The sequence below is a fragment of the Lissotriton helveticus genome, chromosome 3_2, assembly GCF_964261635.1.
Source record: "Lissotriton helveticus chromosome 3_2, aLisHel1.1, whole genome shotgun sequence".
Lineage (NCBI taxonomy): Eukaryota > Metazoa > Chordata > Amphibia > Caudata > Salamandridae > Lissotriton > Lissotriton helveticus.
In genome coordinates, this window is record NC_136062.1 from 176280633 (window position 1) to 176424811 (window position 144179).

The 144179-nt window shown below is 43.3% G+C and overlaps 1 protein-coding gene across 1 annotated transcript; it reads left to right on the forward strand.

The window, feature by feature from the left end:
* The first annotated feature begins 12339 nt into the window (after positions 1 to 12339).
* On the forward strand, positions 12340 to 98039 carry OAZ2 (ornithine decarboxylase antizyme 2). The gene is given in 7 exon segments (XM_078684537.1): positions 12340 to 12468; positions 17382 to 17395; positions 28037 to 28112; positions 28114 to 28194; positions 67309 to 67484; positions 76848 to 76933; positions 97486 to 98039. Coding segments are annotated over 7 exon segments (693 nt in total). The 3' UTR covers positions 97617 to 98039.
* The last annotated feature ends 46140 nt before the right edge of the window (positions 98040 to 144179 follow it).

The following is a 144179-nucleotide window of genomic DNA, read 5'->3' on the forward strand; positions in this document are numbered from 1 at the left end:
AATCGACACAAGCTGTATGTGCAACGGCACTACTTTTGAGTATGAGTAATTTAATTCCATTATCTAAATATCATTGAAACCTCCTGAACTTAGAATACTCTTTTACACTCTTTAGTTTTTATCTAGATAAATTAGTACTATAAAAGTTCAGGTAGAAAACCTGCCCATATCACACATGATGGACGAAAGAATTAAGAAGTTTTGTTTTATTGACCTTCAGCAAAGTCTTTCTGATCAGGCACTCTGCTTATAACCTAGAACTCATTAAGAGCAGCACGTTCTAAAACTGGGTGCTTTTAAATGGGAAAACAATAAGTGCAGGTACTCTTAAAAAGTGGGCTGTGGGTGGAGTTTAGGGCGGGAACAGGGGCAGGGTTAAGGTAAAACCAGGGGCAGGGTTAGCTTCTTGACCTTGCCATGGTAGTATACACGAAATTTACATGCATAGTTAGAATGTCCGATGTATCTGTCCATTAGTTATCTCACTAATAACTATATATATATATATATATATATATATATATATATATATATATATATATATATATATATATATATATATATATATAGCACTCACTAATAAGTGTTTGCTACCCAAAGTAACCTTTCTTTTAGCAACCTTAAAATAAGAAAAAAATCGAGGAAAAAACAGCGAGGTTCTAAATATATGCCTTTTTGTTTGCAGGCAGGTCCTTGCTGCAGGGTCATGACTCACTAAACTAGATTACAAGGATCTTAACTCTTGACCTGCCGGTAAAACTAGGCTCTATGCAATACAAACAGTAATCAACTAAGCTATCTACATAAAAACGAATCTGATTTAAATGTTGCATGCCGTGCTTTTCAGCAGACACATTGATCCTCTGTGCAATTTTATGGTAAGATGAACCTTTGATTAGAATATACACAGATCTTTCTAGCGTTATCCACATTATTGTTACTCATGATGCCCCAAGCTCACTTACTTATGGGAAGGGCCTCAGCTTTCTGGGTCTCATGACTGGTGAATGCACGCCTGCAAAAAGCGAGGAATTCAACTGGCACGCTTTTCTGTCAAACCTGGAAACCAGAGTTGCTTTTGACGAGACATACTTTGTGTAACTTCAGTGAGTCACTCACTCGATGAGAAATGCTAACAGACACTAGCGATATTGCTGTTGGTGGCTCAGCCTTTCAACGTTCCATTTTATGTGGTTGAAAAGGAGTGGTGGAAGGAGTAACCACACTGCAGATGTGATATCAGAAAGAATAAAGTTTCTACTTTGCTGATCTGGCTGCACTATATGTAATAAAAAAGAATATACACCTTGATCCCACGTGCGTTAAATCAGCTAGTAATTGATCTTCTATGCTCTATAAACTTACTATACTAAATGTCAAATGCATTCTTGCATTTGTTGATTAAATTAATAATAAAAATGAAAAGGTACAGGCACAAGCTCCAGTGAATAAAATATTGAGTTTCGCCAGCAAGAGGAGTTTGTGCTTTCTTCATCGCCTGGTGGAGGATGGGGATTGTAGTATATCAAGTGAAATATATCCCAGCCCCCCGCAGTTGTGACTGGATGAGCACACAATGCGGCAGACTTGAGGAAACCTAGGGAAACTCATTTAGAGTTGGAGGACCCCAGCGGGAGAACCAGGGATGTTTGGGGTAAGCTGCAAAAAGCTCACGTATAGTAAGGACTGTTGCGGGTGTGAGGATTGTGCTATTACATTTAAATCAATAGGATGAGTTGGGCCCAATGGGACAGAGGGTAGGTCGGGCCACGTTATTCTTTGAAAAAAGGGGGAAGTGTACCTAAGCCTCTGATAGCAATTTACACAATAAATGCGGAAAATGGGGATAAACACAATTTTATTGGTTTACCCTGACATTTAATTATGTCACTTTTTTAAGGATGAATCATCAATAATTTTAAGATCTAGGCAGTGGAAAGAACGTAATCAACTTCATGTATAACCATATACATTTCAGGGTACATTTCTACGTAAAAGAAATATTTACACTCGTGAAAACATAACGAAAATTGTGTGACAATGTGCATACAATTTACAAAAACATGGATATATATACAAGCTGGGTCATCAAGTATAAATCTTGAAGAGATGAAGGCTAGTGGAAATCACTTCCAAGACCTGAAACAGTCCAAGTCTATTTAGTAAATGACTGTTGCCAGCATTGAATGACATTAGAATACAAGGATGTCAATGTATCATGAATAACTGTCGATAGCATTTAATGTCACTATTTGAATGAGGAATGTTGCGGGTGTGAGGATTGTGCTATTACATTTAAATCGGCATGCGCTACAAAATAGCAGTGTGTGCTTAGGTGCATCATAAGAATTTTTGCCATTCAAAGATGTCTGCGGAAGAGCTTTGGAACTGTGAGGCAATAGCAGATGCTCCATTTTTTTGATTTACCTAATGTGGATGAGAAACCCAACTCAAAAACACAGAAACCAGTAATACCAATGATATAAAAATGACATTGAAAAAATTGGAGAAATTACTCCGTATGGAGATTACTAAGTGGTGGGAGAAACACTCATTGGAAAAATATAAAGAAGTGGGTAGAGTGCCGCGGGGATTAAAGGTTCTCATAGCTCTATCATTTGAGAACCCCAATCCCCTGTTGCTTAAGGAATGGGCAACGAACAACCTGGAAGCCTCAATGAATATGGTTTCCATATTAAAAAAATATGCTGAGATAGATCGAAATGAGATAGTAAAGGAAATTGATAAAAATTAATCATGAATTAAACCAGCATGAACTCAAAGATGTCATCAAAAAATGTAGAGAAGAAATTGATGAACGTTTAGTGAAGCATGAAGAGACAATGAAATCACAAACTATTCAAATTTGCACGTGACAAACTGAGACGGGAAGAATTTTCACGTTTGCCTGCAAATTTGATTCAGCTAAAAGACTAGCACTAGTGTGCAAAACGCCTTCAATGCCTACGCAGAGTGCATCAAGTATTGTGGTATCAGATGTGGAAGTATGATCAGCTGCAAGCAGTACTGAATCAGATGACTGGGGCCTGTTATTGTGCAAACTCCGATTCCCACACCATCGGAGGAACTGGGTTTTTTAATAGAAGACTGCCATCGGACGCTACGGCCACAACCGCAACAGAAGGAAAACGCAAGAGAAACAGGCGCAGGCAGCAAAGGAAAAAATGCAGGCACTGGAGGATTCACCAGGAGAGGCAGAGGGAAGAAATGGTAATTGCTTCCACACAACCCGATGCCCCTGGTAAATCTATCGGACACAGTCCTCACCAAAGCAGAGTCACAACTATTATCGCTGAGATTATCCTTTTGTCCACGTAGTTCCTTCAATTATGTACAATCTCGCATAGATGTTTTCAAATGTATTCGAAAGCTCAAACTGAAAAAACCTTTTGAGTTAAAGCACATGAACAGGCAACAAACATTACTAACTTAACTCGACCGACCAGTAATTTCCAAGTTTCTGAGACTAGGATTTTGAGAACTGTGCATGCGCTAAACAGCAATAATGAAGAAAATGTGGGGTCCACGCAAGAGGATTTATTGACAATGAGCATTAAGAGCAACCTTCCCTGTAATAGCCACTTTAAGTCACCTTCAACATTTATTCCGCTAATGCCAAAGGACGCAATGGATACATTCAATGATGTTGTGATCGAGGACTTGAAAACGCTAAAATGCAATGCATCACGTAAACGCAAAAGATACAAGTTTATGGAAAGATAATATTCAAAACATATGCGTAAACTAATGAACAATTCCAACCTGATCATCAATAAAGCAGACAAAGGTGGAAACATCGTAATATGGCCACAAACTTTATATTTGGAAGAAGCGGAACACCTCAGCGACACCAGCTATAGGAAAGGCACATTAAATGAATGATATAAAATGTATAAAGGAGACTGTGATCAAAGAATTGGGTCAGTGGAAGAGTGATGGTTTCCTAAGCAAACAGGAGTATAATTTTTTGGAAAATGATTTTCCAGTTATTCCTACGTCATATTTGATCCCACAAATACACAAACGGGTATGTCCTATACCAGGACTCCTAATAATTTCAGCTCAACGCAGACTCCTTGAACCATTATCAAAGTATCTGGACCATTTCCTTCACGAATTTGTGGAAAATCTCCCATCTTTTATTAAAGACACAGGTCATTTCTTGTCTAAATTGAATACTATCAAATGGAAAGATGATTATGTGCTCATTGTTATGGACATTTGTACCCTATATACTAGCATCCACCATGCAGACTGACTGAAAGCAGTAAAATACTTTCTTGATAAACGCAACATCAACTATCGCTAACATAATGTAATGATTCTTAAGATAATAGAATTGTGTTTAAAGAACAACTACTTTATGTTTAATAGGGAAGTCTTTCAGCAGGTTCTGGGTGTTGCAATTGGGGCATGTTTCTCCCCAAGCTACAAGTGTTTGCATGTGGGGTGGTGGGAGGAACATGTCCTCAGAGGCACCCATGGTTTGTTGTTTGACTCCCAAGTGGTTGAATTTTGGCGGTTTATCTGACGTAGGCATGATTTGGAAAGGTACTATAGAATCTGCTAAAAAGTTTGTTCAAACCATCAATAAGAATTACTTGCATTTAGAGTTTAGTGCTGACATCGGCAAACATTGTGTCAAATTCCTTGATATTGAGATCTACATAGAAAACAATGTTCTTCAGACTAGATTACACCGAAAGAAAACCGCTGGTAATGCAGTTTTGCATGCAAGTAGTTCCCACCCAGACCATCTGAGTAAAAGTATACCGCACAGTGAGTTTTTAAGAATGCGGAGAATCTGCAGTTCAGAAATGGATCTTGTTGAATGCCAAGCACAGGCCCAAAAGAGGTTTATTGCCCAAGGGTACTGTCATAAATTGTTAGAATTGGCAAAAACTAGGGCCAACAATCAATCAAGAGAACAGTGTCTAAGTACTACCACCAAGTCAAGGAGTAAAGAAATGGGTGGAAGGAATAATGATCTCCACCAATATGATGACCAGATAAGACTGATAACCACTTTCAGTAATGAAGAGAAAAAAGTTAGGGGCATCATCAAAAAGCATTGGCCCATACTGAAAACTGATATAACTTTGGCTCATTTTTTACCTGAAGTCCACTCATTGCTTTTAGACGGGCGCCCTCGATGAGGGATGCCCTAGTTAAATCCAGTCTGAAGGTGATAGTTTCAACTATTTGGCTCTCTACAAAAACAGGCTTTTATAAATGTATTTCATGTCGGGCCTGCAAATTTGGCATCAACACCACAGAATATTGGAGAGCATTTGACCCTAATCCCGTTAAAATCAAAGGGTTGTTTACTTGCCGCACTGAATATGCGGTATATGTTCTCGAATGTACGCGCAAACTAAAATATATTGGTAGTACTAAATTACAAGTATTCAACCGACTTTTACAACATCTGCGGGCAATAGTCAATTCAGAGGAAAGTTACCCTTCATTGTAATTGTCTGCAGGCGTACCTCTGCCTCTTGATGCTACGGCGGCCCATTATGATCTCAGATGCGCATACTTTTATTGCTGTGCATGAGTGTGTGTATACTGCATGAAGCGGCCCGATGCCAATTTTGGAGTAAATACAAAAGTGAGTGATTGCCTGGCAGAGTACAGGTACACTCAAAACCTTTTTTATTTATTTATTTTTTTTTTATTTTATTTTTTTTAACTATGACCAAATTGATTTGGGAGATGTCAACACTGAAAGGTGGAACCAACAGGGAATCCACAAGAGAGCAACAGAGCAGCTTGAAGCGGCAAGTAATAAACCAATGTAAATCCGAAGCAAAGAAAAGCCAGTAAGGGGTGGTGGAAGCAATGAACGCGATGGGGGGACGTAGTGCACGAGTTGCAATTATTTGGGTGGGGGAGCAGTACATGAAGAATAGAGCAAGAAAGCACAGGCACTTCCATTTCGTGCTGAAATTAAAATAAAGTAGTTCTGTGAGTTTAGGCAATAGAAAGATGCAAGTTATCCAATCTGAAGAATGGTAAAATAGATCTGCTGTAGGGAAGGGACAAATACAAGAGGAAGGCAAGCTGTCAAATAACCAGCATTTGCAAAGCCAGTAGGTTTCGCATATGCGAGATCTATTGCCTTTGTCAACGCTTGTATTGATGTTTTTTTAAGTATTCATGGAATTTCGACTTCCAGATTATGCACTTTTCTATTACTTGTACCTGTTTTTTTCTGTTTGGAGATGAGGGCTGGGTAAAGCAACAGAGCGGGAGGGGTAGTGGGTTTCAAAATTAGGAGGTGGTTTTAAACCATGGCGGTGGGTGAGGGAGGAGTTAAAACAGCAAATGCATGTTGAAGGCAGAGCTGGCGGTCTAAATTCATCAATGAAGGATGATTATGATGATTCCCTCCACTTATAGAACTGTACGTCTAGGCAGCATTGCCGAGTGCATGCCTTAAACCATCTTCCAATCTGTGTTTAAAAAATGCCAATTTACGGGGTCGTGGCTTGGACGTCGGGGAAGATGGCCACTTAAGCGTTTCTCTCCTCCCGTGGCGTTACGTTCAAATAACTTGTCGGTGTTTTCCTGCAACATAAAGCAACCCTAATGCTGTGATACAAGTGCGGAGGGCATCGGAAATCAGATTAGGCACATCAAAGCAGCGAGATACGTTCCGGATCGGCTGTGGTGTAATCAAGGACCGCGACCACGACCGCATGGAAGGCTGAGCGTGCCTCTGCCGTATCATCGAGAACAGGCAGCACTGCTCCGCTGATCCCCGCATCTACTTTTCGCTGCCAGCGAGAGACACGCAAAGCCCTATAAATGCATTGAGCGGCACTTCGAGTGCAGGCAGGCACGGTTGCGGTAAGGAAGGCTTGGGCTGAAAAAAGACACTCATTGCAGGTAAACTGCATCGCTTATCAAAATGGCGGCTGCAGTGTTCCGCGCTATCCCGCTCTGACTCCGGACTCTTTCCTGAGCAATCTACGTCTGAGACATATCGCCATTAAGGGAAGCACTAACATTTCTACATGCAGTGTGTTAGCTAAAATATATTATGGCTGTATCTGCATTTCGTGGCTGACATGAGGCTGATATGAGGCACTACCTTCATGTTCAATAGTCTCCCAGGCAAACACTGTTAATCAGTCTCCGGGGTGGATCTGCATGTATAATTACCTGAATGGCCCATGATTGAAAAAGGCTCCTGCTTTATCGATGCCTGACCTTAAGATGGCCGACAAGAGGGACATTTCCTAAGGATAGATAGTTGCTGTTGCCTCGTGCTGGTCCATGCGCGCTCAACTAAGAATGATTTCCACATGTACACCACTCGGTTGTAGCGCCACCCCTGGTAGGGGAGATCATTGCGGCTGGAGAATTTTTGTTTGTCAACACATCATCTGGGTTTACTACCTATTGACTTTTACTGGCAATTCCAACCCGCCACTATAAAGATCCGCAGCACTTTCTAACAAGTCCAATATCTTCATCAAATCTGTCTTTCTAAGTCACCAATACGCGCTTTTGTGGTTGTTCTCGTGCACTAATCCTAAGTTCTTAGAATCCATCCAACTACCATAGGAGACAAGCATTCCAAAACCTTAAAAAGGCTTAAAGCCGATCCACCAAATCCAATATCACCTATCAAGGGACATGAACGCCACCTTAGACACAATTCTTCAAAAACTTGCTGAGGTGCATGAAATTACAAAGTCCACCAGAGAAGAAATTGCAGCAGTGAGGCAAGATATCAAAGACACCAACACGTGACTCTCGGAGACTGAGTGTAGGATCAGTCAACTGGAAGACTTGGAAGTAAAAATGAGCACATCCCTAAAAGATCTGTCCCTATCAACTTCGTCAATGTCACGGCGTATCTCAGAGTTGGAAGACAGAAATCGGCGGGCAAACCTGCGAATTTTTGGTATTCCGGAAGGATCCGAAGGCAAAGAGGGAGAATGCATAAAATTCCTGGAGTCATGGTTTTCTCAGGCCACCAGCCTCTCCTTTGGGACAACGTTGGAATTTGATCGCGCTCACAGAGTCCCCACCCGACCCACTCACCAGCAGAGGGGCCCAGGGCCGATTGTATGTAAGCCTCTTAGGTTCCAGCATGTAGAGCAAATCCTGACATTCATGCGTAAGCATAACCACATCCTTTGGAAATCCAATAAAATATACATATCCCAGGATTACTGCAAAGAAACTGTTACGTTGAGGAACATTTTTCTAGCCCTTCGCCCAAGGCTCCGGCAGCTTGAATATCAATACGGCTTTGTGGGTCCCGCGCGCTTCCGTGTGACAATCCAGGGTGTACCTCAGTTGTTCACGGACCCTCTACATCTGAAGAAGTTGCTCGATGGTTCAGAAGATTAAAAAATGGACACTGCCACAGCGTCGCTCGCACAAGGATCTGACCGCTAACCCAGGCGCTATGTTCTGTTATCCCACACTGCTACAATATTTGGTCGTTTTGCCCTCTTGTTAACTTGGTCAACAATGGCTACTACAGGTCCATACCTTGATAACACAACGATCTGGAAAGCTGCGGATCAGCTCAACGTTAATGTATATCTCAGGAGGCGTTATCAAGTCCATTGGGTTGGTGTCTGCATGATGGTATGGTAGGACGATATGTCTCATTTGCATACACTGGGTTTCAAGACTATTGGGGTGACTTCACCCTAGCATAAACAATGTGCACTTCACCCTAGCATAAACAATGTACGTTTATTAGCTCTCCTGATTTGAACGAAGGTTCAACCATAGAGGAGTGTATCTGGTTAGTACAGAATGTTTGCCATGGAGGCATAATTTAAGGTGGGCTCATGATCACTACGACATCTGCATATATATCTGTATATTATGATAGGGAGGGTGGATGCCCAAGTGCCTTTTTGCATCATACACGAAGCGGATGAGGTTAATTGCCTCAGAATGTGTTGATACAAATATAAAATGTTGTCCTACTTATGCATACAAATAGGATGCTTTATGCATTGACTCAATGGGACATGTAATTGAAGCCCTATTTCACGGATCAGCAGAAATGTTCTTTCTACAAAGCAGTCTTAGAAGGTTTGGCTTTAGGCCGGTTTCATTGTAACCATGTTGGTTGCACTAATAACACATGAGAAATGGAGGCTATGTGTCTTACAATAGACAGGCTCTACTGTTCACAATGTTTGTTTCCATAAATACTGTTATTCTTGCGTTTGAATGCAGGTTACGCCGCGGAGGGGAGTGGCCATTGTGGTTGCTTCTCCTTAGTCGCCATGCTCCTGGCGCATTGTTTGGGTGGGGTGTGTGGGTTGGGGGTGTGGGTGGATTGGGCAGGGTTTGTGGTTTTATTTGCATGCATGTTTCCTTTCGTGTCTTTCCCCTTGTGTCTTTTCCTTCCTCACCTCTTGTCCCCGTATCCTTACAGCAGCGTACTACACACTGTAAAGGTTGAGTATGATCTAGGTATACACAGGAGTGTCTACTCATACTGCACACGGGCCAGTAGCTTCGCTTACTACTTAATACTGTTATACAGAACTCAGACTACGCTTACCAGGCTGTCCATAAGATCACTTAAGATCACCTTCGATGGGTGCAACTACCGTATTTCCCGGCGTATAAGACGACCCGGCGTATAAGACGACCCCCTACTTTGCTTGATAAAATGTAGGTTTCGTGCTATACTCGCCGTATAAGACTACCCCCACTTCCAGCGCAGTCCAACGCAGTCCTGCATAGTTGGCTCGTACTTTGTACGCTTTTGTAACCTGCACACTTATCACTTTTTTCTCCAGGAATGTACCGATTGCTACCTCATGTACTTTGGTTGCTAACTATTGTCACTTTTGATCCATGTAACTTAACGTTTGCTTTTGTAATTTGTTCCTTTGTAATTTTTCCTCTTGTATCAATACTGTTCCTACTGTAAAGCGCTCTGACACCTGATGGGAAAAACAGCAAGCAGCCCCTGGATGGAAAATCTGTCATAAGTAACAGTACAATTCAGGGGAAGAGGAGCGCCACCCCTGTCACGGTTGTTGATAGTAGAAGTTCAACCTTTCAGCACTGTGAGGTCAAGTACAGGAGTATTAAAGCTGGCAGAACTAAAAGTAAAGTCTGCGCTATGTAAGAAAGGCATGAAAACATACCTTCAAATTCGGCACCCGGCGTATAAGACGACCCCCGACTTTCCAGAACATTTTAAGGGGTTAAAAAGTCGTCTTATACGCCGGAAAATACGGTAAGCAGAATATAAAAATATCACTAAACGTCAAGGGAATTAACCACCCAATCAAAAAGAGGAAAATCCTTGATTATTTATATAAACAGAAGGGCGACATTATACTGCTCCAAGAGACTAAAATAGACTCGCTACAATTCAAATCTATGAAAAACAAACAATATAGTGAGGCGATTGGGTCGGACGCCCTAGGTAAAAAGAATGGGGTCCTCACTCTTAATGCGAAGCGAGCCAACATAGATATTTTACATAATAGCGCAGACGCTAAGGGTAGGTGGGTCTCTACTAAGCTAACAAAGGGTGGAAAGGAGTTCTATGTGACCAAGGTTTATGCCCCCAATAAAGATGACCAAGAGTTTTGGAAGGAACTTAGCGACCATATCAATACAATACCAGACATTGCATTACATATCCTGGGCGGTGACCTAAATCTCCCTATGGATCCCCTGCTTGATAGAGATTCGCGCTGTTCATTTAGGCCGACCAACTCACATAAAGCACTTCTTAATCTCTGCACTCGTTTTAATCTCGTTGATTCATGGAGGCTGATGAATCCTACAGGCAGAGATTATACCTTTTACTCTCCGCCACATGGTTCATACTCACGTATAGATTATTTACTCACTTCAGGTCACTCTAAGGGGGACATTGAAAACACCTCCATCGAAGCGCGCGTGATATCCGATCACTCATGCATTACGATGACTCTGGCATTGCTCAATATGGGCAAGAGAAGGACCTTGTGGAGATTCAATGACGCAGTACTGAAAAAGGAGGCACACAGGGTTTCCATAGAAACAGCAATCACTGACTATCTCTACCACAATAAAAAAGAAGACACCACAGACCTTACAAGGTGGGAAGCTCTTAAAACGACACTTAGAGGGATAATAATCAAAATACGTGCAGCCATGAATAAGGATGCGAACTCCGCCCTGTCACTGCTAGAAGAAGAGCTATCTGCCCTTGAAAAACGCCACATATTCTCTAAGGACCCCTCAGTCCTTACAGATTTGATGAACAAAGAATACGAATATAACAAAATTATTAGCGAGAGGGCAGGAGTCTGGCTTCAACATCATAAAAACTTTAGGCTGCGCAATACTAACAAAGCGGGAAAAAGCCTTGCCTCGTACTTAAAATTTAAACTTCAGCAATCATCCATCAAATGCATAGTTGACAAATTAGGAACAGCCCACTCGGATCCAAATAAAATTGCCGACTTATTCAAGGATTACTACAATGACCTTTATAGTAAAAACAAAGACATCAATAGTTCAAAACTAAGGACATACCTTGATAAATGTAAACTTCCGGCTCTCACAGACCAAGATCAAATCGCGCTCAACTGTCCAATTTCTGAAATGGAAAATATACAAGCCGTTGAATCCCTCAAGACTGGGAAAGCCCCGGGCCCAGACGGGTTCAGTGCCACCTTTTACAAGAGCTTTTCGTCCATAGTGACGGAACCACTCAAAGACTTTATGATCACTTCAACACAAGTGGCCAAGTCCAAGGCACGCCAGCAGAAGCCATAATAGCGGTTCTACCAAAGGAGGGGAAAGACCCGTCCGCCCCTAAGAATTATAGGCCGATATCACTCATCAATCTTGATTGAATCCTTTTCGTAGATGGCGTAGATCTTGCAATCAGTCCTGCCCCTACTGATACATCCTTCTCAGGTAGGGTTCCTCAAAAACAGACTTTCGAGTGATAATACTCGAACCCTTGCGCACATCCTAGAAAGGGCAAAGATGACCAAATCCCCCACTGTGTCCGTGACCCTGACCCTAGATGCTGAGAAGGCCTTTGATAAGGTTGACTGGGCCTACTTGGAAGGCACCCTGCATAAATTTAACATATATACGAACTTCATCCGTATGGTGATGGCTTTATATTCCAAACCTTCGGCACGAGTCAGAGCGGGTGGATGCCTCTCAGACTCCTTTAACTTGCAACAAGGCACGAGACAGGGCTGTCCCCTCTCTCCGTCACACTTTCTTTTGGCAATTGAGCCCTTCCTTTACTATTTAAGGAACAACGAGAGGATTAAAGGCATAGAATTCAAAAATACCACGGTCAAAATGTCGGCATACGCTGACGATGTCCTGGTAGTGTCCGAAAGGGCGGACCTGGCAATCCCGGCGCTGATGTCCACCATTGCCGAATTCTCTGAAGTGTCCGGATACAAACTCAACAAGGACAAAACTGAAGTAAAGCTACTTAGTTGCATCGGTGATAAAAGTGTCCTGGGTGACACAGGCCTTTGTTGGCTACAGAAGAGTTTTAAATACCTAGGGATCAACTCCGAAAAATACTTGATTACTACCCTAAAAATTAACGAAACCTCATTATTTAAGAAAATATCGTCACTCCTGGAAGGGTGGTCCCCAAAGTTTCTATCCTGGTGGGGCAGAGTGGAAACTTTGAAAATGATGGTCACACCACTTGTTAACTATTTATTCAGCATGCTACCCATGTTGCTTTCAGATGACTTCCTTAACAAGATATATAAGCTCTTCAATAGTTTTATCTGTCGGGAAAAGAAACCGAGGATCTCCCTGAAGAAACTTCAATTGCCAAAAGACAAAGGGGGTGTAGGTTTACCCAACTTCAGATGCTACCAGACGGCCTTATGTAAACAAGGAGCAAACTGGTTCCATGATCACCAGGGATACACTCCGGTGTGGGTTCACGTAGAAAAATCCGTCATTAATAATTTGCCACTTTCCGCTATAATGACTATGGATGCCTCTGCCTTCGCCCAATCTAAATACATCTTCCTCAACACTAAACGGGCTCTACTTACCCTTGAGAGACACTGTAAACCCAAAATAAAGTTCTCCAAGTCAAACCTAACATTGTTCTGGTTTAATCCGTCTCTGAAAGACAAGGGTGGACTACTCTACTGGGAAGATTGGGCTAAAAAAGGGTTGTATTCATTACAGGACATTTACGATGGTACCTCTCCCCTTCCTTTTGCAGTCCTACAGTCGCGATTTGATCTCCATCCACTTGATTTTTACAAGTTCCTACGCCTTAAATCCATTATCTCAGCCAGCGCCATCGTACCGCATCAACCTACCCTATGTATTAGACTAATTCACCTAATATTGCAAGGTCATATGGTGTAAAAAATTTACAAACTCATTTCGCCTCTACCTCAGAGAAGACACAGGAAATGTGAGCGAGATTGGGAAAACAAACCAAATTCCTCCAACCTGGCCTTTGATTGGGACAAGATCCGTCTCACTCCCTTCTATGACAAAATATCCCCAATACTATCCCAGACCAAACTCATGTTGATAAACAGATCATACTTGACACCTGAGAAACTTTTCAAACTCAAACTCTTAGACAACCCACTTTGCTGGAACTGTAAAAAACACGTTGGTGATATGGCACATATGTTCTTCCATTGCCCGTTGCTCCAAACGTTTTGGGACAAGATCTTCTCATACATACAACACACTTTTCATTTTAGACCTCCTAGGGACTTCACATACATTTTATTAGGAGCAATTGACCCAAATGTTCCTAGAGAGCATGATAGGCATCTCTTAGACCTTATGCTCACACTGGCTTGTAAAATCATTCTGAGCAAGTGGAAGAATACATCTGATGTTTCCTTCACTCAATGGCAGGAATTGTTGGCTTCCTTGAGGGGAGCAGACAATGACACTCTGCACTCATCACCCTGGCAAAAACCTCGCACCAAGCTATGGAGTTTCCTCGACTCATTGAAACTCTGTTACGACCCCCCCTTAGGAGTATTGACTAACATATTCCACGACCAAAACTTAACCTACACTGTCACACAGGGCGGTATTCCCGGTAACGCATAATGGATGCCCAGTGACAAACTATGTTCTTCAAGTCCTGCCGCTGCTACTAGGTCTTTCTTTCTCTTCTCCTCTTGCTCTCCCCTTCTCTCCCCTCTCTCCTCTTCGTCGTGTTCACCCCATGGGATCGAGACTAGAAGCATGGTGGTTTTGGCCAATACTCTCATCTGAATATTACTTGTACAACCTTTATGTATATGTATTACAAGTATGATATCTCACTGATTCCTTGGCACCTTCCTCAATTATATTACCTGTACTCTTCCATGCATTATTGACTGTATTTCCATTGTGATCCATTTAGTGTATGTCTACCCCTTGTATTTTGTATTTTGTATTGTATTTTATAATTTTGTGTCTTTTGTATCCTAAATAAAAAAAGATTTGAATTTAAAAAAAAATGCCAATATAATAAATAAACATATCAAAATGTGCTGTGCAATCCTAAAGATGGTTTAGGCAATTATCATTTGTATAACTCAGTAAAGTTTCTCAAGACAGACTATGCTTACCGCCAGTGGTGGGTTAAAATGTAATGTATTTAATCTCTCAACATTAAATATAGGAAATGGTTATCCAAAAGAGCAAAATAAATTAGTGTTTCATACAGATAACGCAGTAGCCAGAAGCAATGCGTAAACACAAACTGCCACAAAATGCATACAGAATAATACATTTATTTTAAGTGACCGGATTAAAAGGCACAGTAGTTGTGGGAACCTGGTCCTCGGGCTCAGTCACAGTCCAGTACAAACCAGCGAGGTAGATGCAGGTAAATGTAACAATTTTGGGGTGGGAACGGACATAATACACATGGAAAAGGTATTAAAAGAAAGCTAACCACCTTCTTTTTTGGGTGTTTCTTATTCATGCCTCCTCCTTGGACTTGCTGTAGCGGGATCGTGTCTCGGCGTCAGCTCAATATCCTGGGCAAATCACTCAATTCCTCCCAGTGTGTAATAGGAAAAAAACCTGCTCAGAATAAGTGTCTACATGCAATGTAAATAGTGGGCATGGGAGATGGCTGAAGCAGGGGGATGGGTAAAATGAGCGCAGGGCGGAGGACGTGGTGGGTTAAAAGCAAGGGTTTGTTCAAAACCGCAAGGGGTGGTGGGTTAACAAGCGGGGGAAGGAGAGACGACTGACTGCAGACACACTCATATGGAGTGACCGAAGACAAATGAAATAGAAAGTATCTCCTAAGTGCGTAGCCAGTGGAAGGACACTGGCCATTAGCCAATGGGCAGTGACCCGGCAGCTGTACTCCGGCCAATCTCCATGTCATGGCATGGAACAGCAAAGCCAAGCAGGATGCCTGGAAAGTGAAAGCAGACAAAGTGCTCACCAGTCACCAGTTAGGACCACGCAAATTAGTGCAACGTTGGAATTAACAAATGGTAAGTACAGATGTATTGGGAGGCTTTAAGCCCCATTTTCAGAATTTTTTTTTAAATCTTTTTTTTATTTTAAATTCTAAGGGATTGTGCAAGCCGTGTGCAGTAGAAACCTATAAGCCAAACTATTAAGAGTGACTATTCAGCCAGCCAATAGTAGCAATGGGCAGGCCTAAAGTCCTCTGTAAATCTTGCATTGCCCACAACAGGCTGCTAAAAGCTGTAGGCGAGACCTAAAAATATTTGTATCAATTAACGTAATTGGAATGTTTGATTTGAGGATATCCTGTAAAGAAAATGGTCTTCCCTGTGGGTCCACAAATGTAAATAAATCTAAACTCTGGTTTAAAATGCACATGTAAAATACTGGTCCTCTAGGCTGCAAAATCAGTTCGCCAAATATTTAAAATGCATCAGCGTGTATTTTAAATGTAGTATTCTGTCTGTCCTGTGTGGAGTGGCGTGAGTGTAAGCACACCCAGGACCGGTATTTTATTTTTTATTACATAATGTGATCCGTCCCTACACTTGGAAGTCTTTATTGCTGTAGCGAAAGCAAAGCACGATCAACTTAGACTAAAGGGTTTTTTTATTTTTATAAATCGTTGCTCTTTTACTTAATAGTGCCCCCTTAGCTTCAGTTTTGACCATCTTATTGAGGGAGAACTGTCATAGATCTTGTGCTAGGATGTGGTGAGAGGTAAGTACTTGCCCATAAAACTATATTGTCATAAAGTGGTAACATAGTAAAGATAGAACTTAAACTATGAGTAGATGTCTGTTTAAGTCATTACACTGAAAAAGACAAAATTTACTTCTCCTTGTGATAAGGGGGCCGCGGCAGCATACATATACAATCTGCATGTAACAGTTTCAAACTCCACTGGGGCAAGCTGAACCTTTCATCTTTCAGACATTGATGAAATGAGTCTCCGAGATGCCAGGGCAACAATGTACTTTAGAACAGCATACCAGCCGAATGTGCATTTCTACTGTGTGGGGGAATAAACCTCCCTCATAGTTTCGGTGCCTCTGGCTTCCAAATGAGGTATAGGGGGTTGGATATTCCTATTTGCCCTCAAAAGTGCTGTGGCTTCTTAATTATATCTCCTCTTAATTGTATTCTGTTTGTGGACCTGGGGTAGGATTACAGTGCTCAGAGTTGCCTTATGCTCTTACCTACTACCCCAAGATGCTCGAATATGCTCCTTTGTCTTGTGTCCCTGTTCAATGAATAGGAAAGATGTTTGGCAATCTATAGGCGTTTAAGGGATTCTGCTCCACTAGGGCAGATTGGGTGGAGCATTTCAAGGGAATCTGGTGTTGAGTCCATCAGTCCAGACGTGAGCTCTCCTACCCAAATGCTGGACTGCAAGGAATTTATCAGGTGGGCTGATTCTCCAAGCCGAGGTTCTTGACTGGATCGCTTCGCCACAGTCTTCTGTCCAGCCTAGAACGGTGCTTATGTGTCTCCCGTGGTCGCAGATGTGGCCCACTCATTTCTTGGAACTGGCACTTATTTCCCCCCTTAGATTTTTGCCAAGAAATGACCACCAGTGTTGAGGGGGGGAGAAAGACAAACCAACGTGACAAAAAGGAGCAAGCAAGAACCTGCAAGAGTGAGAGAAGGCAAAAGGTGGGGTATTAAAGAGGCATGAGATGGAATCAGGAGTATGCAGCCTTGGTATTTGGCCACCAAGCTACAGTATCGCCAGCCTCAGGCTACTGAGGAGAACTTTAGCCCCAGCACTTATTCTTTTATGAATTAAGCACTGCTCGAAAGGCTTTCTTGCAAACCCCTATCATGTATACTTCCAAGGGATAGCTTTACTTTATGGCTGGTTGTTCCATAATCAAAATGTGTAACATGTTTTCTGTTTTCAATGTCAGTCTTATTACATCGAGTAAGTACTGTGCTTTTCGTGATCCATGTAGGATTAATAGACTAGGAACAATTCCTTCATTTTGGTATTGTAATTAGTCCTTAAACTTCCATTGGTGTCAGTTTGTAGCAGTGCAGCCCGGATGTTTTTCATTAAACCACATTCTCCCTTTGCATTGTTTTGAAAGTGGAAGTTCAACACAGAAATATAAAATAAGCAAACTATTTAAAAAAAAAAAAAATGAGAAATTAAAGTTACTCTAGACCATTGTCGGCAAGCAGACTCAACACACTTGCATAAAAGGAGTAATGCAATATTTCCCTGGCATGCTTTTTTATTTTAACAAAACTTATTCTTTTTTCATGTTCTAGCCAGTTTTAAACCCATTAGAAAAAGGGAGGTGATGTAATATTATCTGCTGGAGTATCCAGTAAAAAATGATGTATTCTTTATTGTTATTGTAATACACCATTTCATAAATACTTTTCTTGTTGGGGAAAAAGTGTATGTTTTACTATAATGCGGTTGGATCAGTTATTGTCTCATAAAACATCGTACATAGAACGCTTTTCGAAATAGGAGTAGACTCCTAGTGCCAAAAATGACCAATTGGGTGGCACATGTAGTAAACCATCATTGTACTGTTTATATAGTAAAGTAAAAGGTATTAGTCTGTCACCTTCACAATGCAAACCAGGATTCTCACCAAGGGACTGGAGATGTTGCGGCCAAATCTCGTCAGCCTTGCGGAAATATGTTCCATATAATTAGATGAGTGGGTGTGGCTTGATCGCATGAGTTGCTTAGCTGTTTTTTAAATTTTTTTTTATTGAAACCTATAAGAATACATTTCGCATACCCAGTTGACATAACATGGCACATTTATCCATTAGGGCTCTTCTTTACAGCATCAATAGCTCCTTTTTAGGTCTTGTCTGAGCCACCTCATGCGCAGCTCTGCAAGACATTTAGTTAGGGCTTTTAAAAATGCTGCCACAAGGCCTAGCGCTTGCATTCACGCACACCTGCCAGCTTTCAGCGCCCTGGCCTCCTTCTTTCGCACGCACCACTTGCGTGTTTTTTTTTTTTTTTTTTTGGCGGGTGTGCGCACATAACTCCCGGGCTTGTTGCTCGCGCATCTTGCTTTTGAATCTTTCCAAAACCTTGCTTCACCCTTAAATAAGTGTCCGCTATCCCTCCCCCGGTAAGGACACATACAAAGAACTTCAAAGCTCGCGCTAAAATGTTTATTCCTATCGCAGAGTTCCGGATCCCTTCAGGGCACAATTACATGCCGGCCGCGCCTCACTTTGTAGAAACATTGCCAAATTCTTGTCTGTTTTTCGATTTAAAACCGGTATTGTATCTATCTAAATATCAGTTTTTCTGAATGAGGTGTCATGCATTTAATTCCAGCCTCACCTAAAAGTGCCTCTTCGTGCTATGAATTCCACTAAAACCCACCAATCAGCATGGAGGAGGGCTGCGTTTTATCACGACGTAATCCTCAATGCATTAGGAGCTTATTGTTGTTGAATTTCAAAAGATTGATGCTGCCAAAGGCACCTGAAGACGTGCCCTTTTGTACCGCCCGAGCGAGCACGTGGGTAAACCGGGCTCTTAGCTGGAGAACTTAATCTCCTTGAAGCTTTTCCACGCGCAGGGACAAGAGAGCTGTTCCAGTGACGCATATCCAGAATGTGTGGGATCGCTCCGCCTGGCTCCCCTTCCACCAGGTGTATTAGATGAACACTCAAAGCCTGGCTTAGAGGTGGAGGACCAGGGGCACAAAGCCTTGTGACAAAGATTATTTGGAGAATGTTAAATTGCAAAGTGATATCCCTAAATGTTGTACATCACTTATTTCTTCTCATCCCTCTACCTCTTGAAGGTATTTCCTTTTAATATGTAACCAAATGTTCAGGAGCACATACAGCCGCCCCTTTACTTTGTTCTTGCGCACACATTACTCATGCTACCTTCGTGCACATTATCTGTAGGAAACCGAAGCCAAGTTAGCTTTTGGTCAGGTTCAAATATCCTTTCATACCGCTGGACACTTCTCTGAAGTCCTATAAATTCATGATCCCTTGCAAACCTAAGCTTGCTGTGTGGCCTACTATAAGAAACATGGTGAATAGCAAATACATCTTTAAATTAGATGAACTTACCCAGGTAGTAGACAGTAAAAAATAAAATGTTTCCACACCATCAGTCAAACAAGCATTGGCATAGCCAATAGGTCTCGCTTTTGGGACCTTATAAGTATTTAGTTATGCAGCACAATATCCTTGGTGCATCAACATCAACTGTTGCATGGCTAAACACTTATAAGGTCCCAAAGGCTAGACCTATTGGCTATGCCAATGCTTGTTCCTTCTCATATTAGGCTCAACAATTCACAGCTGCTTCATCATACTTTTCCCCATACTTATAAGACATTCGTTATTTTCGGTTACCTACACCATTGTGTTCCGCAATGTAGGTACAGTATTCCTATGCACAAATGCTTGCTCCTCCCACCCCCCCCCCTGCCAATGTGTACCAATCAATATTGCCATCTCCATTTATTCTGCTTCATCGGATTCACCATTCTCTACTCCTCTTTCTTTTGCTTATTAGGTACGCTTGGAACGGTCCCAAGTCATTTTTAGGTCTCCTTTTAGGAGGCAATAGCTTGCTGTAAACCCCTGACTGCGTGTTGCAATACAATAAGTCCGTGTGCCAGTCTTCTATTTTTGGGGTTGGGCCTGTCCTCCATCTAAAAGCCACCCGTCTTTTTGCTAGCAGTAGGCCAATAGCCGCCAGAGGTCTGATGGATTTTTCAATCCCAAATCATAACCCAATAGTGCCATTTTCGGGGCCGGTTCTATGGTTGTTACTGTGATAATACTTAGTTCCTGAAATATTTTAACCCAGTACTCATTTATCCCAGGGCATAACCAGGCTAGTGAGATGCGCATTTGTTACCCAAGATGGTGGCTTTAAACACTCCAAGCACACTGATTTGTTGACTTGACATTTTGAGTGACAAGGAGAACCTGCAACAAATGAAGTCTAATTCCTTGAAGATCCAGTGTCTGAACTGTGACTGGTCAATATATGTAATCCTTGTAAAGCTGGCTAGGCTACAAGAGTTGTTCCCGAACTGGAAGCCAAGGCTTGGACAAAGGTGAAGGTGTAATTGGTTAACTTCTTCTCTTGTTAGTTGGCTTTAGATTGGCAAGTTTCCATCGTCCAAGTCATCTTATTTGCCGTCTTGAGAGATTAGAGCCTTGCATCAAAGAAACATATTTGTTTCCCAGCTTTGTAGTGTTTCTCAGCTCTGCCATCTGCAAAGACTGCTGTAGGTGCTTGGGCATCTGAGAAGGAGGAGCAGGCAATAGTAAGGCGTTTGGGAATAGCACCAGTAAGCAACTAAAATGCATTCATTTGGTTGGCTCTGGTCACTATGGGCAAAGTAAAACTGCAGCTGCCAATGGGTTAGTGGCCTATGGCTTTGAACCATGAAGCCAAACTACTGCAAAATATCATGTGGTGCGACCACAAGTCAAGTGCTACAATGGGGTACTTGGTTGTCAATAAAACGACAATTTAGGGCTTATTACCTGTGTAGGACTTCCATGGTTTGCAGCTAATAACCCAGTTGTTACAGTAGCCAATGAGGTCTGTGTTCTGAATCGCAGCGAGCTCAGGATTCCCATCTGTTCATCTCCCTTACACTCCAGGCTCATTTAGTACAAACTATAAAGGACGGAGTGCTTGACTTATTCTCAGTCACTGGCTATTAGCGGTGTGGCATTCCAGACATCTTTATTTTTATTTTTTAAGCTTTCCTGTTCCATTACAGACTGCCACCAGCCATATTCACATCAATCTTGTCCCTGGTCCAAAAGTGATGATGTAGCTGAATTCCTACATCATAACCCCCTCTGAATGAGAACATGAGGAACCCTATCCAGTTTGTCTAATATAGCACAATTTTCCGCACTTTAAATTTCTCCCAATTTAAAATAATGGCTGTATTTTATAGTTCTAAATATGGCACCTTGTCTACTAGCCTCTGTGAGCCAGAGGTCTACTGTATGTAAATACATCACTTTGAAATAGGAGTAAGGTAATCTGAAGAGTTAACTTAATTTTTAGATGGATTCCATAAACCTATAAAATGTTTGAAATGAATTTAAAAAATATATCTGTTTACTGACATGGAGTAAGATAAGTGATAAATGTAACCTGATACGAAGAATGTATTTGAGGTAAAAGATGTAAAAAAATATTATGTAGGATAGCATTTTAAGGTGCCAAACCATAAGCCAGATATGAGCAGTTATGTTTTTGCCTCATTAACTTCTGAAAGTTAATGAATGGAAAAATACAGATGAAGGTATGGCTTGGCAACCTTGTAATTACTGGCTTGATACTCTAGTCTTGCCACCATGTGTCTCTGTCTGGATTTTTTTTAAATAACATTTTGATTTTGCAAATGTGTATATACTTTTTGTGATCTTATCCAGACTGTTTATGATACTTCCTTTACTTTTTCTGAGCCTGTGCTGTGATGGATTGTGTTAGATTTTGGTGGGATGCCCACCCATGCGGAGCATATCCAAAATGGAGGGCAGAGGTTTCTGCCATAGTTTACTGATGAACTGATCTGTAGTGTGGAACAGGTGATTTTGGGTTACTGACAGGGTGTATATATATCTCCTATTGGGATAATACACTTGGTAAAAAAAATCCTACTACTGAGGCACATTATGGATTTCTTTCAGATTTTTATAGGCCCCTACCCTTTTTATGTCTCGCCTGAGCTAGCGCATGCAGACCTTTAGTAAGTGGGTTTTCAAAGTGCTACTAGAGAGGCTTTGGCTGGCCTCAAGCTTGTGGGCACGTGCAAGTTAATGTGCACAGGCCACCTGGCTTTTTGTAATGGCTCATACAGCCTTACAGCGTGTGAATCCCCTCCCTTCTCCCACTCCCTCCTCATCAGCTTTATTTTCACTCCTCTTGCGCATCTGTCTCTTTCTTCTGCTTGTTCCTCTCCATGGTCTCTTATCTGTTTCTCTTTCCTTTCACTTTCTCTTTGCGCTTTTTAGCTTCTGTAGTAAGGACTTCGCATTGCCAATTTGGTAACAATACTGTTTTGATGTGCTTTAAACATGTTATTTTTGCGTGTACTGTCAAATTAATAGATAAAGAATACAATGTGCATCTTCATCCAGTAAATGCAAGGCTTTAAAATAAATTGAGGACAGATGAGCGAGAAGTTCTGAAAAACGAGACACTATTCCCAAGCAGTCTTGCTATAAAAGTGCAGGAGTTAAACCCGAGCACTGTCATTATCAGCCTAACTCTGCTTTGTGAATTGGAGCCTTCTCTGCTCTCTCTGGGCTGGCTTATTTGCTTTCCCAGCAGGACACGACTTTCATACAGCAGCCTTTCCCAGCAGGGCGGGCTCATTCCACAGAACACGTCCCCGCCCTTGAAGTCATCACCCACCGGCCGCGTTTTTCCCATGGGACAGCAAGCGGCTGGAACTGTCCCCATTAACAAGTTTAACTTTCTGAGTCTAGTCTAATGAATATTAGGCAATTTACTTGTTGAAGCAGGGAGTGTAGGGTGACCGAGCAGTGTGTGGGGGGGGGGGGGGGGTAGGGGAGGAGGGGGTTACTTTGTGCAGGCCCTGCTGTTCTCTACAGGGGCAGCAATCCCAACAGAAGGATTTGGGGCTGGTAATTGGAGCTCCAGATAACCAGCATGTTTGCTCTCGTTTCTTTCTGGTAATGGTGTCCCTGTCAGGTGTGTAAGGATCCTTGTGGGCAGATCGAATGAGGCATCTGTAGGAAAACATTTGGCAAAGAATGATGGCACCAACCAGCAAGCATTACCATGGTTATCTGCTGCCTCGAACATTTTGCTGAGGGCACCGCTAATATCAAAGGGGAAAGTAGCATTGGCATTGCCAATAGCTCTCGCCTTTGGGACCTTATAAGTATTTCGTTATGCAGCACATTATCCTTACTGCAACATTAACTGTTGCATGGATAAACACTTATACAGTCCGAAAGGCGAAACCTATTGGCTATGCCAATGCTTGTTCAACATAGCATCTTTTCTGTGTTCCTATTTCAATCAGTTGAGTTCCCATATGTATTCCTTCTTCACTTCATTCTTGCCTAGAGATGATCAGGGAATTTGAAGCTGTGGCACCAGGTCTGCATTCTCATCTGCTTTTTATATTGTTTTACCCGTTTTGTGCATTGAAAGTTTGAGGTTTTTGAATGATGAGCATCACAAGACCCTCTTGAAAGTAAAGGCAGACTGTTTTTGCCACACTGTAACCTCTTTCCAGATCCCTACCCCCCCCCCCCCCATCCCCTCCTAAACTTTTAGAATTTTTCAGAATATTACATGCATATCTTTGGGCCACTCTTGACATACTGCAGTAAGGAACATACCTCATTGACACTAAGCAAAAAGTCTAAACGCTAGTTATTGGTTGGTGTCTGGCCTTCAACCACTTATGTATGCCTTCTTTTGGGAAATCCATTTGTGGCCTCTGGTTATTGCCTTTTTTGGGTCCCTTTCTTTTTCTATCACTGTTCTTCTGCAAAAGGTGCGATATTAACTTCTCCTTCCTCCTCTTTACCCTCTACAAAGAGGATATCTTTTTGATTGGATTGCTTTGTTGCCACTCACCTCTTGGCTCCTGATTTGATGGTTTTCCTTTTTATGTGTTTATCCAGGCCATGAGCATTTAGGTCTCGCATTGTTTTGTTTGTTTGTTTCAAATCCCCACAGTGGGGGCAGGAAATCTCTCGGGTACTCTCAGCAGGCAATAGGAGAAGAGCTTCTCTTGCAGCCTGAGTTTCTTTCTTTCTCTTTTTAAACATGTCTTTTTTTTTTTATTAAATGTGCGCTGACATCCCAAAAACTGAAGGTAGCTGGAGCCCTAAAAGCTTCAGCTGTTTTTTAGTCCATCTCTACATACCTCAGCCTCCTGAGCACAGATCTCTCCATTCCAACGGTACCCCTCGCTAATGGAGGGATCTCCACAGAGGAATGTCTTCAAATGAGGAGGGAAACACCCCTCCCATTTGGTATGCTGAAGGGGTCAGCATACCCAATTGACCCCTTCCTCTCAAGATGACATTTTCAGTCTTTCTGCCCCCTCGGATGAGGGCATGTCGGAGGGTTTACCCCCAATCTGCCCATCCCGAGAAAGGGAGGCAGAAAGCCCACTAGTCCCTAGGGAATGGGCTATTTTCAAAAAAAGAATAGGGTGGCGGTGCCCTCACCAGACATCACTCTGCATTCCACATCCCTAGTGCCAAAACAGCCTTTCTGCCCCTTCTGAGGGAGGCAGCTAGAGTATCCTTTAGTCATTATGCCCACTCCAGGTGTCCATCAATCACCAGAGAAAGCACTTTAAAAAAAAAATAATAATAATAATTGGGTGGCAGTTGGCCCGTCCTGACGTTTAGGCTGCATTTCCTGTATCTGTGCACATATATCCCACTACCACCCTTGTCTATCACCCTTGTCAAAGAGGCTTCCAGTGAAAGATGAAGCAGTGGTTTCAACCCGTGGCCCAGTCTAAGAACAGCGTCTGTTTTTGTTTTTTTTATCTGCACCAGGGCGCACCTAATTAGGGGGGCTGTGGCATGGTGCAAATTGGAGCCTTGCATCTGATAAATAATTCTGGCCCTATTGGGAAAAAAAATGGGGTTGAGTGGTCTGTCCTGACATCTACCCATAGCCGCCTCCCCCACCCCGAACCACAGTCTGTATTCTGTCTTCGGGGACAATGACCCGGATACTGCAGTCATCCCCATCACAAATGCGAGAATTTGCATTCTATGGAAAAATGTTGAGGGTTTCAGGTAGAGGGCCTTTCATGTCGGGTGTGATAAAATCACCCTCATAAATTGGGCACCGTTTTAATCCAGGTCAATTAGAATATAGAATAGTAAATTGAACACTTGTTATCAGTTTGAATTTAAATATATTTTTGGCTTTCAAATGAAAGAACGTTTAAGAAGCACGTTTCAATCAAACACAGTGACATTCGCTATATTACCTGTAACTCGGATTCAGAGCTGTACAAGTAAGCACTATATCTCCGATTCTTGAGGACATTTAAAAGAATGCATTGATTTCCAACGTGTCTATTTTTCATTCTTTAGATTTTACCTTCTACATTGGTGCTTGGTTAGTACATAATGGGGAAAAAAATAAGCTGTAGCTCATTCGATGGCTCTAAATATTGTCCCCTAGTATTTTTTACCTACTTAATTTCAATGTTTGTTGATTTCAGTGATTGTTCATGGTGCACCCAAAGACACTAATCTATAAAAATGACCCCTTGCTGTTTTTAGAATGCGGTCTTTTCAGAAATGTTAAGATTTCTGGGTTTACCCATGTGATTTATACCTCATCTCCCCCCAAACTGCCAGTAGTTAAAAACTGCAAAAATAGGAAATAATGACTCTCACCTAGAAATGTATAACTCTGCCTGTTCCGGAAAGCTCGAGATAGTGATATAAGCACAAAAAGTATTTTGTTCATGCTAGTTTTAGAATGAAACCCACTTTCCTGCACACCTTTCCATTTCTATGGAAAACATTTGCTACATTGGCTTTTTTCCTTGTTCCCTTCAGGGTTTTCATATATTTCGGCATGTGAATCATACGACCAACTTAATTTAAAATTATGATCAAGATAATTCAGTAGGTTAAATAAAAGTGATTCTTCCATTTGATTATATCACTGTATTGACTGGCATTTATTATAAGTGCTAGTTTTTTTCTTTTTTATTAAACCCATCGGCTAATTCGGTGTCATGTCATGTGGTCTAGCGTTATCTTACAGGTTATTAGAGATGGGTCAACAGTATATTTCAAGATTTTCTGTTGTGATGAAGGAAAAGGAAACACACCGAGACAAAGAAATAGTGTGATCCTACTTGACTACTCTAAGTGGGGAAAACAGGATTAATCCCAAACGTTGAGATTCATACTGTGCAAATTAGCCAAATGGTGATTTGTTTCTCTCCTCTTTTACATCAAATGCCATGTTTGTGTTTCATTTTTGGTAAACTGCCTAAACCATAAAGTGTGTGTGTGTGGTTTTACTTTGATTAGCAAAGCAAAAGGTTTGGGTGACACCGATCTTTGCATCAAAACAAGTGTAGTGTTGAGCTTGGTGCAGACAGGTTTTCACATTGAAGTCAAACCCTGAGCGCCATTTGTGTTTTTCATTTACTTACTGAGGGCGGGTAGTTGAGGCGGCAGTACAGATAGTCCCTCTTGAAGTCTTTGCTTTGAAAGTTTTCAGAGAGGAACGGTTTGAAAAACCACTAAAAATAATGTTCCTCTCTAAGCACCTTCACGGACCTCCATGGGGGTTCACTCTTATCTGCAAAAACGAAATAAACAGTCGCACATGACCTACTACTGCCTGGTACAGGGAGTGAGTGCTGGCCTGGGTAGAAGAAGGCCACATAATACAATAGAAGAGGACAGAGCCAGGCAACTGGTTGGAGACTTCAGTGGTTCCCCACTATTTCTCTCTGCCCTCCTGTGGCTCCATGTTGCTTCCCCCTTCAGCTGTACCACCTTTGCACTAACTCACGGGGTGCTCTCATGAAGCTCTTGGCCAAACTGTCCTGCACCACCACGATGCTCTGTCCCTGGCACCCCTCACCCCAACCACTCAGCATGGCACTCTGACACTCTCCCACTGCGATCATTTCTTTCTCTTTACGCCCCTCCCATCTGTCAGTCTCTACACACCTGCGAATTAAACACGTATCGTTCCTTGCTATTAGCAAACTCGAGCCCAGTGCTTTAAATGAAAACCCAGAAGAGCAGGTACTCGCAGTCCCAGAGTACCTACCTGTTTGTTACTGACAAGTGCTGTCACTCTTCCATTAAATGTATTGCACCCTGCTCATCTTTTACACGTAAATGGTCACGAACCAGATAACGCAAACCATAAAGCTCAGCCGTGTTCCGCATTTACTCCAATATATGACGCTCAGGTTCAGCCTTGTGTTTGACCCCAATTTGGGCTTGCTCAGTTTTTTTTCATGTGTAATATCGCGGCCCCACCTTTCCAGCTTGTTCTCCGCTACACGCTGTGTGCAGGCCGCGGCCTTGGCGTTGAGGCGCGTGCAGGCTGCAGCGTTCTGTTTGTGTTCCTTTCCACATCCTCCATGCGGACTTCACTGAAACCGGAAGCTGCGCACTTTCCCTACGTGCCAGACAGCTCCGCGTGACGAGCGGAGATTCAGGTTTCAGGAACGCATTCTTAGGCAGAGACCTTCCTCTTTCACACATCCAAGCCAGTGCGAGTGAACAGCTCGCCCCGTCCCTCCGTAACGAGCGCTCCTCTTCACCACGTCGCGCTGAAAGGAGAAACCCAGTCCTGAGGGCATGTTGGGGTAGCGCGCAGTCAGGGAGACGTCTATTTCTAGATGTTTATTTGAAAACATGTTCCGTCCTCCTCATGTGCTTCTAGCCTTCTGCTGGGGGGCACTGGAGAACCTTTTTTACACTCTGCTGTCTTCCAAAAATATACTGCAAATTGCGTTGCTGGAGGAACAGACCAGGGCGGTGCACTAACTTGCCTTTGTTTTCTCTTTTTTGTGTCTTGCAGTAGTATATCACCTTTGAGTAACTGTCCCCAGCTCCAATGCTGCAGGCACATCGTCCCCGGGCCTCTGTGGTGCTCCTGATGCCCCTCACCCACTGTTGAAGATCCCCGGTGGGCGAGGGGACAGCAGGGATCCTGCTCTCCCAGCTGTGTTATATAAGGTAAGCTCAACAAGTGCATATTAATCACGGAAAATTACACTTTCTTTTGTGGACCAAACACAGAAATCTCGATTAAGACCGCCTAAGTAATTGTAAATTACATTAGGTGCTGTATAAATATATTGAAATTATGATTTGGGTGGATTTTATTGCATCCAGTATGTAGCAGGCGCAATGAAATCTGCTTCTTCCTGAGGTGTAAACAGGGCCAACCTAATATTTATTGTGGCGAAAAGGGCAGTAAATAGCCAATACATGCAGATTTTGATGGGGTAAGCACCATAATCTGCATGTTGGCACCCAGTTTCTTGGACAAAACTCCAATTCTCAACATTATTGTATTGCATGTGAAGAATTCTTACACAGGGCACCCGAGGCCCAGAGAGGGTTGTGGGTCAGCCATTGCTTGTTTGATGTACCCTTAGCATTTAGTGTCAACCTATGGTACTAATGCACACATGTACATTTTGTACTCTACTCTGCTTATTTGCACATGGTTTTAATCTCTAGTCGACACTCTTTGATTTCAATCGCAATCTGCCCTTGTACTTTGACCTCCCCTCTTACACAAGGTTGCAAGACGCTGGCTGTTTCTTGTTCTTTTAATAGAACTGTTTAACACAATGCTTTTATAATTTTTAATCACACATGTAAGGTTTGCTACAAAAAGCTGCCAAAAGAGAGCAGCCTTACATGGCATACTACGTACCATTTACTTGCACATCTATTTGCGCTGCTGGTGGTTGTTCTGCTGTGCACGGTGCGATTCTAATCATAATCTCGCATGAAAGGTTTTACTTGCATGTGTTCCACTAACATTCTGTACGAGAGATCCACAATGGGCCCTCTGTAAAGGTTTATAATCATTTTTGAAATATGGAACTTTTTTTTTTTTTTTTTTTTTTTTACTGTATGCGGTACTATACAAAGTTAAATCACGATTGCATTAATTAAAGATTTGTATTGATTTAATTAATCTCGCAAACCTATTCATTCACTCATTTTGCAAAGTACTCGATCTCCGGCACCAGAGCTGAGCAACTCCATGGCCCTAACAAAGGATACTGAGATGGGCAGTGTCTGCAGTACACCACCCAACCTGAGCTCTATCACTGTGATTTGTTTTCAGGTAGCAGAGTTGAGTCACCAGTCACATGCTGCCTTTCTCCACGGATCCTGGAGATGCTAATTATGTACAGTTCTAAGAATGAATGGTGACTACCTTCAATGGAAAAATGCATTTTAAGATGAAGAAAACCCCATCCTAAGATGGCTACTGTTTATCCATATAATTGTAGCGAGCTCTGGGTGCCATTTGCAGCTGTTTGCTCGTATGAAGAGACATTGCAGTCTCTATCATTTCTTCTTTCGTGCTCCACCTATGTAGCCTGTTACCTGCTATGCCACTCTTCTCAAGTGTAGATTTTCATGGACCCCACAATTCCCATTTGCTGGTGCTGATAGATGAGGGGGTGTGAGTGAGGGTGCTACATCCCTGCACACTTTCTTTGAGCTTGCCATCATGCCGCCATGTGAGCCAAAGAGCTGCCCTTAATGTGCTAAAATATGCAAATACATGCCTGCAGAAACATTGGTTGCATGCATTAGCATGTTACACCCGACCTTGTTTTTGCCAGTGCTTGTTTCAGAGGCGATATTACGGACGTAGCACAAACGTTATTGCTGTTTTCCCAGCCAACATGAGCCCTGGCTACAGGATGCCTTCTACTAAATCAAGTAATGTAGGGAAAAGAGGAATTACGGGAAGGAGAGCAATTTCCTGTCAACTTGTTCAGGATGGCAGTACACAAGTGTTTATATAGATCCCATCCCTTATGTGTGAGTCTAGAACTTTCTATAATTTCCCAACGTCCATGAAACAGTTTGCACTTCCATTGTCTTATAAAGTTTCTCTTGCAAAAAAATCACTATTTCTTTATTTCCTCTTCGCGTTTATCTAGAAGTGCTGTTTCTTTTATTTACCGCTCTAGAACGGGACAATCAACAGAAGGCTATGTTCCAACTAAACTTGACGCATCAGTGAGCATAGTCTGCGTAGGTTGGACTAACATTTAGCAACGGCGGAAAATCAGTTGCCATAGCAGATTATTTCTAGGCCTAGACCAATCATTCTGGCAAACAAATGTATTCCTCTTTATGCCTTCTATTTCTTAGCAGGATGAAACCTCTTGAAGGTGAGATCTGCCTTGTTTACAGTTTTGACAGTTTCACCTGTTGAAGGTGTGAGTAACAAATCATGCCTTTTCTTGCAATGACTGCTGAATAAACTCTCGTGTTAACACTTTTGTGTCGGTAACTGGACAAGGATGCAAATGCAGTTTCATGTGGTCTAAAGACCTCCTCTCCATATTTTAAATGCTGTGTTTCGATCAGTGAATAGGTTCCAAATATCGCTGCTGTCTCTTTACTTTTTATAGTTAAATGTAGGTCAGAGTCAGACATGCTTGCGATACTGTTTTCCCTTCCCTGTGTTTGGGATTCTTGAACAGGGTGATGGACAGAAAATTGATGTAACAGTGTTACATTCCAAGTCTCATGGGCCCCTCACATCTACATCGTCCTGCTGCACTTTGTATCTGCGTCTCGTCCCTGACTCTCACCCTACACGCCTTTCCATCAACATCCAAGACTGCACCTAAAGGAGTCTGCCCTGTGTGCGCCTGTTAGTCCTATTGGTGCCATGAATCCATGGTTATCCTGGATCGGGTCTTTCCTCATCAGTTAAATCAGCACAAAAAGCTGAAGATAGAAAAGTGTCATGAGAAGATAAGCAAACTTTTGCTTTATTTCCTTTGAATCCGCAGATGCCCCAACCATTTTGAAGAGTTTACCTCCTGGAAAACAAGGGTTGAGCTTGGTCCTCCTATGTATTAACATTATTTAAAATAAAATTTGCATTTAAAGTCGGTCGATAGTGAAGACAATTTTGACCATATATTTTACTTTTAAAGTCCCTCTGTCCTGCGAGAGACTGCCACCACTTCCACTCTCATCTCTTCCCTGTCAGATTAACGCTCACGATCTAATTCAGGATTTTGGCCCTCTCAGCCTGCTAGTCCTCCCTTTCTTAAGTATAATTGTGTTCTGAGGCCCGTAGATTTGATTGTGTCAAGGTACCTCTACTTCCTTGCAGAACCTGCCCCCTCAGTTGTGGGTCACCAAATAGTGAAGCATTCTTCCACATCTGCTGTGACACAATGGCAAGTTTAGTCTTGGGACTTTGCAGATAATGTCCACTCCGTGGCTAATTCTATTTGCAGGCAATTTCTTAAGAACACTTTCTGATTCCTTTTTGAATTGTGTTGGCTCAATAGATCACAACATGCGTTCAGTCTCTTTTAGTGTGAAATACTCCCTGAGAATTCTGCTTCTGCAGTTCTATTTATGATTCTCAAGAGTAAGGTGTGAAGCAGATACAAAGATCTTATGTTGAAATGGAGGGAAGTGAGCCTGTTAAGCCTGAACAATAATGCATATTTTTATGGGGTGGAGCAATGCAGGGCTTAGATAGGCCTTGTGAGTATACCCCCTTCACAGTCGTGGCTGTAAAAACAGGCAGGATTGAAAAGGTTCCTTTCACATGGGCGAACCCAATTGCGTGCTTCTCACTTCCAAGTCTTTATATGCCAAATACAAAACGAGCTTGAACCAGTGACTTGATATCTTACAGCCCAAACTGCAGCCTTTGCCTTCAGTAAGGGAAAGGACCTACTGCACAAATCCTTTCATATAAAGAACCTCCAGCCCGAGATCTACAGGTAACCAATCTTATCTGAATGCAGGATTCTCTTAGTTAGAATAACCGCAATGGCATTGTCTTTTGATCTTTAAAACCTGGAAATTTAAAATACATTTGCTGCTTATTTACTGTGTAGCTGAAGAATATTGGCTTTTGCAGGATATGGTCGGTGTTAATCAGCAGCTCTGCCCTGGACTTCAGTGAGACTACTGCATTCATTCTTTGAATTCTTCAAGCTTTTTTTTGGTCGTCAAAATATTTAAAGGCCAGGGGGGCTATCTACGTTTTTAACACTACAACCTTGGTTTCCCCAACAGGTGAAATCATCTTACAGATGTGTAAATCCAGTATCCCTATGACAAAGTCACTGAAGTCATTGAGGTTTCAGGGTGAGATCGTACTAACTCTTTCAGACAGATGGATGCCTAAAGCAGACTGAGAAAATGTTTCCAATATATATATATATATATATATATATATATATATATATATATATATATATATATATATATATATATATATAGTTTCACAAACTAATCTTTAAGGTACAATAGAGATTGATCCAGAGGTTCAGACGAGTTAAAGGATTTTACTGCCACCACTGTTTTTCATGAACCTAGATGGGGAAAAAACAACAACCCCCTGACCTCCCAAGGTATACAAGGGCCTAAACCTAATCTTATAACCTTATAACGTGAACTATTTTGTAGTTGTGAAATCTCTCCATGTGGTAACCTTGACACCGATTGTGGTGTCTGTGCAGCTTGGACAGTGAATTTGCACAGTAGCCTTCAAGGACTCGTTGCTGTTCCATTCTCAGGAAGAAAATAATTGTAACGTTAAGCTATACCAACACAAATCAACCTTGCTGAGCTCAACATAACCCCACCCCGGAGCCAGGTCAGTATCTAGAGATAGGCAACTTCTTGTATTCTTCTTCTCCTTTTCTCTTGTTTTCTCTTTTTCTCTCCTCCCAAACTCTCACCCTTCCCACTTTTACACCTCCCCAATACCTTCACGGGGGCAAATGGATAGGGGGTTCAGCCTAGCACAGACAATCTGAAATGTGGCGACACTAAACCAGAGAGCTTTGGCTGCAAACCCTGTAACGAGAGAACAAAGATTACTGTATGTTTTATATTCTATGTATTACTGTGTTAAAAAATAAAAACAATAAAAATGTGTTGAAATTAAAAAGGTGTAGTGGGTCAGAATTTGCTACAATGATAAAGCTTCTAGTTCAAGCCTCGCTTATTAGGCCTAAACTTAGTTCAAGGGGTTGTCATGAAGTGTCTGCCCACTGTGGCAATTCAGCTTCACCTCCAATGTTTACATCTTTAGCCTTCCCTGCAGAATTGTTTGATTTAGGATTGCTCACCTTCTCAGATCCACTTGAGGTTAGAATTGAATTGGTACCACCTGCTGCCAGCCGTGCAGGAAAAATAAAATGACACTGAAAAGATTTCATTGCCACTTTATTTTTCCGACGTATGCACTGCAGCAACCAGCCGACCCAGAGACATACAGGGGCCTTTTCTCTGCTGCCAATTGGAAGCAGGGGGCAGGAGCAGTGGCTGGCTGATTGCTTCAAAGTGTGTGTGTCACTTTGGCTGTCTTGCACGGGCCAAAGTGACGTCCACACTTTGAAGTTCTCCACTCAGCCGTCTTAGTCAGCAGGGTGGAGACCAAGCACAGGCCTACAGGGCCTGAAGGAGCTCCATCCAATCCAGTCGCTTCTCTCATGCTGGTTGACTGCATGAGAGCTATGTCTGGATTGGTTAGGAGGGCTTCCGGCCCTGACAGCAGAGAAATCGCCCACAAGAAGTGCACTATTTTTGTCATCTGTGCCATCTAGCCAAGATGCATCTTGAGATTGGTGTAATTTTCTTTAAGTATTTTCTAATAGTACCCTAGGTTTGCCCGCTGGAATCGGCAGAATTCTAGTGCCATCATTGCTTTATGAAGTCATTCTGTTTATTCAGCGAGATTCAGAGCTTCAGTTACATAGCTGAGAGCCTACAACCAGTGGCCGGCTGCGATTAATCAGGGGTGCAGCCTCCACAGCTTTGCGCCTACAACCTGGAGGCTGGCAGCGACAGTAGGATCATGTTCATCAAAAATAATACAACAAAACATCTTAATAGGACAACCGAACACCCCCAGGTGGAGCCACCCTTTTCCTGCACCAGTCACCTATACCTATAGGCCATATAGAGAGTTCAGGGGCGGCTCCTCCATTAGGGGGAAGGAGTGCTGCCCCACTGCTTTTTCGAAGTGTTAGAAGCACAAATATAAAATTGTATTTTAAATAACATTTTATGTTTCTGCTTCTCGCGCTGTGAGAAAGCAGAAGACCGGGATATGCGTGGTTGGGGTGGCCAGGAGGGTATTACTGGTTGGGGGTGAGCGGGTCAGGGAGGAGTGGCTTGCACCACTTTGAGTACCCTGACTGTTTGGAGGCACTGGGGAGTCATGCACACTCTACATTTTCTCTATGTAGGCGGCATGCAGCCTACATAGAGAAAATGGCCTCCCTACAGGTTCCCGGCTGGGCGCTGTCCACGACTCCACACCAATCCCAACGTTGCCTGTTCCGGTTTCTTTTGAGGATCAGGAAAATGCAGATTGTGGCCCAGGAGCAAAGACAGCGCAGGACCCGGTCAAGTAAGTTTTATTCTTATTTTAAGCGCCCCCCCACATGCCCCAACCTTGAGTGAGAGAGTGTAAGCTGATTAGGATGTTTATTGGTCTTTGAGCGCCGTCTATTGGATTGACTCAGCCTCTGCCCCGCTTCCCGGGAGGAGTCACCGAATCTGTTAGTATTTGGGACATGTGGTCTCTCGTAAGTCTGTCGAATCTAGAGAAGGGGGCCCAAAGCTTGGCGTAGGTTTTCACCTCGTGCTCTACCACCAAGGACATGCGTTCCGTGGCTAGTATTACCCATAGTTTGTGTATCCATGCCGTGCGGTCTGGTTTATTGTTGGTACCCCCTCAGGCTAAGATTACCGGACGTGCTGCCAGCAGAGCTAGTGCAATCTGTCTTCCCCTCAAGGAGTGTAGGGGGAAGGTCTGAGTGTTCGACAGTCCCAATAAAGTATATGCTGGGAAACGTCTTAGTGTGGTCTTGAATGCTTTGTCTAGATCGTCCAGAACCAGCTCCAAAAAGTGAACCAACTGCGGACAATGCCATAGTAAGTGTACCAGAAAGCCCATTAGGCTGCACCCCCTCCAGCTTTTATCCGAGCGATTTTTGTCCCAGCTATGTATACGGGACGGGGTGTAATACCAATAGGTTAACATTGCAGAGTCGGCCTACAAATTGATATGTGCCGTGTTGTGTGCTCTGTGGTGTATGTTAGCCGATTCTTTATCAGAATGCTCTGCCCAATTCTTCCTACCAATGAAGCTGCCCTTTGGTTCGCCCTCCCTCCCAGTGGAGAACATTGCATAGAGCTCAGAGATGATATGTTTATCGTCTTGTTTGCGTATTGACCACTATTCAAAGGCCTTTAATGGTCTTGAGGCCGCCTCCTGGTATTCCCAAGAGGTGACCCAGTGTCATCCTTGGAGGTAGCTGAAAAAAATCAGCTTGTGGGAGAGCGTACTCCTACCTCAGTTGTTCAAAAGGAATAATACCACTGGGGTCAAATAGGGACCCTCCCGTTTGCACCATAGCTCTCTCCACCTATGAAACACCTCCGAGCCACGTCCCAGGGGAAAATCAGGGTTGTCTACGATTGGGGACATTGGGTAGAGGAATGTTGGGCCCTTCTTTCCTGTTTCTGTGTCCCTTAATTTAATAGTGGATGAGGTTACTCAGGAGGAATATAATCTCCATGCCCTATGTTTACGTGGGAGCCAGGCTTCCTGCCAGATATTTATTCCTGCCACAGTTTGGTCCATAAGGGACCAGTATTTCTCAGTGGGCAGTTCCATTTGACTATATAGCGGAGGTGTGTTGCCTGTAGGTACCTATGGATCAGTGGTAGCCCTAGCCCTTCCTAAATTAAGTCAATTGAGCGACTGGCAGTCATGTTTTTTTTCCCCATACAAATTTAATTATGGCAAGTTGCAGTGTGCATAGTGCCCTCAAAGGTGGTGTCAGCGGTAGAGTTCGAAAAATGTACAGTATGTGGTGGAGCACTCTCATCTTAACTACTGTAATACGTCCGAGCCAGGCCAGTTTCAAGCGGGACTACCCATCTAGGGCCTTAGCCGTCTGGTCCACGAGTGCCGCGTAATTAAGCACTAGCGTTTTGGGTATAGTGGGGGCCAGGAGGATGCCCAGATAAGGTATGGAATTTTCTGACCAGTGCAGCAGGAATTTATTCCGTAGGGTCCCTTCACGCGTCGGGGGTACTGACATTTAGGATCTGTGATTTTGTTTAGGTTAACTTTGAAGCCCGAGGATTCCCCAAAGCTTTCAAGCTCATTGAGAAAAGCTGGGAGGAAAGACATTGAATTCATCAACGAGAGGATCACATCATCTACATAAAGGCTCATTTTATGAGGGTCCTTTCCAAATGTATGTAATACCCTCCATTTGTGGATTGCCCCATATCTTTTTTTGTAAGCAGCTCCATGTAGAGCAAAAAGAAGGGGAGAAGGAGGGCAGCCCTGTCTTGTGCCACAGGCAATTAGGGAGGAGTCTGATGTCCGTTCACTCGGACAAATGCACAAAGAGCATGGTAAATGCAGACCACCCACTTTATAAACCCTTCTCCAAACCCAAAACGTATTAGAGATACCTCCAGCGGACCCAGTCAAACGCTTTTTCAGCGTCTATTAACTGGAGTGCTTCTTTATGCCATCTGTGAATCCCGTCTATAAGATGGGAGTCTTCTGGTATTGTCGCCTCCTTGACGGGTGGGAATAAAACCCCCCCTGGTCTGGGTCCACGAGCCAAGCGATCAGCTGGTTTAGCCGGGCAGCCAAAATTCCGGCGAATAGCTTCAGGTCGATGTAAAGTAAAGAGATCGGCCGTTAGGACACGCACTCGCTGTGATCTTTAGAGGGTTTGAGAATGACTGATATTGAGGCTTCCATCATGGAGTCAGTGAGTGTGCCAGTTTCAAGGAACAAGTTGAACAACCGCGCCAAGAGTGGTGCCAGTTCCTGGCAGAAGGCCTTGTAGAAATGTTCCAGGAACCCGTCCAGGCCTGGGGCTTTCTACACTTAGACGAGCTATTACTGAAACCCCTTCCTCTGTTTGTATCGGTTAGTCGAGATGGGTTGTAATCATTTCTGGGAGACGAGTAACTGTGTAGTGTAGTTCCTATATTCCCAATAGACTCTGCGCATTGGAATAATATATCCTATAGATGTGACGTAGGACTTATGTCTACTAGGTCTCTATCGAATATATTAGACTTAATTGTGAGTGCCAGCTAGCTCAGTGGTCACTAGAAACTTTTTTGAATTCACAAGAAGGGATTTGTTTCCGACAACCGCATAAACGTGACAACTTTGTTTCCCCAAGATAAAACTGATCTTCAGAGCCGTGGAAACAATAGCTGGATATTTTACTCAGTCATTCGTTTATGCTTCGTTTCATCAGAGGTGCAGAGAAAATAGAAAGACGGGCGTTTTCAATAAAAAGTATTTATTGAACAGTCTTCTTTCTCATGCAGAAGAAATGAACTGCTACAATTGTAATACTGGCTGTAAAGTATAATGTGTACAGCAAGAAGAGTATTATAAAATAATACTGTAAAAGCATGGTATGGTTTCTAAGCCATAAAATACATACATAAATAAAGACTAAAAGTACTCAACTGGTGCTTCTAAAATACTCCTACCCCGATGTACCTAACCTAAGTCTAGTACGAGGGAAGAAGTAAGTGTGGTGTAGCATAAGTTTAGTATTCTTTTGCCAAGAATCTATCCAAGATTTCTCTTCGGGTCTAATCCGTTCCGTACCTTGGTTTAGAATGAAGGAGGTCTGGTATCTCGGTCTACGGACTTGATTTCCCAACACCCTGCAAGGGGAGCTTGGAAACACTGGAGCTGAATTTCTCTGCAGGAGAAAAGGACAGCATCTCTCTCAGTGCGTCTGCTGGAAGGTCGGCTTCCTTCGGCACTTGCTGTAGCGAGATGCGTCAGGCAAGTAGATAGTCGAACTGCTCCAAACCACGGTGTTTGATTGGGCATGTGTGGGCATATTTATACCTTGAAGTGCCGAGTTTGACATAAAGGTGGACATAATAACATCATCAGAGTCTCAGTTCTTTGTAAACTCCATGAGTTCTTGGACAAATCAATATTCAAGCAAGGGGAAGTCCCTAACTGCTGAAGCCGAGTTTTCCAAGAAATCGTTGTGGATTTTCGGAACTAGTGGAAGTAGCCATGCCGTATTTTGACTGCATGAGTTATGTCTAAATATGGTTATGATTTCTATGCCTATATGAGGACATGGTGATTTATACCTATATAAGGACATGAATCGGGGAAAGTACACTAGGGTCCTAAAATGCTATACAACAACTGGGCAGGCTTTGAGGTAAGCGTGAGTCTTTTGATATGCAGAATCTATGTCTGAGTACAGGGTTTGGTAGAAATTTTTAAATGTCTCGACTATCTGTGCATCTGAGTATACTTCTTCACCAGTAGGCCACTTTACTGAGGTGATTTCAGTTGCCATCGCCTTGGCCCTAAGCCTTTGTGCAAGCATTTTTCCACAATGGTTGCTGTTCATATAAAATTTATACCAAAGTCTGAGGAGGGTATACTCCGCTGTGTCCAGATCCAGGCGTTTCAGCAGTAGCCTCTTTTCCAGCTCCTTCTGTAATCTCGGCGCCCTGGTCTGTTTGTGGATAGATTCCATCTCTGCATTTCCTGTTCCAAACTCTGTAGTTTTTCACGGCTGTCGATACAGCAATAAATTCCCCTCTCCTCACCAGTTTCCGTGCCTCCCACACTGCGGCCAGGAAAGTATCTCCCATGTCATTTATACGTAGGTATTCTAATAGAGTTGTGCACATCTCTGATAAAACAGTCGTGGATCGTAAGAGGCTCTTTCTCAATCTCCATCGGAAGGGCGCTGAATGTCTAGCATCTGCCTTTATCGTTGCCATGATCATTGTGTGATCCGATAAGTAACTCTGCTCTGTGGTCGTGTCTTTCAGTCTAGAGGATAATGCGGTGGAGGCTAAAAAGTGGTCTAGGTGCATGTACGTTTTGTGGGCCACTGAGTAAAAGGTGTAATTGCAGGACATCCTGGTGTTGTCGTCTCCAAGTGTCATATAGGCCATTGTCTGCCAGCCAGCACTTGCTTTCAGCTCAGAAAGCCCCCAACTACGCAGAGTGCGAGCAAGACCTATCTAGCTCCGTGTCCATTACCAAATTGAAGTCCCCTCCCACCAGGATGGCTAGATCAGGGGATACAAGTATGTCTGAAAGAGCCTTTATGATAAAGGGTTCTTGTTGAATGTTTGGAGCGTATATATTTACTAATGTGAAATGTATGGACCTCAATTAATTTGAATCACAAGTATTCGCCCCTTCACTTCTAGCAGCATTGAGACTACTTTTCCCGTAAATTTCACTCCCAAGAGGATACTGACCCCGATCTTTTAAAAAGGGCTTGAAAAACCAAAATTGGCATAGAAAGCGCAAGGATCACATGCAAGCCGTATCCCTAGATAACGGGTGCGTTTCTTGAAGATGGCATATATCTCCCCCAGAATTCAAGTTTCACTGGAGGATAAGGCCTCGGGCGTTGAGGATAACTATCTTTAGGTCTTAACCTAAACTGTATCTATGGGAGGATGCGGTAGTGATGCCTAGACAATGTGTGGTCGCAGGAGGGGGGCTGGTATGATATAGCTTTATCCTATTGCCATCTCTAGATGCTGTAAAGGACTGGTATGGGGGGGGAAGAACATACCATCTAGTTTTGGTGCAGGAAAACCTCACCCACCCCAAAAACCCACAACGAAACTCCTTAAAAAAATAATAATAATAAATTAACGAGCAAACAACACTGACCACAGTTCATCAAAGTAAGAGTCCTTTGGGGACGCCAACTTGTAGCTGTCTGGATGCCTGCAGGGATTCATCCACATTGGTGTCTTCATCCAGTTTCACTTTGGAGGTGAGGAGGAAGCAGGGGCATCCCCCGACCCCAACCCGGTAAATTCTGTAAGTCTTGGCAACTAGCTATATTGGAGGATGTTGGGCATCGTACAGATCATCTTATTACTTGCTAGATTTGCAGGAGCTCCTGTGACTGTGCTTTAGCTTTGCGTAAGAAGAGTGAATTTGGTTTCTGTTAATTTGGGAGTATAGGAGACTGATTTTGGTATGCATGGAGTGGTGAACTCTGCTGCGTTCGTGGATTTTGCGGAGTTTTTCATGCTCCCCGGAGCTCTCTTGAGGTTTTTTTTCCCCTCTCTCATCAACAGGAAGTTGGCGAGCGCAAGGAAATCCAATGCTAGACTGCTTTCCAGGGAGATTTCTCAACTCCGGTGGTTGCTGCCGTTCACGTTGAGAATCCTTCCGCTCATGTTGAGGAAGCTGGTGCTAGAGTACAACTTCTACTCGAGCCGCAGAAAGAAGCTGTGCCCTCTTGCACTGCACGTCGAGCAGTTTGTGCTAATTTAACAGCGGGGACAAACACCCGGAGCTAAAAATCAGCATGAACGGCAGAAGCTAACGCACTCTGCTGCTTGTGGAACTCCACGGAGCTTGGTGGAGTTAATTTGTCACTAAGTGGAGTTCCACTGATTGGAACTCTGTGAACTCCGCCAGATCCTAGTTTTTGGTGCTATGTTCTCCAGATGGTGTAGTTTTTCTGGATGTCTTGTCTTTCATGCGTCTGTTCATTTTCTCTTTCTCCCCTCTCCCCCTTCCTTTTCTTTGTCTCAATCCCTCCACCTGAATTGCCTATCGCCCGAACACCCCCACTTGCGTTCCTAGTGGTCTCCAAGGATTGCTTGTTGATTCTGCCACCATGGCATTGCCATTGCAGGCTCCAGACTTTGAATGCTGCTTTCAGGGCATTTTTGCAAGGGCTAATTTTTGGTTTCCAGACTGTCCCGTCCCTCCCTTGCAGAAAGTCATCGTCCTGTTAGCTGCACCTTTTATTTAGTTGATCGTCACTTTTTACAGTTTAGCAACATACAGTCATCCCCTTCATTTTTCTCATAAACTTCATCCTGACTGAGCTATCATCATGCCCACTTGATTGAATTGTGTGAGGCTTTCCCATTAATGTTTCTCTGTAATGAATTCTGGTTGAATTTCTTGCCTTGTATTGTTCCACCCTAGATGCCATATTGCTCGTTTGAAGGTAGGTGCAGCATAGTGACGATCGTGTCAAGCTTTAGAAACCAGATCCGTCTCTCATCAGCAGATGAACAGCTTATTACAGCCATCTGCTGTCAGCCTGTGCAGGGAGGTGAGCATAAAGATGGAAACTGAAGAATTGCTTTGTCTGTATAAAGTCCCTTCGGCTAGTGAGACAGCATACAAATCTTTTACCATACAAGGTCCTACAGTGCTTCATAAATACCTTGGACACCATTGCTGCTAAAATTGCTTTTTATTTTCCTCCAATACAGACATTTCCTGTGTATGCAGATTAGAAACCTTGTATTATTCTCTGATTCGTTTTAGTGCTCATTAGTTGGTCGTTTTCCTTTTGATCTGAAGGGACTGTTGTGTGTTGCATGTGACACCACCTGCTGATCTTGGACCCATTCTGTTGTGGATTTATTTAAGCGTCCTGTGCCTTTCATGGTATGTGAATTCAGATTGTACACACAGAAAGACGTAAAGCGTGCGATCGAAGCTCTTCGCGCAGACCTAGTGCTGCAGTAATGTTGACCTAAAGTCAAGCATTTATTTACTCACTCGCAGCAGCGTTAACAAAGGGGTGCAGTGCAGCAAGTTTGCAAACAGTGATGTGCACGAGCGCTTATTTGTGGAGCCTTGGCGCTGCTGTCCTTGTTGAAAGAAGCTGTGTGTTCAAGCCCCTTTACTAAAACGATAAAAGCAGGCAGGAGGGCGGAAACCACCATAAAACACAACCATGTAGATTCATGGAGGTTCTTGTCCACGCGTGCAAAAAAACGAGCATAATATTTAACTACAGAAGAAACAAAAAATATATTGGAACGATTGCCATTGTACTAGTACTTTTGCTACCGATGTAAACCAGGTCTTGGGCGTTGACTTCGCGTAACTAAGCTGCTGAGAATGGAAGATGTTGCCTCTTGTTTAACACTAGGCTTGTCTTTTTAAAATTAACCCCTTCGAACTTGAAGGGAAATTTTGTTTGCCTAGTGCAGTGCTGTTCTATAGACTTGCTGATCTAAATAAAACAGACGAAGATTTTGCAAGCAAAGGTGATGCAAAAGGGTCTACAGTGACCACGAACTTTAGTGAGTCCACGGAAATCGATCGATTTGAACTATGTAGAGGAAAAAAAAACGCCACAGACAATTGAATTGTTTAAATGTTGTGCTCGTCTAGTAAGTGTCGAGCCTCCTCACATCCGCTTATCAACGTCGAGGAAGAGAAAGCCAGAAACCATGTATAAACAGATGAGGTCGTCTGCCACGTATGGAATGGGTGAAGGTCGACAGGGATATCTTCTCAGAGGCATGAGATGAGATACAAGATCTGGCTACTGTGCGGTTTTTAAATAGGCCCAGAAGTAGTAACCTGAACTGATCACCCGCCAGCCAGGCAATTGATCTTCTTTGTGGAAACACAACACACCCTCACTTGTATGCTTGTGACATGGAATTTATTTAGGCGCGAAGAACACTCGCTGCTGAATAGCTCAGTGTTCTGGTAGTCCTGAGTGGATATTTCATCAAGGCAGATCAGGCCTTCCATCCTCCTGTAGGTTGGTGAAGTGAGTACAGTGAAATGGGTATCAGTGAAATCTGTCAGCTACAGCATTTAGAAGTGTTATGGAGCGCTATACACAAACGCTAAGTTAATGCTGTATAAAACTACTCTGTGTACTCTTCCACCTCCTGTTCTTGTCCTGTAATAACCAGCGTCCTTCATCGCTATGATTTTGCATCTGTAACGTTTTTCTTATCTAGCGGTTTCATCCCAAAGTTTCCACGATCATTTTTATTCTAAAATGATCATTTCACTCAAGGACCTTCTTTATTGTTGTGCAGAAGCAATTTCTTTGTGAGCAATGTTTCCCTGAAATTTTGAGTTTTGTTTCAAACTCAAATTTGCCATGCTTGCCTCTAACAATCGTTGCAGTAGTGGGTGGTTCCGATTAGCACAACTTCGTGCTATATAGAATTTACTGTGATTTGGATTAAAAAAATCTCTCCCAATAGCAATTAGCCTGGCTTTGGTTATCCCGTCATCCAGGTCCTCCTCTTTTCCTGTTATAGCCAGTCTGGTTCAAAGCCGTTTCCTTCTTGTAGTATCCCATGTTCTTTAAATGATTGCCACACTATTTCAAAATCTTATACTCCACTTGTTCATGTTTTCAATGGCAAGTGAAGCCTATATTTTAGCATGAAAATATTGACTAATTGCTTTTGTGTACATATTGGGATGATTAATACTCCTTCCATAAACCTTAACTGTATTTCGGAGTCAAAGGGAAGCCTAGCTACTTTTGAAGTTTCCACATTTTAATTTGCTAACCATCTATAAATAAGTTAAATAAATACAATGCGGCTGACCATGGTTCAGCACCTCCGTTTCACAGTAAGTAGATAAATTAATTGTCCGTGCAAACCCGTCCGGAGCTCGCCGCTCTTTCACTCCACTGAGGACCAGATAAACAAGTTCATGAGGAGAGGGACGGTGCACCAGAATGAAGTCAAGATGTTTCAAGTATATCCTTTATTTTTATATCAGTTTAAAATTCCGACTCCGCCAACGCGTTTCGTTCCGAATGGAACTTAGTCAGGGCTTAAAAAGCACAGATAGAAATACACTGAGTACACTTTGTACATAAAACAACATATAAACATTTAACACCTTAGGAGCTCGTAAACAAACCTCCCCAGTGCTGCGCTGTCCATTATCCAGTGCTGAACTGGACGTCCAGCGGTCGCACGCAGCACTGGGGAGGTAGTGCCCGTGACGACCGTTGGCCGACGGCAGCACCTAAAGGGTTAAGAACACCATGTATATACACATTGGATTCATGATTTGATGACATTACTTGGAACGGCAAAAAAAAAACATAACATTTTTTTTTTAAAAACTAACATATAAAATACATCTGTCTTTTTTATGGTTTTTTTTGCCGTTCTAAGTAATGTCAGGAGAACCGTTTGGGTGGTGTCTATCTGCAAAACGACAAAAGGTAAATCGGAAACCAAAAGCGAAACAGTGACCGTTGGATTGCACCTCACTTTATTGCTGCAAATAAGTCTTTGAGAATCGTGCACAGCTTTTCTAGCACTGATCACCCTTCAGTGCCACTCAGTACTGATTACGATTTTTGTTGAACAAAAGGAGGTTCACCGAAAAGTGAATTTTGTCCATAGTGGTATCTTCAAAAAAGGTCTTTATTCTAAAGTTCATACTCCATCACAAAAAAACGTTTACTTGTTTTGTTCCCAAAATGAAACTGTGGTACTTCATCGGGTCTTAATAAGGTAAAGTTCTAATGCGCCATAAGGATACATCGTACAATTGATTTTCGCCTCTTGATGAAGGTAAGCTTCAAGTTTAACAGATTGACACCTTGCTAAGTGTAATGACTCTTCTTCCGTTGATCTGTATGGTTGCCCTTAACAAAACAACAAAAGGTCCTCCTGGTTTTACACCATAGAATGCTTTTGATTCTTAATGGCTCCTCACATAAGCTCTTCTAACTGGTTTCCAAAAAGTTGACTTCGACAATACCTTCAAAATGGCAAAGGTCACATCACACAGTAATTTAGCCTTGAGTTCCATACCTAGACAATTTGAACAATCTTTGCTCACCTGAGCAGCAGCAGCCTGAAAGTCTTTGACTAAAGACTGAGAAGAGTAGACTACTCAACCCAACTTTTGTAGTCGAATGTAGACTGGCATAACACTTTTTGAGGCCTGATTCAGCCCTTTTATCCACCAGGCCTACTACCAAAGCTTTGTCAGACACCGCAGAAGAACTTCAGTCAGCATAACATGTTAGCCACTTTCACAGTGGTAGGAGGATCGCCTCATTCATGGCCATGGGATAGTCTTGAAAGAAACCTGGGTATAATCTGTCTTCTCATGATCCTTCCGCATGCCCAAAGATCACACATCTTACGGAGAAGAATGAACCTGCAGCTGCTGAAATATCCCTGAACTAGTGCTAGTTAACTTTTCTGCAACATTCTACTATATGTTGTCTGCTAAATACTTGAAAACTGTATGCAGGTCAGAATGCTGGCTACATTTACCTTTGGGAACAAGTTGGGGGTTAGGACAGGTCTCATATTCTGGAGGTGGCCAGGGCAAGGTTGAATTTCCAACCCCAAAATTGGAGGGATATGAATGATTATGGCGCTTGAACAAACTGTTAGAGTGCCCTGTTCCACAATGTTTATTAATCTGAATCCAGGCACCATAAAGGTCCCTCAACGGGATCCCTGGCAATTCCACAGAAAATAGAATGTTTAAAGAAAGGACCTGGCCCACCCAGACCCCTCTGCACCATCTGTGAAGAAGCAGACCATAGAAACAGGAAGTGTGATAGTCTCTCCCCTCCGCCCCTTTTTTTTTTTTACAGCTCCTGGCAAGGAAGTGGAGTTTGTGTAAGGGAGGTGAAGACACTGGAGCATGACTGGGAAGTTTTTGTTTTGCTTAGCAATGTGGTACCTGGGGAGAGGCGTTACCACCGGCTATAGTAAGTACTGTTATGATGGAGGATGCAATGAATTTTCAGGTCTGTAAAGTGAATAGATACAGCAAGTAGAGAAACTGCTTCTAGCCTTGAATGTGTATATTAATGAGGTACATGTGGTAGGATACATTGAAGAACACACCAAAATGGACATGGGAGTACGGGTGAGTGAAATTTTAGATCTCGTGTCGCAGAAAAGATTACTGAATAAACATGAAGACAATGGGTAGAATATTTGGTCAACCGTAATAGCTATGGAGTTAGTCTATGCTTTGTAGTTATTGTGAAGGCTCCCAATATATTTAATGGGACAACTCTCAGTGGGTTTGCATGCTTGTCATACTTGCAGAGAGAAAATTAATATGTTCAACAGAAACATCCCAGGGAAAACTTGCTCTCCAGCATCGTACAAGGTTCTTGCCATTCCAGTAACTACCTCTTACGTTTTCTGGCTGATACCAAATGGCATAGAACCTATGCACGACCATCTCTGCTTCTTTTTCTATCATTGAGCCTCTTTTTGGTTTTTTTGCTATAAGGTGCTAACAATCCACGTTGGCTTCTGCGGTCGGCTCCCATCATACTACCAAGCAATAGTGGGCCTCCCTACCTGCCCCTATCAGTGAGTAGTTTTGTGTAGTCCCTTACAGGCCTTCTGTAATGGTATGCTCATCAAGCAAATGTCCCTATGTTGGACCACTGATTTCTGACTGCTCATGCCCACTGATTACACCTTCCTTAGAGCACACATAGAATTCATGCAATCTTCAGGATGGTTCTAGAAGCAGTTGAAAAAAATAAAACATTATTGTAGTAATTAACTTTTTTAATGCAGCTCTTTCAAGGAGTAGGCCGTTCCAAAGATGGTTAGAAACTAGCAGGTGTCGGTTAAGGTCTGGCACTCTGTGTACTTTTCAACTATGTTGCTCCGCTTTGCCCAGATTTCTAATGTAAATTTTAAGCCTCTACTCTGTTTTTCACTACCTCATTTCAGTCTGGGCTTACACCCAGCTTATTTTCCAGAACATGGATGATCCTATTTTTTGAGCAATTAGGCATTTTCCTGTTTTCTGATGTTAAAGTGATCTCATGCCTGCACTCCTTCCCTAGAGGTGATGCATCCAGGGAGATGCCTTCCCCCATTCCACTGGAATTGCGGTATTTCACTCCTTGTAAGAAACTTTTTCCAGTGCAGGGGGTTCTGCATCAAACTGGAGTGGCGTCTACCTTATGGACTTAGAGGGGCATAGTGGTGAGCGGTTCGTAGAGGAAGGACTTCTCCTAGTAAATTGCCTTTTCTACCCTGATGTTTGGTATGACACATCTGTGTACTTTCCTTTCTGAACCCCCCTGTTTTTGAAGTGGTGGGAGAACTGTCTGAGCCTTTTGTAGGTGTGGATGGGGGCTCTGCCCTTCTATTCCGGCTTTCTTTGACTGGTCTTGAACTAGCTCTTTAATTGGCAAAGATTAGAAACACCTCCAATGCTTCTGGAGCAACTCTGTACTCCCATCAGTCTTTGGCTGACACTGGTTTTTTTGTGTTTGTTTTTTGTTTGAAACTACCGCCTATTACACTTTCATTGCTGGGGATCAGGTGCCATTGTTCCATGCTACCTCAAAGGTTGACTTGTTCAGCCCACCTGTGCCATGGTGAGTTTTACAGTTCTCCATTAAATTGTGGGAAATTAATGGAGGATAGTTGAGGATTCTCCACCACCCCATTAAGAGGTCCTTCAAGTCTTGTGAAATTTGTCAGGATGTTCTACTTAGCCAGTGCATTGCTTCGCTGGTTGGTTTATGCCGAGGTATTGCTGGCGGATCTATGATGTTACAACGCGTTATTTTACAACGCAGACCGTTACATCGCAATTTTTACAACGCAGGATCCATTACAACGCATGGCATTACATCGCAGATGCTATTACAACGCATGGCATTACATCGTAAGTATATGTAAGTATACCTTTTTAAAAAAAATGTAATTATTTTAATTTAATTAAATTATTTTAATCAAAATAATAGTAATTATTTATTTAAATTAATTTTAATAAAAAATGTAATTAATTTTATTTAAATAATATAATTAAATTAGTTTAATTTAAATATTTTTTTGATTGTAATTAAAATAAATTATTTAAAATAATGTATTTAATTTAATTATTTTAATTAAGAAATGTAATTAATATAATATAATTAATTTTATTTAACTTAAAAACACCCCTGTACCCCAAAACCCAAACCCTGCCCTGAAACCTAAAAACACCCCTGTAACCCAAACCCTACCCTGAAACCTAAAAACACCCCTGTACCCCAAAACCCAAACCCTACCCTGAAACCTAAAAACACCCCTGTACCCCAAAACCCAAACCCTGCCCTGAAACCTAAAAACACCCCTGTACCCCAAAACCCAAACCCTGCCCTGAAACCTAAAAACACCCCTGTATCCCAAAACCCAAACCCTACCCTGAAACCTAAAAACACCCCTGTACAAAATTACTTAAATTAATAAATTTAATTTATAATATTTAAAAACATAAATAAATATTTTTATTTATTTTTATTTATAATTAATATTAATTAAATCATTTATATAATATTAAATAAAATTAAAATAAATTATATACTTACCAATACTTACGATGTAATGGTATGCGTTGTAATAGCATCTGCGATGTAATGCCATGCGTTGTAATGCCATGCGTTGTAATGGATCCTGCGTTGTAATAGCTGCGTTGTAACAGCATTACGACGTAAAAGTTGCGTTGTAAGTGATACACACCATTGCTGGCAGTGGGCTCTGTTATATTATTGGCATGTGTTGCAGACTGTGCTTTCGTTCTCCGAAGAGACATTTGGTGCCACTTTTTTCAGAGATTTGATGTTGTCATCCTCTTTCAGCAGAATTTCTTAGCCCTACTACACTTCTCTTTCGCATCTTCAAGGAGTAGTTTAATTGGTTTCGCTCAGCAAAACAAAAGTATGGGCATGGTTCAAGTCTTCCAGCCTTCCTAAATCCGAAAATGCAACTTGTCATTATTTTCTTGTGTAACGACTGCACTTCTTCAGTGTTATTGTGTTGCAAGTAGGAACCATTCTCAATTTTGGTTTTCCCCCAATTCTCCAATATTGGATCTTTCATACATGTTCACATGTTTTAATATTCCCGGTCTTCAGGCCGAGATCCCACACTTGTTATTAAACCATCAAATAACATTGAAAGGTATGATGTCATGTCTATACCCTCAAATAACTTTGAAAACAGCCATAATCAGAATGCAGTCCATTCACTTCATTGTGTAACCCCCCGCAACCTCAACTTTGGCCAGTCAGGTGAATTAAACTTCAGGCTCCAACTCCCCACAAAGACTGAGCTATTCTGATTTTGTACTGTAGTCAAGCTTACAGTAAGGGGGGGGGAGTAGGGTCTACGCGCTCAGCTGTTCTCTCATATGAAGAGCTTCTTCTTTGGACTCTTTTGTACACCTTTTCTATGGGAATCAGCTCACCTAAACGAACAGTGAGGTAAGCAGTTCATTTCTGCCCCTTGTTAGTTTTTGGCTGGCTGTGCTCGTGCCATCATCCAGATGGCTAACATCCCTTCTAAGGCAAGAGCCTTGTTTAAACCATGTAAAATGTTTGTGGACAAGAAGACCTCACAATTACTTCTACAAGAGATGCCTGCTGTGCTAACATTGAGCTGGCCTTGTGGTTAGAAGCTGTGAGATCTACTCCAAGTTTAGCCACCAGACTCTAAAAAATCGAATTCTTAACGTGATGGCTCCTGGTGCAGAATCAACTAAGAGTGCATCCATAGTTGAGGCCTAAAAGCACAAGTTGGACCTAGTTGGAGTCCCTACCGCAGAGACTCCCCTAGCCCTCACAACCTGCTTCTTCCTGCTTCTGTTGTGGGTGGGAAGCTCACAGCAAAGGTCTCAAAACCGAAGACGTTCCCTACTTCACCAGCATCTCATCTGGCCTTATCTTCAGAGGAACTTCTCATCCCTTGATTGCTCTGTTGATGATGGCAATGTTGAGGACGTCAAGTAAGCCCTCAGTGACCAAAAGATATGCTAAAGGTGTAGAAGGCTTGTCGACGCCTCGACTGTCGTTGATAGGAGACAAATTGGCTATGTCGATGACAATACTCTTATTGTCAACAGTTCGTTGATGAAAAGTACATAGTCCAGTATCACGGTGGCATCTAATTTATGGATCACTACATCATCCAAACCCTGTATAAGGACCACCTCTTCCTTAGTGCCACAGTCGATTAAAATCTCTGATCTCGGTGTTAACAGTACCACTGCTGGCATCCTCGTCCACTATTTCAAAGTCCAGGGTAAGTCTCTGGGATGGGGCTCAGGACTGGCTAATCATCTTGATTGTTTTAAAGAACACAGGTTTTCAGAATTCCCTGCCACTAAACTCTGTCAGTGTTCCAACCTGAGACAGAAAACCGGTTTACTGCAGCCACCCCACAACCCACAGAGCAATATTTGAGTGAAATGTGTTTCCAGTAATGATCAATCCCATGAGACTTTACAGGGTTACATTACAGCAATAAAAAATATTTAGAAAAAAAACAAACTGTCAACACAAATCAAATACTATGAATATAGTCAAGCAGACTGGATTATGTTTCAGGGAAAAATAACAAATGAAATGTTCATTGTATATTAATCGAACATATCAAGTTTTAATGGCTCCCACCCGTTACTCAAAAGGTGGATTATGTAGAAGAGAAAAGTTATAATAACCATGACAATCTAATATATACTCTTTGGTCGCTGATGCTGTGCCCTCTGGTAACACACTAATGCTATTTTGTTGCCTAGTAATTGTAATAACATCCTGATCCTTACCCACAACAACAAAGATTGAAAACTGGTTCGCTGACATTTGATAGGTCAGCAACGAAGAGTATCTATTAGATAATCAATCAAGTCCTTAGCTCCATCCTAGAGACTCATCCCTAGATAATATACACCACTTTCATTTCCTCCTTGACTGAGCGTCTCAAAATTCCACTTGCCAGTTGCTTCTATGGAGAAAATATCTTTCCTGGTTCCGACATTCAGTCAAAGCCATTCCACTGCTATATCAATTAAGTGAAGTAAGCCTATTTTGTATGGAAACCTCTGCAACAGGAACAACCACGGTAGCCAAACTGGACAAAATTACATGCCTATTGAATCTGCACCAACTTGCTCCCTCAGTTAGGTCAAAACAGATTATGTTTTGGCTGCTGCACAGCTCACATCTCCAATCCCTCATCGCCATGTCAGGATCTGCTGGACAAAGAATGTCAATGCTTAATACAATCGGCAACTGAATGGGTGCATTTGCATCTGTGGCAGTGAGCCTCTAAAGCCAGTGCATTTCTGGCATGATAGTTTAGCCTATATTAAACAATGCAATAGGTTGTGTATTTACGCGAGTTTGAGCTATTGACATTGCAAATAACGCATTTTATTTATGTTTCAAAAACACACACAGAGCCACACAGAGCGACCAGCAGATGTTATAAAATTGCAAAATATTCCCACTGCTTGCGAGTGGCCAAAAGGGTCAGTATTTCAAGACTGTACCTCTATTGGGCAAAGTGATTCCCCCAATTTGACATGGTCTTAACATGTGTGTACTCTCGTACGTAGGATGAATTGGAGAGGACACTGAAATGCAGGCATGTGTGCCCCTACAGAAAATGCTTGTGGCAATGCATATACATGTAAACCATATGCATTTATCCACATGCACAGTATATAGCAATTGATACCTTTACATGTTCACATATATCTGTGAATGTATATTTTCCTCGACAGATAAACTACGTTTGACTAAAAACTATAAAAAGCAGAGGTTGTGAGGGCGTAAAGAGCTACAGCTTGGACCAGCCTTGCGGTTTCCCCCGCACGGAACCATCCCCTCGCACTGCCCTGGTCTGCACTGCATCCCGAAAGGTCGTCCTGACCGATTACCTATTTATTTTTGTTTCCACTCACAAGTCTTCTTAGGGGAAGGGGGCCTATGTTCCTCTGGAAAGGCAGGGTTAGAGGGATTCTGGCACACTTCACCAAGACTTTCCAAACACGTGCAACGAAAAGCAGACATGTCCATCAGGCAACAGCCAGCCTCTGTTTAATAAAAGGAACCCTGTTTTTCATCGTCCGGTGACAATTCTAGCCAGCCCTTCCAACATAAAGAAACACGCTGGCAGTTCAGGGTTCGAGTGCAAAAAAATAGGTAACCAAAATTGCATGTGCGGAAATAAACAGGACATGAACCTTTTTTTTGTCACTTTGCCAAGCCAGGGCTGAGCCTGTAGACCGGAGTGGCATGGAGATCAGAGGAAGAGGGCTGTGCAAACACGGACCGGCGAGGGGGGAAAAAAGAGGCTAGGGCGGCTGCAGTGAACACCTGGTAACAGATGTGCCAAGGTGAAGCGGTTCTGGGGTGCTTCCGTGTTTGAAACGCACTGCCCAAGAACAGGATGCGGAGACATCCAAACCAATTAAATAAGTGCTCCGAAGTGACTGACTGAAATATTTGTTGAGCGCACTTATGCCGTGGTGTCTTGGCGCTGCGAGGAGGGTAAGGCTGCTACTGGGTGATTAAGCCGTGATGAAAAGCCAGGTCTTTAATGCCTTTCTGAAACAGCTCTTGTTTGTTTCTAGGCGGAGCTTGATGGGCGTGGTGTTCCATAGCTTAGCTGCCTGGTGTGAGAGACTTGCCCCCCCAGCGCGCTTTCTTTATTCTTGCGATGCTGATCAGGCCCAAGCCGCCAGATCTTAGTGTACGGCTTGGGACATAGCGAGGAAAGAGAGCTTTGATGTCCTCGGCTCCTCCTCCAATTATGGTTTTGTGAACTAGACAGAGGGCCTTGAACTGTACTCTTTGATGGACTGGGAGTCAGTGGAGTTGGCGTATGACCTTAGATGTTGGCTGTAGCTTTGGAAGATCCAGCAGTACTCTTGCCGCGGCATTTTGCAGTGACTGGAGTTTGAAGAGCTGCCTTTCACCCATTCCCAGGTACATGGCGTTACAGTAGTCGATGCGGGAAAGGACTAGAGCTCAGACTACCGTTTTCCTTAGCGCGGTTGGGATCAAGGGCAGTATTTTTCTTAGGATTTTGATAGTGAAGAAGCAAGCCGATGTCAATTGATTGACTTGTGAGGTGAGAGTGAGATCTTTATCAATCCAGAAACCTAAGTTTCTGACTTTTTGTGCCGGCACAGGGCAAGTGCCCGCCTCTGGAGGCCACCAGAGTTGGCTCCAGATGGAGGTTTTATGTCCGAACTCAATCACCTCCGTTTTTTCGGTGTTTAGTTATAAGAAGTTCTTGCTCATCCAGCTCTTTATGCTTAGGAGGCAGTTCCTGAACTGTTCCACAGTGATTTCTACCGTTTGCGTGAGTGATACCATCAATTGGGTGTCGTCAGCGTAAGACACCAATTGCAGGCCATGTGCTTTTATTAGTGTGGCTAATGGGGTCACGTAAAGGTTAAAAAGGGCAGGGGAGAGTGCCGAGCCCTGTGGGACCCCACACAGGAGGGAGAATTCTTCTGACTGCAAACCATCCCAGTAGATTCGTTGGGTTCTGGTGTCTAGGAAGGATTTGAGTAAGGTCTGGGCCGTGTCTCTGACGCCTACTGATTTCAGCCTATCTAGTAGGACCACATGGTTAACGGTATCAAACGCTGCCATGACCTACGTGACGTGCGACGCCTTCCTAAAAAGAACGACCGGCAGGCAAGCAGTGCGGGAGAATCGCACGAATGTGGAATAAAACCCGCAGAGTGCACTAAAAGGTCCCTTCTGGAGAAAGCATGGGACGTCACAAACCAATGAGGGAGAAAATTACGAACACGGGGGTACAGAAGGAAATGCGACAACCCCCTTTCAAAACACTTTCTCCAAGCAGAGGAACATTTGCTACTTGCCTTTTCATACACCTGGTTCTACACTCATTTTCCAGACTCGCAAGAGTCAGTAAACCAGCAGTACATCAAGTAATTATTTTAAACTTTCTGTAGTGTTCACTTCTTGCCCTATTGACTCATTAGTAGGTGGCTACAGAGAGGCAGACACGGGGGTCAACACTGCGGTATCATCTTGGGCTAAATTAATATTATTTTTTTTTGTGACGTTTTATATAGCGCAAACTACACTCGAAGGTATCAGAGCTCTTTACATGAGCACCAGTTACATTACAGATGGACACATTCACTTTCGTTAAGCAAGGGGAGAAAGTAATTTGCTCAGAATCACAGAATGTTGAGTGTCCCTGCCGAGACTCTAACCCGGTTCCCTAGCTCCGAGGTCGACCGCTGTAGCCTTTAGGCCACTTTCTCTCGTTTCTGGCAAACACCACTGCTTTGGATAGGTCACTCCCTTGTTTGCTTAGTGAGTTGTCACAAGTCTTTGATGCATATGGCACTGGCAGAAGTGCACAGAGCATTCACAGCTGCACATACAGAAAAAAACAAAAATCGAGGAGGGAACAAGGCTGGTGACAGACCAGGAACAAAGAACATGAATGCCCACTTTTTTATTAACAGGAGCAGGTGGGGTCTCAAGTTTATTCACCTTCATAAAAGAAGAAATTGAGAGGTAGCATTCCCTCTAGCATGAAGCAGTAAGCATAAAAGGTACACTATATAATACTTAAGTTTGCTGAGTTCTGGGGACCTTACGTGTGCCACAATGAGGCGAGCAATCCAAAGCTGCTCTCCAGAGGGAAGAACAGTGCTCCAATAGTGTGAAGCTGAGCCACAAAGTCTCCCTCCAGAGGGACAAGCTGTGCCGCCACTGTGTGGCGAGAAGCGGCGCTCGGGGAACACCGGTACATGGCACGGCTCAGAGTGGCGCTGACTGCCGCTGCAACATACCCGCCAGAGTGTTAACGGCTTGAGCATGGATTCGCCCGATGAACTGTTGGATCGCTTGCTGAGGTGGACAAGCATGTCCGCTGGCTGTAGACTGCTGCGACATCCCCACACAGCGCGTGAGAGGAGGAGGAGCCCTGTACACAGCCTGGGGAACACAGACACAGGTGCTGCGGCGGTGCGTCGAGTCTACGCTCCCTTGCTGCTTCGTCTCACGGATCGGCACTTGCTTGCGCTAAATAGGCCACTTGAGCGGAGGGGGTGGGGGGTCAGAAGCCCTGAATGCAACCTGTTGAGCACAGGAGCTGCAGTGATCCGGCTCTCGTAGAGTCAACGCAACGGCGAGGGAGCGAAGCTCTACTTGCTTTGGGAGGGCAAGGGAAGTACCCATTGTGGAGGGCTTCTATCCTGCGTGTTTACGCCTTGAACCCGTCCATCACAGTGGCAATGGTGCCATTTTGGCTATAGACCTATCCATGACATTGACATTTGGCCCATGGTTCGAATGTTTTTGCATTCATGCTGTTTCCACTACATTCTGTGTGCCGATGGAGTTAGGAGTGTTGATGGGAGGAGGGACGCTTCCTACTCTCGTTGATAACGAAAAACAAGCACTCGCCATTTGTCACTAAGCCTTGTCCTTTTCAGCCTGGAGGGTGTATTTTTCTTTCTCCCCTCTTCTCCATTGGCTGGAATGTAAACAATTGGCGTGTTTTTGACTGTTGTTGTTTACATTCCAGCCAATGGAGAAGAATGAGAAAAAGTTAAACACGCCCCTCAATCCAAAAAAGACTGGGCTTAGATTGTCACTGGGACCTCTTCTCCAATGGCTGGCCAGCATTTAGGAGGCCAGCCAATGGACAAGAGGGGCGGGGTTAACCTCGCTACTCCAAGACATTAAGTCTCCCCAGTGAGACTTCGCATGTGCGCAGTCTTTCGCAGACAGAGACCTAAAAAACTGACGGTAAAGCAAGCCATTGCTACCTCTATTCTGTGCTTATTGGTTCGTTTTTAGATGCTTTTAAAAACTGCTACAGGCAGGTGGCCACTGGTGCCGTAATGCACCACTGGGCATGGTTAAAGTTCACTTCTTTTGCCTAAATGTGCAGTCCAAAGTATTAGATATGCCTTTTGATGGCAAGCAGATTTTCAGGGTGCACGCAGACCAATCTATGCAGGCCATAAACAGACCATGTCATGGTACATTCTTAGGATTCACTTCAGCAACGACAGAGCTATCCTATAGGAATCCAGTCATTTTGCCAACGATGGCACTCAAACACTGAACGTTTTCACTCCTACAGGAAATGTGGTTCATGTAACCTGTCAGCATCATTCTTTCAATTTGGCTGTTGGAGACAGGCAGCCAGGCGCTCCCAGCAAAGAGTGAGAAGATCATCGTATTTGGGGAAAATCTGAATCCTCAAACACCATTCCATTTCGGCTAACTGGCATAGAATAATGAGTCACTGGGTTCTGGATATTGTCCAGCCTGGACATTTCATAGAATTCGCATCCAGGTCACCTTTGACACCTCCAAGGACAGTGTGCCATTTACATATGGAGGCACTGCTGTTGGAAGTAATACAATTGTTACAGAAAACTGCTATAGAAATTTTCCCCAAATCACAACACAATCGGGTTTTTTTTAAAGCTCTTTGTGGTGAAGAAAATGTCAGGAGGTGGCAACCCATTCTAAATCTAGGGGTGCTCAACAAATTCATAAATAAACAGTCCTTCAACAATCTGTCCCTAATCCTTGTTCTGCAGTCGAAGAACAAGCAAGATTTTCTGCCGTTATTTCACCTACCAAATTTCACATCCAAACTGCAAGAAATTAGCTTATATAGTAGTGGGGTAAGTACCCAATTCATGTAATAACAAACCTTTTCAGAGTAAACCACGAAAATCAAGATATACTGACTCCATGGTAGCTAAAGGCACATAGCAGACTGGCTTAACTTAGAGACAATTTGCAAAGCAATACTAAAACAGTAATAACAATGAAATGCAAAACGATAAGTTCCAAAACCAATGGACTAATTTAATAAACACACTAAAATGTCAAAAATCCAATGAAGGGAACCGGAGATATGAATTTTTAAAGTTTTAAGTTGAAATCATGCCGAGATGCCTAAAGTGAGGAACAGGCCTAGGCACAATTTGATTCTGACCGCAATGGAGCGCAGGTCAAATACACAAACAAGGTTTGTCTTTGTCACAGCCAATATTTTCGGACTTCAGTCCTTGAAGCACCAACCCACCACAGGAGTACACTTCTTTTTTTTTTTTTTTTTTTTTTTTTTTTTTTTTTTTTACTTATTATTTCTTTTTTTTTATTTGAGCAAGGCAGAAGAAACTGCCGAAACGCGTTACAGCAAGCAGTAAATAAATAAGTGCTATAAATCCAACAGAGTCTGCGGTGTCCGGTTCTGAAGGAAACACTGGAGATTGAGATATATAAATATATATATATATATATGTCCAACAATTTCTCCCCACCTGGAAAGAATTTGAGCCGCACTCGGAGCTTTGAGATTTACCGATTTATTTGATGGATGGGAACATGACAAGGCTTATTCCTGACGCGTTTCGTTTCTGCTTGAAACTTTCTCGAAGGTGAGCCTTGCACCAAAACACGTCGTGTGTCTCTCAGACCGATGTTTTATGTCTCCTTGGATTTCACTTCCTCCGATGGCATAGCTTTGGGAATCACTTCCTTCCAACACTGCATTGTGGGGCCTGATGTTCACACGGCTGTTCATGTACTTTGCAACCCTCCAGTGGGCGGTGCAATTCATATCCCGTTGTGACCAAAATCACTTTCTCTTTGTGAAAAAAAGGGAGTGTGGTCCTGGGATGCAGGGGAAGCTGGACCAGTTAAATGTGAGCAATAAAGAATTTGCTAGCCCCCACGAAAATGGTTAGATAAAGAATTTTTAAGAAAAGCACAAACAAAGAAATTCTTCTGCTTGTGCAGGTATTTTATTTAAACCTGTTTCAATTTTTTTATCAAATTTGTTTTTTCATGGAAGAGAAAGGTACTTATGAACCACATTTATACATCTTTACAACAATTAACCGACAAATATATATACAAATATAAACAATTATTGCACAATCTTCTTTTACAAAAGCTACGTATTCACAAATATTGATTCTTTGTGAAGTATTTCTCACTTGTGATTACCAGAAAATGAAAACAAGAAAAAGCAACCCGATTATTACAAGGGGAAGATCAAAAACAATTAGTAATGTGATCAGAAATGAATTCCTGTTCCCTTTCTTTAAGTGCCGACGCGTTTCGAATCTGAAGGTGAATGACAGATTCTCATCAGGGCGCTTTCATTGGGGGTAATCTTAATCTATGGGCAACGCGGTCCAGCGGGTCCAATGTATGTAACGAAGCTTATGACTCCTTGGGTCCTTTTGCTGTAACTGTGGACCTCTATTGGTGTCGGACACGTGGAGGTTTCTTTTTTCGAATTTCTGAGTTTTGTTAGAGATGTCCTCCGTACTCGCACTGGGATTTCACACTCCTGCGCTGTTTTCTTTTGCTGCACAGAGAGTTATTATTCTTCGCGGGCCTCGTATATTTATGCTGTGTTGATATCCAGTTTGGTTGATGGTCTACAACGATAGGAATCCATACTGAGTAGAAGATGTACAGCGCGAAGTAAAACGCTGCTGACTGTACCGCGAAGGATGCTGGATCACGGTCCTAACCGGTGATATCAACACAGCATAAATATACGAGGCCCGCGAAGAATAATAACTCTCTGTGCAGCAAAAGAAAACAGCGCAGGAGTGTGAAATCCCAGTGCGAGTACGGAGGACATCTCTAACAAAACTCAGAAATTCGAAAAAAGAAACCTCCACGTGTCCGACACCAATAGAGGTCCACAGTTACAGCAAAAGGACCCAAGGAGTCATAAGCTTCGTTACATACATTGGACCCGCGGGACCGCGTTGCCCATAGATTAAGATTACCCCCAATGAAAGCGCCCTGATGAGAATCTGTCATTCACCTTCAGATTCGAAACGCGTCGGCACTTAAAGAAAGGGAACAGGAATTCATTTCTGATCACATTACTAATTGTTTTTGATCTTCCCCTTGTAATAATCGGGTTGCTTTTTCTTGTTTTCATTTTCTGGTAATCACAAGTGAGAAATACTTCACAAAGAATCAATATTTGTGAATACGTAGCTTTTGTAAAAGAAGATTGTGCAATAATTGTTTATATTTGTATATATATTTGTCGGTTAATTGTTGTAAAGATGTATAAATGTGGTTCATAAGTACCTTTCTCTTCCATGAAAAAACAAATTTGATAAAAAAATTGAAACAGGTTTAAATAAAATACCTGCACAAGCAGAAGAATTTCTTTGTTTGTGCTTTTCTTAAAAATTCTTTATCTAACCATTTTCGTGGGGGCTAGCAAATTCTTTATTGCTCCCAAAATCACTTTCTCTGCACATTCCATCATTGCCGGTAACAAAGTTCCCCCATGTCAGCCTACTTTGAAGGCTGACTCGAGTCCAATACCGAGGTCCAGTCCTCGGCGGCACCGCTCTCCAGAAGTCGTTTTACCGATTCCAACAATATGGTTCCAGGTTGGAGAGTCTTGGCGCTCTTGTGGTGGGCGTGCTCTTCGGCAGAACCAAGCCGATAATAATGTCCAACAATTTCTCCCCACCTGGAAAGAATTTGAGCCGCACTCGGAGCTATATATATATATATATATATATATATATATATATATATATATATATATATATATATCCACAATCCCATCACCCCCCCGGCCCTCCACTCTGGAATCACGGATGGCACCCGGGGGCCAGCCTTTTTATTTTTTTTTATTTTTTTTAGCAACACAAACTAGAGATTGTACAAAAACAAATAAGAGATATTCATATTCATATTTGTAAGCAAAATTTGTATATATCAACATGTAACAAATCTTATTATGAATACGTATACTGTAATCTTTTTGAAAAATAAATAAAGATAACATGCTAGCTGCACCAAAGAATAAGTAGAAGTATAGCTTTTGTTGATATCTTATCGTAATTACCTAGTTCTATTATTCCAACCCTCAATTTGCTCCCATATTCTTTCCCCTCGCATCCTAGCTTTTTTCCCTCTACATGCGTAAATTGCCTTTTCTTGATTATAAATCCCTAAGTATCGTGTCAGCCATATTTGAAAATTAGGGGGATCTGCTGCTTTCCATCGAGCTGCTAGGATTATTCTATAGACCGCCGTCCCAAGAAAAAGGCAAGTTTCCTCTTCCTTGCTGTGCATAAGGGTATTGTCATATCCTAGTAAATATAACGTCGGTGATTCTGCTACAGCATGACCGAATACTTCCTGCCAGAATTCCGCTATCATTTGTCTGAAAGATGTTAGTTTGTCACATTCATAAAACATGTGTATCAGATGTGCCGGACCAATACCACAGCGAGGACATTCGGCATTTTCTCTTTTCCCCCAGGAAAAGAGTTTGGAAGGTGTATAATATAAATTACATATTGTCTTATACAGCTGCGCTTTTAAATTTGAAGACCTGGATGAACTCTGCCTGCCAGCTATTGATTCCCTACGTGCCTCCCCTTAGGTACTGGGGGGCTCTAGAAGTGTACTCCTCCTTATCCGATCTACAGGAGTACACTTCTAGAGCCCCCCAGGACCTAAGGACCTAAGGGAAGGCACGTAGGGAATCACTAGCTGGCAGGCAGAGTTCATCCAGGTCTGGTTGGCACCGATTAGCTGGGCAGTTACAGGAAAGGCCTCTTGGAGCTTGTTGTTTTCCTGTAGCTTGAACAGGAGGTCAGCTATATGACCCTTGTAGCCCACTTATTTGTCAAGGGTACAAGTGAGCAGGTCCAGTCTTCTAGACTGATCTCAGGTCTCAGACAGCAGGTCGTGTCCTCTTCTGATTTTCCACAGATCCAGGAGTGTTTAGTCGTTGGTGCTTTGAGGGGCCACATTTATGCCTAGGACAAGATGGTGGATGGGAATGAACCCTGGGTATACCCTAACCAATGGGGTAAAAGTATCCGGGGCTAACTCTACCCACTTTGGACATGTTCAAAATGTCCGAAGTCTTGAGCCACACTATACTTGGGTTCTGAGGGCTGGGGGTATGTGGAGTGTGTACTATGGTAATCCTAATGTCCTCCCACAGCAAATACGAAAATCCAGTTTTAGGCAATGCCTGTACCCCCTTCAACCTCAGAGACAGAAGTCTGGTAAAAACAAAGCTGAGCTTTTAGCAGCCAGACAGAACGCCAAAACACTTTGTGTGGATCGGTTTCCCTTTGAAGTGTTCCCCCAGTGTCTTATGTAAAACCCCTTCAAACCTGCCAAGCGCTATGTGACATTCAAGGAGGGTTCTACCTTCTAATGTCAGAGGATGCTCACAGCCCCAGTTGTGGGGCAGTTCTCCCTCCCATGCCTGGCTCACTGGAAGGACAAAATGGGAGAGGCATGCCCAGTTGGGAGCTACATCTGTCTGCAATGGGGAGGCCCCTTCGAAGTGTACCAGTGGTCCAGTCACAACCCTCAGGCTATCCTGTCAAGAGGAGGACAGCATTTCCACCACACCCAAGGCCCATTGTCCCTATCCTTGAAGCAGTTCACACCTCACCACAGGGAAGCCATCAATTTCTCAGGTGACAGTTCAGTACTTGCAGAATGGCCTCCAGAGCCTTTGGACAGGTTAAAGGAAACGTTTCTAAAGTACCTTTTCTGTAATAGTTAGACACAATTGGACTTTACTATTAAATGTTGTTTTTTTTTACTTTTAAAAAGTCATTGAAATAATTATTTAGCTGTTATCATACCAAAATTAGCATCACAAGGTGTTATATAAATAAACGGCTAGCCTTGCCACAGTAAAAATAGCTTTTCTGCTTTTTCACTGTAAGAGCATTTGTAATATTTACCTTCTATATGTCCTACTTTTAAATATCATGCACTCTACCTTATGGGCTATAGGGACTCCCTTAGGGGTTCCTTGTCAATAGTTAAAAGGAAGGTGTAGACCTGTCAAAAGGGTTTATTTTGACAGGTTGAATTTGAGGTTTACACCATCACAGCCAGACTACTGGTGACAGGGCTGCAGTCCTGTTTGCATTGTCACTACAGTGTGTGGTACAATGAGTGCTGCAGCCCACTAGTGGCATTTAACTTACAGGCCTTAGGTACACTGTTGGTACCATATACTAGGGACTTATAGGTAAGTTAAATATATTAATCGGCATATAACAATTTAATTGTAATTAAAGCGGCAGCACAAGCACTTTACCCCTGGTTAGCAGGGGTAAAGTGCACAGCGTTTTATAGACCGCAAAAACAGGGTTTAGCAAATGCCAAAAAATTGGGGGCGACATTGCTGAAAGGGTAAATTTCCAACACCAAGCATAGAAAATATCTGAGATTCATAGTCCATGGCCAACACTTTATCCTTTGGTCTTCATTCAGCCCTTAGAGTCTATAGTGTCTGGCTCCTGTACCAGCTTAGGTGAGACAGCAGGGAGTGAGGCCACAGAGAGGGCGTTAATAAGGACCAACAACACTACAACCTTGTACTACATAAGAAAGCAGGGTGGAAAAAAATCAAAGTCTTTCCAGAAAACTCAAGTGCTCTCTTATTGGGTTCCTTGGCATACCATCAAACTAACATAACAATAGAGCATGTCCCAGGGTTGTTAAATATTCTTCGGAAACCGTTTGTGACTACCCTTATTGTGAAAGAGACCTGGGATAATTGCTTCAATAAATGAGGAGTCATGATCATTTCGCCATGCATGTCAACACCAGTTAACCTCTTTACGCAAACAGGTAATTATATCCAGGAACACATGGGAAAGCTCTTTCGATTCACTGCTCAGACATTTAAGCTTATGCCTTTCCTCAGGTCCCTCTCATACCAAGCGTGCTCCAAACACTAAATGGACAGTCCTGCAAGTTGATCCTAATAGGCCCGGCTTGGGCCAGGCAATGTTGGCTCACACAGTTGTGGGAAGTGTAGGACTCCCCCACTTTTCAGTGTAGACCTGAATCTACTAACCTAAAATCATGGGCAGGTTCTGCACCACATTCCAGTGATAGTGGCTGTCTGCGTGTGTGTTACAGACTTTGTGTTTAAGATTTTGAACATACCACCTGCTTGTTGAACAATCTTGGCAGCAGCATTAGCAACTCCCGCAACTAAAAATTACTCTTTAAAATGGAGGTGGTCTTGCATTTGGCCAGCTGATAATTATCTGAATCCTTTAACTAAGCATCTCCACTAGATCTTACTCTATTATTGGCACCTTGCTTACTCCAGGTTGAAATAGTTCTCCATTTGAGTCTCGCTTAGCTTCAGTATTAAGGTGCACATGAACACAGAGCTCACCATCTTTTTTTCCACCAGCCTTGTGCAGGAGTTCATGAAAGGTCAGTTTTAAACTTTCCCGCCAATACCCAATCCATCTCTAATGTGATTGTAACGCTGTTCTGGGAGCCTTCATCCGAAGTCAACTCGGCAGATGCCGTCATGGAAGGCAGCTACATTATTGGCCATCCCATATAAAAGAATTCGAGAAACCGAAGCGCTGTCAATTCATCTACCTTATCGGAAATGTGCAAAATCCAATGTTGGACTAGAAGTCTTCTCCTCATTCCCAATATGCCATCCCCATTCAACCACCACAAAATCCGTCTTCCAACTTTCCTTTTGCACCAAAAAGTTGGGCTCAGACAGATTTACATTCACTGAATCTGAAATGTCTGAAATTTTGTTTGGCCAGAACAAAAACATTTAGGAAGTTGGATCAACTTTTTATCTTGTGGCATTGCAGACAAAGTTTCAGCATTATTAGAGCGGGCACCGCACCATGGATTTCAGCATGCATTCCTTTCTGTCGCAGGGATGCTGGCACAGTTAGTTTGAGCAAATAGCCACAACTGCGCTCTTTGCTGGTGTGCCAACGGCTGACCTCTGCAATGCAGCAACCTGGTCCTAAACAGTTACGTTTAGCAAAGCGCGGTAATTTTAATGTCTAGAGGACTTCAGAAACCGCTGTAGGGCAAGTAGTACTAACCAAAATGTTCAATTAAGGTTATACCTGTTACTACTACTTCGTAGTAGATTTATGAATTTACTGTAGTAATAGTCATTCAAACCTATTAAAGATCTAATATTGAAAAATAAATGATTACTTACCCGTAACTCCAGTTCTTTAATAGTGGCATCTTTCATAGACTCATGCACTCACCCACCTTCCCAGTAAATAGGCTTTTTTTTTCTGCAGAGTTGCGTTTGGCTTGCAGTGAAAATCTGAGCAGCTCAGCCTCCAAGGGGGTATGGGCTCAGAGTTTCATTCATGATTGGCCAAAGTTCATGTAACCATGACTTGTATGAACTACATACAGTCTGTGGCTATTTTCAATGTTCATTTGAGTGTATAAACATTACTATGGTAATAGACTACTGAGGATTGCCAGCCTGACCAAGGAGTATATTTAAGCACGTGAATCTGAAAGATTCCAGTGTTTGAGAACTGTCCTGAAGAAGTAAATCCCCATTATCAGTTTCTTTTTACTCTTAATGAAGTCTGTTCCCTCCCCTCACTCGAATTTCACCTTCATGGTGGCTCCCTTCTCACGGTCTCTATATGAGTGCGCACCTTTGGGTCCTTCACCTTGTTCTGGATAAAAGTCGTGCTGTTTTGCTGTCAACTTATGTTACTCGTCTCGCTATTTTAATACTGGATTCATGCTCTTGGAGAGGCAGTCATGCTATGGCAGTGTTTCTCATGTGCTCTTTTTTGTCCTCCTCCCACTGTGTTTGAACTGAAACCATGGCTCCCTGACTGTGGCCATGTTTTATCTACGTATAGCCAGTATGAAGGTGGTTTAAGTTTTTCTGTTGATTCCTCCATTTGGCAATCACGTGTGACAAATTCTAACATTCTCCTTTGATGTCACGTCTACCCAATCCTGTAGTGTCTCACTGAAACTCATCCTTGTGGTATTCCAATGAGGGACGTTTCTTCTGGTTTTGAGGGGGGCCCTGGTCTGCCTGCCAGCTAGTTTACCGAGCTTCATAAACCTACGGTTATGTAGGACTCTGAATTGGAAGCACTAGTAAGTGCAACTTACTCGTTATCGTGACATTTGCGCTGGCTCCCCTTGCTGTGGTCGACCTTTGCTTTCTCTTGACACATACTGTGACAGTGCACCTGGGAGCAGTCCTGTTTGGTGTGAAGGAAGGCGTGGGAGTGTTTGGTACTGATCTTCATTCTGTGACCTACCATCCTGGATTATACAGAAGAGAACTTTTAACAACAATCCCTTCAGTAAATAAACTGCACTTTCTGTTGCATGGCAATATTATCTGCATGCGTTTCTACTTTCTGTGGCATTGAAGGAATCAAAATATTACCCTAATGGACCATACTCACCAATAGCCCATATGCCATATTTATGAATCATAAGTCAGTCGGCAATGGAGAAAGTTCAATCGTTTATTCAGCAAATACAAACCCTGACAGGGGAGCCTCTGTCTACACAACCCTCGGAGGTGCGCAGAGGAGACTGAGTACATACAATTGATAACAAGCATATATACGTTTCGCACACCCCACAATGTCACCTTACTAGGAAAGATACAACTTGTCAGTGAGCCAGCAGGAAGACCCATATAAGACACAATTGATTGCTAGTAGCTAAGCTTCAGCTATTCCGGGGGCAGGTCAGTAAGGTGCCTCCCTGTCTATGTGTAGCTCGGGGAGTGCAAGAACGGACTCTGCTAGACTGTGCGCATCCCACAAGAAGGGCAGGTGTGACCTTGGGTTTCCCTAAGCTACAAGCTAGCAAACTGAGCAAATAACTAAACCAGCCATCATGGTTTCGTGCAGGAAGCTTAATCACGTGGTTTCAGGGAAACAGTACTTGAAACGAAGAAACTAAACCGTCATGGCTCCAGTCATGTCAATAGGTCTAAGCGGTACAAGAGTGAATCATTCACACATACAATAATACAATACTACAATACTATAATGTAATGCTAACGTGCGGTCATAAGGTTATATTGTATATACTAGGCCAATATCATACATTTATTATATTTATATCCCATCAGCATAAGCAATGCATATATGTTAACTTTATTTAATTTTTCTCCTCAGGGCATAGATTAGGAAACTTGTAACGGTATCATGCTACCTGTACAGAATAAGTGGTTTCTTGCTGCAGAAACACTGGCTACTAAGCTAGTGGGGCGGCTCTTGGAAGCCTCTCATATAACAGTATTAGCATGTTGGAGCATTTTCCAGTCTAATAGAAATACCCAGCAAGCTGCATCTCGAGGGAATTATTTTTTTAATGTCAATTTAGTGGAGGCCTGTTTATGCAGCACTGGCTTTGTAATTTCATATGTATTGCATCAGTACTGTTCTGTTAATTATCTCTTCTCACTTGTGCTCCATGGGGACCAATAGTGCAGAGACAAATGCATTGCTTAACGCAGTACAGTTTGAATGGTGTCAGAAATGAGTTAACGTAGTGGCATTGCCTGCTTAGATGTTTGAAATGTACTATAATTAACACATTTCCAAGAATTTGGAACGGATTTAAGAATTGTATTTTTTCTGATAGGGCGACAAGGGTCAAGAATGTCCAGGGTCAAGAATGTCCATAGTCTTGTAGAACTGGGCACGTGCTTGTTAAAAGGTCCGATTACACTATACAGTCTTTTCCTTAACTGGTTTGCCATAGCACTAATCTTCTTTTACATAGGTTTTAAATTGATTGGTGTCTTTTTATCAAACTAACCTTCTTCACTCTTTCCTTCAAGGATACCTGGAAGCACTGCCTTGAATTAAAACTATATCTTCCTTTAATCTGAATTTGCTAACAACAATGTTTTTGTTTGGAGTACCTTCCATAGGAAGGCTTCCTGAAATCATGCTTGGTCTCCTTTTTGTACCTGCTGTACCCCAAATAGTAGCCAACGCTGCCCATCTTACTGATTGGATGATTCTTTGATATTTAAGCCTATAAGGTAGCTCAGTGTGATGCCTAACGGTAATGTAAATGTATTGCGATTTATATAGCGCACGTATCACCCGAAGGCATCAAGGCGCTTGCCTTGGGAACCCGTCCTGGCTTTTTCCCTGTGGGATAACCCATACTGGGCATCCCCAAGGTGAAAGCCAGGCATCCCGCAGCGGGGTGGGCCGCCGTAGTGGAGATTAAGCAAGCTATTGCCCAGAGTTGCAGCGTAGGACCCCCTGATTAGAATAGGCACCGAGGCGAGAATTGTCGAGTCCGTGGACATTTTGGGCTCGGGACCCTGCCGCGTCGGGTATTAAACCCTGGTCCCGGGCCAGATCTCTGCATCAGGGTCTGCCGCTCTAATCAGTGAGCCACACTCCTCCACGGTAGCATGGAATGGAAGGGGTGGGGTCTGGTGGTGGATTGAAAAAAGGCTGTGGTCGAGACATCCATTTTGTTTCTTCTTTTTTTCAGAGCATTATATATAAAATATTTGTTCTGAGTAAGGCAACTTGAGTAAAGCACTGTGTAAATACGTTTTATTGTCCAGCACTTATGTTAGTCGTTTCTAGTAGTTACAGAGCATATGCTGCTTTCTGTCATTCTTTAGGACGAGAAGCTCACAGTTACACAGGATCGCCCCGTGCATGATGACAAGCCGCAGCCCATCCACTTCCAGTACAAGGTGACTGATGTGAAGGACTCCTGCTGGGAGGCCGTGCTGTCCAATCAGAGCCTTTTTGTGGAAATTCCCGATGGCTTGCTGGCCGAAGGGAGCAAAGAAGGGTAACTATTACTTTAGATTTACTCATAAATCATATTATTCTATCATTTCCAGTAGTATGATAAATGACATTGAAACTGGTGGCTCAAGTTGGTTTAAAATACATTCAAATATAATCACATAGGTCTCTTGCTGTTTCACCTAATTGTGTAGTCCTTTGCTGACAATATTTGAAATGGGCAATTTGAGCTTCTCGGTTTGGAAGGAAGTTCCCTTAAAAATTGCACTCATGAGGCACGAGAAATACTCTACTGGGGCAAATTCACTGTTCATGTTTTATATTCGTGACTGGCAACTTGTTATGCACTATTAATTTTGCTCTTAAATGCAAAATGTGTAGAAATGTATTTACCTAATAAGTGCAAAATTGTACTTTTCCTCACCCAAAACAATTTCCACAATAAAGACCTCCGTGCAGGTTCTGTAACTTATCAACGCAGGGATAGCCCTACTGTTTTACTGTGTGACTGGGTTTGCAGGCATTACTGGAACAACTTTTAACCCCAAACCACACTGCATTTAAGGGTTAAGTTCAGCTACAAATGTATTGAGCCTATAGGGAAATCCCTGGAAACCAACTAGGTCTGTTTTCACACCACCCTTTCATTCATTATATTCTTCAAACATAAATTCAAAACTCTTATTGAGACCCCTTCAATCCCAAATATTCACAGACTAAAATGTAGCGCTTACAATATTTTATTAGTATAACATTCTTATTTTATCTCAAAATTTAAAATTTCGGAAATGCTCCCGAAAAGGTACACATAAGCAATGAATTAAACTTTAGTACAATTTATACATTCCACTCTATGTGGTCATAAAATAATACATAAACAACTCAGAGAAAAGGCATACAATATAATCATAAAACACCACTGTAGTTACCCCCCTAAAAAAACAATTCTAGTATTTTGATTGGATGTTAATCTGATCCAATAGGCCTATGTGTTTCGTGAGGGGCGCTTAGTGCAGGAATTCCCATGTATCTCAAGGTCCCCCGGCTTTATTTGGATTCCTCGTTCTAACATAGGCATCAACGCGTTTCGGTGGTTTAAACCATTAGATATGGGGCCACCTTCTTCAGAACAGTATTTTTTATGGGGTCACTTCTTTCAATTGATAGTTACTTCTTTAAATTTCTGGTAATTTCTTTTAAAGAGTGCGGTCCTGCTGAAATCTTGTGGGTAAGTAGGTACTCCAAGTTAAAATTTATATTTCTTTATGTCAAGCAATAATGTTTATATTCTTTCTTCGCTTCTCCTTCTTTAAAAGGGGTAGCTATTTACCGCAAATTCATACCATGATGATTTATGTAATCCACATAAATATATATCTTTTCTTAGACATGTAGATTCCCATGTACGATATTATGAATCGGGAAATCCCCCTGTTGTCTGTCGGGTTGACTCTTTAATTCCCCGATCACTCAAAGATTTTTTTCCTAATCTGGGTTTCGTGGACCGCCTCGCTCCGCTCCTCGTTTCGATATGCTCCTCAGCTACAAATGTATAATTTTAATAAAGGTTTCTGAAGACCGTTTTGATGCATTTCAAAGGTTTAGGTAGCTACTTTGATGCATTTATCTAAACAAGGCTTGATTCAGCATGCACATCTTGTGTATATAATGGAAAATGTTATATTGCATCATCCCCCACCTTAGTGCAGTAGCAAGACAAAGGCCCAGTGGCGGCTTTAAATGGTGAGGCCTAAAATGACAGAGCTAAATGAGTCCATTTTGACTAAGAGTCTAGGCCAGACCAATTTGTCTCAAGAACATCTTCACTTGTAATATTCCTGTTTTCTCGGTTTACTTTGCCAAGTGTCCTCTTGTAGTGAAAATGTGTTCCCTGCTTGAAACTAGTATCTAATGACACACCTGAAAACCTGTCTCTTCCAATAGGCCTCCCTCCGACAGGGCAGTCTGCCCCTTTGCAGGCAGCGAAATACCCTCTCAGGTGATCTGCGTTTTCTATGGATAAATATAACCTGTAAAAAGGGGTGGTTCAAAGGGTTGATCCTGTGTCAAGTGGAGGCGTAAATGAAGGGAGATGAAATTTCCAGTACTTTTGGTCTTTTGGTGAATCCATGTTGATTATGTAGAGGCAGGGTGCGTAGCTTAGTCTGTGAGATCCAAGGTGTGTGAAATCTCTCATTCCCCAACTAAAGAAGTGGGAAAAACCAACTGACTTGGCAGACCTGATTTTGGACCTTCAGACCCAACTACCAAGCCAAGAATTTTGTTTGTTTTGGGGGGAGGGAGGAGGGGGCAGGGTTACACACCATACAGCCCCCACCTTGAAGCTTATGTTATTGTCCAGAGGGCCTTGGCGTAGCAGGATCTCCATCTGCAGGCGAGACCCCAATCTTCCCATACCGCACATACATACAGCCTTGCACTACTAAGGGGGTCATTATGATCCGCCCGTCACCATAGTGGAGAATGGGACCGCCAGCCATAAGGGCGGGTGTCCCGGGGGGTGAGATTAGGATGTGCCCGCCACAGTGGCGGGCACATCCTGTATTTACAGCATTGTGGCGGGCGGTGCTCTCTGCACCGCCCGCCACAATGCTGAAAATGCTTTTCACCATTTGCATAATGAAAGCGGCAGGCACCGCGCGGTGCCTGCCGCTTTCATTATGCAAATGCAAGGGGGTACCACAGGTACCCCCCGTGTGCACCCCCCTACTGTCCTTTACTCTGGGGGCCCGCAGGGGGCCCCCAGAGTGAAGACCGCCTGCCTTTCCGTGGCGGCATTGCCACCACGGAAAGGCTTGCCTCACAGCCCATTGTAATATGGCAGGCGTTGTCTTGCAGACACCGCCACCATGTTACAGGTTTTCCGCCCCGGCCGCAAGGCGACCCGGGCGGAAAACAGGCGGGCGTTGTTTTTCACCGCCGCCTTCCCCTCCGCCATCCTAATCTGGCGGAGGGGATTTGGGCTTGCGATGTCGGGCGGTTTGCCTCCGCCAGGCCGGCGGTGGCCACCGCCGGCCTGGCGGAGGCAAACCGCCCGACTTCGTAATGGACCCCTAAATGTCTAGAAAGTCAAATAGTTGATTTTCTGACCTTTAAATACCTGGGCATTTTTTCAACACTTTTTTCAAACTCTTCATTGGCGTCTGTGGCTTCCTGCACTATACATTAGTCTAAGGCTTAAACACACAAGTCTCATTGACTTATTGATTACTTTTGAATACACTTGTGTTATTTCTTTCTTTTTTAACTGACATGCCTTGGCCATTGACTAAATGCTCTAAATATACCCAATATACAGTCAAGACAATTGGTGTTTTCTCACTTTTGTGGTGTTAACTTTGATCTGTTCTAGATGTTTGGTTATTGCTTGAACTCGTTTTTGTGGTATTCTTGTTTTTTAACTTTTTCGTCTGTATTTATCCATCTTTTTTACTTAGTGTGAAAAATAAAGCTGCAATGTGTATATTTCCACATTTCTTTAACCAACAAAGCTCTTCTCATGCTTGAATATCCAATGGGAGTTAGCCATTTATACAATACAGTCATCCGAAATCATTTATATTGTAAAACGGTTTAAAAAGCTGTACTACTGGAGTTGTTGAAGCTTCATTAGGATTTTTTTAACTCCCCTCCCGGACAGTCTACACAGCTGTTGACCTAGCACTCATGATTGACAGTAGTAAGAATCGTCCAAAAGAGAGCCTATTATCTCAGTTGTTCTATATTTAAAAACCAATACAGGTATGAAATTCTGGTTTTCTGTCCATATTTATCTGTAAAAACGAAAAATTGGTAGCCTTATAACATACAGTATGCTATTAGTACTCTAAGCAGTCCAATGCTTCCATTCCAGTTGTGATCTCACGTTAAATAAATAAATTAGTCCATAACATAGAGGTGAAGCACCCAAAGTAAAAACAAGCAAACAAATTTGTCCAACAAGGACTTGAACCTGTTCATCGGTAATCTACCTTCTGCTGATTGTAAGACATAGAAAGGGAATCTACGGAGCTCTAATTCAGCAAGCTTGTAACAGAAGAACTAAAAGCAAATTTTAAATTTTATATACTTGACTATATATTTTGAAACCACTGAAAAAAGAAAAGGAATGTAAAAGCATATTGGTAAAAAATAACTTAAAGATGAATCCGAATAGAAATAGGGACTACAGCTTTTCAAAGCCGTACTGTGGACACTGTTCGATTATGCCAGTTGGTTTCTAAGCCTTGCTATCTTTGGCAGACAGTAAATCATAACTTTCTTTTCCCAGTGTTCTATCCTGGTCGAATATCCCACAATCGGGCACTGGCTAAAGATGAAAAGATCGCTATTTGTTTCTTTTTGAAGCAATGAGTCATTACGTGTTGCCACTCTTTACAGATGCAGGTAATACTGCATCTTAATACAGTCACTGATTTTTGCAATATTCACCAGATGCTACCTCCTATTTCAAGGTTGCAGTAATTGGTGCTGTAATTCCCATACACAAATTCTCCAGATTTTACCTTGCAGAATGTGTTCCGGGCAAGAAGTATCCCATGTTAGTGCACCAACATCTGTTGGTTCCCCAGGCCTATTATAGCAGCCCCAATTGGAGCTAATTGTCTTCGGCTCAATGTAAAATTATGAAATGTTGACCTGTTCAGAAACGGTCTAAAACTGGTCTACATATCATTCCTAGGGTGTTATTTTTATTTTTTTGTTTGCTTATGTTTTTTTTGTATGTATGACGGTACAACGCGTACCGTCACAACGCATCCCTTTACCCCGCATCCCTTACAACGCAAGTCGTTACCACGACTTGCGTTGGGGGGCGCGGATTTCGAATGGTATAATTTACTATTCTAACACCAGTACCCGTGGACCCTAGGGAAGGTGTTTGGATAGTAAATTTACTATTTGTAATCCTTTAGCGCCCTCCAGCGCAAGTCGTGGTAACGACTTGCGTTCTAAGGGATGCGTGCTAAAGGTACCGCGTTATAAAAACTTCGTGGTAAACGATGTTTACTGTTTCTTTTTTATTCCATCGTTATTGGAAATCCACACCGAACCATAATCACTCCTCCAGACCTATAGGCTAGTCAGAAAGTTTTTAGACTACAATATACTTACCTTCCTAGACGCCTATAACCGTGCTTTGGCCACCCACGCAACCCTACACACAAATGGAGACTATCATTACTCACCTTTTCAAGACATCCAACCACAACAATAGATTTATAAATAAAACTAATCTCAGACAAGTTCCCAACTCTCATACGCCAAGGACCACACTCAAAATCTCCCTAAAATGCACATTACTCAGTTGCCGGTCAGCTGTAAAACACGCAGTGGAAATAACTGATCTCATTCTTAACCATGGCTTGGGCATCCTTGTGTTCACTGAGACATGTTTAAATGAAGCCTCAGCTTCAATCCTTGACATTCTAGTTCCTCCTGCCCCCCACTCGTGGCATCATCAGCCTGGATCGTTTAGGCTGTTCTAAGGGCCTGCATATACAGATCCACACTTTCTCTAAAACGGTCTCCTGCTCTCACAGCCTACCTTCGAATACCTAAGAAATCCCCACCAATGACAACTCCAGATGTTCTCTTAACACGTTTTACCACCCGTCAGGAAATAACCACACATTCATCGAACAGATCATGGAGATGAACTCCTCCAACAATTAACACAACCAGATTTTTTTGGGTGGCTTTAACACTCAATGGAACTATTCCAATTACACTTGTGAACAATTTCAAATCATTCATCCAGGACCTTTTCAAGCATGCAATAGCCCTACCCATAACGAAGGGGCCACCCTTTATTTAATCATTGCAAAAGAGACCATTAAGCCAATTGAATCCATTCTTCCTTGAGACTGGAATGACCACCACCACTGCATCACCTTCCTTATCTCAGTAAAGGCAATCCTCTCTAGGGGCCAACCTATGAAAGCCAAACACTGGGTGCAAGATACCCGAAAACATTACCCTACTCACCATGTCCGCTCTTAGTAACTGCATCCTGCTCCTGCCCTCTATGCATAACGCTCTTGACCTCACTGAGCGCTATATAAATTCCATGTCCAAAATCATGAACACCCTTGCACATAAACTAAAAAGCATCCTGACTAAATGAACCATACCCTGGTACAATTGTGGCCCTAACGAGGAACGTCCTCGCTTCAGACTTGGAGAAAGAGCTTGTAGACATACCCCCTCCTCAGACTCCTACGACAAAGAGTGCTTACAATAGGCACATTAGGTACTCTAAAACAACCTCATCCAAAATCTACTAGACACAGCAACTAACTGACTAAAATAATTGTTCCTAATTATCAAAAACCAGACTATCCACAAGCGATTTTCCCCCTTCCTCAGACACCACCTAACTGCGAGACCTTCGGCATATTCTTTGCTGAGAAAACCACGCTAATCTCTATCAATATCCAGAACGCTATGCAACTCCTACCAACCGTACCCCCAACATTATACCTCTCATGATCAGGAAGGTTGCCCAAAAAGCTTCGCCCCCCACACCCACCAATGCTCACCTAAAAATAGCACCGAATGGTCTAGCTTCGAAACCTTCAAAGAAAGTTACATTATAAACATTTTGACCTCTATTAAATACTCCAACCACTTTAACGACTTCCTCAACGAGTCCATCCACCTCCTACTCCCATAAAATATCATGATAATCATCTATGCCTCACTCACTCAAGGTACCTTACCGGACTGCCTCAAAAGTGGCCATGTTACTCCTATCCTAAAAAAAAAAAACAGCTTCGACCAGTCTGATCCCAATAATTACCACCTTATCTCCAACAACCTTACCTGAGCCAAACTCTTAGAAAAATGTGTACACTTAAAGCTTTGTGATAACATTGAGCATTTCCAACTCATCAACCAATGTCAATATGACTTCCGACCAGGTCATAGCACTGAAACTGCCTTGGTCCACATTGTCTGATGCCCTACGCTCACTCGACCAGAATGATTCTTGCTTACTTATCCTGCTGGACCTGTCGCGGCATTCGACATTGTCAATCAGAATACCCTTGAGAACCTACGAGAACACAGGATAGGTGTCTCTGGCACTGCACTAAAATTGGTCTCATCTTTCCTCCACAACAGATCTCAGTGCATCCTAATCAACCATGCTCTCTCAGATCAGTCACCAGTATTGTTGAGCGTACCTCAAGGCTCTACTCTCACCCAGACACTGTGTAACCCCTAATAGATACTCGACCACGTTTCCTACTACATGTACGTGGATGATACCAAACTTTATCTGAAAATGTCCCCTCCCGAGGACTTCTATATCCTCAACACCCTGACACAAACACAACATTGTCTGGCCTGTAACCACCTCAAACTCAATGCCCTCAAAACAGAATTCCTACTGATCTCACCAACCAACATCGCCCCAATATCTAAGACTGATATCCTCTTACTGCCTTGAATTATACCCCCGAAATCATTAAATAACCTTGGACAAAGAACTCTCCATGCAAAAACACATTAATGCTACCACCAGAGGAGCTAACCCTCAATTATTAATTCTAAGGAAACTTAAACCTTTCCTCCCCTTGGCAGACTACACAAGAGCTTGAACTGCTGTTTTGATATCGAGATTAGACTACGTGGTGCTACACTTGGGGGCCTTCCGAAAATCATACTTGCACCCCTAAAGGCTAACCTAAATGCATCTGCTAGGCTCATAACTGGTTCTGGTTCTAAAAAGAATTTGATCACATCACTTCCGACATGCAATCTCTGAAATGGCTACCATATGAGGTAAGGATCTACCACAAAATTGCATTTATGACCCATAAAGTGCTGCACCGGAATACTCCCTCCTACGTGACCCAGAAATTGACCTTATTGGATGGAAATAGACTATCTAGAAGCACAACCTCCTTAAAACTCAAACTACAAAATTCCAAGAAAAATAAAACATACTACCAATTCTTTCTCCGGAATTGCCTCACAATTTGGAACTCTCTCGATTCGAGATTAGATGCAACCCATCGACCTCCATCTTCAGAGAAGTAAAAACTTTGCAACAAATTCCTTTCATAATGAGGCTCTCACCTCCCTATCCTCATGCCTGAGTATTCCCTGCTACTCTTATCAATTATACTTGTAAATATTGTTCTGTTCTTTGTGATCTATACCATGTCTGTACATTATCACCTTTTGTAGCCTATAGTCCCTTTGTTCCTACGTGTAAATGGAACGGTCACCCATAAGGGGCTTGTCACACTATATAAAACTCTAAAAATAAAATAGATGAATCTATAGATTTGTCCACAATCACACTTGTGCATATATGTCTCCAGCTGTATGTGTTTGTCCTTTCGTTAAGTAGACTCTACCAGATAGCAATGGTGTCTGGTAGTGAAAGGCATCTTGTGGGCTTAGCAAGAACATACTTCTCATCCATGTCTCCTCTTGTCAGTTTTGATTGTCCCTCCTATGGAGCAGAGCCTCTTTACCATATATTTTGATTGGCTGGCTTCTATGCTTCCACTGCTTTCTTTTCAGCCACTACTTTTTCTTTTGAATTAAGCACTCCATGAGAGTGCTTGCGTTTTCCAACTGTCTCAACTCATGTAATTCTCTCCCCCTGCTCTCCATGTCGCCCATGTGCTTCTCCCCAGCCCCCTCCATGTTGTGCTCACCCTTGCATATTTCTCCTTTTTTTTTTTGTTCCATGATGCTCTCTTGCCTGTTGCTGCTTTTCACCACCCTCCGTGTTCCTTCTCCCACCCTTCTGCACTCATTCATTCACTCTCTCGCCTATTACTTCTCATCCCCACTACTCGGTGTTGCTTCTGTCGTTCCCCATGCTGCTTGCTCTACCCATGCCCTCCATGTTGACTCCCTCATCAACTCTTCAAAAAAAGAAGCTTTTGCCCTACTTAATCATTATATACATTTTTCTTTTTATTTACCAACTGCTCGCGTCATTTTGTAGGCTTACTCCTGCATGGTGCGTGCACGTTCAAAATGATGCAACTGTTGAGTCATTGCACCTTTTTTATTTTTGGGGAGGAGGGGTGTTTTTTTGTATAATCTGAGTTGCTCTACAGCATGGTAAAAAAAATTGGCAAAGCCAATAGGTTACAATGGTGCCGACATGTTTGTTTTTATTGGTGCCAGCACGTCTGTTGGCCTGTCTGCAAGGATGCATGTATTTGTGGTAGTCTGTGTGCTTGTGTACCTTTAGGTATTACTTTGTTTATGCGTGAGTGCGTGCATCTGTAGTTTGAGAATATTTGCCTATATTTTGTCACACTATGTATGCATTATATAGTAATTGTCAAGGCTTTTTCTTAGCGCAGGTACGCTGTATATCTGACCTTTAACGATTCTGGGGTTTTATTTTTGGTAGGTTGCTGGCACTGCTCGAGTTTGCAGAGGAAAAGATGAAAGTGAGCTATGTCTTTATATGTTTTAGGAAAAGCAGAGAAGACCGAGGTGAGACAAAACTTTCTTGAACTTTGTATACAGTCAATTGAAATGTTTTGAAGTAAATACGTTTCTTGCAGTATATGTAGCCATCACTTCTATGATGCCCATATAGAATTCACTGACGTTTTCCAAACTAAAAAAGAGAATGCATAATAAGGACTTTCTGACCAACAGAGAGGGAAAACCTTAAGTGTGGGTTCTTACCAATCTCTGCAGCAATCAAGGAAAATAAGTTTCCTTGGGAGGGGTTACAGAACCTTTTTGTTTTTAAGGAATCTCCAAGCATTTTAGGTATACATGCCGACATGGTGGTATTTCTGCTGCACCTGTGGCATTACAAACAATACCTTTATATAGTAAGGTCTAAGATTTTAAATTGGTACCAGAAAAATCCTTAATAGAAAACTGGTCCAACGACTCCAGTTACAACAAAAATGTATTTTCGTCCAAAATATCTTAAACCTTCGCAAACTCTATGTAAATCTGATGCTTAACACTAAACATTATCCTTACCATAACTCTGACCTCCCACTGAACCCCTTACTCTAATGACTTTTTACCCAAACATAAATTTAAATATTTTAAATGTTTTATTTTAAACGGGTAGGATGTACAGCATCAATCCCAGAAAACAGCACCTTTTATAGTCATTACAAACCATATTGATCGCCAGAAATTCTATCACATTACTTAACAGAACCACACCTCCAACCTTCTGCATGACAAATACTACACTTCCGACCCTAGTCCTATCCTTCTTTGCCCCTGGGCCCATCCAGTGTGATATCTGATGATGACGTCATGCCTTTTTATGTGGGTTCATCAATGGTAATTAGGAAATGAAACAATTATTTATGATTCTTGGCAGTGCCCTTTACGTAACCAATACAAAATAGGGGCCCCCTGAGAACGATGTAGGGCAGACCAGCAGGGGAAAGAAAACCACTTACAATCAAAAGGATGGCTGCCCTATATGTTCCAATTAATGGCTCATAAGGAGTCCAGGGATTTCAATTCCGCAATTTTGAGCTCACTGCATTTCAAGGCCGCACCACATCATAAACGAAACAAGAAATAGAAAAGTAAAAAAAAAGTCTTTTCTTTTTCAGAATATACTTTTTTTTCTTTTTCACAATTGTGTCATAAAATATCGCTTCACATGACAGTATTTCAATCATAAAAACAGCCCCACATAACCCTCAAATCTTTCATTCAAACACAACAGAATCACTCCTCTAACATATCCTCATGCAACCATCCATTACATTCAGCTTATAACCAGTGATACAACATCATCCATACATATCTCCAAGTTATACACTGAGGATGTCCTGCAGTGTCTTCTCAGCAGAGCGCCGGAGACCAAAGATGATAATATCAGGACGGGAAGTAGAAGCGCCAAAGCGTGTTTCGGTGCCAGGCCCAGTCTACGGCCGCACCTTCTTCAGGGCACATACACGATGGGAAATGGGGGGGCAGACCATATCACAAGGCGGCCAATCTATGGTAGACAAAAAACATGCTTTGATAATCATGACATCGCAGGGTTTTGTTTAAAACAGAATTCATATCTTTAGAGAATTAGAGTCCTTTAATGCATTGCATTATTCAGACATTAGTGGAAAGACAAGATTCATGATTTATTATTATAGGTCTCTTTCATATTGTTACATATAATTTCATTGCCTATGTAGTGAGCTCAAACATTGCGCACAATTATGAATAACCTCGAATTAAAAGAATCTCACCCAGCAGCTGCTGGCGAGAGCAGGAATCCCTAGGAATTAAACAGACTCATTCACACACACATATATTCTCAGCATTAACTAGATTAGGGTAAATGCACTACACAGAGGGTTGGATTTCGGCAGGCATCCTATAGACTGCATAAAGGGTACAATTTCGTCAAAGATCCTATAAGAACACAGCACTTCAAATTTTGACCGCAGTGTCAAATTCAGAGTCAGAATGGAGATTATTTCCTTGACAAGTTAACTCGACATTTACCTCACACCTGTGAAACAGGATATACGATGTAATGAAGATCCTTCAAAGTTACTAGAAGGTGGCTATTCGTAGGAGCAGAGCACCAATAATGAGTTACACTGCCAGCGAGTCTCCAACTTCGCACTGATTCTGCAGCATAGATATAAAAGAGATGAAGAAGAAAAAATGAAGGGCCCGTCTAGCACCTGTTAAAGTACAGGGAAGAGGACATGGGGGGGGGGGCTTACCAAGGGGCTTCTGTTCGGCAGAAAACAGATATAGCAGGTCTTTAACTGGAGTTCCGAGGTGAGACAGTTCTCAAAGCAATAGATTTTTAAAAAACACGGCTAGCAGTCCGGAAGCACGCCTGTAACAAGAGACATGCGGTTCATGAGCTGTCTGACTTTTATACATAATATTCTCCGATGGTACCTCGAGATCCGAGGTGAAACAGTTCCATAAACCATTGATTTTAAAAAACACGGCTAACAATCAGGAGAAACGCCTGAAACGACAGACGTGCACTTCAAGGGCAGTCTAAATCTTGCGCTACATATTCTCCGAGAGTAGGGGAGAAGTCCCTTCTGCGGATATTCACAAAAGCGCTAATCACCGTCCTATTGCTTAAATGGACCAACAAGACCAATATCATAACACCTACCGTCAAGGCGGCAAGTAGGATTGACTGCTCCGAGGTGAGTCTGTACGGGCCTCGGGAGAAATCTGATTCAATAGTTCGATAACTTGTAAGCTCTGTAAGTAGGAAATAAAAAAGCATAAAAATAAGAAACGACTCGCAGCAGTCAGTCGGTTCTACTTAAACAGAGGTTTTTTTGTGTATATCCAGTCCCAAGGACAACAATCACCTAATGAAAGGGGCGTTTAGACCAACAGATAGGGAGTTCTACAAAAAATGCTGCTGCCTTTCGCATAATGCTGTAATGCAGGACCAGACATCAAGATTTTGAGCTTCGCAAGTACGCATGCCTAATAAGCAGAGGCTCCTGTCTCAGTGTTCCCGTGATTTCTCCGCCGCACGTTCTGTCTGTAATGGATCCGCACATCAGATTTCTACTCGGCGTCTGACGATTTTTAAAGAGGGTAGGGGATACGCCCCCTCAACCGATAGGCCGTTAATCACAGTTCACATGCTTACAGGCCATAGAGGGTAGATCTAAGTGCCGACATGGACGGACTTCAAGTGTGGGATTCGCAGTGTTGCCTTCCCCGAATACAATATAAGCAAAACCTCTTTAGATCGAGGAAAAGGATCCGATCAGGGCTATGGCCGACGGTTCGCCCCATGCCAAGGACAAGATATATAAAACTAGGCTGAGATCGAAATTACAGCAGTTGGAGGATGAAAAAATTGCTTACAGAAATTAAAAAATGAGAGAATTGCGTAAAGGCAGGGTGCAGGAGGGAGAGGTCAGTGAGGGCTCGTAGAAGGGAACAGCAACTTATGCTCACAAGATCGCATTTTCCCAAGGGCAGAGGTCATTAAGTCCCGAATTGACTGCATCCAATAAAAATATCCAAAATACCTCCCTCTTTTTTCTCAGAGGTGGCATCTCTACCTGGCACAGTGTGAACTTTCTCGAATAGACCATTTCAACACCATTTCAGTGTGTTTAGCTGAGATCCAATGAGACACAAGTGGGGCCCCACTTTTCTGGTTACGAATATTGGATTTGTGCTCGCCGAATCTGGTACGGCACTCCCGTCCCGTTTCCCCAACATAGGGTAGCCCACACGGGCAGAGGATCACATACACTATGTTGTTAGTTCGACGGTTGCTCATATCGTTAAATTTAATGTTGCGGTTGGCGATAGTCAGGGTACTACCCGTGAGGGCATGTGCACAGGCATGGCAAGTTCCACACCGATGGTTACCTTCCACAGGGGGGAGACCAAATACTCCAATCTGCTTGGGTTCTCTAGATTTCTGCACCGCTCCTCGCACCAAATGGTTGCAGAGATTTTTGTTCCGGCGGAAAGCTAAAATAGGTTTAGGGATTTGCTTTCCGGGTTCGTTGGTGTTCAAGATGTGCCACTGGGAGTTGACCACTTGCCGAAGTTTGTTGTTAAACGTGGAGTGTTTAGTAATACATACCAATCGTTCCTGTTTCTCTTGGTTTCGCTCTTGAAACATGCTATCTCGGTTGTAGTACCTTGCACGCTTGAAGGAGTCCCTGATGAGGCGATGGGGATACCCTCGCTGGGATAGTTTCACTTTCAGAGTGTCTGATTGTTGAAGGAAATCTCTCAGGGAGCAATTCCTCCTCAGTCTTTGGAACTGACTAAAGGGGATCGAGTCTCGTTGATAGCGGGGGTGAAAACTCACGTACTCCAGCAACGTATTCTTGGCGGTTGGTTTAGAATAGAGTGACACAATAAGCTGTCCTTCAATGTGTCTTACCCACACATCCAAGAACTCAACCTTCATATTGCTGGAGTTAGCAGTAAACCGGAGGTTCAGGTCGGCCAAATTGATCTAGCTGATGAATTCTTCCAGCGATGCCTGGTCGCCACTCCAGATGAAGAAAATATCATCAATGAAGCGCGACCAGGCTCGCACATTTTCGTAAAATGGGGCCACCTCGTTGTGGATGTTAGTTTCTTCAAAGTGGCCCATATATAAACTGGCCACGCTGGGGGCACACGAGGCCCCCATGGTAACACCCTTGACTTGGTGAAAATACTGCTGGTTGAACTCGAAGTAGTTCTCACCCAACACGATCCTCAAGAAGTCAAGGATTACGGTGGCATTCTGAAGATTAGCTTGTCTGGTCAGAATTTCCTCTAGAACTTGTAGAGCCCCTTCCTGGGGGATATTGGAATACAGGGATTCCACATCCATGGTGACCAGCAGTTCACTGTTGGAATCAAAAGGCAATTTTTCAATCTTGGAAATAAAATGGCCTGTGTCCCTGACAAAAGATTTAAGCTTGCATACCAAGGGTTTCAGGAAGTTGTTGATATATTTCGATAAAGGCTCCGTAGCTGCCCCAATGGTGGAAACAATGGGGCGCATGGGCGGATCAGTACGATCTTTGTGGACTTTGGGAAGACCATAGATAATAGGCATCCTGGTATAGGTTGGAGTGAGGTACTCTGCTTCCTTGGCACAGATGAGGCCACTCAACTGCTGCAGTCACTTCAGTAAGGATGCGTCGTTTAAGGGCTTCCTCCGGGCATCTCATGATACGGTTGTAATGAGTATCAGAGGACAGGAGGTTGTTCATCTTCTCAACATAAGTGGTGGTTTTAAACACAACAATTCCACCGCCTTTATCACAAGGCTTGATGGTAAGTTTGGGATTCTCGCACAGTTGTTTAAGGGCCAAATTTTCTTCCACAGTAATGTTGTGACCTGGATATGGAACAAACTTCAACATTTTGTCCAACTTGCTAACGACCACTTTTTCAAAGACTCCGACCTCGGCTCCAAGAACATCAAGGCTCGGAGTAAAATTGGTCGGTGGTTTGAGGCCAGAGACATTTTCAGAGTCAACACATGCTGGTCTGGACAGAGAATTTTTTTAAGGCGAATCTTCCTGAAGAACGCATGAATGTATTTAATCAATTCAAATCGGTCTAGTTTGGCAGAAGGGACAAATGACAGGCCATGAGATAGAAGGGCCATACTCATCCGAGATATTAGTATCTGATAGATTGAACACCGGTATATTGTTCATCTCCTCCAGTACGGAGTGTTCCTGGTCTGTATATATCTTTGTGGACGGCCCTGGCCTTGATACTGCGACACTTGTGGTGTCCGGTTTCTTGATCTGGGGTTGCCTCTGCGGTTGGACAAAAAATGGTTCTGGCCATTAGATCTATTGAAAGCATCTGGGCGCTGTTGGAAACCAGAGTTATAGTTAGACTCATGGGTCGGACCATTATCCTCATCTGAATCAGTGGTATCAGAGAAAGTTTGTACTCTTCTGTTTCCTCCACAGGGATTTTCCTGATGACGATCTCCCCCTTCCGAGTTGGTGTAGAAATGGGGGGTTAGATATGGATATGCCTTCTCCTGCGAGAACAATCGTACATCTTTTTTGAATTTCTCCATTTTTCTTTTTAGGAGATATTCGGCAAAGGAGTCGATCTCAAGATTGATCTCCTCTAGTTTTTCCTTGCCCAGATCGACCGGATTATCTTTCTTAAGTTTTTCCTCCAACTCTTCAATTTCCTTAGCCAAGGCCGCCAGGACCTCACGGGCCGTCTCCACAATGAGCATCATATAATCTCTAGAGCACCTGTTGGATACAAGTGCCCATTTTTCTAAGAAATGACGCAGTTCAACAAATAGCCCAGGGATATTCCTCACTCTTAGGCCGAGTGGTATAGTTCCGGCCTTTAAATAATCCAACATGAATTTGGCATGTGCCTCGGTACGGAGAGATTTTTTCCTGAGGTTAAATAGCTTGTGCCCTTTACGTCCATACACAACATTTATTCACACTGTTAAAAACCCCTCCTTAAGATACTGCCAAATGCAGTACATATCTGCAGTCCCTTCCCACCGGTCGGCTACCCTTTGGTTATAAACACCATGGTTCACACCTGTGAGATTCTGCATTCTGTAGTGATATGCTGAGTCTTTGAAACCCTGAATATCAATCAATCAAGTATTTGTAGAGCGCACTACTTACCCGTGAGGGTCTCAAGGCGCTAAAGGGGGGTGGGGGGGAGCTGCTACTGCCCGAACATCCAGGTCTTGAGAAGTCTCCTGAAGGTCAGCAGGTCCTGGGTCTGTCGCAGGTGGATGGGGAGGGTGGTCCATGACTTGGCTGCAAGGTGTGAGAAGGATCTGCCGCTAGTGGTCTTTCGATGTATGCGGGGAACGGTGGCGAGGTCAGAGCAGCAAAGATGGCGAATCGGAGCGTAGAAGGTGAGTCGTTTGAGGTATGTAGGTCCGGCGTCGTTGAGTGCTTTGTGAGCATGGGTGAGGAGCTTGAAGGTGATCCTCTTGTTGACGGGGAGCCAGTGCAGGTCTATCAGGTGGGCAGTGATCTGGCTGTGGTGGGGGATGTCGAGGACGAGGCGTACTGAGGCGTTCTGTATGCGCTGGAGTCTTTTCCGGAGTTTGGCTGTGGTTCCTGCGTAGAGGGTGTTGCCGTAGTCCAGCCTGCTGGTGACGAGGGCCTGGGTGACCGTTCTTATGGTTCCAGTGGGAATCAATTTGTAGATCTTGCAAAGCATGCGGAGGGGGTTGAAGCAGGAGGAGGTGACGGCGTCGACTTGCTGGGTCATAGACAGTGATGAGTCTAGGATGAACCCCAGGTTGCGTGCGTGGTCGGAGGGTGTCGGCGCGGCTCCCAGCAAGACCGGCCACCAGGAGTGGTCTCAGGCAGAGGGGTGGGGCCGAGGATGAGGATCCCCGTCTTGTCCGCGTTCAGTTTCTTCATCCATTTGGCGATGGCCTTCATTCCTTCATGGAAGTTGGTCTTGGCAGTGGTGGGGTCCTTGGTGAGGGAGAGGATCAGCTGGGTGTTGTCTGCTTATGAGTCGATAAAAACAGCTAAGAGGTCTTTTAGTTTTCCAGAATTACTGGACGCACTTCCTAGGTGACCGCAAGGTGATATACTTATCAGTAGACAGTTTAGGCAATGAGGCGAGCGGTAATACCTCTCAACCGCTCCAATGGGGACCAGCGAGCTGATCCACAGCTACAGAAAAAGCAACTATGCCCCTGCTCTATAAACATTCAGTGAGTAAATGGTAATAATAGTGTAAGTTTTTTTGAACACAAATCTAATACTTAAGGCATTAAAACAAATCTAAACATTTCCTAAATCTCCGAGAATGAGTATATATGCATGGAGATACATAGATGGAGATACAGTCTGTTCTTGGTGTGGTCACTTCTGTTTATTGTTCCATTTCAAAAGCCAACACGTGTTTCATCGCAGGGAACAAACTGCGAATCTTCAGGGCCTCGTAGGAAAACGATATGGTAGAGGTTCTTTAGACAAACGCCCAGTTCGGGCGTTACGTGGAATCCTGAATCGGATCTCCAAAATAATTCGTCGGGTTGTGCGAAATCTCGTTAATCCCCGTGTGAAGCGGTAACCGGGAGGAGAAATATGTTAGTGGATATGCGGGTACGCCGTTTTGTCCACGTCGGCAATTAACCTAGTCGTTGTCGATCTCCCTCTCTTAGGTTTCCCGGCGCCGTGTATCAGGTACGGACGTTCCCTTTTTCCATAGGTCTTATGACGGCGGGATGCATTTAGTGCTGTAGCTGGGGTTGGCGAGTCCCTTCATGATGTTGAAGAGCTCTTTGCTGTTGTGTGCGTTATTGTCTATATGTTCCTTGAAGGAGGTCTGTTTGGCGGTTCGAATGAGTTGGTGAAGCCTGCAGCTGTCGTGCTCGAGGGCTGCATGATTGTTCAGTGTCTGTTCTTGGCGCCACTTCTCGAGTCTTCGGTAGGTCTGTGTGGATGCCTGGAGGTCTTTGTTGAACCAGATGGCCCTTCTGTCAGTGCCTCTGTTTCTTGATCGAGGTGAGAGTGTTGGCGCAGTCGTTGATCCATTGCCTGAGGTTACGGGCGGCTGTGTCGGTGTGGTCGGTTGGTGGGTCTCGGGCGAGGGTGGTGATTAGGTGGTCTTCGGTGACCTTGTTCCAGCTGCGATGGGGGATTTGTTGCGGGTGGTTGTGTGCAGTCTCTTTCTTGAAGGAGAAGTGGATGCAGTAGTGGTCGGTCCTGTGCAGTTCGGTGATATGGCTGAAGGTGATGTGGTTGCTGGCAGAAAAGATGGGGTCGAGCGTGTGTCCGGCGGAGCGGGTGGGTGTTGTGACGAGCTGTTTGAGTCCGAGGTTGTCGAGCAGGGTGGTAGAGTTGCTGTTGTTGGTGTTGGTGTTCTCGAGGTGGAAGTTAGGGTCTCCGAGGAAGATGTAGTCTGTGGAGACCCGGGCGTGCATGCTGATGTCGGTGATGGAGTCGCTGAACTGTGTCCTGGGGTCTGTAAACAATAGTGCATAGGATATGCTGAATTAGAAGAAAGTAATAAATCTATAGTTCCAGAAGCACATGGAAAGTATCTAGATACATAAAGGAAGTATATGTAGATTAAAGATATTGAAAGAGGTATAGAGAAGTGCTTTGGAAAAAGTAGTAGATAGAGGTTTGAGATGAGTCGAGTAGTTGACGTAGAGGATATATTGAGAGGTATAGGGTGAGAAAAGGGGTATTGCATTTTATGCTTTTTTAGGAGAAAAGTAATAAATATAGAGATCCAAGAACATGTAACGAGTATATAGATGCTTAAAGTAGGTAAGTAGATGTAGATTAAAGATGCATTAGATAAACTCTGGTTTCAAATGTTGTTGTACTTAAAAACATTTTTTTTAAACCTAATTAATCTACATGTTTATAAAAAGCAATACACATATATATGTACATATCTATAATGCAAATACATGCTTATATACAGAGTGATATGCTTTATATTTCTGTCTGCGTATGACGCTTATGTGGGGAAGAGCCAATTCTGGAGTAGTTTTCTGAAGATAAGATGGTTGTCTGTGGCTCTTATGTTGGGGTGGGGGGCGGTAGAGAGTTCCATAGTTTGACTGCTTGAACAGAGAAGGATGTGCCGCCCATGTTTTTTTTCTTTTAAGAAACAAATTCTCTACACACGTGTTGAAATTATAAGCATGAAATAGCACCTATGTATCACAATACGGCATGTCTTGTATTTATCATTCATTTATTCGGTTTCTTCTGTAGGCAAAGTATGTTCTGTACTTCACTCGGTTTGTTTTTTAGGCAACACATGTTTCAACACTGTTTCATGGGATTACCCTGTAACTTCTTCAGGCCTATTGTCAGTGTCTTGATCTCTTATTTTCGGTGACACTTCAAACTCGAAAAGGGTTTCTGTTTGTGGAGTACTAGTCCTGGAGATGTCTTCTCCTGTGGTTTATCCTTTTCTTTTCCTTTTTTCTTTATTATTCAGTATGGCACGTTAGGTTGCAGAATAACAACCTGCTGCCCGATCGGCAGGATTGTTAGGGTTAGATTTCCCAGATCCAGCGTGTACCCCGCTAGAGTCCGCTTTGATACATAAATGCTATTTTATGCTGATAATTTCAAAACTTGTGCAGAGGATTTGTTTCTTTGTAGTAAAGTGGTCTGGTGACTACGCACTTGGAGATGTGGTGGTTTTTCCCTACCTGACGCACCGAGACAGATTTTGCTATAACTTCTTGATATATGCCATATAACCTGAGAGCACCATTTACCTGTTGTCTACCACAGTTGTATTTATTTAACGTTTTTTTCTTTTATGCTGGGATTTTGAGGCGAGATGCCACTCTAGAGCAGAGGTTCCTTTGTGGGATGTGTTTGGTGATTTTACTCCTGATGAAGAGCAGTCCCATGCCATCTACCGCTTTGTGGGTGATACAAAGCAGCTTCAATGTGGATCTTCTAGCAACTGGTAACCAATGCAGGGCTTTCAAGGCAGAGGAGATGTGGTCTCATGGTTATATATGCAAGAGTAGTCTATAAGCCAAGTTCTGAATCTGTTGTCTTTTCAATGGTCATTAAAGGTGATAAGAAAATTCTTCACCACAGCTGTGAAGCAGGCAAGGAGAGCGGAGGCGCAGGGGGGCACGGGGAGTGCAGCTCGACCCCCCACCCACCCCGGCCGGGCTCTCCCTGCCAGCGCCTGCCGGCAGCCACTGTGGCAGGGGAGATCTCCCCCGCTCTCCCACCTTCAGCTTCTTCCTGGTCTTTGTTGAAAGATTTCTGACACTCACTCGAAAGAGCCATATCCAGAGTAACCCACTCCGAGGCCACCAGTGACCCTTGGAGGCCACTGCAAACATTGTTGCCGGTGGTGCAGCCGCACCCAGGAAGGAGCTCCTTTTTACAAGAGCTCGTTACTGGCCCCGCCAGAGTGCTGACTCTCCCACTTCTCATTCTGTGAGGCCCTTCCAGCGCCTCTCGAGTGGACGGGGAGCTGGCATAAAGCGCTTTCTGCTCTCCAGCCTAGTCTACAGAGAGCACTTGAGTAAACTTCTGCTCCATGGGACTTGGTCTGGTTCTCATTAGAGGGGGAAAGAGAGCCAGTGAAGCTATATTTCCAATTTCAGTAAAATTAAAAACGCTTTCTTGGTTTTCTTCCCAATGCCGAGCTCCCCCCGAAGCCCTGGGACTCAGAGGCTGCTCTTCAACGAGGAAGCCTATTTTATTTACTTCGCCCCCACTCTGCGAACATAACAAGCGGCTGCTCACGACATGGCCCTGGGTGCTGCGAGAACTACAGAGGCAGAAGCAGTCTGCCCGCTGCCTCCCTGGGCGCCGGCTGGAGAGGCTCGGGGCCTCGGCCGCAATGCCTGGTACCTCTCAGCAGCGCGATGCTGAATGATGACAGGAGCAGTGCTTAATTTGAGCCGGGGGTTCCTGGTGCTCGGGCCTGCTAGTAAATAAAGAAGAATATTGAAATGGGTCCCAATCAGACCTTAGATTGATGTCCTTAACTGTAATGGCTAATAACATCGATCAGTTTATATAAAATGTTAAGGTTTCTTCTTTCAGTGATTTAGTTACTGATTTTGTTGTTGTTGCAGTTTTATATAGCGTGGACTCGACCCGAAGGCATTTGTGCACATTACATGAACACCAGTTACATTACACAAGACCACTTTCATTTCTGGTTTAGGACTTGTGCCCTGTGTTTCCCCACTATTCACAGGAAGGGACAATTGCACGTGCTGTTTAGTTAAGTTGTCCGCAGGGAGTCTGCGAGGACAATGAGGAAGTGGAGCAGCGGGCACTTGTGATCTGCTGGAAATACCGGGTGTGGGAGGGGCTCGCTCAGTGTGAGGAGATATTCCACCAGATACAGGTAAAGCCCGGCAGCATTTCACACCAGGACTGCAGCCCAAGGGCTCACAATCTGGAGTGGTTCATGCTAGAACAAAGGGGGCACGCCTGCTCCCCAGGATTCATCAAGCAACGGATAGAGCACCCCTTACAGATGGAAATAAGTGTTCGCACCTAATGTGTGACCTGCTGCACTAAGCCCTCGGGTGCCCCCAGCCTCCCTCAAATCACATGAATATTTATATTACTACTTGACGGTTAGGGGATTTCCTCAGATTTCCTAGTGATTCTTTTGCCATCTCACATAGCTGTCTACAGGCTCAGCATCTCAGAGTATCACCAGACCGTCCCGTTCTTCAGCCTTCATCAACACCCTATGCTGAGACTTGCAGACACAAACTACAACAAGCATTTGCAAAGCAATAGGTCTCGCATTTGTGAATTTGAGCTGTTGGCATTGTAAATTACAATGCCTTTTATTTACATGTTGGTTTTTAAAGCATAAATAAAAGGCTTTGCCATTTATAATGCCAATAGTTTAAACTCTCACAAATGCGAGACCTATTGCATTACAAATGCTTGTCACTCCTAAGCTGGCCTTAGTCCATTCCTTGTCGGTAAGCAGTTTAATGATGTAATCTTGCCTAGGGTCTGTCCGTGTGAAGTTCACCATATAAATTAGTTTGCAATTTTTCAGGACAACACCAGCATTTCTGTCATTTTGGGTGTGATCGAGTGCCTTAAAAAAATGTTGGATGTATTTTTCAAGCGATTTAGACGCGTATTTCTGGAATTGACCATCACCAATCCCATATGGCTCTTACTTTCCATGATTGTCACACACCTGTCTACTGGATAGAGATCTGCCAGTATTGGACAACTCATTTTTCTTCATTTATCTGTTGACATAGTTTTAGAAATCTGTGCAAAAGTGTATGTGCCCATTATATGCATGCCTGGTGTGAATGACGGTTGTCTAATAACTTTATTTTACCATACAATCCCATAATTCCGAATACATGTCTGATTACATATGGTATTTGGACTGGGACCCACTCTTACCTCATCAGTTAATTTCCCAGTGGCATGTTTGAGTCTGTTCCTTTCAACAGTCTCTTTACCCAGTTACCTTTCTAGTTGAAACAGTGCATGGTATGTTGTAGGTGTGAAGCCATATAATAAAGTTCCAGGTCTGGGACCTCAAGACCTATCCTATTCCATTCCCGCTTGAGGGTGGTAAGCTTAACTCTACTCCTCTTATCCTACCCAGAGTAATTCGACCAGTAGATTATGTAGTTCAAACTCTTTGCAGGACTCCATACATTGCCCCTGCAGGACATGGATGCAGTGCGGCAAAAGACAATATTGGCCAGGGACACCTTGCAAATTGCCGACAATTAGAGTGTTACAACATTTTATATAGATTCGAAGACCTACACTATCCTTCCCATGTTCAGTTTGTATCCCTCAGCCTCCTCATGGGTTATATGGATGCCAAGATATCACAAACATGGGTCAAACATTGGTCCACCTGTTGGCAACATAGGGTCCAACATATGCCTTGTCACGCCCACCTGCAGTAAAACATTCTGCAATCTGAATGCAAGATGATCAAGCTCTAGCACAAGAAAGAGCGGAGACGAAGTGTACTCCTGCCTTGTCAGCTTTCCCAGCTCAAAATACTCCGAGACCACTTGTCCTGTCTGGACACTAGCCATGGGTCTATGAAAAGTAGGTCAAATTACTATTCGCTAGTCACTTCCTAGCCCAACACATCGCAACACCTACCACATATACTCCCAGTTTACTGGTTAAAATGCTTGTTTAATATCTTGCACAGGTGTTTCCAACTAGTCCAACGTGAGCTACCGGTACCTACCAGACACCTTCAAAGTAGCTCCCAGCCTTGAGTTCATTTTTAAATAAGTACAATGTCATATTTTCCTTTTAAATTTAAGAGAAAGTTCTGTTTAAATTGACATTATTATAATCAGGCTGCAGAAAGCAGGGCCTGATAATGAGCTGTGTGCGCAGTCAGATTCATGACCCAGGCTGGGGCACAGAGGTGAACAACTGAAGCACTGAGGTATTTAACTCAATATTGGAGCAGAGAATAAAATGGGGGAAAAATTCAGCCGAAAAGCTATATTAATGATTAAGTTGACTTCATTTTCAGTTTCTTTCTTTTCAAAGTGTCATATTTACAAACAGCAGACCTCTTGCTCCCAGTAGACACTGTGCCATAGGTATAATTGAAAAAAACAGCCTTTTTTTTTTTTTAAATTAGAAATTTAAAGTGCAGGTAAATGTTCCATATTAACTTTTGTGCAGAACACTTTTCTGCATTTTAAATTTATCCCATTAAAAAATATATATATTTTTTTTGTTTGTTATACATATAGCAGGGCCACATATGATGAAAGGTATGTCCTGTGCTGCAAATACATACAACACTGGCTCTCAGTCACCAATACAATTATATCCCATTCTTACACACAAGTTCGTACATCTCCGAAGACCACGCTCTCACTGACACACATGGCAGCCCTGTCATAGCCCCTCTGGTCAAAGTATTTTGTTCAAACCATAGTATCTGCCTCTATGGTCATTAGGCATTCAGCAGAGTCAAAGAAGCTAGGCGTGGGTGTGTCTTTGAGATACTGAAGGCTTAGCAACTCTCATTTACCAATGATTTTCTCTTATCAGCTGGAGCTCTCACTACAGTAAAGGGTTGGAGACCCCTCATCTGGCATTTCCATTGGATATTCAACCTCTTCTAGGTGCGCGGACATGAAACGCGTGACAACCTCTGCAAATTACACAATGTATTCCACTGGGGGATAAAAACGCATTGGTCCCTGTGTACCAGGTCCAGAATCCCTTCCAATAGCCTGGCTCTAGTACCTTATTAAGGATTTTCACATTCCCATTTATCATTGACCGTGGCCAGTATGCTGACACCTCTGTGGAGTCCTATCTGATTTCAGAATTGGTATCATCAGCGCCTTCCTTGTGTATTCAGGTAGTATTCTGGCCTTGAATGCTTCAGTGTATATTCCCAATACTTTCTCTGCTAATAGTCCTGTGTTTAACTGGTATAACTCAGAAGGAAAATAGTCACTCCCCAGAACCGTGGCCCTGCAGGCAGAATGTAGTGCAGCTATAATTTCTTGATTAGTGAGAGGAACGTCTAGCATTTCTCGCTGCTCAGGTGTAAGTTTTATCATAGTGCTTTCAAGTAACCTTGCATACCTTGCCAGCCTTCCCAAGTGGACCAACCAAACACCACCTGCGGATGTCTAACAAATATGTCATTGATGACCACCTGCATTCATACTTTCTACCCCAGCTTATTCATTACTTAGTATTGGTATGTGAGGATCCTCGTTTTTAATTAACCATGCCAATAAATTACCATATTTATCTTCTTCTCTGTGCAGCCTCTGTCTGTAAATTACTGTTGTGTGACAGTCCAGTCCATCCCACATGTCTGCTAGACGTTTTTGAGTTCAGAATAGTCCGTCATCTTCTCAGGGTGGAGTGGCATGTCTGCCTCTATTTTTCGTAGATGCTTTTCTTAAGACTCCAATTTTTTTTCAAGCTACATTTTAAAGCCATATGTGTTTGTCATACACTCACCTTTGACGACCCTCTTCATGGCTTCCCACTCAATTGCTTTAATTCGGGTACTGTCTTGGTTAGTTTAAAAATATTTTTACTAGTATCTCTGTAAGCCACTGTGAGAAAACCATGTCTGTCAAAGCTGCCATGTGCAGAGTCCCCAGCGGGACTCTAGATACACCCCCTGCACCTTCATAAGTGACCAATACTGACAAATGATCCGATAAGTGCCGGGTCAGGGAGTTTATCCATATAACCTTATGACCATGATGGGCTTGAACCAGGAGATAATTTAGCCGACTAGGAGTCACCGTGGCTGGGTGAAACAGGAATACAATCTGTCTGTGTGTAGCACGTCCTATAACGAGGAGCCCCCACCCTGCCATTATTTTCTTGATGCTGTTAGGCTTAGTGCCACGTTTTTGAGGGGGTTGGGTGGGGGTCTTCCCTTTGCTCCCTTCAATGCATAATGTCAGTAACCCGCTAAGACTGGGTCCGCTTGAATGTAGTGTGTCGGCTCCACAAGGATTTTACCAAAAAAGGCACCTTCATCAATATATATCCGCAGCAAATACCTGCCTTCCGGGTCAAATTTTACATTTTTAGGGCCAGATGTAGGAAGCCAAATAGAGACTGCAAACGCTGAAATTTGCAGAATTTCAGCCTTTGCGATCGCAATTTGGCTTTGAGCAATGTAGGTAAGATTAAACCTACTCGCAAAATAAGGAATCGCAAAAATTGTGATTCCCTATTTTGTGATTGCATTTAAAGAATCGCAAATTGCGATTCCCTAAATGCAGTGTAAGTAGCACAAAAGAAAGTGCGCGTAGGTGATAATTAGCGATTTCCTTTAAAAAAGCACTTTTTTGCTTTTTTAAAAGTGTCATGTGGCACACATTCATGCCCTTGTGCACACATGCACATTTCAGGGGTGCAATAGGGTGTCCTTTTGGAACCCTTGCATCCTTGAAATTGCGTCTGCAATTTGCGAGTGCCTCTTGGTTACTCACAAATTGCGGGAGCAAATCCTATTCATTCCTGTGGGCCTCTTGGCCCATGGGAATGAATGGGATGGTATTCCTTGATTGCGAATCTCAATTTGCAATTTGCAATTCGCAATCGAGGAATATTATGGAATCGCAAATATTTTTACGATTCCTACCTACATTCAATTTTGCGAGTTCTTAATAGCGATTCGGTAAAAATCGCTATTAAGGACTCGCAAAATGGAATTTACCTACATCTGGCCCCTAATTTTAAAAAGAACTTTCGGTGCCACCCATATCTCAAACACTTTGGCTTAGCCCCAGTACAAGGTTGCATACAACTGTCCCCTCCATTTCTGTGGGTCTTAGCACTGCTTCAAGAGACAAATGGAGAGATAAAATTGCAATCCCCACTCAATGCCATTTCAAATAGGCATGAACTGTGTGTTTTTTGGAATGCTTGTGCAGCCTTTGGATATTCGAGTGTAATACCTTAAATGTTCTAGCAATTTACTATAAGGCCTTTCAGGTTTTCTGGTGGGCTATGAGATGAGATCACCAGGTTATGCATCAGGTTTTTCCTTGGACTCGAGAGGAAATCTTTCATGTAGGCCATGTATGTTCTTCAAATCAAATAACGCAATAGTAGTAACAAAAACCTGTAACTTGCCCCTCCCACCCCATGGCTGTGTGTACATGAGTTTGACTAACTGCAACAAGTGGCTAGAATTTACTTAACAGTCCCAGCCTAATACCCTAACGCAATAAGAAGGCGACAAAGTTCTACCAACACTATTCGCTTGTTTGAACCACGGAGGACCCCACTCGACCTCCTGATACCACAAACCAGAACAGGGTATGCACCAATGAGCCTGATATAAGTCACTCAACAGCTCCCAGCACTCGGATAATCAGGCATTGCATCTGCATTAATATTTTATGTAGCTTTGAACAGATTTATATCACAGACCACTCCAGGATTCAGTGTAATGCCTACCCAATATTTCATAATAACTCAATAGCATCCTAATAAATAAAATATCTCATGAACATGAAGATCGTGTTACCCTTCGATCTCGCCATCCAACTTTGAACAAGCTACCAAGAGTAGGGTCCCAACGCATTTCGACTTAGGTTATGCTCTGCCTTCCTATTTTAAAGGCTGAACAATTGTCAACCATTGCAACCATCATTGGGGTCCTCGCTCAACAATTCTGGTGTCGCACGTCAGTGTGAATCTTTCGGTTTTCTCATGTGTGCTGTGCACATCCAACAAGGTTCCATCCTCCTGCACCTCAATACTTCCAGTGTAGCGAAAAGCATGTCCATTTCCTGTTGATGTTGAAAAGCTCATAAGCTGATCTGTATTGACTTCCAGTGCTCGTCTGTTCATATTGTTTTCTCCACTCATGATGGCTGTAGTCCCCTCAAGCCATTCCCATTCTGTGTCTAGAGAGAAGAAGAAATGGGTTTTACCTTCATGCTGAATTCTTAATTTTGCAAGACAAAACAGGCTGTGTTTCAGGTTCATACACCAGAGCTTTTTCTTAACTAACTGGAAATCCTTGTAGAGTCAGTGCACTTTGCTAGTTTAGTCAAAGTTAATAAGAATGGGCCTATTTTCATATTGCAGAAAGTTCACTATGCACACATGTTGTAGTATATCATTGCTGTAGTGGTGATTAAAGTGTCTAGCAATCAGGGCTCGTGGGTGCTACCTCAGAGGAAGAGGCCCCACCAGCGACCTGTGAACCTGTTCACTTGTGAAGAATTTGCATAAGTGCTTTGGCTTTAGTGTTTCTCTTATTCATTCTTCCAAGAAAGGCTATACAAAGGGAACCTCTTCCTGTTCCTGGAAACCCTTAGAAATCTCAGGTTATTGCGTTGAGTAGTCCTCCGCATCTCTTCTGCCCTCCATCTTACTAGTCTGTGTGGTCAGGGCAGCGACCATACTTTTTAAGCTGCTGGCTTCACTGAAGATTGGTCACTTGATCTTCAGTTTTAGGAACACGGTGTACAACTTTAAGTAGATCTACATGTAGCAAATTTACCTCATTGGACACAGTATCAATCTTCCCCCAAGGGCCATTCTGTATTCCTGTATGGCTGCAGTTCTGTTGTTTTGATTTGTATAACTCTATGCCCCGAATTCTCCAGCTATGGGGAACAGGAAGTTGTTGCCCTCCCCATTTTGACGTATAGTTCACAGTTGTATTGCTCCGGGCAGACTTGCTCATTTTGTGTTTACCCATAATTTCAGTTCTGAGGGACCCCCCATGGGGCGCCACACACTGGGCATACAAAGACAGGACCACTAGCCCCTACAGTTATTGGTGGTGCAGGTGTCAATATGAGCAATATTAATCTGCCTCCTTGAAAAACATTGTTACTGGTCTCACTGTCTATAGGGCTGTGTCTGCACTTTAGTTGGATTACTGCCCCTCCCCATAAGACCTCATCTCCTCATCATCATCTATGTTGGTGTAGTTTAGTTGAGTATCAATGATGTTGCCTTGGTCTGCCAGTGTTGTAGTATTCAACTCCCTCTACATTAGTAACAGATAAGGGTGGTGAGTGATATCCTCCATATTGTTCCAACCACTGTCTGTGGACCTGCTATGTTCTTCAATAAACAGTGCTGCCAGAACGCCAGATCTCCCACCAGCGAACCTCTACTCCTTCCTCACTGGTTTCAGTTCCATGACTTAATCCGCAGATTTGATCTTCACAGCCTGGCAGATGTCCCCAGCTGTCACACACAATGCCACCAGAGCACCCAACAGCATGCCCAGTTGCTCGTCTGACGAATACAACCGTTTACGACAGTAAAAGTTGTTTTTTTTACTCTGATGTCAATGGACCTTTTTAAATGTAGATGGCCGAATGCCTCTCTTTTCAAGCTGCAAATGAAATTTTAGCTACAGGGTTCGGCAAGATTCTCTGAGTGCAGGAGAGCTCCCAGGGAACGTCTATTGGGCAGCCATTTGCCTTGTCATGCCCCCAACATAAATCTAAACGTGTTCCTCATAGAAGCACTCGCCCTGTCTCTCTATTATCTTGAACCCCTAATTTATGTGTTTAATTTTTAGAACTTAGACTGTACTTTTTGATGTAGCAACCCTAAGATACATATTCTTTAAAAAAGGTTTCTTCTGTTTGGAGCAGTTATGTTCTTAGCTCTGACCACGAAAAGGGACTATTTCTTTTATTTAAATTCAAGTGGTCCAAAATTGATGCATTACCTCTTAGTACATGTACGTGTATTTTCCACAACCTAAAATGAAGATCATGTTTGTAACATCAACTGATTCTGACAAATATGATTTTAGAACGTTTCTGGCATTGTATGTTACATTTAAGCTCATTGCCATATTACAGTACTTGAATTTGTCTTACAAAACATTTTAGGAAAGAGACTATATTAGTGTACTTCATTCTTTGGGGTGAGCAGGGGTGATGGAGGCACCTCTGGGGGAGGGGGGCTGAATTGTTCAAAGTGGAGGGGATGGGTGTCAGTCTGACCAAGAGGAGCATTTATTATACTTCTAAGAAACCAAGACAAACATCGTGCATTAAGAAGTACTGTGTTTAGAAAACAAGAGTAGTGAAGCTGCCCTGTAATGTGCTACAAGTAATGTCTTGTTAGTATGTGTGGCTGTAGCAGCCCAATTTTGTAGTCCCAACCTCAAGTAGCCATATCAGTGGGCTTACCATGTGTATGTGAATGGGTTTTCTTTTAACAAACACACTTTGCAAGTTTTAGACTTTGCTCACTATGAAACAAATTGGGGTGCATACACCACAGTAAAATGGTTAGAAGATCCAAGACTGAAAACACGCGGCCTGACTACACTTTTTTGTAAGTTAACAATTTTTTTGCAATTCACAAACTAGTTAATAATGAGTTCATGACTATGGAGACTCCACAGTCAAGGCGGAGAACTCCGCTCATAAACAGAGAGGCCTATGTAAGTGTACCTTTGTGAATCAGGCCCATGGTGTCTATGATCTGACATGAAGCCAATTGTGTACCCTACAGTAAAGGCAGTGTTCCTCAGAATCAGTCTAATTGTTTAATTTGCAGTGCTCATTAAAATATGTTCCTTTTTTGTATCTCCATCAGTGCCTCTTCTGAAGACATTCAGCTTCCTGGGCTTTGAGGTTGTGCGGCCAGGACATCCATGCGTTCCATGCCGACCTGATGTCATGTTCATGGTTTATGCGCTGGATCAGACCTCCTCAGATGAAGACTAGTCTGCGATCGTGGAATGTTGCATATTTTTTTTCTGTGTGATGATACTTTGTGTGTGTGTTTTTCATGAAAAGCTTGAGGAGGGCAGATCAGCATTGATTTTAGCACCTTTTGTGGCAAAGGGAACACGCAAGAACCTCTAGGACTGGCATTGCATCTTTTTTCAATTGTTACTTTTGCTTTGTTTTTTCTTAAGTTTACTTTTTTCTTGGAAATGTGTCTTACTTGGAGATCAGTACGTACGTATGCATACAAGTCTCAACATATATACGCGAACAGGTATTTGCTAAGTAGTTAATGATGTTTATGAACCAATGTAGATGATTTTTAAACTTCACTTGTGTGGTACACTTTGTAGCCTAGTATCACCTCGTGCCTGAGGTAATGTAATAAAAGACCCACTTGATGAGGGTGAAAATGTTCAATATTGGCTGTCTTAGTTTAACCCGTACATTTGCTTTTCCAGGTCAAAAGACTATTTTGACTGTTACCCTGGTTCAGTAGAGTATGGGCTACATTTTTTAGCAGTTCGTTTTCATTAAGAATGTATTGCTTGTGAAAAGGTTTGGAATGACAGCACTAGTAATATGATCTGAAACGATTCAGTTCAAGTTTTATTTAAGATTCGTAACTTCGATGCTGTCCATATAAAACAATTTAAAACTGTAAAAGACAGTCATAAATCCGACATGCAGTATTTCATAAAACTACATTACATTCCCAAATATTAAGATAAAAAGTGACATTGTCCAAAGAGCTTCTTTAATATCATCACAGTAGTGCCCGGCTAATCAACAGTACTAAAACATTGGAAAAGGAAAACCAACCTGGGTTATTTCATAAAACTAGAACACATTACCATCCATTAAAGGAGAAAAAGTGACCTCATGCGAAATGCTTCCTTAAAGTCCATATACATCCTTAGTAGAGTAGTACCAGGCTATAATCAACAGTACTAAAACATTGGAAAAGGAAAGCAAAGAAAAATTAACATCATGCAAAGTACTGCCATGACTTCGATATACATCATACATACAAACCATCTACTGGTTGTTTGAGTAAAACAAACAAGAAGCATTCAAACATTGAGCAAAACTCTCCTTCATAAGGGGATCATAACAATATGCCAAGAGCAATCGAAAGTCCCAACGTACAAAATTCCACTCACAAAATGAAATGTTCACTACTGCAGAATTGAGAAAAGTTGAAAGAATTTAAAAATGTTGGCACTTACCGTTTCATTAGGAGGAAAAAATAAATATTGACCTGCCTCTCGTGCTGATTACACATCACTTTTTAAGACCAGTATTTTTATGTGCAAAGTGCAGAGAGGGACATGCAAAAATGACATGATTTAGACCTTGTACATACAGATTGTAAATTCTCTGCTTCCTGGGGACAGCATCCGAGGCACCTGTTAGTATCGGCAGAGGTAACAAATTTAATTATTTTTTAATTATCCTATTTCTCTTGTGGCACTAACATTAGTTAAATCAAAGAGGACACTGTTCCATGATAATGGGCGCATGAATGTCACCCACCATGGAAAGGGAAAAAGAGAAAAGAGGTAAGAGAAAGGCAGAGGTGAGAGAAGAGGAAAAGAGGCAGATGTATATCCCCAGTTTCAAGGAAACCAATCCCGAAGGGGAAGACCAAGTCTTGCCTCTTACTCGCCTGAACACACCCAGAAGGATGTCATGCTTAATCATCAGGCTTTTAGTGCTTCTCGTCAGACTGGCGCTGCAATGTCTGACGGGCCCCTGAAGGGTTTCTTTAGCGGAGATCTTTTAAAAGAGAAACAGCCGTATGGTGCGTGCGGGTGTGGGGGCGGGGCAGGTATGGGAGAGGATCCCGTGAAGGGTAGTGAAAGTGTGTGCGGTAAAAGTTAAAACTACCTAAGGACATCCACTGGCTGGTTGTTTATTCTTGTTGTGTCCTTGGTAGACTAAAAAACCAAAAGGTTAGTGAGTTACATGGGGCTCAATGTGCCAGTTTAACTAGTCACAAGGTCGACATGTTTCACGCTTAAACGTCCTAATCAGTCGCGTTTCTTCAGGACCTAAAATAAGGGGTTGGGAAAAGTGCACGTCAGGAAAGGGAAGAGGGTTACGCAGTGATAACTCGGTCAGACTCGTGGTGTACCCTGGTGAGAAGTCCTAGGGTAAGCTAGTGATCACTATATCCGTCCACGTGGTGCCTGGGTGCCTATAGGCGTCAGCAGGCAGCCTTGTTTCAACCTATTGGGTTTCAAGACCTTGATTCCCGCCCATTAACACTTCACTCCATGTTGCTGTATGAAGTGCTATTGCTCATCTCAACAAATGAGAAGGCATGCCCAATTGAGACCACTTACTCTACTGCGTCCAACGATCAACTCTATCAAATGCTGTGTAGAAGTCGATAAAAGCCATGTACACTGGCATTCTCTGCGACTGGGGGTACTTTACTATAATTGAAGTAGTGTGATGTTATCTAGGGTGCTACAATTCCTCCTAAATCATGTCTATTCCGGGGCAGTAATATTTTGAGATGCCCAATGCTGGAGGTGTCATAATTTACTTTTGCAAAAAGTTTGCCTATGGAATCTAATAATTATATTTGCCTATAGCTCGCAGGGGAAGATTTTTGACCCTATATATCCAAAGGCACACTAATGCTACCTTTCCATGTCGGGCCGAGGGAGACATTTCCTGAAAGATAGCAGTAATTAAAGGACACAAAACCTGCCCAGAGAGTCACAGCCTGTTTAATAAAAGAAATAAGAATTTCATTCAGGCCCATTGCCCCCGAGGCTCTAGAACTCTTAATTTGTCCCTCAATCTGCTGGGCTGAAGGAGGCCTATGCAAGTCTTACTGATCTACTACTACTCTTAGGTTTAAGATGTCACTGACACTAGGATTACCAGCATAAAGAGTAGAAATATAATTTGTCCACTCCACCTCTGAAATGGTATTTGCTTGAGCACTCACTCTAGAATCACAGTATAGAGATCCTAATTGGCAATAGGTGTTCCGTCTTGATTCAGCCAATGGTGGCTTAAAAGATGACATCCCTTGGAGCACCATTAATTAAACAACACATGCTAAATGACCCACTCCTTCCCTTGGGTGAGTGAGGTACACTGCATGTTAACCTATACATGCTGAATTTCTTTTCACATATACCCTATGTAGCATGATCCACCCTATACATACTGCTGGCATTTGATTTGTCTCCTTACACCTATTGATCTCAATAGGGTTTGGGGTCCTTTAGACCATATACTCCGAGATGGCCGTATGAATCTGGTCACAATGACATCACGCCCTCCACCATCCGATGAGCCCGTATTTTAATATCTTTCTTGACCACAACTAGACATTGCAACACCGTTTTTTAACACATGCCCCACTCATTGATGTGGTAGATTTTCAGCCGTTACACACAATTAAACTGTGAGTACTTGTATATCCCCTGTGCTTAAGACACATCATCAGATGGCCACCATCGTTCTACATCTCGCACTAATCACCGCGTGGGTTCAGATTGAAATACAGCTCTTTTACACTCATACGCTACAGTAACATCTCTCCTTCACTACCCCGTGATTTTACTAAAGCCATGGAAAAAATTTGCAACGTTTTGCTGCCGTCACACACTATTCGCCTTCTAATAACACATCTTAAGATGGCCACCATGGTTACATGTACAGCGAAATCACACCCCAACTACTGTGTGATCTCGCAGTTCTCCAGCTGCGACCGATTTGCCTATTCCACAGCCAGTGCGGCATCTATTTAAACAGGCTCCCTTAGCGGCATTGTACCTTCCGGGTGGCAGTGGACTGGGTAGGTCGGTGAGACCGCCCAGAACGGGAGCAGGTGAGTGCGCTACGTATGGGGATGCTCTATCTGACACAGGTGGATATCTTGAGGTAAGAGGTTGCCGGGTACAGATGCAGGGTGTATCTTGGTTATGTGCTCTAAGCTGACACCGTGAGTGGTAAAGTACCAGCTCTACACATGGCCGGGTCTTTCTTCTGGGGAGGGGGGTGCCTCACACCATGCAGGCTTACCGGTATGGCACCTGCTGCCTCCAGTTGCTGTCACTGCGTGCGGTGCCCCTTCAAAGGCACTAAGGTCTGCCGTTGGCTTTTACTAACTCACTGACGGTAAATGGTTTAGAATAATGATGGTAGATCACTACCGACCTGACCTTGACCTTCTGCTCCTTCGAGCATTTCACGAGTGCCATGAAATGAGCAGTGTACCATCGTTGCACACAGCCAAGGAATTGATCTGGTGTTTTATATGTTTTCATAGATAGACGCACTACATTTGAGTGTCCTTTACTCAGCTGCCAACTGATGTGGCAGTACTAGAAACTGATCTAAAGTAAGCCCACCACCAACCACCACAATGGTCCGTGGCACCGCTTTTTAAGCATGTATACACAGGGGAGTTGTACTGATCGTGAGCTCTGTGTGTTTTTATTAGGAAACCCTGGATTATGATTGTTAAATTCATCACAACAACTGAACTTGATAGGGGATATCGCTTTCTCTCCCAACCATGATTGTTTTTATATTTCTTTCTTGTACTCTAGATTGACTGCCATTCTCCAGTGTAATCACCCTCGGGTAGAATAATTGGTAGGTAGCGTTGCACCATACCTTTTACTGTGGATAGTTTGTATTATACACACGGTCCTGAGGAATCGCCAACTGATCACTTCTGTGACTTATTGAGGCGAGAAACATGTTGACCATCTGGCGGTTGAGCGAAAGTCTCGTCACGTTATAACAAAATAGGCGCCCCCCTCTAATCCTTTTAACTAGGGTGGGAGGCCAACAGAATAACATTTATCACAAGGGGTTCCCTTACCTGTTTTACATTCACATCTACACATTACTAGGCCCCTCACATCCACGGCACCAATACACGAGGAACAAAAGATCTCCAATAAAGAGCCCCTTTATGGGTGCCTGTCGAGCATTGCAGCGCTGGCTTGATGAGGAGCAGACCCATATGATGAAGCATGGCACCTAGTGTGCTGGGTGAGTGAGGGTCCTAGTTCCGAAAGGAGGTATTCCCACCACCCCCACCTAGAGTACACCTTTAGTGGCCTAATACACCACTACGAGGAACTCCGTACCCTTCTGTCTTTTGGCTTACATTTGGGCATGTACGTTGGACCTATAATCAAGCCCTCTCTGTCCCTTCTTTTGTTGACGAAAACATTTGTTTTCATGATTTAGATGACCTGAAGACCATGAAACCCTCCATGCTGGGACTCTTTACCAAGCAATGCCCATAACATTAGGGACCGTATTGCCATCATTCTCTGCAGGTGCAATTGGTGTAAAGGGGAAATTCTCTTTGACTATTCTTCTGATTCATTCATGCTTTATGAGCCACTTCTTGACTAACAAGAGCATTACCTGCAATGTTTGAGGAGGTTCAGCATTCCACTTCAACCTAACCATGTTAGGGAAAATTTAAAAAAGAACCGACCACATTACATATCATCAAACCATTACTGAGCTGTGATGACAGATTCCTCAGGCTATCACTGTGAACTTTAGTCACATCCGCCCCCGGGTTAGCAGAAGAATTTTTAGTATCCATAACATGAGTTGCCATAGACTGAGCTTTGGCCAAAGCAATCAAGGGAAAAACTCACATGGCCACCCCAAAATTCTCTGTGGCAGGATTATTCTCAAATATAATTTTCCAAGCTGCACGTTTCAGAATGCACCTTTCCTCTTGCATTCCCCTTTCTTTTGTCCTTTCTTTTGCTTATTGCCAGAGTGTCATTTTATGGAATATTCCTTCACCTTTGGAAAGATCAGATGCATCAATCAAAGTAGGAGACTTGTCCGGAACAGTTGTTTTTAGCCGTTTCCTGGAGTTTGGAAACCACTTTATCTCTATAGGCTTTAATGATACCACTTGCCTTCAGTCTTCAAAAAGTGATGTTAAAAAATTAACTTGATCCTGAATTAATTTAGAGTTAGTAGAATCTGCTACACTTTCTGTCTTGCTAGGTTCACCAACTTTAACAGCGACATTGCAAACCTCTTGTTTAGCTTCAGTTACAGTTGATTTCGACTTTTAAGAATTTTGTGGGAGCATTGTAGTGGTTCCAGACCATGAACGGTTTTGAACTCCGATTAATGTTTAAGTCAATATATCAAATACATGGTCTAAAATAGACACTGATTTTTCCAGGAGTGCTAAAATGGATGACAAAACTTTCTCAATACAAAATAATACCTCAAAATGCATCCCTTCCTTGCCAGTAGTATGCCTAGCTTCTACTGTGCGCTGGGTGAAATGAAGGTATCACAATCCATAGAATCCCCCATAGTGGAAGTACTACTAAAAGATGAAAAAGAGGGTGAAATATTTGTACTTTGGGGTAGGGGTCCCGGACCTTTGCTTGAAACTATGGCAGGGGAGTTTAGGATGACCTTTTTCTTCAACGGGCACCTCTTTGTCAGCTCTATATCTGTCAGTGTAAAATCCTCCACCTTGCTAAGGTTAGAAGGGATCATTTCCCGATGCAAGGAAGAACCTATAGACACATTCTCACTGGAGCATCTCCCTAGATTACTTTCTCAGGCATTATCTTGTGTCGGAGACAGAGATTCAGGAGGAGGGACAGATTCCATCCTTCTCATCTTACTCCTTTCCAGGGGATCTAACATGGGTAGCAGAAAAAGGGGCATCCTCTGTCAATTCTTGCCCAATAGCCTGAGTTGGTGTAGCCATGGCCGTAATCCCAGTTCAAAAGTGGCCTTGGCTGGCCTGAGGGCTTTTTTATTCAACCTAGCAAAATAATCCGAAATTATTGGGTGTGATTTAAACCCTCTAACCCTTATAAGCATGTAGCTTCCTCTTCAGTTATGGATGTCAATACAAATGTATTAGAAAAATCTCAGGTGCAATGTCTAAAGCATGTTCGTGCATCACTAAAATCAAGTGACAACAAAGGGGAAAAAAAATCCACAGCCAAATGATAATGTAAGATTTAAGTCAATCCAATTTGAATCATGAAGTAAGATACAATTCAACCTTGCAGTCTTACTCAGACTTTTTTTTTTAATTAAAAAGAACTAGAAGGGGTTTCCTCATGTACACAGCATGTCCCCTATAACTCTCTGGAGGGTTGGCCACATAGTTTAAGTGGGCATGCAAAATGCAAGTGAGTTTTGTCGATGCAGATGTTACACAGCAAGTCGCCTACACCCATTGCGGGACGGCCGCCTAGTAAAGCAAACACCGTTTTAAAACTCAATGATGAGGTTCCTTCAACCAAGAAGAGCAGGAAAAACCGGATCGACGGGAGTGAAATAGAAAGGTGAACATGGAGAAATAAACAGATGAAGGACACGCGACAGAAGATCCTAGAGAGGAGAAAGGAGGGAGGAAAATAAGACCAAGACGCAGGGATTGAGGGCGAGTAGAAAGATATAGGGAGACAAAGCCTAAGAAACTAACTGTCAAGTCCGGAAGGCAGGACTGAGGACAATAGCGAAAGGGGGGAAGGAGGACGGGGGATTGGGAGAGGAAGGGTGTAGAGTGACCAGCACGCCCTTCAAAGTGTGAGGGCAATGCTTCAAAGGGGGCTCAGTCGGGACATGCAGAAGATCTCTCAAGGTCAGGAGGACACAGCGTCATCAAAAAAGCGTAGGGCCCGAAGCTTCGGAGGTTGAAGATGTGCATGTTCCATTTTACAGAGGTAAGTGACTAGCTGCTGCCATAGTTTGGTGAATTGGGTATCGCAAGACTGCAAGCGTGCGGTGAGCAATTTCATGGTCCCAGTATGCCACAAACTCGTGAACCAGACATTAATTGGAGGGGTCTCTGCTTTCTTCCATTATAGGGCAATAAGTTGCTTGGCAGCACCTTACATGTGGAGGGTGATATGCCAATCGTTGCAGGTTAGTACGTGCAGAATGTCAGGTTTAAAGCCTAAGAGTGCTGTAACTGAAGTTTCAGGCAGGGAGAAGCCAAGCACCGTTTTGATAAGGTCCACTTTTGACCCTATACTGGAAAGAGGTCAAGTCCACCTGATATGAAGAAAGTCACCCGGGGAGTTCGAGCGTATCCAAAAGAGAGGAGTGGCGAGAAACATCTTATGCATTCTAAGGAGGGTGTAGTTCCAGGGAGTCATAATCTTATATGCAGTTTCCCGCTGGGAGATGCAGCAATAGACTTTCGGGATGTCCGGCCATAGGCGGTTCCACTGGGCAGGGGCGATTTCGGTGACGCTGATCTGGATGAAGAGCAGCGAGTGGAGGGTGTTGCAAAGCGTGTTAAATCGGGGATATTAGCCCCTTAGAGTCGTCAAAGGAGCGTACTAAGCGCTTTAAAGGGGTGAATGCTCGAGTGGCGGCCTGTGCCAGAGAAGAGGTGTGTACACAATGGCGGAGCTGTATGTATTGTAGTCTGGCTCCCTCCGAGAGTTGGAACTCTTCCTTGCAGTGATCAAAAGATTCTAATGCATCACCCAGAAACAGATCTCTAATCGTTCTACATCCATCATCCAGCCAGTCCGAGAACACATGGGGATTGACAGCAGGCGGAAATTGTACGTTCCCAGCGATGGGAGTGTGGGAGGACGGTAAAGTAGTAAGTCCCTTAGAAACGGCTACTTTGTCCCAGATGTCAAGTACTGTCCTGGTAGGAAGGGCAATGTAGGTACTACATGAGCGTGAGGCCTGGGGCAGTCAGGGGAGGTCCCAAATGGATCTCCCAGTCACCGCTCTGTCCATATGGAACCAGATCTTCTCGCTCTCCCACGCCATCCATTCAGAGATGAAGCGGAGATGGGAGGCCCAGTAGTACTCCAGCAAGTTGGGGCATGCTAGCCCACCTCTATCCTGAGGAAGCATAAGAATTTTGCTGGAGAAACGCGGCCTACGTTCGCCCCAGATGAAGTTAGTGATTTTGCGTTGAAGACTTTGGATCTGGTGTTGCGGGATAGGAGTAGGGAGACCTTGAAATAAGTATAAGACTTTGGGATGCACCAACATTTTAATTGCATAGAGGCGGCCCAACCAGAAGAGGGTAAGGGGCTTCCAAACTCTCAGATCCTCCAGTACCGCACTCTTGCCAATTAATTTGGGACCCTGTGGTGAGCATGGGAGTTAATTGGAGCCCCAGGTAACAAATGTAGTCGTAGCCCACTGGTAAGGGACAAGAGACTTAAGTGTAGAGATCCCATCCCTGGGGATCGTGAAGTTCAGTGCCTAGGACTTCTCGTGGTTAATTTTGAGACGAGATGCCAATTCAAAGGACCGTAGCAGGTAGAGGAGGGCCGGGAGAGAGGTGTGCGGGTGGGATAGTGTGAGGTCGTCTGCAAAAAGAGCCGCTTTGTGTTGCTGGCCACCAAGGGGGATGCCATGGATGTCAGGAGCTTGATGGATCAACACGGTCAGGGTTTCCACCACAAGGGCAAACAGGGGAGAAAGGGGGCATCCCTGCCTCTATGTATGGAAATGGAATTTGGGAGTTGACCATTGACCCGCACCTGTGCCTGCAGAGAAAGATAGGGAGCCATGATCCAGGCTATCATTAACTGGCCCAGCCCGATTTTATGCAGGACTGTCCGAAGAAAGGTCCAATTCACACAATTGACTGCTTTCTCTGTGTCGAGTGATGGTAAACATGCAGGTAAGTTCTAGTGATGGTCCGCGCCCTGGTGGTGGCGAATGAAGCCAACCTGATCCGGCTCGATAAGGTCAGGTAGGTGGGTATGTAGTCATTTAGTTAATATTTTAGTATACATTTTAAGGTTCGTGTTTAAAAGAGCTATAGGGCGAAAGGACGAACAAAGAGTGAAATCCTTACCCGGCTTGGCAATGAAGGCGATTTCCGCCAGTCCCATAAAGGGAGATGGTCCGGCAGTGTCGGTGAAAGAGTTGAAGAGCATAATAGGTGTATCTGAAGCTGTGGCAAGAAGATGCAGTAAAAAGATGGGGGAAGGCCGTCCGGGCCTGGAGACTTTCCGAGGGGGAGGTCCTTCAGGGCACCCCAAGCTCTTCTCGGGTGATCGGGTCCTCCAGTTGTTGGGCGTTATACTGACTAATTGGGGTCCAGGTGCATTCGTTCAGGATAGCCTGTACCTGGTCTGGAGAGGGTGTGGCTTTGGCATACAGCGATGAGTAATAAGTATGGAAAGCATTGCGTATGGACGCTTCTGTAGTAACCCGTGTGCCATCGCCACACTGGATGTCGGCTATGTGTGCCTTGGCTGCCCGTGCCCGCAGGCGTCTAGCCAGGACCGTGCCCACCTTATCCCTCCCTTCGCAGTAATTTTGCTTTGGCGTTGAGAGCCCATTCAGCTTTATTAGTTCTATGGGTGCGCAGTTGACCTCTGAGAGTTGCCAGGCGTCTTTTATGAGTGGTTAAGGGGCGCTTCTGGTCCAGTTTTTCAAGAGACTTTATATCGCTAGAAAGGTTATTCTCCAGAAAATGTGCTTCTCTCACCCGTGCAATCGCAATAGATATGATATGACGCCAAATTGTAGCCTTGAATGCGTCCCACACTACAGGGAAGGTTTTTTTTGGAATGTTGTTAGTTTCAAAATAAGACCCAATGGTAGCGCGTAGTTCTGCTACGCCAACAGGCTCTCGGACGAACTGCGGAGGTAGGTGCCAGTGGGGTGTTTGGGGAAAGTGTGTAGACTGATCCTGCAGAAGAAGTTCGATATGAGCATGGTCAGACGTCGGACATGGAGCCCGATATCGTCTCACCAATCGGCATGGGAGATAAAAATGTGGGCAATACACGAGTATGAACAGTGCACATGTGAGTAGTAGGAATAGTCGCGTATGTCGGGAGAGTGATAGCGCCAAGAATCTAGTAGGCCAAGGTCCGAAAGTTGTCTCTTGAGGGCAGAGGACATAGCCCCTGTCTCGTGGAAGGAGCCGTCGCTGCGATCCATAGCAGCATCCCACACCATGTTGAAATCGCCCCCTAAGATAAGTGAAGGATCCGCCTGTGGTATATGGTCCCTCAAGAGTGCCTGGATATAGGAATCTTGTGCCTGGTTAGGTGCATATATATTGCACAGAGTAAGAGTCCAGTGTCCAACCCTTACCCCCACCTTAAGAAAGCAACCAACGTGGCTGCAAATTACTTTGAGTTCCCCCTGCTGGATGCCAGGTCTCCAAAGTATCGCCACTCCAGCTATTTTAGAAGGGGCCGAAGCCCAGAATTGAAGAGGGTATCGGAGTGGGACATCGGCTTTTACCAGGTGAGTCTCCTGTAGGAGGATTACATCTGGATTCTGTTGCAGGAGATAGCGCCATATCTGGTGTTGTTTATTAGGAAAGTTGAGCCCCTTAACGTTAAGGGAAAGGATTTTTAAGCAAGGGGTAGTAGCCATAGTTGGGTTAAAGTCATGGGCAACCTGTTAAGCCATAGTAGGGAGCGGGACTGTACAACGATGAGAAGGGATGGGGGATGTCTCCCCCATGGAGAGGGAAGGGTAATAGTGAGAAGCGCAGTTACCCTCCGCAGAGAAAGGAAAAAATATGAGGAAAAGAAGAAAGGATACATTGAGAAGGCAAAGTAGAAAAAATGCAACATTGGCCAACAGGGCCACAGTGTCCTGTTCCAGTCCAGGGACAATCAGGGTTTAAAAGCACAGGTTATTCCGGAGAAGTCACTCTCCCAGGAGCAGGAAGGGGGGTGGATCTCCAGCCTTGGAGTGTGTCGTCCGGGTGGACAGTCCAGCGCCGCCAGCACTGCCTTTGTGGACCTGGGAGGATGCTGTCTCGGAGGGCAAGGCACGGACACATCAAGTTCAGGTATCTAGTGCGAGCGTCTAAGCGAACTGATTCAGGTGAAGGTGTTTATCTGTTTTTTCAGGGTGTAGAAGGTCAAGAGCTAGCTGAGCAACGTTCCCCCCTCCATGGAGCGAATGTGCTGAATAACGTCCTGCTTGGCTTGCAAAGATGATTGCTCCCCAGGGTGTGATACAAGTCTATAGTGGCGTACTCTGGACCAGTGCGTCTTTCGCAGGCTCCTGATTTAAGGGGGCAGACGTGTAGGGCTAGATGGCGGCGTAAGGGAGAGATGTAGAAGTTGTGCAGCTTTGTAGAAGGATCACATCATCCGACGTTTAGACTCCCACTGAAAGATGAGCGCAAAGGGGTGGCCCCAGTGATATTGGATGTTGAGACTTCTCAGCTTATCGGTCACTGGTTTAAAATCTCAGTGCCGTCAAAGTGTAGGTCTTGGAAAATCTGTATGGTGGCACATTTATGAGTTGGCTCTGGTTTGGAGCGCGCCGCTTAAAGAATTGCCTCTTTTCAGTAAAGAAGTTGACCTGGGTAAGAATGTCAGGGATAAGGTCCGCTCGATTAAAAGGGCCTGACAGTGCGCTCGTTCCAAAGCCGGTGGGGAGGCATTGTCGTCACCCCAGATATTGTGTAAGAGCTTTGCAACGAATGTCATGATGTTGGTCCCTTTGGCCCAAACAGGAACCCCCCGAATGCGGAGACTATTACGGCGGCTCTGGTTTTCCAAATCTTCCTGCTTTAATTGTAAGTCGACGTGTTGCTCCTCTAGGGTGGCCAAGTGCTGCCAGAGTTGTTCTGGTCCTCCGTTTGTGCGGCCATGGTCTTTTTGAGGCCAACGACTCTCTTCCCCAATTTCGGTAACCTCTTTTCGGAGTTCCCTGACACAGGAGTGAACCTCTGAGCGCAAGGAGACAATTTCAGATTTGAGCACCATCATGAAGTTGGCCATAAAGGACTGGATGACAGGTGTCGAATCTCCTCCAGTCGATGATGCCATCTCTCCAGAGGCGTCAATACCTGGCTTATTCCAAAGCGCAGCAATGGGGTTGTCCTTTGGGGGTGCCGCTGAGTCCTTCACCAACTTAGTGCGTGTCATCTTCCTTCAAGGCCTAGCACTCACCGGTGCCAGGCAAGGTGTCAGAGTTGGGCGAGAGGCCGTGCGAAGTCAATCAAAGGCACGGACAACACCCAGCTAAACTCAAAGGATGGCAGGACACGGGATCTCACAAAGACACAGTGATCGAGGTCCCACAGGCTGTATGGAAGGAGGGGGGACAAGCGATGTTGCAGAGTTTGATGCTACAGCAGGCTTCACGCCGCCAGAGCGGTCAGTCCCCGGATGGCTGAGTCGTGGGGACTGGAGCCACCGTGGGCCACGTGCCAGGCGTAAAGCAGGTAAGACAAAAAGGTCCTAGAGGCAAGGGCCGGCTCGGGGCCACAGCGTTCAAGGCAGCAGGACGAGCTGCAGCACTGGATACAATAGACATTGAGGAGCGAAAAAGTAAATCCCAAACTAGGCAGCGCCGGCCTCCGGGAAACAATACAATAAGTGGCAGAGGTTTATCAGAGACCACCTTATGCGCAGAGGTCACTGGCGGCAATCCTTTTCAGCATGGGTTCCATTTGCCAAGGCAGACAGCACAGCAGCAAGGTAGGCCAGCAAGATGGCAGCGTCCCAGCCCAGTCAAGCGTGGCCCCGGGAGGCTGAAGCATACAAGGGGCCCATCCGCAGTGGGAGGCGTTACTATGGGGAGCCTCTGACCCTAGAGTCAGCCGATTCCCTAGGGGTGCAGGCGGCAGTCCACAGGGGGAGTCACTGATGCGCTACTGAGATAGGCCTCAATTAATCTCCGATGCTCTGATAAAGCGGGCGGCCGGCAAGCAGCAATCTGCAGTGGATGGTCCACAGTGGCGGGCCCCGTAGATATAGCTGATCGGGTCTACAGAGTGTAGTAAGCCACGCCTCGGCTTCTCAAAGTGCCAGCGCCGCCGGAGCACAGTATAGTAGAAGCGTGAAGCGAGCTGGGGTAGATACAGGTCTGTGCCCGGCTGCAGACTCACCAGACCGGGGGACTGCCAGTTGCAGGCCGAGTCGCAGCAGAAATGTGGTCGCCCCCTCCGTGGACAAGGCAAAACCAAAGGGGATGAACATTGCAAGCAACCCCTCCCCACTCCCGTCAACTGATCTGGGTTTAATCCATCATCATTCTTTAGGTCACTCCGCCACCCCAGTTCAGACAAGGGCTCCCCAGGTGCCTTCTCAGATCGACGTAGGTCACTCGGGCTCACCAGTCAATGTGGGGAAGGGCTGTAGTCCTGGCAGATCGCATCACTGACGATCTGGTCCAGCCATGTCCTGAGCGGTGGAAAGGCCCAAGATGGCAGTTGCTGTAGGCAATGGCGCTGGAACCCCCGTCAGTTCGCCAGTATTCCGGCTACGGTGGACACCTACACAGGGCCAAGTGCCCCCCACAAGGTAGCGTAGTTGCCAGCGGGGTCAGTGGGGGCGGATGGAAGCGTTCGGCTCTCAGTGGGGCTCAGGACCCAGGACCGCAGCAGGCAAGTTGGCGGCCCGATCGCTGAGGGTGGAAGAGCTGTGCCACCGCAACGGACCGACCAAAGCTATCGTCCGCACTCCAGAAGGTGCCCTGTCCGCTCCGCTACTTGTGCGCCCCGGTTTGCAGCGCTGCTAGGGTGCCAGCTCCGCTGTGAATGCTTCTAAAGGTAGCCGCCTGAAGGAGCTCCCACGGCATGCGTCTCACTCCATTCGTAGCGAGACCACCAGACTTTTTATTTTAAAAAATGTACAAAGCTTTATCATTTTTAATAAAGTTTGCACATAAGTTGACGGGTCATACGCATCACAAGCCTAGAAAACGTAAACAGTGGCCCTTGTACATTGAACAACATGAAGTGAGTCCGTAAAGCGCAGACCGTTCCGGGTCCTCATCCGGAGCAGGACACCCGTGATCTGGGTCTGCATGCATCAGGGATAAGGCGGCTTGCAGTGTAGTCAGGCCTGTGGACTCAGGGAAAGGGAGGAGTCATAGCAACCAGTGCGCAGAATTGGCGTTATCAACTGTCCCATCATACGGTTAGCCTTTTACCATATGTGTCAGTTGGTGTCAATTGTATTGGAGTGAAGCAAATCTGTATGCGAAGACTGCCAAATGTCTCTTGGGTGTGATGTTGGTGGTAGCATCTGAGCGTATAGTTTGCTGGTCGTATCACAAAAGACCAGGCTCTTGAGCCAGCCTTTCATAGTGACGAGACTACGAGTTTCCTTTGGGGTATCATGTACATATCCCACCAAACAGAGCTGGAAGAGGGTCAGGGGTCAGTGTGGCGCCTACCATCTGTAAGGTGTATGTGAAAATTCAATCCAGTAGCTGTTGATGTGGGGACACAACCATGACAGATGCAAAAAATCTGCATCGGCGATGCAACATTTGGGCTTTCAAGGCTTGTAACTTGGGTGTCCTGTATATGCGACGCAAAAACTTAAAATGTAGCAGTTTGTGTCTGTCATTGGGCAAAGCTAGCTTGGTTTGTGCGCAGCTAAAATTCCAGATATCATCCGAAATGGGCCGCTGTAAGTCCTCTGACCAGACCTCTAGCAATCGGCCATCCTCAGTGGGCAACAAGTCTAGACACGTGATACATCTTGGATACCACGAGTTCACCAGTATCATCCTCTGAGGACAGTGAGGGAGTGAAGTTGTCAGGAGCCATGGTATAAGTCTGGACGCAACTCCTCTTAGCACTCTGCACTCCATGCAGTGCAAATCTGTCTAACTCAGTGAAGCGTGCGTCCTCTGACCAGGTGATAGTGTGGCCCTTGGGGAACAGACCCCAAATGGTATGCAGCATATATTTGATGTGTGCGTTTGACTGTGCGGTCTGTCATCAGTTGTCCGCGAGTGTGAGTGCAGGTAAGTACAGACTCTCTACTCCCAATAAGAGCTGCAGTCAGTGCCATGCCCAACTAGTGGTGGAGAGTACAGACTCTCTACTCCCAATAAGAGCTGCAGTCAGTGCTATGCCCAGCTAGTGGTGGAGGGTGGCTGGATGTCCCTGGGTTCAGGGGTATCCTGAGTGAAAGAATGGCTCCAAGGGGTGTGGAGCCGGCCAACTCCCTATCTTCCCTGCTGTAAGGACTTACTGAGACTTAGATTTAATTTGTTGGCGGTTTGTATGAGCTAAGGTGTGCACCACTATTTCTGTTGCCACACAGTAATTGTCAGTGTACAGCTCTCAGGAGCAGCTGTGCTGTACAGGCAAGACTGAGTATAATGCAAATGTCTCAAACTGGAAGTCCACAGCAGGATTCTGGACATGCTTTTTGATGATGAATCACTGTTTGAAAATCGAGGTAATGAGGTGCTTCAAAGCTTAAAGTCAGACACCAACAGTCAGATCACTTGGAATAATGCAGAAAAAACGTATACGATTATTAGGGGCACTTCACTTTTAGATACATACTGAAAAACGTTTAACTCAGTAGACCAATCCTATCTTTGACTGCTTAATCTAGCAAGACAACTAAACCCACTCTAGCTCAGCTAAACAGTCCTTATTGGGGATGGTGTGGTCCCTCTAATCCTGCCTGCCCCATACAGCCCTTTAATCCTATTTTTGGCCCCTACACATGAGGAACGCAGAGATCAGTGAGTCCATAGTACAGATTTATTAAAGGACCAGAAGTCATATTGTGAATAAAAAACATTATCTTTGTGAACACCAAAAGTATATAATAGGTCTACACTTCCACCACAACAGAGCAAGCTTTGTAATTACAACCCACAAGTTCATAGAAGACTGGGGTGCCAAGGATGGAGTCGGAGTGAAGGTCACTCGCTAATCGGCCGCTCACGCCAGCCGCGTACGTGATCGGCTAGGCGCACTGCGATGCGCGAATGGACGTGCAGGCTGTCAGTGGGACACGCAAATCCAGACACGAGGTCATTGGGGCAAGAAAGCTGCTGGGAAGGCCCGGGGGAGCAGGGGCAACTAAAGACTTGATTGGCTCCTTGAAACATTTGAGCAAGTATTGGCTGAGTGCCAAAGGGCAGGTCTCTACCACTAGTACCCCCCCCCCCCTTGAATGCCCCCCTGGACACTTACTCAAGCTCCCATGCTGAATCAGCAACTAGAGACTTGCCCAGTAAAATTACCCCTGGGGGTTCTGATACAAACTGACACTGGGGCTACTACAGTCTCACTAGGCACGTTGGAGACCCCGAGTAATAATTATTTTTCTCTTCCTGAAACTGATCTGGAAAACCAGCTAGGCTCAATCACATCGAACTTAAACTTAGAAGGCTGCCCCCGCAAGCACAGCCCTGATAATCCTGGAAAACCTTCTACAAACCCTGAGTCCGGTACTACTAACTACATTCAGGGCCAGGAAGCGGCCGCTGGCACGCAAGAACCCTGGACTCCAGAAACTGGGCCTGAGAACTTTTTTCTGTATCTGATGGCACTGGAACATCCTCCGACGAAGGGGGCCTCGATACAAGTGAAGGCGATAGCCAGGAGTCAACCAAAGACACCTGTACGGTGCAGCGATCCAAGAAGGCAAGAAACAAGGGGAAAAGACGAAGCCAACTTAAATGAGACTATTCAGACTCACAGATGTCTTACCCCTTGGACGATGAAGATTTGCATCCCACAAACTGGGAAAAGATGAAAAGCTTGCCGGCCACTTCGGAGTCCTCACTGGCGTCAATCCTAGCCTCGATTTAAAGAGTTTCAAGAAGAGGTAAGGGCAGAAAATCGTGAAGCAAAAGGGGCGGCTAAAAAACTGAGTGAGGCCAACACTGCCTGCCTTGAGGACATCATGGCAGAAATGGAGGAGCAAGAAAATCGCCAACGCAGGAACAATCTCCGCTTGCTTGGAATCCTGGAGGGGAAGGAAGGAGAGGATCCCAGAAGGTTTATTGTAAAACTCCAGCAAGAATCCTTCCCTGAGCACCCTGTCTGGGATTGGGACCGGGAGGTACAGAGGGTGCAGTGCTTCCCCTTTAACTTAAGGCGGCAACGTGATGGCAACAGGGCTACGGATGGCGGACATCCAAGGGTGTTCCTGATATACTTCGGGAACTTTCTTTTGAGGCAGCTGATATACGACAAGGCCCGCCCAAACTCCAAGAAGGGGGCCAATGGAATAAACTTCTTTGCGAAACCCGATTTTTTTTTAATTTTTTTTCCCATCAGACAGTTGAGCGAAGATGGCGCTTAAGACAGCTAAACTCCCCACTTCAGCAGCTGGTAGCAGAAGCCTATCTCATGAACCCTGCCAGACTTAAAGTCATCTTTAATGGGGGCTCTAAGATATTCTTGTCAGAAATTATGGCTGGGGAGTACCTAGAGGAGAATGTCTAAGAAGGGCCCTAGATAAAGAGTCCAAAGACACACAAGTGTTGATATGAGCTGGGCAGGGGGCGGGTCCCTCTTTTTCTCTGCCTTATTATCTGTGTGCCTTTCTTCCTGTAACTTTTCGGGTCTCTCCCCCGTAACAATTCAGTTTATTGTAAGGCTCAAACTTTGGTGACCTAGTAATGTACTATTGTAACTCACTAAAATGACTGACCCAGCCGTACTTGTTTCTAATCTACTGTAGGCGTGATTGGCGGCTGAGTTTCACTAATGACCACCATCACTCAGGTTGTACCTGATTGCTCTGAGAATGAGGGGGAGGTGGGCAGGGTGGGGGAGGACTTGAGAGGACGCAGCAGAAATCAAGGACACTTTACTTTGCACATTCACTTACTTACTCACTCACACAATAGGCAAGGTTAAGGTAACTATTGAAAGGGGCGGGCTCAATGGCTCAAGAGACATCCGGCCCATTTTTCTTAAAATACCTTAATGGCTAAAATAAGTGCTCTTAGGTTCATCTCGGCCAATGTCTATGGGCTGAATGATGTTGTAAAAAGACAAAAAGTTGCACAAGGCTTACGGTCTTTGGGGGGCGATATCGTATGTCTCCAGGAGACGCACATAGAGGGATCACAGAAACACCTGCTAAACTCACTAGGGTACAAAATCATTGGGCTACTACACACAGTGCTAAAACGTAAGTGGTAGGAATCATGGCTTAAAGGAGATTACCCATAAAAAACTCCTGTGTTAAATTAGACTCATTGGGTAGATGAGTGATCTCTGAATACCACCTTTCCCCAAGCCCCCCTTTTACTGTATACTCAATCTATGGCAGCAACGCTGATGGCCCAGGTATCATTTAATATGATCTCTGGAGAGCTAGCTCACTGGCCCACTCCAATAATCCTGTGCGGTGACCTCAACATCAATCTGCCACATGACCGGGAAATAGGAATCAAATGGGGATACAAAGGCAGAAAACCCTTGGTGTATCAAGCAATAACTAATCTAGCACAAACCCACAGGCTGAGTGATGTTTGGTCTAAGCTTAACCCCTCCCAACCTGGATACACCTATTTTTCGGCCCCACACTGATCATTTGCTAGACTAGATTACTTCCGGATTTTATCTTCCTTATTAGACAAATACACCATAGACATGGCCCCATGTTTCATGTCGGACCACAATCCGCTTATCCTGAATATTGGGGGGGTTGGGGAACTGGAAGGAGACACCAAGGTGGAGCTTCGAGAAAGCACTCTTACAAGATGCTGGTTACCAGGCCCACATGCAAGCCTGGATTCAGAAGTTTCTGGAAGTAAACTTGGGAACTGCCTCTAACATGATAGTTTGGGACACACTAAAAGCGGGTATTCGGGGTGAGACTCGAAGGTTCTCAATTAGAAAAAACAAAAAAGACAAACAATTAATGACCGATCTACAGGAAAAGTTAAAAAGAGTAGAAACCACATTAGTTCAATTGGTTCAAACTGGAATGGAGATTGAGAACATCCAAACTGAAGTTACACTCACCAAGCAGAAATAGGGGCAGTGTTCGCAGAAAAAACAGCAGCTAAGTGGGCGGCTACGAGTGAAACTCATTATGAGTGTAGCGACAGTATTGGCCACCATCTTGCTGTCAAAACTAGGCAGAAAGCTGTAAGCAGCGAAATACTTACAATTCAACTACCAACAGGGATAGAGACCAGTGATCCTATTAAGATTCAGGAGGGCTTTCAAGACTTTTATGCCGCGTTCTACTCAGAAGAAAACAGGTCAGCTGAACTAGTAGAACTTGAAATTGCCAGCTTCATACAAGACATAGAACTTAGGCAGCTTAATCAGGGCGACTGTGCACAGCTGGAGGTCACTCCGACATGGGTCGATATTTCATCAGCCTTAGATAGCCTGCCTGATGGTAAAGCCGCAGGAATAGGCGGTAAAATCAATTTTTCTTGACGTAGTAACCGCTGTATTCAACGGGGTTTCCCCTCCTGCCTTCTGGTCCAAGGCCAAAACTCTATATTTCCAAAAAAAGATAAATCACCCTTTGAGATGGGAATGTACAGACCTATTACTCTAATAAATTGTGACTCCGAGGTCTATTCTAAAATACTCGCAACAAGAATATCTTCGGTAGTAGAGTCTTTGGTGTCAGAATGACAGCACGGATTAATTCCAAAGAAGAGCACTACCGAGCATATTAGGAGGGCTATCACTCTGTTTGATGCAGCACAAGTGTCAGGAGGTCTGATGTCTTTGATCTTGCTAGATGCTGAAAAAGCATTTGATCGGGTCTCCTGGCGGCTTCTGTGGAGTGTCATGAAGAGGATGGGCTTTGGGCCTAAACTTACGCAAGCAGTACAGGCTCTGTATCGGTGCCCGACGGCCTGTAGGGTGATTATCGGTAGGTTATCTGACTATTTCAACATCTCTCGGGGCACGAGGCAAGGTTGCCCCTGCTCTCCCTTGCTTTTTGCCCTCTATATAGACCCCTAATCAAGAAAATTTAAAAAAACTCCGCAATTTTGGCAGTGAGCATGCAGGGAGTCAATACAATGATCATGGCGTGCGCTGACGACCTGGCCATCACCACCCCCGAACCTGAAAGCTACATGCTTTGGGAATGGGCCATCAATCAAGTCTCACTCACATCGAAACACCGTCAAATACTGGATCGATCTATGACAGCAAACGTGCATTACCAGGGGTTTTGGGGAAATTCAGTTTGAATTATTTTTAATTCTAGTATGGTCAACGTTTGCATGCACCTTTCCTCTATTGCTCCTCATCCCGTACTGTTATGTTAAAGCTAATTGTAAAGCGCAACTGTTACCAAAAAGGTGTCCTGGCGCTGGGAGAAGCCCTAAAGAGGAATCAAGCCAGATGGAGAGATATGCGCGTTGGTTTGAATCAATTTGTGAAAAGCCAAGTTTTTAGTGTTTTCCTAAAAGCAAGGAGGTTGGTCATGCTCCTTAGAGAAAGAGGAAGTGCATTCCAGGCCTTTGCTACGTTAACTGTGAAACTTCTGCCCCCCCAGTTGGCCTTTTTCACCCTAGGTACTGTCACCAGTTTGGCGTCAGAGGAACGTAGTGTTCTAGTCGGGGTGTACCAGTAGGTGAGTTGCTTGAGGAATACCGGCCCTATTCCATAAAGGGCCTTGAAAACCAGACACAGGGCCTTGAATTGGGTGTGTTTCCTCACTGGAAGCCAGTGTAGGGCTTTGATTTGGGCAGAGATGGATTCAGATCTAGGTGTGCGGGTAAGTAATCTGGCCGCTGCGTTCTGAAGAACCTGTAGTTTGTTTAGAGATCTCTCATGTATCTTCAGATACAGACTGTTGCAGTAGTCCAGCCTCGGCATAATCAAAGCAGTGACAATTGTTTTTTGTGCCTCTTTAGGGAGAAATGGCAATATTTGTTTGCAAGATTTTAGAATATAGATGGTAGTGGAGACCACTTTGTTAACCTGGTCCCTGCAGCTTAATTTCTCGTCGATCCAGAAACCCACATTTTTCACTTTTCTAACTGGCGTGGGAAGCTGGGCTAGGACTGCTGGCCAGCAGTCTGGCGTTCAGAGGTTAGGATTGTTTTCGAACAAAACCACCTCTGTTTTGTTGGAGTTTAGTTTCAAACAGTTTTGGGACATCCAACCCCCCACGGCACTCATATAATTTTGTAGCCTCAGAGAGGTAGTCTGAGTGCCGCCTTGAAGAAGGTTGACCACTATTTGGGTATCGTCAGCATATGATGTTAGTGTGAACCCAAATGATTCAATAAGGGGTGCCAGCGAGGAAACATAAATGTTAAAAAGGGTCGGGCTCAAGGATGAGCTCTGCGGAACACCACAAGACAGAGAGAATGGCTTTGCTTCAAATTCCTCAAGGGCTACGGTTTGTACTCATCAGTTAAAAATGATTTGAGAAGTTTCCAGGCCGAGCCCTTCACTCCTATCTTCTGTAAACGGTCCATCAACATCACATGGTGGACCGTGTCGAAAGCCGCCGAGAGATCCAACATGATCAGTGCAGCATTCCCTCCTTGATCTAAAATCATTCTGATCTCTTCTGTGGGTTTTACGAGCGCCACTTCTGTACTGTGGCCTCCTCTAAGCCCAAACTGGATTGGGTCTAGGGCCTGAGTATCTTGCAGAAATGTGTTCAGTTGAGCATTAATATTCCTTTCTATGACCTTCGCTGGGAGAGGGATTCTAGAAATTGGTCTGAAATTATTAGGATCGGTGACTTCCAGATTGGATTTTTTTTAGTAGTGGTAGAATTGAAGCCTGCTTCCAGTCTTTAGGGAAATAACCCTCCAAATACACAGTATTGAAGATAGGAGTCAGTATTTTTTAGACAGGTTCTGCAGCTGAAATAACTACTGAAGTGGGGCATGGATTAGTTGGAGAGCCTGACTTTACCTTCAGTAGTAAGTTTCAAGTGTCTAGTTCTGTTAAAAGGGGTAAAATTAAGTAAAAGCGGGCTGTCTTTGTTAGTTTCTGCATGAACTGACGCTAAGCTCTGTGTTGTTTCGTGAGTAGAGTCAGTGAAGGTGACAAAGATGTTGTTCACATTCTCAAAAAAACAGTTAGCAATTTTATTACACATATCTTGGCTGGCTGCGAGGGTTGGGGAGCATGGAAGAGATAGTTGTTTTACTATTTTAAAGATCTCTTTGGAGGAATTTTTAGCTTGAGCTGTTTATATACTGCAAGACTTGTTTTATGGTCCTGCCTGTCCTTGTCGTTGTAGCCCTTCCTCTACTTTCTTTCTAAGTGCTTGCAGGCAAGTTTCTGATCCCTGAGTTCAGGAGAGTACCATGGGGCAGAGGGAGTTTGTCTAGTTTGGTGGATATTTTTATAGGTGCTAGTTCCTTACCTGACTCTGCTAGCCAATTTGTGTAAGAGCTGGTAGCCTCATCTATGTCTCTTGAGATCGATGGCATGGTTGATGTGAGTAGTTGGTGTAGTTCCCTAGTATCTATCTTATTCCATGCTCTGGTCACTGAATTTTTTCTCAGAGGTTTAGGGGCCACATGGTTGTGCAGAGTAATCTTATATATGACTGCCGAGTGGTCTGACCATGCCAAAGGAAGGACATTGAGAGTTGTCAATAGTGAATTATTTTGAAAAAATCCCATCTAGGGTGTGGCCGGCTTTATTTGTTGATGCATTGTCAACATTAGACCAACTTTATTAAACCATTCCAACACACATTGATAAACATTGGGTTGTGCAGTATTCGTTTGCACCACAGGTTACAATTGTATTTACAATCCAGGATCTCCAGAGCCACCTTGGATGTGGGTTGTACCAGCAGGCCACAACCCATCTCCATTGCTTCCATTCCATTCCAGGTAACTACCCGTTGTCTACCCACTAGAAGCGGCCACCTGGTACTGCTTTGCGCCGTTACTTGCGCGCCAGCTTTCAACCCGCTTTCACCAAATTGCTTCTTCCAAGCACCGGCATCTTGGGTAGGGCCGTAGAGTCCAGGACCACCAGCAGGACGGCCCCCTCTCCCGCCAGCCCGGAGCCCATTGACTGCCCTGCCTGTTCCAGAATGAGCCAGTCCCTGCCAAAAAAGGAGTCCCTGCCATTTTTTTTTGCCCGGGACCCCACCAGTTCTACCTTTAACAACAGGGATGAGTGGGTGGGCAACTTGCTTCTAGCTGCGACCCGCAGCACCCGAGGCAAGAGGACAAAGAGGGCTTCTCCCTCGTGTTCAGTGCTCTTATCCCTTTCCCTGAGGGGGGAGCTACCTGCGCACCTAGGTGATGCACTAAGAGCCTACCCTACTGTAGTGTCCTGGTCGTAATAATGACAGACACTTAGTGATATTTCACAGGAGCTTTATTCACTGCTTCTGTCTCGTCCCTGTCCCTACTCTATCTGTCTTAACCTCGTCCCCTGAGCTCCTCCTGTTCCTGTTCCTCCCCTTAGCTCCACCCCAACCACTAGACTGCATCACGATATTACATCTCCCCCCTTGTTAACAAAATAAACTTAGCGTCCACCATATCTGTAGTTCCTCGATCAGCCACGCGGGTCAGCAGGCCGCCCGTTTAAGCTATGAAGACACATATCCAATTCCATGGCGCTGCTTCCTCTTGCCTTGACAAAAGTCTCCTTGACTACAGGAGTGCATCTTTGAAATTGCAAAATGTCTCGTGTGATCTTCTCGTTCCCAGATTCATGGCGGTTTCCGATAGGCTTCTGGGTTATCCACTCGGTTTCAGTCTCCGAGGCGATCATGAAGGGCTCAGCGTGATGGTGGCAGTCTGTCTTCCTTTGGAGCTCTTGTTCGATTGACGCTTGATCTCCTTCATGAGAGGATGTTGTTCTGATTCTCTTCCGAGCACCGGCATATAATTTTACTTCCTTTAGTCTTGTCCAGTCGAGGACAGCACTGTCCTCCTGTTCAACGTCATGCATACCAGACGGTGATACGCCGTTTGAAAAATCATCCTAGTTTGGTTCGGGGACTCATTTGCTGCCGCTGGTTGTCTCACCCACTCGCGTTTGGGACTGGTGAACCCTTTGACTATCTGAGCATGTGCATGTGTCCCTCTCCTCTGATGATGATTTGCCTCTGTCAACATGTCGGGTTTTCCTTGCAGAATGAGTGGATAGTCCTTTCACATCCGGTGTGTAATGTCCCTTATCTCTGTTTTCATTAGGTAGGTCCTTTGAGTCAGCCTCGCGGACCCCATCAGGGGTGACGGTATGTTCTTTATGTCTCGACATACCTGCGACCGATATGACAGGTTGTCTTGTGGTGTGATTGGATCTTCAGAGACATTGGTGTGAGATAGTTTGCTCTTGATGGGAAGAATGTCCTTTGGTTCGATGGTGTGTTCGGGTGATTGATGCCATAGACGTTGTCGGAACCATGACTCGGTCGACCCGAGGGATCGAACAGACATGTTTCTGAATCGGAGGAGTCTTTTGCTGATTTCCTTTGAGAATGTTCCTTTGGGTGTGTCTTGAATGGTAGATTTCTGACACAGGTAGGCCGTGACGGGCTGCTCCTCGAGTCGGAGTTCTCTTTGAGATATTTCTCTGGGTACCTTTCTCGACGTGGCTTCGGTGCCATCTCACTGGAGAGGTTGTTTGATAACCACATGTTTATTTCTGGTGTTTGATCCCAGGGTACTTCATCTCTGCCTCTCTCGAATGATGATAATGGCCTCCTCTCAGTTTCCTCGTTGTCTCGGGTGTCATGAGTGCGTTTGTCTTCGCCTCTCCGGTGTCTGAGTGAATCACTCCGCCTTATGTGGTTTGCTTCTTCTTCTCGTTTGTTTGGTGCACTGGCATCCGTGCCATGGGGGTGATATGTCCCACTGCTTGATGCTTCCTCGGACTCATCTACAGAATTTGGCGAATAGTGAGATGCTCGGGGTGTTCGTGTGCCGAGTTCCAGTGTTGACATATTTGGTCCAATCTTCTATAGTTAGTCTTTCTTACCCGCTTGTTGTGCAGGCTGTCATCTTGTCCATGGGTGCGATCTGTCCCACTTGATGCTTTATCCTCTTCAGAATAGTTTGTTCCATACTCTGAATGACTCCTTGAGGGTGAACAGTTCCTTGAGGTTGTCTTTCGTATTGTTGACTCGGAGTATTCCATGTCACTTTGTCTCTCCCGCTGTCTTATCTCTGGTCTGCCTTCACCCTCTCTCTTTCTGGTTTTGTTTGTTTCTTGAGCTTTATTCCCGGACATGAGGGATGTCTCTTTCCAGGTATCTTGGTGTCTTGCATTCGGGTGCAGTACCTTCGATCGGTCTCTTGCTTTGAGCTGCACTCCAACTTCGGCCTTCCTGATGATTTCCTTTAGCGACCAATGCCCTCGAAGGATCTTGCGCTTCGTGTTAGAATTTGATTATCCGGAGCCGAACTGCTTCCTCATTTGTAAGTGTGTTGAAATGGCAGCATTGTACCAGACTTTGCAACCGGTTGATGAATTTTGGCAATGGTTCTCCTGGTTTCTGCCGTGCTGTGTTGAACGCGATGCGATCATGATCCACGTCTGCCTGTGTGTGGAAATGGGCACGTAGCTTCTCTTGGAGTCTTTCATAGGTCTCTGTGTCCTTTTCAGGAAATGTTCTGACTAAGCGTCGGCCCTCATGACCTACTAGCTGGAGGAGTAGTATCAGATATTTTCCATCTCTTCGTTCACCGATTGCGTCCAGAAAGTCGTCCAGTGATTCCAGCCATCGGGTCCATTTAGGACCTAAACTCTGACTGTCAGTCTGCGTCAGTGGGGGCGGCACTTCAATGCAGGGATTGGACCGTTGTGTTGCTCTTCCCCCTGCCATGAGGGAGGAAGATTCTGATCCGCTACAGTCACAGGACTGTTCACTTAGCTTCCCGTCTTCTTTGCTGACTCTCTTCGGCAGAGATCTTTGATCTGGTTGTTTCCTTTAAGGTTGGTAAGCTTCGCAACTATATCAGTATGCGCCAGTGAATGAAACTTGGATTTCTTGAGTTCCGAATGGCCACCACTCAGCTACACTATGCGTGACTCGTGGCTCGCTTCCTTTAGAGTCGCATGCTGGCTGCAGGTGATTTGTAGCTCTTCCGCGAGGATGCATGGCACATTTGACATCTTGTTCATGCGTCTCCTTCTGGACTAGCGCCGGTTATTCAATCGCTTCGTTGATGAGAGAAGGCTTCCTTGATATTCGTCTACTCATGCTTCTGGATCATTTGATTTCTTAGCTTCTCTTGCTGTTGATCATTTATCTTCGCGTGGTGCTGAAAGTTTACTTTGGTACTTGCCTGTTGCTCGTGTTTGTTATGTTCGGGATCTGCATTTGCTTGTTACATTCAGGATTTGCACTTGCTTGTGTTTGTTGCATTCGAGGTTTGTGTGGGCTGTGCTTGTTTACATCGAGACTTGCATTCACTCGGGCTTGCTTATACTTGCAGCGTGCGTTTGCTTGTGCTTGTTGTGCTGTAAATCTTGCCTTTGCCAGGGCTTGTTACTAACAGTCACTTTTGTTCATTCTATTTTCCGTTGCTTTTACCAGTGCTTGTTTGTGTTCACCATCGTCTCTATTTGTCTCTTGCATTTGTTTATACTCGTTTCGTTACTCTGCTTGTATTAGCTTATGCTTGTTCCATTGCACTTCTTGCATTTGCTTAGGCTTGTTTCATTACACTACCGGTATTGGCCAGTGGTTGTTCGTTTGCCTTTGCCACTGCTTGCTCCTGTATAGTTACCAGTGTTTGGTCTTTTACAATTATCAATGCTTGTTGCTTCACATATACTAATGCTTGTTTTGTCTTTGCCAAAGCTTGTTTGTTACATTTGCCAAGGCTTGTTAATCTACATTCATCAATGCTTGTTCCTTCACGTTTGTCACTTCGATTCCTCACACTCCTTGTTGCTTGTATCAGTGCTCGATTGTGCTCAAGGTCGTCATTGTTTGTTACTTGTGCTAGCTCGTGCTTGTTTCATTTGTATTTCCTGCCTTTGCTTGTGCTTATTTACATATTGCACTTCTTGCATTTACTCGTGCTTGCTTGTGTTGGCTCTTGTGTTTGCTCATGCTTGTTTCACCTTCTCTTGGCATGTGCTTGGTTATTTGTTTCAGCTTTTGTACTTGCCAATGTTTGTCTACTGTAACTCTTTCCTTTGCTAAGGCTTGTTTTCTTCTCTCAAGGCTGCCTGACTCTAAGATGGCTGCCAGTCTGGAAATCTCATTCTTCACAAGATTTGGCTTTATTCAATCTGCAGGCACACAGAGATTCACTCGGCACTCACCGGCAGCCGGGTTTTTCAGGCAGCATTGTTCTATCGACGTCTTATACACTCCTGGACCACTCAGACATCCAGGTAGGATCGGGATGGGCTCCCAAATTTGTTTCTTTACTCACGTGCCGTTTTGCACGCATCTGGGATGAGCTCTCAGCTTCGGCGGGTATCAACGCTCTTCTGTCTGCACTTCCACGAGGCTCCAGCGATGCCTCACACGCTCCTTGGGTACCGGAGCAAAAGAGTAGGATCGGGGTAGGTTCCCGATCTCTTCTTCAAATGCGCGCTGCCATTTACACATTCGCTGCGAGCTCCCGGTTTTGGCTCGAAACAGCGCTCCCTCTCAGTCACCTTCAGTGCTCGACCACGCTGACCAGGCATGGCTCTATGCGACCGTTCAATCGCGGAGCCGGGGCAATTACCGCTGGCCTTTGACTTTCGGCAGGGGCTTCAGCGGGGCACACGTGTCGCGACAGCGAGCCTTTCTCTCGTGTTGCCCAGGGGACGGGACGCTTCTTCTCAGGGGTTTATGGGAGGCAGACTGCACCATCCCATACTCGTCGCCCGCTGTTGTGTCCTGGTCGTAATAATGACAGACACTTAGTGATATTTCACAGGAGCTTTATTCACTGCTTCTGTCTCGTCCCTGTCCCTACTCTATCTGTCTTAACCTCGTCCCCTGAGCTCCTCCTGTTCCTGTTCCTCCCCTTAGCTCCACCCCAACTACTAGACTGCATCACGATATTACACCTACCTCCTCATATTTCCTGTTGACCCCTCCCACTCCCATGTGCACTGGCCCAGCCTTTCTTTCACCGCCTCGTACATGAAATGCCACTGAAGGCCCCCCGCCCCTAGGCGTAGGAGGAGCCTCCCCCTGGGCGCGGGAGGAGCCTCTCATTCCACTCAGTCATTTCTGAAGTATGCTGAAAAATACTGTTTCAAGGCGGCATGACTGTGTTAACAAAACAAAAATTAAAGTGGAAGCAAGTCTGTGTGTGGTGTTAGAGTCAAGGTCTTCATTCACTTTCTGCTTTGCCTCACCAAATTGTGCTCTGCTTATTTCAGTATGCACAGTCCGTTTTGAAACATCCATCTATCAGTGTACGTTTGGTTAGTTTTTCCCACTTTTTGATACGTTTTTTGCAATCTTCTGTAAAATATGACCTAGTTATAGGTCCCCTTCATACTCTGGCACAAGCTTAGTCAATTTACTAACTTGAGACAGGGATCCTGGTGGGCTGGAAACCATGAACCGCTTGCATGTTACATGAGAATGGTGCGTTCTGCCAATGTCATACCGTACACCTGTACAAACAATACTAAATGCAGCATGTGTTTATAAATGAACAATGTGCATTTGAAAAAAGAATATACACCTTGCAATAGAGGTACATAAGCATACAAATACAGATTTTCGTCTCCAGAATTCTATTGAACATAAGTGCATAAAGCATAAACAAAAATAAGGGTCCAAGAAACTGTCCAATTGTTTTTTTATATTGCAAATTCATATGGCTATATACATTTTCGTTAATGGAATATCCTTTAAAAAAAAATTTTTTTAAATGGACCCACATTTCTGTTAATGAGAAATTAGGAAGTATTAGGTTAGGAACACCTAGTAAAGGAGGGTATCTTTGCCGATTGTGGTGAATTGCCCCATTGTGATATATGTGCATAGATGTCATTGTACATTAATAAATGAAAAAAAACAGGTAAAACTCATTGTGCCTAATTTGACTATGCAACATGGACAAAACTGAAATGAATCCAAAATGATTTAAAAGCAAAAAAAAGAAAACTGCTTTAAGATGGCAATACAGACCCGGAGTGAGAGCTTCTGGTTGTCTTTTTCTTCTTTTACTGAGTTCATTACATTCTGAAAACAGTTGGAAACCTTCAGATCTGTAGCTTTGAAGAGGGAATCCATAAGAGGGAGACAACTAACTTCAATAAGTCTCACTTGCATTGGGTAAGTCCGATTTTGGATCTAAGTGCAGTGAAACTGGCAAGTGCCAAATGCAGATGATGTTGATGCCACTGAAGATGTTGAAATTGGAGATGAATATGGCATTATAAGGTAGCGAGCATCTGTAATTGTGCTTTGTGAAGCAAAACTGAATGTATCAGAGAATTGTAAGATTGTTGACTCCCAGGCATGTTAACACACTGAAGAAGACTCAAAGACATCAACTTTGATGTTAGGCAATTGCATTGTAGACTGCTTAGTGCTCTCTAATGGGGCGAGTTATTTTCCAGAAAACACAGCTTATTCTTTCAATGGAAGCTAGCGGTTTGAAACGGTTCAAGCATTGAACACAGGTCTCACTCAAGGTTGCTTGAAACACAGTACTCACTCGGAGGTTGAAGTTTGCGAAAACATGGAGTCCAATGTACAGTTAGCATAGCAAGCAGTTCTCCTCCAAGATAAAATGCAATAGCATAGTGGCCTTGATATTCAGATGGGTATTATTGTTCATGTTGATTTTTCTTTAGCAAGAAAAAAATAAGTGCGCACTATACAATAAGCAGGATTCTTGATAGACCACCAAACAGGTTTTAAAACCAAGAAACAAAAAAAGGAAAGGATCAGTCCAAAAATATATTTAGTCAACAAGCCCTGTCCATTGGTTTTAAAAACCTGGCTAATGCCAGTTTTGTTTGAAACATAGGACACTGTGCAGTGAATCAACAAAATGTGTTGGTAATTGATGCGCAATGGGCAGGTTACAGAGCAAACATTTCAGCCATAGAGGATTATGGTACCTCTTACGGAGTTATGACTGCTGTAAGTTTATTTAATTTATCAAGGCATATTTATCATGCTTACTTTTGGCCATTAAATTGTTTTTTAAAAATCCTTTTAAAGTGAGATAAAATTCCCATCCAATTTCACTATAACATTTAAATGTTACTATTGTTGACCAGTCGACAAATACATGATGACCCCCAACCGGTTTCATTGGTTCGAATTACATAGCTTCCATTTCTTTAAAGCATGTGGTAAGTAAGAATGAAAGAAGCTGTTGTGGTGAAAAGTGTAAGGACAAACTTAAAAGGAATGCAAGCACTACGAATAGTGATGAAATCGCAAAGGAGTAAGTGTCTCAAAGGGATTGAACATGAAGCTGTGCTAACAATAGCAGGATTGCCATCAGCTCAGCAATGAAATTCAAACTGAAAACTCAAAATTTATTGTAAGAATGTGTTATGCATTCTTTCATACCAACTAAGAGATGTAGAAATCTGACAGTCCTATAAATGAAAGGCAGTATTGGACAATAAAATGTGGTTAGGCGAGTAAATTTGAATAAATCAAATACATATTAAATATTTTATAATAATTTAAACCTAGTGTATATCTTTATTTTAATTTTAGAACAAAATTAAAAAAACTCAAAAGTGTGAGTTACTTTCATGAATTTGGGCTCTAATGTGGCATGAGCCGCAGATCTATATAACATGAATTATTAATATTTATTATACTAATATGTTTGAAAAAATAATCCAACTTAAACAAACCTTTTTCTTTTTCCCTTTAATTTACAACGAAGAGGTCTCCGTCCCACTGTGGACTCCATATGATAAAGTATATGGACACTTTAAAACATATATTTAAACCCCAATATAAATATTTATCTATTAAATATTAACGTAAACTCATTTTATAGGCTTTTTTCTCTCTGTTGAATTAAATAGAAAAGTGCTGCATCACTATTAACTTAATTTTGAACTAATCCTGAAGTTTAAATTATAAAATACATTTCGATCTAAAGAAAAATATGTATGCATTCATAATAATTAAAAGTGATGTATCAAATTAATTAAAACTAGTTTAGTTTTATTTTAATAAAAAGTATGATTACATTATTTTTTAAGTTCCATAAATGGTATTACAAAATGTTATACGTAAATATGTGAATTTTAAATATTTTTTAACATTAAAATATTTGTATTTTTAACTATTTTAAATAATGTAATTTAGTTTAACGTTATTTCCTATGGGGTTTTGTTGTAATTCCCTACCGCCATTATTTTCTATGGGAGGATTTTGCAGTACCGTGGATAGCCATGTGTGGTGCTGGGCTTACTACTATTTGTTTTTGTTAGTAGTAACTTACACTGAGATTTTGTAAATCAGTGAAAAGTAGTATTCTCACTCAAAAGTGTATAACACAAATGGTGTAAGTTACCTTTGTGTATCAGGCCCAAGGTGTGGATCTCCAGCAACATTTGAGCTTACCCTAGTTAAAAAAAAAATCAAATCTTTTAAAAAATACCTATAAAATCTCCACTATCACTGCTTTAGATCTTTAACAGGAAGAGTTTGAAAGCTTTTGTTCATAACTTTGAAACTGGTCTACATTATGTCCCTATCAGCATACATAATTCTTGCTGCAGCTTCTCTCTCAGGGTATACCTGTTCTTCTGTAAGAGCATAATTCATGGTACCTATAAACGTTTTACTCTTTACAGAATGTGGTTCCTCCCCCCCCCCCAAAATCACTCAAATCCATATAATGACTTATGTTTGACATGTTTCTTCACTGCACTCAAACTAGATTATAACAGCCTTGTTTTGTACAACTTCCCTAAGCTATAAGCAGATACAGCCAAAGAGGAATATGTTACAGCTAGAGTCTGGTCTATTTGCTAATGGACTCTAGCTTTTCAAAGAATCCTATACATACATGTATCATAACCTGTTTGTCATAAAGCTATACTATCAGAACAAAAGAATGTTAAATAGTATGTTAAATATTAATTCAAATCATTATCAGTAGTGGTTTCTTTCCGTTTCCAAGTGTGTCACATTAATTCTCATTAGGGATGGTATTTTTAAATATTTTAGAGAAGCAAAACTCATGCAAGTTGTTTGCTGCACAGTCTTATTTTAAAATATAATTTTTCTAGAATCATATATCCTCTAAACAGGGCATCCATACCTTGAATTACCCAAGATTTAGTCCCCTCAAATACATTTGTCATTAATATTTTTCTTCCAATATGAATAATGGAACTTTAATGAACCTTAGAGTAATTAAAATCTATACAAGCATTTCTGGTTCTTTACAATAATAAAATGCGGTAAACAACCTTTACAACGCTACTTTTACCACGCAGTGCCTTTACAACGTAATTTTTACAACGCATTGCGCTGGTGGGCGCTCTAGGACAGGGAATGGGTTTAATGTACTATCCAACACCTTCCCTACTATCCACGGGGACTGGAGTTGGAATAGTAAATTAAACAATTCACTATCCAGCGCCTAAAAGCACTATGCGTTGTAATGGTATGCGTTGTAAAAAATGCGTTGTAAAAGCATGCGATGTAAAAGCATGTGTTGTAATGTCATACATCCATAAAATGCCAATGGGGCAGATCTATCATCACTATTAAAATTGGAAAAACTTCCCTCTGGCCGCTAGATTGTTGAATGTAATGATATCCCTTGTGATGGAAGCAGAACAGAGACAGATGATTCTCCACATCAACATATTGATCTTCATTGTCCAAAGAAGTTTATGAACTAAAGGTAGTCAACAGTTGTTTAACTGCATTGCTGTCCATTGAACTTTCAAAAGGTCTTGGAGTGACAACATCATTCAATGAGATTCTTATAACATAAGGAATTTGAATAATTTCAGTTTGGACCAAAATTTGATAAGGCACCCGTTCCCATAAAATACTATCAAGAAATTGTATACCGTGATGTAAAGAGCACTGTAATGCCTTTTAACTTTCTGAAAATAAGAACTCTGCTGCAATTTCTAAACTACAGGTTATTGACTTTCAGGAAGGTGGTGCCGAAGCATCATCATCATCATTAACATTATAATTAATATTGTAAGCCACAGAAAGGATGATGATATTGCAGCATACATCCAAATCTTGAACCGTGGTGGATGGTTATACCTCTCACGTCCCCAGCAACATGTAAATCCATCTGTAGTGTCAGCTAATCACAGACATGGTTGTTTCTTAGGTTTCCTGAAGAGACAGAAGGAAAATAGCTCCTGTTTCAAGATCTGGATCGGGCTTATTTCGAGATAATGAGATTTCTTAGATCTGTATCATTTCAATTGATGTAGATTCTTACAGTGGTGCACAAGATTGCACTTGCAGAAGTGACAATTGTTCAGATGGCTGGAGCAGGTTAATTTGTTGAAAATGATGCTTGCACCACATTGATAACAGTACTTGATGGATTTAAAGCTGAAGACACAGCAGACTAATTACTCCCTGGAATGAGGCCAACTATTTTAACACCGCCATAATCTTCTTGAGGCGTTTCCGGAATAGAGAGCAGATTTACAGAACTAATCTGGAGGCCTTTTGGTGTTGGTGGGAAACCCTGAACAGAATTGAGTGACACCTTTCTATTTTTTTGTGCACTAAGAAGTGACCCTAAGAACTGGAACAGGTTGTCTGTAAGATGTTCCGAAGACTTGCTTGTCAATAACCTTTTCTGAGCTGATATTCCCACTTTTGAAAGCTGCTCGAAAGCCGCTTTATTTTAGGTGGCATTATATTTTTTACTGGAGAGGACCTCTCTAATTTCATGTATATTCTGTAAGGTTGTACGACGGTACAACACTGGTAAATAGATTGCTTGCCTTTGCCTCGCATTTTTTAGCGAGCATGTTTTCACCGTGATTATGCATTTACATCGCATTCCAATACCACACATTGCTTTTAGATTTAAAAACAATGTATTTGTGGGGGGAGACGCCCCGCCCACCCAACTTACCCTAAATACGTTATATTGGCATGGGTTGTAAATGCATATTCTCTGTAAAAAATATGTGTGCAAAATAATGCGAGGCTAAGGCATGCAATGTATTTACCTCGTTGTAAAGGCTATGTCCCATTGTGTAACAAAAACAAGGTCCGATCAATCTGCTCTTCACTCTACCACCCTGCAGGAAGATCTAGATCAGATACATACAGTGTAATGCCAAAACGCATGTGGTGTGGGACTTAGACCTCTAATACTCATTTAGGTAAGTTATTTAGTGATATTAGAACCCTGTGCAGGTTCTGAAATCATGACCATCCTTTGTCCAATACTAAAGCAGTCCAGCCTTCCTTAAGTATATCATTGACTTGCTCCACCATACTGTTTGATTCCGGATGGAAAAGGTGCATATGGAAAAGGTGCATAATATAGCAGTCGTACCCCGAGAACAGACATAGCATCCAAAAAAGCAGAAAATGCATTAATTCCTCCCATTGCTTCTAGGCACCGCAATGTCTTCTATGGCTGTTTGGGCAGTGACAGTATTTTGTGGTCACACCCAAAGAAATCATAAAAGGAAGAATCAAACACACCCAATATATACTTATATTGATTGACTACTGGCGTAGGGCCAACATGATCAAGGAAACTGACAATGAAGGGTTTATTAGATTTCATGAGGGGAGTAAATGCTGGTCTTACTGCAATTGAATGCTTCATTTGCTCACAAACTTTACGTATGTACTTTTTTGCACTCATAGTTAAATAAAGTCACCAGTATTGTTTCTGTTGCATTGCTAGAGCACTGATGCCAGCGTGAGCAGAAGCTAGCCGTTCAAGAGCTAACCTAATGAAGTCTAATCTACCTTACTTATTAGGTATATGCAATTCTCCAATCCCAGTCTAAAAACCATACGAACATTTTCTTTGGTGAGAAAATATGAGTACTTTGAGGAGACTTTTTGTCTGCATTGATCTTCAGGTGAGATCGAGTCATAGCAGCCACTCTAAAGGTTTATACTGCAGTCATTGAAGCAAATTCAAGTGCACAGTTCCCTTTAGCATGAATTCCTTCACTTCTAAGGGCCATTATGTGTTGTACAAGAACCAAAGGAAGCTTGACCTGTAGAACTTTAACCAGAGCTTTTTTGCTTTTATCAATTTACTTTTTAAATCTCAGAATCCGTTTAGGCACCAGTGTGGCAAGTCCACATTGTAACCTTGTACGTAGAATGCTGAATCTGACACATAGTGAAAATTGATGGATGAGCCTTCTAAAGAGCAAGTCAAAGGAAAAGTATTTCAGATATATGTGCATTGGAATCACTTAAACCATTGGTATGCATACATAGCACCTTCAGGTTGCTGTCTTCAAAACATCCTTTCACTGCATCGCAAGTGGCAGAATATTTTTGATTATTGTCTTTCGTACGCTGCGCAGAGCCATCCATATAGAACTCACTCATGTATGGGTAAGATGTTTGGATTTTGTAGAATATTTGATGTACACTGTAGATATTTTTCCTTCTCTAGTGCCAGATTGTGCCCATACTTTGTCAGTTTCATTTAGTGTTGGGCCCTGCTGCACCTAACAAAGATATAGAGCTCCTGAATTAGGTATAATAGCTTAAGTAGCCACTTGAAGTGTAGGTATAGGTGAAACTATGGCTATTTGTTTTCCCTGGGACAGAGACCCTACATCAAAATGGTTGTCTTTACCAATATGAGAGTTTTCTTAGTAAGTGTAGACAGTTCCTCTGCACTAGAAAATGAGTGATCTGTAGGTTATGGGGGCGTTCTGGTCCTCAATATGAACTATGCATGTATAACCTGAATTGCCAGGAGTTAACCCAAGTAATTGGTTTGCATTATTGTCCTGCATCTGTACATATTTAATCCTTAGCATGTCTGTTTGCAGTGCACATAGGATAGCAGTATGCATTTTTGTTCTTCAGTGGTGAACACACAATTATGGTGTTCTTCCCCTGGAAGAACACCATAATGACTGGGGAGGGGTAGCACTGTGGCTGGTTCAAAACATTGCAACGTTTCATAATTATATTTGGAGCAAAAAGTGTTAACTCATACCCTGTTAAACATGCACTTGTCAGGTGCTGGGTCTGAGTTTTGTTTAGTAGCACATCCACAGTGTGCAGTACCATAACTGTAAAATTGTGACCTAGAACGTATATTACAGATTGTCTGACTGCAACAGCAGCAGCGGCTACCAAGCACAAACAATTTGGCAAAGCCTTAGCTACTGGATCCAATGTGGAGGAGAAATAAGCACAAGGTTTTTTTTTAAAATATTTTTATTTGTCCGCAATAATCATCTCAACATGTACCACAGGTTGCTCATTGGAAATATCATTGCATCTTTAACAGTACATACATATCACGTAGTATGAATAGCATTGCAGTTTTTGTGATTTTATAACTAGCTCCCTAATCAATTCGTAAACCCCCCACCCATAACTCCCCTAGCACTTTTACAAACCAGCCTTATGTTTCTAGTTGCACTGAATCAATTCAAGTCTTTGCGGCAATACCCGCTGTTCCTCCCATTTCCGACTCTCCTGTTATAGTTGTTATGCCCATTTAGGTTTCGTTTGCCGCACTTTAGTGCGTGGTTATCTGCTGTTTCTCCCACTTCCTACGTTCCTGTACCTAGCCAATGATCTGTTAGTATGCGGCTATTGTGCCCTACTGCACGCACCCACTCTGATCATGTGGGGGGGGGCTGTGGAGGGGGGCGGAGAAGGGAAGGGGAGGGAGAGGGGGTGCAGGGGGGAAGAGGGGAGGGGGTGGAAAGAGGGAAAAGAAAAGGGGGAAGGAAGGGGGGAGGGGGAAATGTGATTGGGTGAGGTCCCATATTTACAGCATCAACGTCACAACATTTTGCGCTAACAGCGTTTGTTTACACCAGTTCAGCTACATCACATGTTTCGAAGGCTATAAGCATTGCGTTCCATTCCATCGATATGGGCGTTTTACAGAGGCCTCTAAGCTCTTCCCTCTGCAACTCTGTCCCCTCTGCCTTCCCCCATCGTAGTACCTCTCTATGCCAGTCGCCAGGGTCGGGCGGTCTGGCCGATTTCCACCTCATCGTTATTGTTCTTTTAACTAAGAGAATGGCCAGATCTGTGAAACGTGTGGTGGTGCTTTTCTTCTTTTCGGTGGGTCCCAGACCTAGAACACTATGCAATAGGGAGGGGTGGGATCTTCCTGGGGCTATCACCGCTATCACCTTGTGTACTGTCCCCCAGTAGTAGCCTATTTTAGGGCAGTCCCACAGCATGTGCAGGAGGCCGGCATCCACAGCCAAGCATCGGGGGCACGCATCTGACACCTACAGAAACATGGCATGCAGCCGATGGGGGGTGAGATACGCTCTATGCACTATCATTAACTGGATAAATTTAAATTTAGGGTTTCTAGACACCTTGGTGGGGAACTTCAGCACCTTCTCCCATTCCTTGTCGCGGAGCGCCCGCCCCACATCTTGCTCCCAGCGCTCCCGGGTGGATTGTAGGGAGATCGCCCTGCCAGCTCGTATGCCATGCGTGAGCCATCTCGTTAAGTGACTGCCGATACCCATTAAGTATTGCATAGTGAGTAGTGGGTTTGTGTGTGGTTCTACGCCGGTCTGTGCCCAGGTCCTAGTAATATAGCGAGTCACTTGTGTGTTCAGTAAAACCAGCGTTGCAGGGGTCTGGTGTGTTCGTGCGAAATCTGTGTGTGTCATGATAGTTCCATCCACAAAGAAGTCCCCTATTTGAAAAACACCAGCGTCATGCCACGCCCGGAGCCCGTGCTCCGATAGCGTGCCTGCCCCAAGGGGAAGTCCCAGTAGGGGTATGGTAGGTGCATAGGAGGTCGACGCATTTGTATATTTGACTGCTTTTTTCCAGCATCTAATTGCTAGGCGCAACAGGTGCGGCGTCGATCTGGGTACCTGAACATTTGGCAGTAATAATCAGTGTAGGAGGCCGCTGCCCCTGTCGGCTGTAGTAATATCCCCCTCATAGAGGTTACGGCCCGCCAGCCAGTAGGCCAGCCATTCAAGCTGGCAGGTGTAGCTATATGCTGTCATGTCTGGGACCCCCATACCTCCCTGCGTGGTGGGCAATTGTAATTTGGCGAGGCTTACTCGTCGCCTACCTGATCCCCATACCAATTCGGTCAATAAGGTATTCAGTAGCTTAAATGTGCTCGTCGGCACGAATAAGCACAAGGTTTATTCCCCCCACCACGTGATTGTGTTAAAACAGATAGACCACAGCCATCTTTCTCAAGGACAAACAAAAAAAATCCTTAGAATATATCAGGGTTACCCAAAGCATGTGCATTGCATAAAGCGTTTTTTAGATGTTGAAAAGCATGCTCATGCTCATCTGTCCAAGGGAATGAGTCACCAATATTCTTAGATGTTCGAGCAATCAAAGGTTTTGCAATTAAATAGAAATTAGTTATCCACTGCATGCAAAAGAAAGTCATACCTATAAAGGCACGAACATCAGATCGGGTCTGGGGATGTTTCATTTTCTGTACCAAATCAATTCTGTGTGGGTGCAGTCTTCTACCCACCTTTGACAGGAGGTGACCTAAATAGGCAACCTCCTGTTGACAATATTGCATTTTAGATAAGGACACTTTATGTCCTAAGAGTGCTAAATGATTTAACAAATTAACTGTTGTCTACTTACATCCTTTCTCTGTATCTGAGGCAATTAACAGATCAACAATGTATTGGAGTAATACAGAGCCTTTTGAGGGTGTAAAAAGATTTAATTGTTTTTCAAAGCTTGACTATATATACTAGGGATTTCTGTATACCCTTGAGGAGCATGTTTACATTTTAGGGAATACCCTTGGAATAAAAAAGAAAAAAAGGTATTGACTTTCTTTAGAAATGGGCACACTAACAAATGCATTTTTTAAATCAAGCACAGTACAATATTTGGCTGAAGATGCAATCATGGTAAAAAATAGATTTCATGTCAGGAACAACAGGATATTGGGTTACTACAATTTTATTAATAGCTTGAAGATCAATCACTAATCTATATTCTTCAGGGATTCCCTCTGTGGTTTTAATAAAGAACAGGAAGTATAGGAATATTACATTGGCTGCCTTCTGTTTCTTTTATTATCCCCTTAGGTATTAAATCAGAGCTAACCTCTGAGACCTTCCGCTCCCTCCCGGGACCTTTTGGATTAAGGAAATCGGGGTAAGGGAACACCTTTTTTAACAGTGATTACTATGGGATCTGTGTCCATTTTACCAACATCCTCATCTCCTGATGCCCAGACCGTTTTATCAATTGACTGAAATCCAGGTGGTAGGTGAGTAACATCTATCATTGTAAAACATCTGCTAAAATTATCAGAAGCTATTCATATAAAGACACCATCAGGAGAACAATAAATGTTAGCATTCAGTCCTTTCAATGGGTCCAGACCTAATAAGTTCTCAGCACAATTTTTAGTAAGCACAAATGGGACAGAGGTGGGAAGGGACCTATAATAACATGCAGGGGGTTCGGAGATGGGGCTCAATGAGGATACCTGAGATTCCCACTGATGTATTCATTCTGCCGGAGTGGGGAGCCCCTGGAAATTGGTCATGAGCCACAGAGGTGGGAGTGGCACCTGTATCAACAAGGAAGTCGCTTACTTCCCCTTCTATATCCATAGTGACATTTGGACCTGCTTGATTAACTGGAATCATAAGCCTATTTCCACCCTTTCCATTGCTGTCCTATTGTGAATGCTCAAAGGTATTATAATCAATGTCAGTATAATCTTAAGTATAAAAACTTTTCAACTTGTTGACCATCCATGGATTTTTTGTGTGCAAGAAGGTGTCTCTTCCTGCACAAAAACAATCCCAGCAACAAAGCAAAACAAGGGTGCCTGTGTTGGTGCTAGGCACTAAGGGCCCGATGTAGGTAATCCCAGATTACCAATTCTTAAATACCGAATCATACCGATTCGGTATTTAAGAACTGGCAATCGGGATGTAGGTATTTTTACCGATTCAATTACCGAATCGATAAAAATCGGTAATTACCGAATCGGTATTTACAGATTCGGTAATTGCCATTGCATCCTCTGGGCCTTAATTGGGGGAAACATTGAAGGGTGGCAGGGTGTCACTTTGACACCCTGTTGCACCCCTCAATTGTGCATGGGTGCACATGTTGCAGACAAACATGCCCTTAGGGCATGTCTATCTGCAAAATGGCAGTGTTGAAAAAGCAAAAAACATGCCTTTTAAAGGGTTTTCATTATTTACCACCAACTTCTAGTTGGTGGTAAATAACGAATTCTTAGACCCCTGTAGCACTGATTGCAGTACTACCTACATGTCAAAATACAGAATCGGTAATTTTACCGATTCGGTATTTTACAGAATCGGTAAAATTACCGATTCTGTATCTTAACATGCCCCTACATCTCCATCTTCAAATACCGGTCGGTAACGGCCGAAATCGGCCGTTACCGACCGGTATTTGACGACCTACATCGGGCCCCAAATGTTGCGACGCCACTGGCAGCTAGGACAGGAATGCACTGTATCGCATAGATACTGTGCATTCCTGCCCTTTCAATTTGGAGTAGGGTAGCGCAGCAAAGAGACTTCTGGTGCTGCCATATTCCAACTCTCTGTAAATGAGGCCCTCAATGCAAGAAAGTGTGAGAGAACCCTTCAAGAAGAAGCTCATTTCAATTTAAACCAAGGATAACGCCCCACCCCTTTTAAAGGTCACCAGCCACAACTGCTTAAATTATTTTCACATTTTTCATTTATAAACATGTGAATATCAGACTATATGCAATGGGAGTACAGAAGCAGAAAAAAGCAAAGATTACGTCAGGCCTGCCTGTGACACACCATTGCTATGGATGAACAGAATGATTAAAAAAAGTTTATCAAGTGCCTTTTCAGGCTAAGCTTTCACCATAACCAAAGCATTTCTAGAATTATGCAAGGATAGGGTCTCCCCTTTTGCATTCTTTGTGTTTTCCAGCTTGTGTGCCCATCACTGAATAGAGTTTAATGTATTCATATTCGTATGCACATGCTTAATTTATAAATATGTGTTAGATTTAGTATTAAGTTCACATGTTCTTCATATAATATTTTGATTTCTTATAGGTTGATTGTTCAGCTTTTGCTCACATATGTATCAGTGTGAATTATGTGTAGCAGATTGTAGTAGAATTTGTATTCTTATTCTTGCATTTTCCATCACTAATCATAAAGTCTAACCCTTTCATAATAATAAGAAAATAATATTTAAGTCTGATGCAAAGGCCTCTTCGTTGAGCGGGGAGAGAAACCTTCAGATTTTAATTGGAGGTTTGAGCAAGCTGCATGCTCCAGACATCTTAGATGAAAGCCAGGTGCGGCCAGCCTTCTCTATACCTTTCCCAGCACAGGAGGTCATAACGGAGCCACAAGCTTTTCTAAGCACAGTAGCTGATTGAAAACAAATTATTTACCAAAGGTATCCAGAGTGTCAGAGTTCATCTGGGAAACATCTATAAGGCTTTAAAGCTAGCAAACATTTAGCTGCAAGCTAGGAAGGGAGGATTTTTTTGCTGCAGGAAGATTCCATTACTCTGCTTTGATGTAATAAATACTATCTAAACACCATTTGATATGTTACAATTCTTTTACTATATTGTCTAATCACCTTCTTAATTACACACTTTAGAAATATTTTGTTAGAACATCTATTCATAAAGTCTGTTCTAGATTAGGGTATTAAATATAAAAATATATAGGGGGCCATTCACCAAGGTAAAACATTTTTTCCATAGTGCCAACAATAAATACACAGAAAAAATGCCACTTTTGACGACAAACATGAGGACGGACTTTTAATGTTTAGGCACTCAAAGGCCCAGCAATACATGTTATGAAAAAGGCATAGAACGTCCAATCTTTTAACAGTGATGTTTGAGATGGAAAATAGAAGGGTTCGTCCAGATCAGACTGGCAGCCCCTAAAGTAAAGTCATTGTGGACAGCGGCATGCAGCCATGGATATACAGACACTCATAACCTATGAGGCTGACGTGCAGCATTGAAGTACACTCCCCTAACATTTATAAGGCCTCTCCATAATGTACCAACTGAAAAGAATCTTTAATTAACTGGAGCTCATGACATAAAGCTTTAAGAATAAGCATGGCAACGTTAAAGTGGATCATTACCATTAAGTAATTTAAATATCACTCCCCAACTGAGAAAGGGCATCCTATCCACCTTGTGCCACAGGACACACTACAATGTGAGCTGGGACCTTACCCACTATGACATGCGCACCAATCACTCTAAAATTGAAACCAGCCTCAAGAGATCCCGCATTGTCTGCCCTAAGCCCTTCTCATCCTCGCCCTTCTTCCAGCCTCACCTAAAACAAACTGGTTGTTTCCCTTCTTGATATTTCTAATTGGCCCAATACTCTATGCATTTTATCATATTCTGCTGATATATGATTACTTTTTAAGTCCCTAGGCATTCTTCAGTTTGTCACTAGGGCATTCATCAATAATTGGTAATGGGCACCAAGAGACACACGAGGCTGGTAGGCCCCAACCCTCCTGAGGGAACTGTCCGAAGCTTCCCCAGTCCTCCAGCCCCACCACCCCCTCACAAGGAGAGAAGAGAGACAGCACAGAGGCGAAGAAAATACCGCGCAGGCCCCATCCCCTTCAGAAACAAGGCCAAGGCCTTAAAACAGTCTGAAAGCTATGATGACAATCTTATCATTCAGTGGTGTTCTGTTTGTCTGAACTCCGATGCGGAAGTACATCTCTGTTGTTTAATGTGCTAGAAACAAACAGCGCATATAGTCCGAGTTGCCGTGTACATATAGCAACACAGTAAAAATGTTACAAAAAGACACTAAGTTAAAAAATGCTACAGAGTGCAATGTTTCCAATACACAATGACGGTGTCTTTATAACAGGATAGAAAACAGACATGGCATTGAATATTTTTGTCTAGAGTTTACTAAGTTCTACAGGTGAAGGCACTCTTGTGTGATTGCCAAATTGATTTCTATGTTGTTGCTAATATGCAGCAGGTGAGGCTTTGTGTTATCAAAACAAACTTCCATTCCTCCTGGGGAGCATGATCGAAGAGCATCAGACACTCTTTTTTGTGCGCATTGAAGCAAACTAGGATCTGAAACAAGCTAAAAACAAGCATTGGAAATGCAATAGGTCTCGCATTTGTTGGAGCTGGAGCTATTGGCATTGTAAATGGCAATGTTTTGTACTTTGAATAGGTCTTGTATTTGTTGGAGCTATTCACATTGTAAATGGCAATGTTTTTTATTTATCCTTGGGGTTTTAAATAGCGCAAACTTAACAGCCTCAGTTGTGAACTTTGATTCATCAAAGTTCCTTGAACCCTGAAATTTGCACAAATAAAGCGCTAACAGTATAAATATGGGCACTGTTTAATAAATGAAGCCACTGCAATACAAGAGCAAAGGTAACCGAGTTACTGCCTCTGGGTTGATGGAGTTGCTTACAGTCACTGCCCGGTAAAGCTAGCAGGCCCGCTACTATGAGTTTATCAAACTTAATGCTATGTTTTCTTATGTTATGCTATGCTATGCTATGCTATGCGGTGTTTTGTTATGTTATGCTATGTTTTGTTATGCTATGCGGTGTTTTGTTATGCTATGCTTTGTTTTGTTATGCTATGCTATGTTTTGTTATGCTATGCTTTGTTTTGTTATGCTATGCTATGTTTTGCTATCCTAGGCTTTGATTTGTTATGCTATGCTTTGTTATGCTATGTTTTGTTATGCTATGCTTTGCTGTGTTTTGCTATGCTTTGTTATGCTATGTTTTGTTGTGTTGTGTTTTATTATGATGGAGTTGCTTACAGTCACTGCCCGGTAAAGCTAGCAGGCCCGCTATTATGAGTTTATCAAACTTAATGCTATGTTTTCTTATGTTATGCTATGCTATGCTATGCGGTGTTTTGGTATGTTATGCTATGTTTTGTTATGCTATGCTTTGTTTTGTTATGCTATGCTTTGTTTTGTTATGCTATGCTTTGTTTTGTTATGCTATGTTTTGTTATGCTTTGTTTTGTTATACTATGCTTTGTTATGTTTTGTTATGCTATGCTATGTTTTGTTGTGTTTTGTGATGCTATGCTATTTTTTGTTGTGTTTTGCTATGCTATGTTTTGTTAGGCTATGCTATGTTTTGTTATACTATGCTTTGTATGTTATTTTTTTATGCTATGCTATGTTTTGTTGTTTTGCTATGTTTTGTTATGCTATGTTTTGTTATGCTATGCTTTGTTTTGTGATGTTATGCTATGTTTTGTTATGGTATGCTATGTTTTGTTAGGCTATGCTATGTTTTGTTATACTATGCTATGCTATGTTTTGTTTTGCTATGTTATGTTATGCTATGCTTTGTTTTGTTATGCTATGTTTTGTTGTGTTTTGTTATGCTGTTTTATGCTTTGTTGTGTTTTGCTATGCTATGTTTTGTTATGATATGCTTGTTTTGCTATGATATGCTTTGTTTTGTTATGCTATGCTATGTTTTGCTGTGTTTTGCTAAGCTATGCTTTATTATGATATGCTATGTTTTGTTATGCTATGTTGCTTTGTTGTGTTTTTTTATGCTATGCGTTGTTTTGCTATCCTATGCTTTGTTTTGTTATGCTATGTTTTGTTATGCTATTTTATGCTTTGTTGTGTTTTGCTATGCTATGTTTTGTTTTGCTATCCTATGCTTTGTTTTGTTATGCTATGCTATGTTTTGTTTTGTTATGCTATGCTCTGTTTTGTTTTGCTATCCTATGCTTTGTTTTGTTATGCTATCCTATGCTTTGTTTTGTTATGCTATGCTATGTTTTGTTTTGTTATGCTATGCTCTGTTTTGTTTTGCTATCCTATGCTTTGTTTTGTTTTGCTATCCTAGGCTTTGATTTGTTATGCTATGCTTTGTTATGCTATGTTTTGTTATGCTATGCTTTGCTGTGTTTTGCTATGCTTTGTTATGCTATGCTATGTTTTGTTGTGTTGTGTTTTATTATGATGGAGTTGCTTACAGTCACTGCCCGGTAAAGCTAGCAGGCCCGCTATTATGAGTTTATCAAACTTAATGCTATGTTTTCTTATGTTATGCTATGCTATGCTATGCGTTGTTTTGTTATGCTATGCTTTGTTTTGTTATGCTATGCTTTGTTTTGTTATGCTATGCTTTGTTTTGTTATGCTATGTTTTGTTAAGTTCTGTTATGCTATGCTATGTTTTGTTGTGTTTTGTGATGCTATGCTATTTTTTGTTGTGTTTTGTTATGCTATGCTATGCTTTGTTATGCTATGCTTTGTTTTGTTATGCTATGCTTTGTTAAGTTCTGTTATGCTATGCTATGTTTTGTTGTGTTTTGTGATGCTATGCTATTTTTTGTTGTGTTTTGTTATGCTATGCTATGTTTTGTTAGGCTATGCTTTGTTTTGTTATACTATGCTTTGTATGTTTTTTTTATGCTATGCTATGTTTTGTTGTGTTTTGTTATGCTATGCTATGTTTTGTTGTTTTGCTATGTTTTGTTATGCTATGTTTTGTTATGCTATGCTTTGTTTTGTGATGTTATGCTATGTTTTGTTATGGTATGCTATGTTTTGTTATGTTATGCTATGTTTTGTTATACTATGCTATGTTTTGTTTTCCTATGTTATGCTATGCTTTGTTTTGTTATGCTATGCTATGTTTTGTTGTGTTTTGTTATGCTATTTTATGCTTTGTTGTGTTTTGCTATGCTATGTTTTGTTATGATATGCTTGTTTTGCTACGATATGCTTTGTTTTGTTATGCTATGCTATGTTTTGCTGTGT